Genomic DNA, 141691 nt, shown 5'->3' on the forward strand with positions numbered 1-141691 from the left:
GCACCAATCCAGGACGCTCCCCATTCCCTCCGCAAACGCTCTCGGAGCAATACCCAAGTCCCCGCAGACCCTGAGGGGCGGGACCCGAGTGCCTCTGGCGCCCTCACGGTCCTGGGCTGGCGCGCCGTGTCTCCTCGCCCCACTTCCGGGCCCTGGGCTGCGCCGGGGCCGAGGCGCCAGGGGTGGCCGCGGGTCTCCAGGCCGCCGCCCGCGCGCTCAAGTCCGCACCGGCTCCCTCCTCCTGGCCTGGCGCGGCGTTGGCCCCGTCACGGACGCTAGCCTCTCGACGGGACTCAGAAGCCCCCGGGGCCCCCCCGGCCGCCTGCACCGCCACCTGGCCGCGCCTGCATGAGTCGGGGAAAGGGACGGCGGGCGGGGACCGCGACCGCCGCCCAGGCGCCACAGCTCGCCGCAGCCTCACCTCGCGGGTCGCAGCCGCCGCCTCCGCCGCCCGGAAGTGAGCGCTCCGCTGGCACTTCCGCCTCCGGCCCCGAGACTGGGAGGGCGGGGCCTGGCGGCTCGGACGTGGGGCGCGGGGCGCGCGGGCTCAGTGACTGTGAAGGCCGGCTGCAGATGGGGCCACGGCACCTAGAGCGGGGCTGCGGCGCGCACACACGTAAACACACACACAGACACTGCACACACATAGACAGACACATAAACACACAACAGACACCCCAGACACATATCACATATCGACATGCCACACACTCCACACACAAATGCCGACACCGCACCACATGCACACACCACACACACACACAGACTTCCATACCCACACGTACACCATAGACACCACACACGCTTGAGTACACAGACCCAGGTCAGTATCTGTGTGCAAACGCCTGGGCCACAGAGGCAGGGGCAGGAAAGAGGAGGTGTGTGAGCCCCCTACCTGTGGCCATGCCAACCAGAACCTACAGTCAGCTGATAGCAGATCACTCTCCAAGGGCCAGGACTTAAGGGCCTGACTGGCTCTGAGGGCTGATCCCTCTGTTATTTCATCTGTCCCTAATAATTTGTGAAAATATAGCGCCATGCTGGGTCAGGAATATCCCCTGGAGAAAGAAATGGCAACCCACTCCAGTATTCTTGCCTGGAGAATCCCCATGGGCAGAGGAGCCTGGCGGGCTACAGTCCATGGGGTCGCAAAGAGTCGGACCGACTGAGTGACTGAACACTAGAGGAATGAAGAATGTAAACAGAAATTATAATTATGTTTGAAATTCTAACTGTACAGACATTTTGAAACATCCTCAGTGCACGAGTGGACCAGGGGAAACAAACAGCAGAACCCCGATAAGCAATGTCTCCCAGGTGCTGGGGTCCCTGGGTCAGGAGAGGATCCCAAGAAGACAGAGCTGGGGGCCTGTGCCTCCCTGGGTTTGGTGCCTTCCTCAGCGGAAAAGCTCTCTCTGAAAGTCACCACTCAGCAGAAGACACCAGGAGCAGTTCTTGAGAGGCTCTAACCCGGCAGACTAAAGAAGGGAGCCAGGTACATCTCTGAAGCGTTCTGAGAGAGCAGAGATCTTGTTAAGCTGTAGCTTACAGTTTGTTAAATATGAGAAGAAAGTGCAAGCAATGCCATAGTGATACTAGGAAAGGAAAAGCCAAAGGATCATCGGTAACTAAAACACAAAAGGAGGAGTGGAAACATGTTCAAATCTATCAATCATCAGAACCCAAGTTTAAAACAACTAGTTATTGTAAGAAAAATATGTGAAACATGAAAAAACAGGATGGTTAAGTTTGGAGGAGGTTTGCACACCCATCTGGGCCCGAGAAAGCGGCTGTGGTGATGTTGCTGCTGCTGCTGCTGCTGCTAAGTCGCTTCAGTCGTGTCCAACTCTGTGTGACCCCATAGACAGCAGCCCACCAGGCTCCCCCGTCCCTGGGATTCTCCAGGCAAGAACACTGGAGTGGGTTGCCATTTCCTTCTCCAATGCATGAAAGTGAAAAATGAAAGTGAAGTCACTCAGTCGTGTCCGACTCTGTGCGACCCCATGGACTGCAGCCTACCAGGCTCCTGCATCCATGGGATTTTCCAGGCAAGAGTACTGGAGTGGGGTGCCATTGCCTTCTCTGGTGGTGATGTTAATACCAGACAAATGGGCTTTATGTCAGAGGCACTGCCAGAAAGAGTTATTTTAAGATACAAACACATAAACCACCAGGAAAAAGATAGTTTGCTGTGCCAAGATTTTAAACTCTTGTGTCTATTTTAGTCCTTAAATGAAAAGACAAGCCATAGACTGAGAGAGAAACTTTAACTGACAAAGCACAGCTATCCTGAATTTTAAAATAATGCCCACAGTTCAACTAAAAAGAGCAAACAAGTGCAGGACAGACAGCAGAGGACCTTTCACCTCACTGGGGAGGAAATCAAGATGAGGGTGCCTCGCGGCACCAGCATGGTCTTTGTGGAGGCTGGGGGCCCTCGCCTTCCTGTAGCCTATCTGGCCCTCAGACCACCGCCTGGCGTCATTTTCACCGCAAGCCCTCTGGTGGCCCCCTCACCCAGACCTGCCTGTGACCTGCCACCCCTGCCTGGCCTCTTCCCCACTCTCTCCTCACCTTCTCACTCCAGCTTCCTCCACGCGCGATCCGTGTTTCTGTCAAGTCTTGGCTGGAGGCCGCCTCACCCACAAAACCACCACCTGGGTCATCAGACCCCAACCGACCCGCCTGAGCAGCACCCAGCCCCTCCCCACGCACCACAGAACCTACGAAGTCCTTTAGCCACTTGTCTGTCCCTGCCCCCTGGCTGTGTGCACGGGAACGCGGCTTCGGCAACCTGACTCTGCGTCTCTTCTTCCCCAGCGTGGCCCCAGCACCGGCCCTGCGGCTGCTGCTACGTCACTTCAGGCGTGTCTGCTTCTGTGCGACCCCATAGACGGCAGCCTACCAGGCTCCTCCGTCCACAGGATTCTCTAGGCAAGAATACTGGAGTGGATTGCCATTTCCTTCTCCACAGCGCCATCCCAGGACCTGGCATTCAGCATGGACTCAACAAGCAGTTGAGTGAAGGAAGGAGATGCGCATGAAACAGCTGAGTGCCCCCTCACGCCTCAGAGAGACCCAGCGACCTGGAAGCTGGCCGTCAGCAGACCCTGCCGCCACCCAGGTCTCAGACTCCCGGCCTCCGAAACCGTGAGAAAGAAATGCTTGTTGTCTATAAGCCACCCAGCCTCTGGCGTCTTCATTCCACAGCCTGGAATGGGCTGTGCGTATCTGTGGCAGGGTCCCTTGGGTGCCGAGGAGGATGCCTGGGCAGTGCCTGGTGAGGGGAGTGCCATCAGCACCTTGGGGGGCGTCCTCAGTCCCACGGAAGCACACAGAGGGCGCGGGGCAGCTGCTGGGCAAGCGGAAGTCTGGAGACAACCCACACATCCGCTGGTGGCAGGCTGGGTGGTGGGAGAGTCATGCGGTGGGGTGACGCCAGCCTCCAGGTCTCCCCGTGATGAGACTGAAGAACACAGGGAGAGGAGGTGGGTGTGGGGACGGCAGGCTGGACTGCTGGCCCCCAGGGCCAGGGAGCAGTTGGCTGGGACCCAGCAGGCGGGGGCAGGCTGGCCTAGTCTCCCCAGGAGGGACACGGAGTCGTGGAGAAGGGAGGGATATGGCCTGTTGGGCGCAGGAAGGGGCTGGGCTGGGCTGGACTGGCACCGGGGCAGCTCCGAGTGCCATACGGGGCGCTGAGTGCTCATTCGGTTTGGAGGTGCTCTGCAACCAAACGAAAGAAATGAAAACATGACTCCCTTGACCCTGGGGGGGGTGGTTTCTGCCTGGACCCAGATGACCTCCTGGCCCTTCCCACACACTGGTCCCCGGGTCCTGGGCAGAGACACATGTGACATTGGGCCAGGCGTCTGCTCCTCACAGCGCAGTCTGAGTCTGGGGTGTCCCCCAGGCCTCGGTGCTGGGCAGGAGGTCTGGCAGGAAAGGGAGACGGGCTGACAGCACAGCTGTGGGGGCTCCTCCTGGGACCCCAAGTCCACTCTCGCTCTTATCATGGCCCTGAGCCTGGCGGCAAAGGACAGTCTTAGAATGTAAATTTGCCTACACACACTGTAAAGGAAATAAGGTATTTCATTTGGAAAATTAAGAAGATGTTTCCATTTACAGTAAACACATACAACATATGATTTTATTTTACATCAATATCATAAATTTAATACAAACCACAGTATTGGAAATTGAAAGGTCTTTCTAAAGGCACTGAGGAAATAGTACGAAAGGCTGCATTATAGTGCATCTGTGTTTAAAAATTCAACAAGTCTGTCCAGATATTAAACACTTTTTTCATCCAATAGAAACTACAAAAATATAAACTATAAGTTGTGTTTATCGCCTCCCTTCCATCCCATTCCTACATCATCTTTGATTTTAATATTTTTCAGCTATATAGGCAAAAGCTACCAGCAACAGAAAATATAGGCCTGAAATTGGTGCTGTCACTGACATTTTAAAGCAGGGACGGCCACATCTGCAGAAATGGCCACATCTGACATTCCACGTTCCATCATCACCTTCTGCACAGTTTATCAGGGGGGCAAGGCTGTAAAACAGCAAAGTGCTGATGGAGGCAGGCTCTGTTGCCACTGTTCCAGCGCGTCAGGGCCTGGGCCTCCAGCGTGACAGCATCTCTGGAGCACGAGACTGGAGCCCCGATGTCCAGGCGCTGGATTCTGCACCAACAAAGCGTGAGTCGCCACGCGCCACGCACCTGCTGGGACCAAATCGGCGCACGTAGTCCAGGGGAGTGGGTGCATCTGAACACTCGGGCACCATGGCCCTGGGGGCAGACTGCTGGGCCTCCTCAAGCCGCAGCTGTCCTTCGCTGGGTTCCGGCTACAGTGTGCAAACACGCAATGACGCCTCTCCACTCCATCTTTCTGGTCCAAGGTTGCACACATGCAGACTGCCGGCTACCACACCGAGACAGGAATGGGTGCCCCTGTGCAGAGGGTGCATTTGAGGACCCTCCCTTCACAGAGGGAGCTCCAGAGAGGCTGACAGTCACTTCTGAGAGATGGCACAGTGCTTCCATGAGGAGCTGGGCACTTGGCGTGAATAGAAAGGAAGGAGGAAGTTTCTGAAATTCCACGCCGTATCTTAGGGATGAAATGTACACAGTGGGCTGGGCTCAGTATGAGAACCAAGAAGAGAGGGGTGCTGAGCCGGCTGAGGGTGGGAAGCAGGTGGTCCTGACAGGCAGCTGTGCTGCCATCAAAACAGGGGAGGGGGAGACTCTGGCAAAGGCGGGGGCAGCATGGCACCAGCGTCACTTTCTGTAAGGGCCCTGCAAGGGGTGGGCACAGAAGAGAAGGCTGCTGGGGATCCTATGAAGCCATGAATTGACAACGCCCAACCCGGAGTCTGACGGGTAACTTCTGTCACTCTGGGAAGAAACCTTCCACCCCCACCATGCCCCTGGCGAAGCCCTTCCAAGAAGCAGACCGCTGAGGGGTAAGAGCACCCCCAGGTGTGCCTAAGAGTCCAGCAGACCCAGTCCTGCTGGCCCTGTCCTGAGTTCGACAACGTGAATGAAGCAAATAGCTTCACCACCAACTCAGGAGCTAAACGCTGACACCCCAAAGCCACAGATGACAGAGAGAAAGACCCCTTGCTGAATGCGGTGGGACTGCAAGTCCCCGCTGGGCTCCCGCACGTCCTGAGACTCTTGGGGCAGGGGGTGACTGAGGACAGATGCTCGTGCTATAAAGAGGAAGGGTCTCCAACCAGCTTCCTCCTGCCCCGTGGTGGCTCTGTCCCTTGGTGTCACATCCTGCACAGACTGCACCCGTGGTGTGGGGTCGCCCCGAAGGTGTGGTGAACTTTGCCCTCCGCCAGAGCTATCCGTGATGACTGCGGGTGGCCTTTGCCTTCTGATTTCTTCTTTTGCACCTAAATTCCCTACATTCAGAATGTGTTCCCTTCACAATTTTTTTTCTTTTTTTCTGGCCACACCCTGTGGCATGTGGAATCTTAGTTCCCTGACCAGGGATCGAACCCACACCCCCTGCAGGCATTTAACTGCAGGACCACAGGGGAAGTCCCCACAATTTTTTCCTTTTTATAAAATGCTGCCTGTCTGTCTGGTCTCGATTAATTCCTTCTGGGATGATGATCAGAGTCATCTGAAGACCTGCAGTCAGCAAGGCAGCCTGACACCTGAACCAGCTCCTTCCTTCCCCTCATGCTGTGCTTCTGGACTCGACCCTGTGCACCAGGTGACATGATGCAGCGGGGGGCAGATAAGCACAGACCTCCATCGGAGGCCGCTGAAACCCCAGAGACTGCAGCAAGAACCGCACAAGATCTGGCCAATCCCAGCTCCGGGCCTGCCTTGGCCTAGGCCAGCGTTTTGAGCACACGCTGCATGTTGGAGTGGAGGGTGGCCCGGCGCCATCAGCCTCTTCTGGCTGAACTTCTAGATTCCTCCCAGGCGTGAGCATGTGGCCACCTGCCATTCAGTGAGCCTTACTCCCAATGAGCTGTCTTGGCAGCGGGCCACCAGGGTGCGGCTGTTCCCCGAGGTCTGCTCCCTGCGAGGCGCTGGGGAGATGACCTAGGGTGGGGATGGGGAGCTGTGCTCCTCAGAGGAGAACCCTCCGCCCTTGAGCAGCTGACGACCACCCTGCACTTAGGACCTTCGGTGAACTTGCCATTGCATGTGCTTCCCTCGGGGAAGGCTCGGGCAAGAGCACTGTCCGTGCGGCCCGGCAGCTCTAGGGCAGGAAGGCGCACTGCGTGTCCCTGGGGGGCATCCCCGCGGCCGGGGCGCTCTTGGAGAACAGCCCAGGCGGCCCGCCCTGGCCGTGAGCTGCCCACAGGGGCGAGTCTAGGGGCTCGAGCTTGACTGCGGGAGCTGGCCCGGGAGCCCGGCAGTTGCAGCCCAGGTTGAAGGGCTGGTGGCCCCGCATGCAGAGGCGGGGTGGGGGCTCCAGGCAGGCACAGGACGTGGGGTGCAGCGGGGCCAGCCCCCTGCCGGGTCTGGGGGGGGCGCCCAGCAGGCCAGGCCCTGGGGGTGGGGTGTACAGGGGGAGCCTGGCGCCCGGCTCCGTCTTAAGGTGCATCCTGGTGGGGAAGGTGACCAGCTGTCTCTTGGCCGGATTGCCGGCCCCCAGCCACACCTGGGCTGGGGACATGCGGTAGCCGTCCGCCGCGTCCTCGGACCCTGAGTCACTCTCCATCTTGATGGGCACATCGAGTGACAACGCGGGGTGACTCGGGGCTCCCGGGGGCATCAGAAGGCCTCGCAGCTTGTCTTCAGCGGGGTAGCCGCCCACCGGGAGATGCTGGACTGCTGGCCGAGGGACCCTGCTGTCCAGGCCCCCCTGGGGGAAGGGGCCGGGTGTGGGGGGCGGCGCTGGGCCCTGGTGCCCGTCCCGCAGGGCTCTGCTGGTCCGGCTGGCGCAGGCCCCAGGGGGCGGCCTGGGTGGGTGAGAGCTGGGTGAGCTCCGGAGGGAGTGGACGGTGCCTTGCGCACCCAGGTAGGGCAGGCAGGCGCCGTGGGCCGGGGCGGTGGGGAACGGGTCAGCCTTGCCGGGCTCCAGCTTCAGCTTGGCACTGCCATCATCCTGACCGTGCCTCCCGGCCGCCCAGTCCAGGTGCTTCACAGGGCCCAGGGACTCCAGGCGGCAGCTGTAAGGGGGCACGTCCCGCGGGAGCCCCCCGAGCTCCTCTCCTTCCTCTGCCCTGAGGGAGGGGACTCCCGTCAGACGGGACAGGCCGAGGGGGCGACCCTGCATTGGGCGGTGCCACCTGCAGCTCCGGACCACGGGCCAGCCCCTTCCTTCCCCGAAGGGCCCTCCCACAGTCCCCCAGCACCCCGGGATGCGGTGGAGGGGCCTGGGATGGGAGTGATGAGGACAGAGGCTGGGGCGTCAGTGTCCCCGGCCAGTCCCCACGCGGTGAGGACGACCTCCAGGGCGAGGAGCGGCTGTGGGTGCCCTCTGTGTCCGCCTGTCCCACCCAGGGAAGCTCAGCTGCTGAGGGCGAGGGCTGCTGACGCCCTGACTCACTTACCCTGAGGTGCCATCGGGGTCAAGGACAAGGTCAGGGCCGCCCCGGAGGCACAGGCAGGGGCCCCGGGCTGTGACCCGGCCCCAGCGGCAGGCGTCCTCTGGTGTCCTGAACAAGGAAAGGCCGTTTTCTCCATTGCTTCTCCCTGTTAGGATTTGGGAAAGTGAGGCTGAGCAGAGCCTGGAGTGGGTGGACACTCACCTTCCACAAGGTGACAGACACCTGAGAGCCCGGCTCTGCACACCCGCCCCGTGCTCCGGACAGTAGTGAGCCCACGCCCGCCTCCAGGGATTCGCTCATTTCACCCATTTGAAAAGGTGGTCGAGAGAATTGTGAGGAGTACCTGCTGAGTAATTGGTGTTTCCAAGCAATTCTGATTCGCAGAGACTTGAGGCAGCTTTTGCTCTGCAAAGGACAGAAGAGAGCAAAGCAACAAGCAGATTAAATGTGTATCAAGGGCAGAAATTACACACGACGGTTTTGCTGCCACCCAAGAGCATAAGATACAGTAACTCCCTGTGTGAAAGTCTGTAGAGATTGGAAAGCCTTCTCTCAGTTACAGATTTGCTGGAAATTCCGATTCACATCATCTTTCAGGCCAGTGAAGCACTAGCGAATTCGCTTCAGAAAGCAGACACTCGTGGCTGCCGGAATGGGCTTTGGCGTGTTTGCTTTCTTCTGGATTTCAGAATGAAGACACAGATCCCTGTGACCTGCGGTAGCTGTTTGCTGTAGTTTACAAAGTCACTGTGAGCACTGAGCTAGTGACACTAAACACTGACCGCCCAGGGCAGTGCGCGCGCACACACACACACACACACCTGCATCTCATAGAACTTACAGTCATAGATCCTAGGGCAACTTGCAACTTGTCGTGCAGATCATATTTTGTTTATATTTCCAAAGAAAAAGACGAGGCTCTGAAGTGTTAAGCGACTTGCCTGAAGCTGCCCCCACAGCAGGTGCAGGAGTGGGATTCAAACCCTGGCCAGCTGGCTGCACAGCCAGAGCTTCCTGCCCTGCAGTGGCCCTGACTCTCCATCTTGTGGGTGTCTCTGCAGGAGCTGAGACGGAGACAGAGGAGGAGATGGAGACACGGGAGAGACAGAGATGGAGACAGAGACAGAGGAGAGACAGAGGAGGAAGACAGACACAGAGATGGACCCAGAGACACAGCAGAGACAGGACAGAGGTGGAGAGCATGCGGCTCGCACACAGGACCCGTGAACATTCAGGAGCGAGGCTCTGTCACAAAGGCCCCTTCAGGAAGACTTGTAAAGGACCTGAACTGGGTCCAGCGAGCACGATGCTCCATCCAGAGCCAGCCTCCTGGGCCTCAGACTCCCTGGGTTCGCTCCTCACGGCCTCTGAGCTCAGAGGGGAGTGGACGGGAGGAGGTGCTCCAGCAAGGAGTTCAGCTCAGGGCAGGATTCGGTTCCAGAAAACCCCGAAGGCAACAGAGGCTTCTTTCCCAAAATGTTGGAGGGCTCTTCCTCTCTTCCAGTTTTTTTCTTTATTTTTAAAATTTTTACAACGTTGGCTTCTGCCACACAACAATGTGAATCGGCCATAATTATACACATATCCCCTCTGCTCCCCCCAGCTGAACCTAGAGCTTGTTATACAGTGAAGTGAGTCAGACCGAGGAAAACAAGTATCACGTATTATCGTATATATGGGAATCCAGTAAGACGGTACCGATGAACCTATCTGCAGGGCAGGCATGGAGACGCAGGTGCGGAGAATGGACTTGTGGACCCAGTGAAGGAGGGGGGCCCGACGGGGAGGACTGCGTCCACACACATGCACCGTCCCGTGTAAAACCGAGAGCAGACACGAAGTTGCTGTTAACACAGGGCGTCCAGCCTGGCACTCTGTGATAACCTCCCTGAGTTTTAATGATATTTACAACATGTGTCTAGTATTCGCTCCACAGTCCCCCTCTGTACAGTATCCTAGCCTCACCGTGAAGACCCTCGCCAGCCCTCCGAGGGACATCCAGGCGTCCACGCCACCCGGGGCAGTGGCAGGTGGTCCGGGAGTCCACACCCGCCGTGGAGGCTGGCCCACCTGCGCTTCCCCGCATGGCCGCCAGGGGACAGCACGCCTCCTGGAGAAGCGATCAGTCCAGTTCAGTTCAGTTGCTCAGTTTTGTCCAACTCTTGGCAACCCCATGGACTGCAGCACCCCAGGCCTCCGTGTCCATCACCAACTCCCGGAGCTTGCTCAAACTTATGTCCATCGAGTTGGTGATGCCATCCAACTATCTCATTCTCTGTCGTCCCCTTCTCCTCCTGCCTTCAATCTTTCCCAGCATCAGGGTCTTTTCAAATGAGTCAGTTCTTCACATCAGGTGGCCAAAGTATTGGAGTTTCAGCTTCAGCATCTTTAGGATGGACTGGTCGGAACTCCTTGCAGTCCAAGGGACTCTCAAGAGTCTTCTCCAATGCCACAGTTCAAAAGCATATATTCTTCAACTCTCAGCTTTCTTTATGGTCCAACTCTCACATCCATACATGACCACTGGAAAAACCATAGCTTTCACTAACAGACCTTTGTCGGCAAAGTAATGTCTCTGCTTTTTAACATGCTGTCTAGGTTGGCCATAGCTTTTCTTCCAAAAAGCAAGCATCTTTTAATTTCATGGCTATAGTCGCCATCTGCAGTGATTTTGGAGTCCAAAAAAATAAACTTTCTCACTGTTTTGCTTCCCTGATAGCTCAGTCGGTAAAGAATCTGCCTGCAATGCAGGAGACCCTGGTTCAATTCCAGGGTTGGGCAGATCCACTGGAGAAGGGCACCCACTCCAGTATTCTTGGGCTTCCCTGGTGGCTCAGCTGGTAAAGAATCCACTTGCAATATGGGAGACCTGGGTTCGATCCCTGGGTTGGGAAGATCCCCTGGAGAAGGGAAAGGCTACCCACTCCACTATTCTGGCCTGGAGAATTCCATGGACTATATAGTCCATGCGGTCACAGAGTTGAACACAACTGAGTGACTTTTACTTTCACTGTTTCCATTGTTTCCCCATCTATTTGCCATGAAGTGATGGGACTGGATGCCATGATCTTAGTTTTCTGAATCTTGAGTTTTAAGCCAGCTTTTTCAATCTTCTCTTTCACTTTCATCAAGAGGCTCCTTACTTCTTCACTTTCTGCCATAAGGGTGCATATCTGAGGTTACTGATATTTCTCCCGGCAATCTTGATTCCAGCTTGTGCTTCATCCAGCCTGGCATTTCGCATGATGTACTCTGCATAGATAACAAACTACAGCCTTGACGTACTCCTTCCCGATTTGGAACCAGTCTGTTATTCCATATCTGGTTCTAACTGTTGCTTCTTGACCTGCATACAGATTTCACAAAAGGCAGGTCAGGTGGTCTGGTATTCCCAAGTCTTGAAGAATTTTACAGTTTGTTGTGATCCACACAGTCAAAGGCTTTGACATAGTCAATAAACCAGAAGTAAATGTTTTTCTGGAACTCTCTTGCTTTTTCGATGATCAACAGAGATTGGCATTTTGAGCTCTGGTTCCTCTGCCTTTTTAAATCCAGCTTGAACATCTGGAAGTTCTTGGTTCACATACTACTGAAGCGTGGTTTGGAAGATTTTGAGCATTACTTTGCTATGGAGAAGCAATGGAGGGAGGATTTTCCCTCCGTCTGATCACAGGGCTGGGAATTTGAGAGTTCAGCGTATGGGCTCAGTCACCATCGCCAGCCCAGAGAGTGTGAACACGCAGAGGACTCTGAGAGGCAGGGGCAGGCGGAGAGTGCGCGGGTCTGGGGTGTGGGCAGGGCCGTCCCGCCCCACGAGACACGCCCAGGTGTGCTGGGGGTGTAGCCTCTGTGCCTTGTTGCACCTCATGTTTCAGTTGCTTCATCAGTTATTTTTACAGCTTTTTCCCATGAGTATCCTGTTTTTCCTTCCTCCTATTTTACATTTTCTACCTTTAAAAAAAAGCATATATATTTACTTTTTAAATGCTCCAGAACACTGCTGCCGTAGGGTGTGGGTCCATGGGACCTGGAGGCTGTGATGAGGTGCCTGTGCCTGAAGGCAGGGCTCCCCCAGATCCCTATGAACCCCAAGCAGGAATGGGAGGTTTCCCGGGCCTGTGAACTGGTGCTGAGGTCCAAGGGGAACCTGAGTGCTAAGGAGCGACAGAGAAGCGGGCTGGGGACTTGGTCTCCTAGGAGTCTGTCCCTGGACAGGGCACGGCGGGGGGCACTGAGGAGGAAGACAGGCAGACCTCAGACGTGGCCCTCCCCAGGGCCTCCTCACCCAGCAGCAGACACAGTGTCCAGGCACACAGAAGCTCGACCTGCCCCAGAACCTGACCCCACGCAGATCCAGCCGTCCCAGAGAGTGTAGCTGGGAATCTCCTAGAAAACCTAACTCTCTGAAAGTGAAAGTGTTAGTCGCTCAGTCATGTTCAGCTCTGCAACTCCATGGACTGTAGCCCGCCAGGCTCCTCTGTCCATGGGATTCTCCAGGCAGGAATACTGGAGGGGGTGGCCATTCCCTCCTCCAGGGGATCTTCCCAGCCCAGGGATTGAATGCAGGTCTCCTGCATTGCAGACAGATTCTTCACCCTGAGCCGGAGGGACAGGACACCTGTGGAGTCCCTGTCCCCAGCATGTGCCCCTGTGAGCCTGGAGTCGATGGAGGGGACAAACGGAGGCTGCAGCCTCGCCCCCAGCCCCGTGGGGTCCGGGGCCCCGGCACTGCCTCCGAGGCTCTGAGTGGAGGGTTGGGGGATGACAAGAGGCAGGGAGAAGTGTTCGCTGCTGCGGTTGACAAATACTAGTGACAGGCTTTCTTTTTTCTAATAGCTGCTTCTCCCATGATGTAGCAGCTTTAAAAACAGCCAACTTTTTTATCTTACTCCTTGCTGGAAATGAAGTGAGAACAGGCAGAAAAGGCACGTGTGCAGACAGCGCGTGTGGCCCAGCAGTAACGAGGACAGGCTTGGCTGCCGGGGCCTCTACTCACTTGGCGTCGGTGGAGGCCGGGACGTCCGCCCTGTGCTTCGCCCTCAGGTACACGGTCTTCACCCTCACCTCCACGCCCGGCGGCAGGGCCAGGGGGGCCGCCACGCAGAACAGGGCCAGCCGCGGGAGCAGGGCTGCACCGAGGGCGCCCGCCTGTTCTGACCGAAGAGGAACTTCAGTCGTCCTTGAAACTGCATCGTCTGGTGTTTCAAAGACAGAAACGAAGGCAGAGTCACAAGATATATTAGCTAGGCTAACTGGTCAACGGCCAAAGGCCTCAGAACTCACATTCCCAAGGACGGAACCAACACGTCTTCCATGCCGGCCCCTGGGGACAGGTGCGCCCCACTGCTTTCGAATCATCGGGGTTTCCCTGTAGCTTTCTCTAAACTTCCAGTTGTGCGCATTCGTGGGCATGTGAGTCCTCATTCAGGCGCGTGAACATCCCTAGACTCGGCCGAGTCACCAGGCAGCACCCTGGGAGGACGTGCTGGGGCCAACCACCTCTGAGGACTGGCCCCATGACCCTCCATTCCCCAAACGCCATCCACTCATGGCAATAAAACTCAGGGACAACTGGATTTTCCTGATCTAGAGCATATGAGTTCAGTTAGTCAGCTCAGTCGCCCAGTCCTCTCCGACTCTGTGATTCCATGGACTGCAGCACACCAGGCTTCCCTGTCCATTATCTCCCGGAGTTTGCTCAAACTCCTGTCCACTGAGTCAGTGATGCCATCAAACCATCTCATCCTCTGTTGTCCCCTTCTCCTCCTGCTTTCAATCTTTCCCAACATCAAGGTCTTCTCCAGTGAGTCAGCTCTTTGCATCTGGTGGCCAAAGTACTGGACGCTCAGCTTCAGCATCAGTCCTTCCAATGAATATTCAGGCTTGATTACTTTTAGGATTGACTGGTTGGATCTTCTTGCAGTGCAAGGGACTCTCAAGAGTCTTCTCCAACACCACAGTTCAAAAGCACCAATTCTTTGGCACTCAGCTTTCATTATAGTTCAACTCTCACATCCACACATGACTACTGGAAAAACCATAGCTTTGACTAGATGGACTTTTGTTGGCAAAGTAATGTTTCTGCTTTTTAATATGCTGTCTAGGTTGGTCATAGCTTTTATTCCATGGAGCAAGTGTCTTTTAATTTCATGGCTGCAATCACCATCTGCAGTGATTTTGGAGCCCAAGAAAATAAAGTCTGTCACTGTTTCCACTGTTTCCCCATCTATTTGCCATGAAGTGATAAGACCAGATGCCATGATCTCCATTTTTTGAATGTTGACTTTTAAGTCGGTTTTTTCACTCTCCTCTTTCACTTTCATCAAGAGGCTCTTAAGTTTCTCTTTTCCTTCTGCCATAAGGTTGGTGTCATCTGCATATCTGAGGTTTCTGATATTTCTCCCAGCAATCTTGATTCCAGCTTGTGGTTCATCCAGCCCAGCATTTTGCATGATGTACTCTGCATATAAGTTAAATAAGCAGGGTGACAATATACATCCTTGTCATACCCCTTTCTCAATTTGGAACCAGTCTATTGTTCCATGTCCAGTTCTAACTGTTGCTTCTTGACCCGCATATAGATTTCTCAGGAGGCAGGTGAGGTGGTCTGGTATTCCCATCTCTTGAAGAATTTTCCACCGTTTGTTGTTATCCACACAGTCAAAGGTTTTGGCATAGTCAATAAAGCAGAAATAGATGTTTTTCTGGAACTCTCTTGCTTTTTTGATGATCCAGCAGATGTTGGCAATTTAATCTCTGGTTCCTCTGCCTTTTCTAAAACCAGCTTGAACAACTGGAAGTTCACGGTTCACGTATTGCTGAAGCCTGGCTTGGAGAATTTTGAGCATTACTTTACTAGCGTGTGAGATGAGTGCAATTGTGCTGTAGTTTGAGCATTCTTTGGTATTGCCTTTCTTTGGGATTGGAATGAAAACTGACCTTTTCCAGTCCTGTGGCCACTGCTGAGTTTTCCAAATTTATTGGCATATTGAGCGCAGCACTTTCACAGCATCATCTTTCAGGATTTGAAATAGCTCAACTGGAATTCCATCACCTCCACTAGCTTTGTTTGTAGTGATGCTTCTTAAGGCCCACTTGACTTCACATTCCAGGATGTCTGGCTCTAGGTGAGTGATCACAGTCATAGTGATCGTGATTATCTTGGTCGTGAAGATATTCTTTGTACAGTTCTGTGTATTCTTGCCACCTCTTCTTAATATCTTCTGCTTCTGTTAGGTCCATACCATTTCTGTCCTTTATGCCCATTTTTGCATGAAATGTTCCCTTGGTATCTCTAATTTTCCTGAAGAGATCTCTAGTCTTTCCCATTCTGTTGTTTTCCTCTATTTCTTTACATTGATCACTGAGGAAGGCTTTCTTACCTCTCCTTGCTATTCTTTGCAACTCTGCATTCAGATGGGTATATCTTTCATTTTCTCCTTTGCGTTTTGCTTCTCTTTTTTCTCAGCTATTTGTAAGGCCTCCTCAGACAATCATTTTGCCTTTTTGCATTTTTTTTGGGGGGGGATGGTCTTGATCACTGCCTCCTGTACAGTGTCATGAACGTCCATCCATACTTCTTCAGGCACTCTGTCTATCAGATCTAATCCCTGTAATCTATTTGTGACTTCCACTGTATAACTATAAGGGATTTGATTTAGGTCATACCTGAATGGTCTAGTGGTTTCCATACTTTCTTCAATTTAAGTCTGAATTTGGCAAGGACTTCATGATCTAAGCCACAGTCAGCTCCTGGTCTTGTTTCTGCTGACTGTATAGAGCTTCTCCATCTTTGGCTGCAAAGAATATAATCAATCTGACTTCGGTGTTGACCATCTGGTGATGTCCATGTATAGAGTCTTCTCTTGTGTTGTTGGAAGAGGGTGTTTGCTATGGCCAGTGCGTTCTCTTGGCAAAACTCTGTTAGCCCTTGCCCTGCTTCATTTTATACTCCAAGAACAAACTTGCCTGTTCCTCCAGGTATTTCTCGACTTCTTATTTTTGCACTCCAGCCCCCGTGATGAAAAGGGCATCTCTTTCGGTGTTAGTTCTAGGAGGCCTTGCAGGTCATCGCAGAACCGTTCAACGGTAGCTTTTTCGGCATTAGTGGTCAGGGCGTAGACTTGGATGCCTTGTGAGCATTTGGTGAGAACTAAAAAGCCAGACAGTAACTCTGGAGTGTGTGATAAAGAAAATAAAAGCTCTCTCTATGATGGAAAGTTGATCTGTAACTGAGTAAGTTCGCATGGCTTCAGGGCACCCTGCCCTGTGTGGACGAGTAACGCTGCACGCTCTTCTTGCCCCTCACTTGTCAGTCAGTCTCTCCCTCCATCCCTCCATCTGTCCCTCCCTCCATCCACCCACCTATCTTTCCATCTCTCCATCTGTGCATGAATTTATGGGGTGAACAAATGCCTGAAATTCTCTATGTGTGCTGGCCATGAGCTTGGTGTGGAGCAGTTTCTGGCCATGCTGGGACACCTTACATCCAGCTCTGGGGGAAAAGCTCTGATCTGTGGCACTGGACAGTTTCTTTGGTGTGAAAATTCCCGCCATGGCTGACTTAGAGCTAAAAACCCAACATCAACTGCATGTCCTGAGGTTTTGACAAGGGCTCTCGGGGGCAGCCCTGGCCGCTGGGTGTGAGCAGGCTGAACGCAGGCAGGGGGGCTGGGGTGAGCCTGGGATCTGAGCTGCCCACCCCACCCCGTACTTGGAGCCTCAGTCCCTACTCCAGAGCCCTTCCCTGCATGTGCCGTGGCCAGCCTTGTGGGAAAATATGGCAAGACACTCTAAACTGAGTTCTTTGCTTGTTTCCTCTACTCTGTGCTTCAGACATGGCCTCACTTCAACCTAGGTTTCAACCTCTGCCTCAGTGTTAGGTAAAATCTATCTACATCATGTGGAACAAAAATCATCTTCAGATCAGATCAGATCAGTTGCTCAGTCGTGTCCGACTCTTTGCGACCCCATGAATCATAGCACACCAGGCCTCCCTGTCTATCACCAACTCCTGGAGTTCACTCAGACTCACGTCCATCGAGTCAGTGATGCCATCCAGCCATGTCATCCTCTGTCGTCCCCTTCTCCTCCTGCCCCCAATCCCTCCCAGCATCAGAGTCTTTTCCAATGAGTCAACCAAGTATGATCAAAACAAAAGGCCTTCTGGACAACCAACCAACCGCCTGAATAAAGGATGAGCAGGGGTGGGGGGGTGTCACCCCTGAAGATGCCCCACTTCATTCTCATTAACCTGCCGTGACTCAGCCCTGCCCCATCGAGGCCAGATCCCCCCTCCCTGCAAGGCACCCACACCCCACCCCTTGCTTCGCCAACTGTTCCCATGGACCTTGGAGCCCTGTGCCAGGCCCAGGCCTGGACTCACGCAGCACTGGCCCTGCAGCCACTCTCTCACCAGGAAGCCTGAGGTGCCATCCTGCACCCTCTCACTCACCAGGAGGCCCCCAGGTGCCATCCCCACCCTCTCACTCACCAGGAAGCCCGAGGTGCCATCCTGCACCCTCTCACTCACCAGGAGGCCCCCAGGTGCCATCCCCACCCTCTCACTCACCAGGAAGCCCAAGGTGACATCCTGCACTCTCTCATTCACCAGGAGCCCCCAGGTGCCATCCCCACTCACTCACTCACCAGGAAGCCCGAGGTGCCATCCTGTACCCTCTCACTCACCAGGAAGCCCGAGGTGCCATCCCCACCCTCTCACTTGCCAGGAGCCCTAAAGTGCCATCCCCACCCTCTCACTCACCAGGAAGCCCAAGGTGCCATCCTGCACTCTCTCATTCACCAGGAGCCCCCAGGTGCCATCCCCACCCTCTCACTCACCAGGATCCCCGAGGTGCCATCCTGCACCCTCTCACTCACCAGGAAGCCCGAGGTGCCGTCCCCACCCTCTCACTCACCAGGAATCCCGAGGTGCCATCCTGCACCCTCTCACTCACCAGGAGGCCCCCAGGTGCCATCCCCACCCTCTCACTCACCAGGAGCCCCGAGGTGCCATCCTGCACCCTCTCACTCACCAGGAGGCCCCCAGGTGCCATCCCCACCCTCTCACTCACCAGGAAGCCCGAGGTGCTGTCCAGCAGGCAGCGCACACGGCAGATGAAGCAGCGTGTCAGGAAGGCCGAGTACTCGGTGGGCGGGTCTGCGCCCCCCTCCTGGGCCCGGAGCAGCCTCCCCAGGACGGCATCCTCTCCTGGGCACAGACGGCGGGTACCAGGGAGAAAGCAGAAACACACCCTGGTCAGCAAATTCGTGGTGCCAACAGCAGCTCTTGGCACGTAACGCACAGGCCTCCCTCCCGGAGCACTGCCCCCACTGGCCCCTCGTGAGTGTCTGTTAGCTTGGGCTTTTGCTCTGAGCTTGTGAAGCTGGCCGGCGCCTGACACTGCATCTCCTCTGCCTGTAGAAGGCAACACACGCTGCCGTGTGAAGGCGTGCCGGAAACTCCTGGAGTTCCTGACCGCCGTGGGGAACGTATGGTAGACCCAGGACCCCATTTCCCTGCACTGCACCCCAGGGGCGGCCACTCACCCTGCCCCCCGAGCTCCCATCTGCTCTGCCATCCCAGGGACCTGGGCACCTGCCTGGCATGTCCACTGGGCAGGGGCCACAGATCTGGGACACCTCGGGGGTCCTGCCCACAGGGGGCAACGTCCCCGAACAGACAGCAACATTTGGGAGACTGTTTTGGGTAAATCTCAGGTAGGTGGAGAGAATTTCCTAGAAGATGTGCATCTGAGGGGGCGTTTGCAAAACTAGAGACAGGGTCCCTGGCTTCTGGGCCTCACACCCTACAGAGCAGGAGACACAGGTGCCCTGGGAGCCAGAGAGCCCCCTGCGGAAACCGCCTGAGATGGGAGGGGGCATGGGAGGAGGTCTCCGAGGAGGAAGGGGTGTCAATGCCGCTTCAACAGGATGAGGGGGAAAGGGGCAACCGCTGTGGAGGCGTCCACGTGTCTCAGGAGCCTCCGAGTCTGCATCAGACCAGGGCCCCCAGGACCCACCTGTCTCTGAGAGTAGTGGCTGCCCGCACCCTGCCTGGGGAGGGTCCATGGCCCAGTGCAGCTGCCGGCAGAAGTCCTGGCGGTCATCCACGTGGATGTAGTCATAAATATTCTGGTGCATCACATCTGTCTGGAACATGAGTCAGTCATTTTAGCCTTACCCCAAGGGAATGTCCACACTGTATTCCAGGGTTAATGACCACAAAAACATCTCATCCATCTGTCAAAGGCAAGTCACAGCCGTGAAGAGAAAGTCCCTCCCCACAGGAGGCAACCAACACTGCCTGGAGTCCAGGCGTCCAGCCCACAAAGTGCCCCCCCAGGCCAGGCGGTGCCTCCAGGGGCAGATCAAGGGCTCAGAGATCAAACTTCATTTGGGATCAAGATTCCCACTGTTCAAAGCTGACTCCAACTGCATCGAGCTGTGTGCTTATGTCTGGTCACCTTCCAGCCTCTTTGCTACACTCGGATCACAAAGTTAATTAGGGAAGCACACCTGTACGGTGAGACAGGGCTGGGCTGGGGTCCCCTGGCCTGACCGCTGCCCCCACAGGATGTTGCAAGGACTCTGACCCACAGCCCTCTCTCTGGTCCTGGGTCCCCCCACCTGCTCAGGCCCTAAGCGCTGCCCCACTGCCCAGGTCCACGCTGGGACCCCGCAGTCGGGGGCACCAAGGCCCTGCCTCGGGCTATGAAGGCAGATATCAGCGGACTCGATTGTCGGTACTGTTGGTGAAACCATCCAGAGTGTCGACAAACACCGAGGCTGGTGCATGTCTTCCCATCTGAACTGAACGGCACCGCTCATTAACCCCTGGGACCCCGTCCCGCAGAAGCCCCTCGGCGCCTTCAACTGGCCCACTGCTGAGTTTCAGTTGTTTCTCAACTGGGTCACTGTAAAAACCAGATGGAGTAAAAGTTCCTGAGGATCAGGGCTTCACAAAGGAGGCTACCTTCTTAGGAGGTAATAGGCAACCTCACTCAGAGTGGATGGGGGGCCACAAGGTGAGGGAAGAGCCTCCATGTGAGGGGGGGCTCCAGGTGAGGGGGCCTCCAGGTGAGGGGGGGCTCCAGGTGAGGGGGAGCCTCTATGTGAGGGGGAGCCTCCAGGTGAGAGGGGCCTCCAGGTGAGGGGGCCTCCAGGTGCATGAGAATCAGAAGGTGCTGCAGGTGTCAGCAGGAGGGGTCTGGTGTGTCCCCGTCCCCCGTGAGTCCTCATTCATGCCAGAGCCCTGGACAACACTGACCAAGGACTACAGCACTTCTGACCTTAGCGTCCGCTTCTTTCTGTGAAACCTGTGTTTTAGACTGTGGGGGCGAGTGTGCGCACATGATTAGAGTTTAGCCTTCGAGTTACAATCACACTCATTTTCTACCTTCCTGGGGTTACCTGTTTGACATTCAAGGGCCACAGTTACAAGAGGAGCCCGAGGAGACATGGTGCCCACCTGGAGGCTCCCTCTCACCTGGAGGCTCCCCCTCACCTGGAGCCCCCCCTCACCTGAAGTCACCCCTCACCTGGAGGCTCCCCTCACCTGGAGGCCCCCCTCACCTGAAGTCACCCCTCACCTGATGTCACCCCTCAACTGGAGGCTCCCCTCACCTGGAGGCCCCCCTCACCTGATGACTCCTCCTCACCTGACGGCTCCCCTCTCACCTGGAGGCTCCCCCTCACCTGGAGCCCCCCTCACCTGATGTCACCCCTCACCTGGAGCCCTTCCTCACCTGAAGTCACCCCTCACCTGATGTCACCCCTCACCTGATGTCACCCCTCACCTGGAGGCTCCCTCTCACCTGAAGTCACCCCTCAACTGGAGGCCCCTTCACCTGGAGGCTCCCCTCACCTGGAAGCTCCCCTCACCTAGAGGCTCCCCTTCACCTGGAAGCTCCCCTCTCACCTGGAGGCCCCCTCACCTGGAGGCTCCCCTCATCTGGCTGCTCCCCTCACCTGGAGGTTCTAGAGTCATAAGGGCATGTCCCATAGTGAAGCTCTCCTCATGCAGTTTAGTGATGCAGGCGTAACACAGAATGTGAAACGTGCCCACATCATAGTCACGCAGCTTCCCCACCCAGTCAGGACTCAGAACCCTTCCCTCCGCCCTCTGTGGAGGCGACCACGGCACAGACCCCGCACCCCGGGCTGGTTCTGTTCTCAAACGGAGCCCTGTGCCCTCTGTGCCATCTCACGATGGTGGCGCGGCCCCTGGTGCCTGAAGCAGTGGTTCAGCCCCTCCGTGGTGTGGCTCTGGGGAGGCCGGTGGGGAGTCCCTCCCTGCCGTCTGGGCCTCTCACCGGCGCGGCTGCTGTGTCTTCCAGGGCGGTTCTGCTGAGCCTGCACCCCGGCCTGGAATGTGGGCCATGGGGTGGACAGGGCCTCAGCCCCAGCAGAACACACCGCCAGCCGCCAGAGTGAGCGTGCAAGCACACCTGCTCCAGCCGTGTGCGAGCCCAGGCGCTCCGCGTTCTTTGTGAGCCGTGCGTCCCCACGTCACAATTTCTGTTTAGTGTTCAATCGGCACATCAGGAGGACTAACGAAGCGGAGCGCCTTCCCACAGGTTTATTGGTCTTCAGATGAATGTACGCATGCGCACCGCCTGCTGCTGTCGTCCTCTCGAATCTCCACGGGGCCGCCTGGCTGCCCTGTCACCTTCTGCACCCTCCCGGGTGGGAGTCCTGTCTTGGGTGGACTCCTTGGCAGACATCTTCCCACTCCTGGGCCTGCTGTGCTCCTCATGGCTCTGACACGGCCTGATCTGTCAGTCTGTCCTCATGGTCAGGGCTTTAGGGCTTCTGTCCTCTCTGTGTGTTTGTTCCTCAGATACCTCCTGACTCTGCCCTGTCATCTTCTAGAAACTTCCACCATCTACCATTGACTCTGTGTGGTGTGAGGCAGGTGTCAAGATTCATTTTTTTCAAGAGGATCCAGTCCATGAGGCACCATTTACTGACAAGACCAGCACCTGCCCACCTCCTGGCAACTTCGGCTTCACTGTGAACCAAAATCTGCTGTGAACCTCCCCTGTCTTACGAGGCCGTGTGTCCTTCTTTGCACCAACCCCACTGGTCTCAGCCACTGAGCTGGACATGAGGTGCCGTGTCTGGGAATGTATGTCCCAGAGACCATTGATGCCCTCTCCCATGGTGCTGGGTTTGCTCAGGTCTCTGCATTTCCAATCAGCTTGTCCAATTTCCTCCCAGAAAAGCACAGTGCTTGTTCTTTGGTGTGGTTGTTACGTCGCTAAGCTGTGCCTGACTCTTAGAGACACCATGGACTATAGCCCGCCAGGCTCCTCTGTCCATGGGATTCCTCAAGCAAGAAGACTGGACTGGGTTGCCATTTCCTTCTTCAGGGATCTTCCTGACCTAGGGATTGAACCTGTGCCTCCTGCATTGGCAGGTGGATTCTTTTCCACTGAGCCACCAGGGACGCCAGTTACTCTATAACTTGATCTGTCACCTTTATGATAATAATGTTAAGTCCTCCATTCACAGCATATCTTTCCATTTTCTTGTTGTTCAGTTGCTAAGTCATGCCCGACTCTTTGCAACCCCATGGACTGCAGCACACCAGGCCTCCCTGTCTTTCCCTGTCTCCTGGAGCCTACTCAAACTCATGTCCACTGAGTTGGTGATGCCATCCAACCATCTCATCCTCTGTCGCCCCCTTCTCCTCCTGCCTTCAATCTTTCCCAGCATCAGGGTCTTTTCCAGTGAGTCAGCTCTTTGCATCTAGTGGCCAAAGTATTGGAGCTTCAGCTTCAGCATCAGTCCTTCCAATGAATATTCGGGACTGATTTCCTTTAGGACTGACTGGTTGGATCTCCTTGCTGTCCAAGGGACTCTCAAGAGTCTTCTTCAGCACCACAATTAGAAAGCATCAATTCTTCGATGCTCTGGATCTTTAAATTTCTTTAAATAATGCTTTATATTTTCTGAGTGGAAGTACTATGTATGATTTGCTTGACTCATTACTAGGAATTTTCCATCCTTCTTTGATGGATGGCATTTTCCCCTCCATGGTTTTGATTAAAGGAAAAAACTGTGCTGATGTCTGAGTGCTGGTATTTCTCACTGTAGACTAATAAGTAGGCACTGTGGTCCACATATTCCCCTGGTGAGTTTCAGCAGAACCCCAGGGGCGCCCTGCTGCCCCATTTGCCGTCTCCGCACACCTCAGATAATCCACGAACGGCTGCAAAGGGTGGGTCCGCGGCTTAACTGACACAGGAGGAGATCGACTTGGAGGAGGACAAGCAGAGCTGAAGGAGGCATCGCAGATCAGGCGACTCTGAAGGTGTTAGAGAAGCCCGGAGGGTTACTGTGCACGGAGTCACAAAGAGTTGGACACAGATGAACAACTAACACACACACACTTAAATGTCGACACTTTCTGGGATGAGAAAACCGAGATCGTGGCAGTTAGCCTGGCTTCCCTTCGTCTTTCCTAATGTCTAGGGTTTGATTCCTACAAACGAGGTCAAGAAGAAATGGTGGGGGATCTGCGAAGCAGGGGAGAGTGACGTGTCAGCTGTTCACAGAGCACAGAACAAGCCCGCTCTGGTCAGGTCAGAGCGTCTCATCTTGGCTCCGAACCACCCTCCGCAGAGTTGAGGATAAAAGCACAGCCATTTTCACAAACAGCTCATTCCAGTAGTGACCATCTTTGTCTTTTGTGCAGAGAGAGCATATATCCGCTCTCCATGCCCGTGGGCCCTTAACTGCTTCCTGCCACAGGCCCTCACATCCGTCCTGATTCACCTGGGGATGAGACGCTCCCACTGCTGACCTCGGAGAGAATGGACAACGTCTTGTAGCAGCAGAGGCCAAGGGCAACTAAAATATACATCTAAAGCCTATTTGTTCATCTCAAAGAGCACTGAAATGCAAGATGCTGAGCCGATGCACTCAGGTTGCCACAGGAAACGGCTGGTTCCTGACTTTTTGTAAAGCACTTTGCCCAAGAAGCTGACAATAATAGCACAGGGCTGGTCTAATATGTTCACGAAATGTTTTACATAAACTAGAGGCACTGCCTGATTTAATGGCATTTGGAAACAATTTCCTTATAATAAAAGGCAAAACTTTTTTTTTTTTTTTTTTAACTTCTAACACTTCAGAGGAAATAACCCAGTTCCAAGAAAACAAAAGCTCCAATTAGCAAGTTCAGACCTGGAATCGGGTCTCTACAGGGCACCTGCATTTCCCACTGAAACCCAACACAGGGGTGGGACCTTCGAATTACACAGTCAAAGGCAGGTGGTGTGGGTGTCCCGAGAATTTACAGAGCAACTCAGGCAACAGCGATTGGGGCAAAAAATGAAAAGTCTCAAGGGGCACACGCGACCACATCTCATTTTTCTAGATCCAGATGCTGCACACACCGTCCAGCGGCGCGAGGAAGGCTTCATTACTTGGGACTCGAATCGTCGCGCCCACGGCCTCTCTCCGCCCCCGCGGGCCTGGGAGAGGGGCGCTGCTCGAGAGGGGCCCGGCCCCGTGAGCGCGGCCTCCGCGGAGCGACCAAGGAAGGAGGTCCCGCAGGACGCAGGCAGGTGGAGAGGCGCTGAGCGCGCGCCCGGAGGCCCGTCTGGCAGCTTGCGGGAGAAGGCCGGCGTCTAAGGGGCGGAGCCGGATGCCCGCAGGCCTCCCGACCTCTGACCTCCGGGCTTCTCCCCGAACCCCGAACCCAGGCCGGCCGGTGGCCGTAGCTTCTGGCCCATTGGGAAGATTTTCGGTATTAACTGCACGTCTTGTCCCCCATCTCCTTCCTCGCTGGGCTCTGACCCGGGTGCTGCGAATGTTTCGCCTGGCCCGCAGAGGTGCCCTGGCTCCGCGGGGTGGTCTCCAGCCTCCAGGCAAGCACACCAGCGGGCGGGCCCCTTGGTGGACTGTCCACCTCCCAGGGGCCACCGTGGCCTTGCCGGCGAGGGGGTCTCAAATGTGCTCTAGGGCCGGCTCAGCCCCACTGCCCTCCACCCGCGGTGCCTGCAGCTCTCTCTGGCTCACCCTGTGTCTTTAAGCTTACAGTCATTCTCTATAGTCAAGTGCCCCCGGAGGAGGGCCTGAGCCCAGACACACTGTATTCTGGGTTTTTCCAGGTTCTGTCTTGTTCTCTCTCAAATCCACCTGTTTTTATCTTGAATTCCTCAGGGAAGGTGCCAGGGCTGGCAGTTGGTGGCTTCCTGGAGTTTATAACCCTGTGCTATGAGCTCCCTGCAGAGGGCTGGGGTGGGGGACAGGTTTTTTTTTTGGGGGGTGGCCACACTTGTGCCCAGCTTGTCCTCAGACCCCAGCCGCCCAAGTTGCAGAGCCAGGAGGTTTTACCAGTGTTTGACTCTGGGCTGGGATTGCTCGTGAGACTTTTCCCTCCCAGAGGCCAAGCTAGGTCCCACTTCCTTTCCTGGGGCTTCTCACTGAGCCACCTCCTTGGACCTAGGGTTGGATGGACTCCATCCTGCTCTGCCCTGAGGTTCCTGCTCTGCCCTGAGGTCTGGAATCGTCCAGGCTGTGCTGACCTGGGGCAACATCCTGGGCGAGCTATCCGCACACCAGCAAGAGTGATTCTGGAGCACACTGCATCCTGACTGTATGTCGCATCCGGGGTTTGAGACACTGAAGTGCAGCTCAGGACACGTCCCTGCCCTGGCCCTGACCAGCCTCTCGCAGCGAGGAACGCAGAGGTAGGGCTGCAGGCGCAGAAGTCCCTGCTTTGAGACCAGGAACACCCAAGACACCATCATGCCTCTCGCCATGACCCTGAGCCTCAGACAAAGCCAGGTGTGCAAAATCTCATCTGACAAAAGGTCGGTGATTTAAAAAAAGAAAAAGTTTTATTTTAGAGACATTTTAAACCTTGAAGTTTAAAAGTTCAAGGTCCTGGGTGGCTCAGACAATAAAGAATCCGCCTGCAATGCAGGAGACCCGGGTTTGATCCCTGGGTTGGGAAGGAAAGGCAATCCACTCCAGTATTCTTGCCTGGAGAATTCCCCGGACAGAGGAGTCTGATGGGCTACAGTCCACGGGGTTGCAGAGTCAGACATGACTGAGCAACGAAGCACACACACGCCTTGAAGACAGCGCGCCTTCAAGGCAGCGGGACTGAACCCAGCAGACAGGGCGCTGTGCTTACCTGGTGGAAGCCCAGGTAGTCCACGATCGTGGCCGACGCGTAGAAGATCATCCCTTCCGCGCTCACCACCAGAGCGAAGCCGTGGAGGGACTAGAACAAAAAGAACGCCGACGTCACTCGCATGACATCACTCGCAGTAAAAGCATCAGGCACTGTTTCTGGTTGGCTTTTCAACCATTTCCTCCCTGTTTTGTGGTCTGAATTCATAACCTCCAGAAAGGCCCGCGTTTAGTTTTTTATGACTATTCGCAAAGTGTCCTGAGCCAGCAGGTGACATGAGAAACTTGGTCACCATTTATAAGGCTCATGACTTGGGTTCTTTTTCTAATGATTATCAAACGATGTTTTATAAAATACAAACATCACCATGGTGAGATGAGACACATGGATACCTGGAACACAACAGGAACGTTTGCGCCACGAGGTGGGTTTTCCCGTCCTCTTCTATACCACGTTCTGGTTTGTCTAGGAATTTTTATCATGAAAAATGTTGAGCTCCAAAAAGGGCTATTTCTGTATCTACTGAAATCATCACATAGATTTTCTTTAGTCTATTAATGTTACACTACCAGATCTTCTGATGGTGCATCATTCTTGCCTATGGAGGGCAAATCTTATCTGGTCATCATTTCTAATATGTTCTTGGAACTGACGCATTTCACTTGGGAAATATTCATCTATATTCAAGGAAATCCACCTATAAGCTTCTCTCTTTATTTTGGTGTTCAAGCGTACCTAAATCATCAAACATCCTTTCCCTCTTTTTTCATTTTCTATACCCACTTATTTATGATGAGAAAATGTATTCCTAGAACATCTGGTTCACCTCACCTCTAAGATCCTCCAGTCTGGGTGCATTTTGGGGAGATGGTGAGTGAAAAGGGGGTGAATTCTAGTATCATTATTCACAATATCTTAATGATTGTTAAATCTGTTATGTCTGTAACTATTGTGGCATGCACTGTTTGGGCTCATTTAACGTTTCCCTTTTTTTGAAAAGCAGGCCCTCCAGCCCCTCCTGCACAGGCTTCCCAGAGCCAAGGCTAGTGAGGGTGCGTGAGGGACCACAGGCACGTAAGCATGTGATCAGTGCCCACCCTGTCAGCCAGCTGTCTGCCTGCCCGTCTGTCTGGCGTCCTCCTCGTCCTGACAAGGCAGACAGCAGCCCAGGCGGTGTGGGTCCTGGCGAGTGCAGGCGCCACGTGTGGAGTGGCTCACTATGCTGTGTGCCACCCCCTGCAGGCGGGCGCGAGCAGTCTGACTCTCCGGGGCCAGGGCAGAGCCGGAGGTTAGGGAGGATTAGGCAGCTGGACGGTGGCGCTCACAATACCTCAGCTGGAATCTTTAACATGCAGACATTTAGAGACTTTGCATTAACTTCCATGAAGCTTGCAGCTATCAGCAATACATTATAATATTCATTTCTCTTAATTCTTGACCATGCTGGGTACTTCTTTCTTTTTTCTAATCTTTGCCAATTTTATGTGATAAATTATTTTACCATCATTATAATTTTCATTCTTTGACTATTAATTAGATTGAAAAACATTTCACACATTCATTGGTAACTTGTATTTCTTTTTTGGTAAAATACCTGTGCATGTTATGTGCTGATTTTTCTATTAGGATTTATAAATATCAATTTCTAGGAGCTTTCAAATTACTGGTATTGAAGATTTCTAGGGAGCCCAGGATAATGTTGTTCAGTCTCTAAGTCATATATCTTTGTGACTCCATGGACTATAGCTCTTATGTCCTCCACTATCTGCTGGAGCTTGCTCAAATTATGTCCATTGAGTCAGTGATGCCATCCAACCACCTCATCCTCTGTCGTCCCCTTCTCCACTTGCCCTCAGTCTTTCCCAGCATCAGGGTCTTCTCCAATGAGTCGGCTCTTCCCATCAGGTAGCCAAAGTATTGGAGCTTCAGCATCAGTCCTTCCAAAGAATATTCAGGACTGATTTCCTTTAGAATGGACTTTAGTTTGATTTCCTTGTAGTCGAAGGGACTTTCGAGAGTCTTCTCCAGCACTATAATTTGAAAGCATCAATTCTTTGGTGCTCAGCCTTCTTTATGGTCCAACTTTTACATCTGTACATGACTACCACTAGCAAAACCATAGCTTTAATTATACAGACCCTTCTCGGCAAAGTGACATCTCTGCTTTTTAATAGGCTGTCTAGGTTTGCCATAGCTTTTCTTCCAAGGAGCAAGTGTCTTTTAATTTCATGGCTGCAATCAAGGTCCACTTGGAGCCTATGAAAAGAGAATCGGTCACTGCTTCCACTGTTTACCTTTTATTTGCCATGAAGTGATAGGATAATGGCAGCCACCTAAATCCAAAGCCTCACACTTCTAAAAACTGATGGAGAACCACGAGGACAGGTAAAACTACAGAACTCTGCACCCCGTCATGATGAGGACACACAGAGGTGATGAACTGCAAGTTACATATAATCAGAAAAGGCACCGTAAAGTCCCAGTAAGCTTATGATGACTGCTTCAAAAGAACAAAGTGTGTAATTCCTCCTCAAGAAACTAGAGACAATTAAACACAATGTAAGGAGGAGGATAAAGCACAAGCTGGAATTAAGATTCCAGTATCAACATCAATAACCTCAGATACGCAGATGACACCACCCTTTTGGCAGAAAGCGAAGAGAAACTAAACAGCCTCTTGATGAAAGTGAAAGAGGAAAGTGAAAAAGCTGGCTTAAAGCTCAACATTCAAAAAATTAAGATCATGGCATCTGGTTTCATCACTTCAAGGCGAATATGGGGAAAAAATGGAAACAATGACAAACTTTATTTTCTTGGACTCCAAAATCACTGCGGATGGTGACTGCAGCCGTGAAATTCAAAGACGCTTGCTCCTTGCAAGAAAAGCTATGACCAACCTAGACAGCATATTAAAAAGCAGAGACATCGCTCTGCTGACAAAGGTCCATATAGTCAAGGCTATGGTTTTTCCAGTAGCCATGTATGGATGTGAGAGTTTGACCATAAAGAAGGCTGAGCACTGAAAAATTGATGCTTTCGAACTGTGGTGCTAGGGAAGACTCTTGAGAGTCCCTTGGACTGCAAGGGATTGAACAAGTCAATCCTAAAGGAAATCAGTCCTGAATATTCATTGGAAGGACTGATGCTGAAGCTGAAGTTCCAATACTTTGACCACCTAATGCAAAGAGCCAACTCATTGGAAAAGACCCTGATGCTGGGAAAGATAGAAGGAAGAGGAAAAGGAGACGACAGAGGATGAGATGGTTGGATGGCATCACCGACTCAATGGACATGAGTTTGAACAAACTCTGGGAGATGGTAATGGACAGGGAAGCCTGGTGTGCTCCAGTCCATGGGGTTGCAAAGAGTTGGACACAACTGAGAGACTGAACAAGAAGAAGAAGAAGGAGAGAAAAATCAAAAATAAGAGAAGAAACGATGAAAACTCTTCAAATAGTTAAATAATAAAGATTGTTACAAAGTGGAAAATTGCTTCTTTAAAAAGATTAATAAAATTGATAAGCTCCTAGATGATTTATCAAGAAAAATACTACTGACACAAGGAGTTTTAAAGAATACATCATTACATCCCCTACAGATGCTAAAAATACAGTGAGGAAGTATTAAAAATGATACTCAAGAAATTAAATAATTTACCAGAATTAACCCGTTAGAGATGGAAACCTTGAAGCACAATTTCTGTAGAAGAAACGAAGTTATCAAGGCACTAACCCAGGATAACGTGCCTGACCCAGGTGCTTTAAAAATCTTTAAAAATAAGATAATAACAATGCCCCTAAATTGTCTCAGAAATAGAAAGTGAAGAAAAGTCTCCAATTCTTAAGAACTATAACATGGACAGTTAATTATGATAAGAAAACTCAATAAAAATAAAATTACAGACTTTGACTATTGATGCCAAATATGCTAAATAAAATATTAGCAAACAGATTTCAGTTTCACTTTATGAAAACAATACATTGTGACCAAGATAATTTACTCCATGAGTGCACGCTTGGCTCAGTATCGAGAAAGTCATCAATGTAATACACCAAGCTTATTAGTCCCTGGGTCAGGAAGATCCTCTGGAGAAACACGCTTGGCTCAGTATCAGGAAAGTCATCAGTACAATACACCAAGCTTATCGGTCCCCGGGTCAGGAAGATCCTCTGGAGAAACACGCTTGGCTCAGTATCAGGAAAGTCATCAATACAATATACCAAGCTTATCGGTCCCTGGGTCAGGAAGATCCTCTGGAGAAGGGCATACCCTTCTCCCACTCCAGTATTCTAGCCTGAAACATCCTATGGGCAGATAAGCCTGGATGGCTACAGTCCATCTGACTCCAAAGGCAGACATGACTGAGCAACTAACCAGACAAGCAAGTTTATAGATTTAAGGAGAAAAATCTATAACTTTTGCCATCTTCATAGATGGCAAAAAAGCTTTCAACAAAATGCAACACTAATTTCTGATTAAAAAACACTCAAGAAAATAGGAATTATGAATACCTTGTAACATGATACTGCGTGTGGACGTGTGTGTGTGTCCACGTTATTCCTAAGGTAGCAACTTAATTAATGAGGAATATGCTGGAAAACCCTGGCTTGCCTGGCTTCCTGATCTTCCAGGAGGATCAGGAAGCCAGGCAAGGATGCCCTGACATCCCTCTCCAGGGGTGTGTGAACTACAGTGCCCCTCCAGTCCACCGTACACTGTGGCCAAACCTGCTCATTTACATATGTGCACTACAAGAGCAAAGCTAAATAGTTCCGAGAGAGACAACATGGCCCGTGGAGGCTGAAACACCACCTGCCACTTACAGAAAAGGTTTGCTGAGGCCTGTCCTATAGTTTCTGGGGTGTTAACTGTTGCAACTAGAAGGGAGCTCAATGGGAGGTTTAACACTGAGAAGGTAAAAGGATTACTACCTGCAGAGGACTCCTTCGTTTATTTGGAAAACCCTAGAGAATCAATGATAAAGTGACCCAAGTGAAAGACTTTAGTAAACAGGAAGGATATAAAATTAAATACATAGTCAATAGCCTTTCAGTTCAGTTCAGTCCCTCAGGCGTGTCCGACTCTTTGTGACCCCATGAATCGCAGCACGCCAGGCCTCCCTGTCCATCACCAACTCCCGGAGTTCACCCAGACTCATGTCCATCGAGTCGGTGATGCCATCCAGCCATCTTATCCTCTGTCGTCCCCTTCTCCTCCTGCCCCCAATCCCTCCCAGCATCACAGTCTTTTCCAATGACTTAACTCTTCGCGTGAGGTGGCCAAAGTACTGGAGTTTCAGCTTTAGCATCAGTCCTTCCAAAGAAATCTCAGGACTGATCTCCTTTAGGATGGACTGGTTGGATCTCCTTGAAGTCCAAGGAACTCTCAAGAGTCTTCTCCAACACCACAGTTCAAAAGCATCAATTCTTCGGTGCTCAGCCTTCTTCACAGTCCAACTCTCACATCCATACATGACCACAGGAAAAACCATAGCCTTGACTAGACGGACCTTTGTTGGCAAAGTAATGTCTCTGCTTTTCAATATGCTATCTAGGTTGGTCATAACTTTTCTTACATACTAGAATAATGACCATATTAGAGGACAGTCTGATGGATAAAGTCCTCTTTAGAAGACCTAACACTTGCAAACTCAATCAGAAAAACGCAAAATTTATGTAAAGAAAACGTTAAAACATCTCAAGAGACACCAAATTATATGTGAACAATAGAAAGACATCCTTTGGTCTTGGACAGGGTGACTCACCATCATAAAGATGAATTTATCAATGGAGTGCAATGTCCCGCCCAAAAGGAAATTGTGTGTTCTGCCCAACCTGACATCACACAAGATTCCCAAGGAAACCCCCAGAAAGGGACACAGCCTCACAGCTGCACACGGGACCTTGCTCTGCTGTGAAGCCACACCTTAGCTGCTAGAGTGTAACTCAGAGAAGAAACATCACAGCACTCAGGCAAACATACAGTAAACACTCAACAAAAGATCTTATTCAAGAGGGAAGCACTAACCGGCTCCCTAGTGGTTCAGTGGATAAGAGTCTGCCTGCCAATGCAGGTGACACGGGCTCGACCCTTGGTCTGGGGAGATCCCACAGGCCAAGGGGCAAAGTCCACGAGCCCCAGCTACTGAGCCGGAGCACCTACAGCCCATGCTCTGCAACAAGAGAAGCCAGCACAGCGAGAAACCCAGGCGCCACAACCAGAGAAACCCACATGCAGCACTGAAGACCCAGCACAGCCAAATAAATGAATAAATAAACAAAAAATTTTTTTAGAAAAAGAGGGAATCACTAAGATGTTAAAGCAGCCTAAGACATATCAGAGATGCCAGGGGCTCACAGCTGAGATCAGATTGCTGCCTCAGATGCAGACGTCACATTCCCCCGGAGAATCCTTGCGCAGCCTGTGCCCACACGACTTGAAAAGCCACAGCCCACGTGAGCTGTGACACCCAGCGGCTCGCCTCGGTGCACAGTTCTGGGTGAGTTTCTGACACACAGGTGCAAACATCAGGGTGGTGATCTGCAGTCAGATTTAGACTTTGCGCTGAGTCTCCTGCATGAGCAACCCAAGCTCACACAGCCCCCCGAGGCACCCCTGCCCCCAGCAGTCTGCCGCCAGCGACCACATCTCACCAAAAGCCTGTTATCAAAATACCAGCCACAACCCCCGGACTCCAGTGAAGTGACAGTCAACCCTGTGCACTCTGTGTCCACCGGAACGTCCGCGTTCCCAGACGGCAGCATTTGTCACGAGTTCCTGTGCAGTTCCAGGGAAGTGCCTGTTCCCACTGCCCACACACCTTCGGGCAGCGGGGGGGAAGGTCCAGTGTTTGCCTGCACTCATCCTGGTGGGGGGGTCACAAGTCTGTGACCATGTCCGAATCTCCCCCACGTGCCTCTGCTAGGAGGCCCCAGATTTCTTGGTGGGGGTGGGGAGACCCGTGAAACATCTGGGCTGTTACAGGGTGTAACAGAGGCCAGGTTTTCCTGTGTGCTGACCGGCAGGGTGTGGGTAGATCTCCAGGACAGGAGGCTGGGCACGGAGAGCCCCGTCTGTGAGTGGTCCCCAGGCAGACTGAACGCACCCCCGCTGGGCGGTGACAAGTCCGGACAGTGCCCCTCGTGGTTTCTGCACCACTTCAGACATACTTCGCCTAAAAACACAAAACCTGCGTGTCCATGTTCACAGCCTGGAGGACTTTTGGAAGCACCATCAGCCTCAGAATCTATGATGAGCTGGACCACTGAGGCTTGGACGCCCATGTCCCTCAGACACCAACACGTACAAGAACCGCACTTCGAAATACCAGCTCTTCTCATATTGTGGTAAAACGTATACAGCAGAAAGCTCACCATTTTAGCCACACTCACGCGCGCAGTTCATCCCCACAAGCCCTGTGGTTGTACAGCCGCCAGCGGCATCATCTCCAGAGCCTTCTCATCTTCCCAGGCTGACAATCCGGCCCTCCCCAGTCCCGGCTGCCACCATCTGCTTCCTGTCTCCAGGAGCCTGACTCCTCCAGGGGCCTCCTGAGTGGACTCACAGGACTGGCCCTTCCGGGCCGGGCTCGAGCTCTCAGCACGATATCCTCAAGCTCATCCGTGCAGAGCCTGTGTCAGAATTCCCTTCCTCTTCAAGACTGACTAGTACTCCACTGCACCCACAGGCTGCACTGCATATCCCCTGCCGCTCAACGGGCATCTGGGCTGCTCTCAGCTCCTGGTAGGGGCTCCCGGATTCACGCGCGTCTGGATGGAAGATGCTGCGTGGATGGATGATGCCTAAGGCAAGGAGGAAAGGCCACCGCCTTCCCTTGCTGCAGCGCTGCTGGGCACCTGCTGGGCACCTGCGTGGTGGGACCTGCTGCCCCCAGAGCTGGGCATCCCCCAGGACGAGGGCGGTGCTGGTGCTCACACCGCTGCCCGTGGCCCTCCTGCAATGGCTTCCAGAGCCTGCCCTGCAAACCTGGCCTCCTGTGACCCAGGGACTCGGCAGAACACCCGCTCAGGGTGCCTGCCTCCTTCCCCACCCTGCCCCGCAGCCGGCAGGTTCTGGTGGCCGAGGCCCTGGGGGCTGGTGCAGCCTGCTGCCTCTGCCACTGTGACCAAGCCCTCTGGCCAGGAAAGCCGGAGCGGGCAGCCATGGGCCTCGCGCGTGACCCAGAGCTGGCAGGAACCTCTCAGGAAAGGCCTGCAGGCTGCCCATCTAAGTCCCACCCCAGTAATCTGGGCAGAAGCAGGGTGGCCATGCCAAGGCCACCGCAGGCTTTGGTGGCCTTGTGGTGTGGCTCCATTACTGTGGCAACGAGGTTACTGTCCCTCCTTCTTATAGACTCACTGACCAGTGGCCACGTGGCCCAGACGCCACGCGGGGCTGGGCGGTGGTGGCCCGAGAGCCTTGTCCCCCTGCCCCGGGCAAGCTGCAGGCGTGGGGACCCCCACTCGCCCCCAGCGGTGGGAGTGGGCGAAGTGGGCGCCACCAGCTGTCCACACAGAATTTCCCATCTCAGAGGCAGCCCAGACTCACAACGTCCCACTAGTAAGAGTCCAAAGACCAAAGAGATGCTCATGGTCTGAGTGCATCAAATGCCGTCTCCAAAAAGATTTTACGAGATTAGTCACAGCCGAAAACAACCTTAATTTTAACTCACCAGGCAGAAATTTTAAAAAGAAAAACGACCGTAAACGCTGTTTGCCGAGTCATATGGATTCAATATCAGATCGACATTCTGGCCTGGAAGCCTCACGCCAAATACTGCTGCACATGTGGGACCGGCCGGAGCAAATATGCATCGCAAACGTTTGTTTGTTTTCTCTCTCTCTTTTAATCCTGCAAGACTTTTGTGTTTTTTTTTTAAATATGGTACATGGAAAATGAGATCACTTCTCCAAGCGGAGAAAAGAATTTGGCCCCAAGCTGAAGGCTGCGCTTTTTTAAGAGCAGAAACAACCGCGTCCGCGCTCAATGACAGCCGGTCACGGGGGCTGCACCTGCCTCTGCAGGGCCGGCCCGCGCCCCGCCCCCGACGCCGCCGGCGGCCCCGGGCAGGGGTCGGCGCAAACGGCTGAGCAAGCGGGACTTCCTCTGGGCAGCCCTTGAACATCCTGGTGTCTTCCAACACAGGCAGAAAAATAGCCGGCGAGCACTTCAAAGATTGCTCGTCAAGGTCACAGCAGAGGAAAAAGAAGAGGGAAAAGGAACAGTTCCAGCAGCCCCTCTCCTCGCCCCTCCTTGGAATGAAGGGAAGTTGGGAGCTGGGCCCTCCCCTGAGAGCTGTCGCCACGGCAACGGAGCAACACCACAGGCCGGGCCATAGGCCGCCAGTCACGCGAGCGGGGCACCGGCCGCTGGGCCTGCTGGAGCCAGATCACTCGCTGGGCCTCGCCGCGGGGCCCGTGTGCGTGCGAGGCGCTTCTGCTGGGGATGGCTCGCCGGCTGTTTATAGATCCCACAAACAGTAAACTTGGCCTTGGGCTCCAGCCTCGGAAAGCGACAGCGCTTGCAAACAGTTCTTGAAAGAGGCAGTGGGCTGCCAGGGCAGCGCCACGAGAGTGGAGGCAGGTGCGGACCCCCGGGCCCTGGGAGCTGGCCCCGTGCTAGCCCGGCCCTGCTCCGCCAGCCACGGCCCCAGGGTCGTCCTCTCCAGGTGAGCAGCTGGACAGTGCAGGTGTCTGGACGGTGAGGCTGGCTCTGGGCCCTCCTGCGGCTGGTGGGAGGGGAGCCCAGAACCAGACACAGAATGTAGCCACTGCAGACGTTGCTCTCCTTCCCTGGGTGGACGTGACCAGTTCAAAAACACCTCAACCAAGAGCTGCTTTTTCAACAGCTGTGTGACCTTGGACAAACTACTTAACCTCTCTGGGCCTCAGGTTCCTCTTCTGAAAAACATGGATGACAGCAGGGACCGTCTCTGAGCTCAAATAAGCACCCACACGGAGTAAGGGCAGAATCAATATCGGTCCTGTTAATTTGAACCTGGGGCTTTGTGCTGGAACGAGTGATTTACCAAAAGTGTTGGCAGTGTTTTCTAAAGAGAAAACAAAGCCTTTTTGAAGATTGGGACGACTCTGAATGTAAACTTGGTTTAGCTCCTGAGAAGCAGTTATGGGCAATCGATAAACAGGTGCTCCTGATGACCCTGAAGGAGCGGCAGTACTCCGTCTGAGAGGCAGGTCCATCCTGCCGGGCTCCTGGGGTGGGAGGGGTTGCCCCCACTCACCCCCCCAAATCTCCAACCGGGAGCCACCAGCCTCAGCCTCATAGCCGAGGGTCACTCCAGACCTGTGGACACGTTCTAGACCATTCCTCTGCCCCTGGGGAGCCCAAGGGGGCCTGCAGGAGGGAGGGGTGCCACTGGGAGCCGGAGAGAGCCCCTGTGGAAGAGCCATCACACAGGAAAGCCCAGCCAGGCTGGCCCGACGGCAACAAAGTGTGCTGCCAGCGCAGCCCTCAGGAAGGAGCTGGTGTGAGCCCTCAGCCTGCACGCGGAACACACCGGGGCTGAGCTGGGCTCCATGGGGGAGGACTGGGCTCCACGTGGAACAAACTGGGGGTAAACTCAGGCTCCACGGTGGGGGAACCCGGGCTCCACGGTGGGGGAACCCGAGCTCCACAGTGGGGGAATCCGGGCTCCACATGGAACAAACCAGGGGTGAACTGGGCTCTGTGGTGGGTGAACCGGGCTCCACGGGGGGGAACCCGGGCTCCATGGCGGGGGCAGGGGGGCGACCCAGGCTTCATGGTGGGTGGACCTGGGCTCCATGGTTGGGGAACGCAGGCTCCACATGGAACAAACCGGGCCACAGCCTTGGCTGTGGGACAGGCAGGTTCTCAGGCCCCACGACATTCAGCTGCTCCTCCATGAACCCAGGGTGACCCAGAGCGAGCCAGGAGCTTTTCCCTAGTGATTAAACCCTGCAGATGCCGCAGGCCCGCAGCGTCTCAGTGCCCAGTGGTGAGCGGCGAGGCTGACAGTGAGGCCATGCAGCAGGCGCAGCCTGGCCCGTAGGTCGTCCTTCATGGGGCCGGCCTGCGTCCTTACCTCTGCTCAAGTCCCCACTGGGACCCTCCTTATGACCATGGGCTCAGTGAGGGCAGAGCCTGGGGCACACACGTCCAAGCCCGGGAGAGCCCAGGGCAGAGCAGAGCTTGAGTGGCCACAGGGGTAAGCTGACCAGGAAGCCCTGCTTGGGGACCACGGACGATCAGGGGCTCAAGGTAGACAGCTGGAGTGACCATGGACGGCCAGGAGGCACATAGCAGAGAGCTTTAGGTCTAAAAGCCACAGAGTGGCCCCAAACAGCTAAACTTATCTTCAGGGGTGGGGCCAGGAACTGTGGGCTTCTGACCGCAGGGAGACTGCTGGATGGACAGAAAGCACTACCGTGCATCACGGTGGACACAGCCTGAGGCCGATACCGCCCTGGACACTCAGTGGATGTCAGGCCCTGGGGTGGGGCCCGGGGTCTGCTAGGCAGTGAGGGCAGCCTGCCCTTTGGGGCTGTGTCCACCCAAAGGCCAGCCCCCAGGGAATTTACACTTTTACTTACGTCTGTCAAGTCCCTGAAAGAAGAGCCACATCAAAGAAGTTTGGGAACAACAGGGTCACAGCAGAAGGTGAGACAGTATTTCTCGGAGCACAGAGACCAGAGTGGGAGATGGAGCAGCCCCTGCAGCAGCCCGCTCAGCGGATCCAGAAAACGCGTGGATGCAGGTACGCGGACATCAAGGCGCTCTCCCCAGAGCCGAGGGGTAGGAGGGCCTGGGATGCCCATGCCATGCCTCAGACGCACACCTGCGACCTCGCCAACACCACCCTCCAGCAGTCGGGACCCCAGGTGTGCGACGCTCCCTCCTGCAGCCTGCACTGCCCCCACCCCACGACGGCAACCCTGAGACCCCTCCCCCAGGCCGCCCGCCTCCCACCCCTGCCAGCTCACTCTGTGCCCCACTATGCGGGCTCTGGGGTTTTGTACACCTGTCTCTAGAGAACCCGTGGGCCCAGCACCAAGTGGAGGGAACTGCAGCAGGGAGTCCTCAGCCACAGCCACCAGGAGAGGGCACTCTTGGCCCCCGCGGTTCTCCCAACCAGGGGAAGGGGTCTCTAGGTCTTTCTCTAGGATCGGCCCCCACGTTCTCCCAACCAGGGGAAGGGGTCTCTAGGTCTTCCTCTAGGATCGGCCCCCACGTTCTCCCAACCAGGGGAAGGGGTCTCTAGGTCTTCCTCTAGGATCGGCCCCCACGTTCTCCCAACCAGGGGAAGGGGTCTCTAGGTCTTCCTCTAGGATCGGCCCCCACGTTCTCCCAACCAGGGGAAGGGGTCTCTAGGTCTTCCTCTAGGATCGGCCCCCACGTTCTCCCAACCAGGGGAAGGGGTCTCTAGGTCTTCCTCTAGGATCGGCCCCCACGTTCTCCCAACCAGGGGAAGGGGTCTCTAGGTCTTCCTCTAGGATCGGCCCCCGCGGTTCTCCCAACCAGGGGAAGGGGTCTCTAGGTCTTCCTTCCGGTTCTCCCAACCAGGGGAAGGGGTCTCTAGGTCTTCCTCTAGGATCGGCCCCCGCGGTTCTCCCAACCAGGGGAAGGGGTCTCTAGGTCTTCCTCTAGGATCGGCCCCCGCGGTTCTCCCAACCAGGGGAAGGGGTCTCTAGGTCTTCCTCTAGGATCGGCCCCCACGTTCTCCCAACCAGGGGAAGGGGTTTCCAGGTCTCTCTCTAGGATCGGCCCCTGCGATTCTCCCAACCAGGGGAAGGGGTCTCTAGGTCTTCCTCTAGGATCAGCCCCTGCGGTTGTCCCAACCAGGGGAAGGGGTTTCTAGGTCTCTCTCCAGGAGAGCAACAGCCTGGAGGCAAGAAAGTCTGCACTCTTGTTCTCGGCACGTCTCTTGTGGTTCCTGAGAACTTCCCGGGAATTGTGCTGGCTTTTCCAGAAACCGCGCCAGCTCGGTTGGCACAGGTCAACAGCCTGCTGAGTGAGCGTGGTCGTCGGGGCTCCCAGACATGCAAGGCCCTCTCACGGCGCTTCCTTGAGGCCCATGGGTGCCACAGGGTCGCGTGAGTCACCTGCCCGGGCCCAGGGCCAGTGGCAGGAACAGCAAAACCCCCTCACTCGGGAATCAGCACGCCGGCCCATTTGCCACCCCTCCCCAGAGGATCTTGACTGCTTTAACCCAAGGACACTGCTGTGGCCTCAGAGGCAGACACAGCACAACCCAGCGACGCTGTGTGTCCCTGCCTGCAGCAAGGTTCAGGCTTCTGTGTCACAGGGCGAGCCAGCATAGGCTCCACGCCCCTTGCAAAGTCACCCCCCTTATCCTAGTGGGGGCCCAGGGCTGTCTGGGTCAGGATGAGGAGGGCTGCGGCCCGAGCCCAGGCCGGGCGTTCGGGGGGAGCAGAGAATAGAAGAAAGAGCCCTTTCCTCCTCTGCTGGGCCCCTTGGGTTGCCTGGTGGGTAAGGGAAGCAGGGCTTCAGGACACAGCTGAGCTGCACCCCCAGGCACTCACTCCCCCACCCTGTGCACACCCCAGGCCAGGGTTCCTCCCAGGGCAGCCCTTCCTAGAGGAGACCGTCACCTAGGAGGCAAGTCCACCCGGCCCACCCCGCCGCCGACCCTCTGGCCCCCACCACCATGCGCCAGGACACAGTCCGGGGAATGCTGGCGGGTGGGGCAGCACAGAGCAGAGGATTAGACGAGCATGAGTTTAACATACAGATTTAAGGAGGTAAACGAATAGCAAAATGAAATAATAGGAAGAAACTGAGCAAATCAAGGGGAACCACTTACTAGGTAAGACAAGGCAGGGAGGAAGAGGAGACTGGCGGGCCACAGTCCGGGGGTGCAGAGAGCCGGACGGGACCGAGCGATTAAGCAGAGCACAGAGGACCGCGGAGGTCCATGTGATGGGCGCAGCCTGGAGGACTGGCCCTGGGGCAGCAGAGAAGGACAGCAGGCAGCACGGGAGAAAGAGCTGTGAGTGGGAGGACCGCCCAGGGGCCCCGGGCGCGGAGCTCCAGAGGTGGAACCAGTAACCGGGAAAAACATCCAAACTGAAGAAGAAAGACCTCAGATGGAAAGAACTCAGAGCACCAAGCAGGAAAAACAAGACAAAAGACACATCACAGTGAAATTCAAGAGTATCAGGCTCTTGAAAGACAGGCTCGCAAAAGCTCCAGACAGAGCCAGAGCGGACGTGCCACAGAGAACAGGTCGCAGAGCCCGGTGGCAGACTGGGCTGCAAAGCGTGGGATGGGACTGATGAAGGTCGAGGGGAAAACTTCGAATCTAAAAGTCTATACTCAGCCAAATTGTGATCCAAGTGTGAAAGCACGGGTGTGATGCAGAAAGATTTCACAGGAGCTCCACAGGGAAGCGCTCGGGGGCTGTGGAGAGCGGGGCCGCGTGCGGAGCCTCAGAGGGGCCTGAGAACTGAGGACCGCGGCAGGACCTGTGCCGGCCAACTTCTGGACAGTCACTGTGTTCACGCAGGGCCACTGGGCGGTCCCCGAGAACAAAAGCGGAGTGTGTGACTCCTTTAGCATGAGAAAGCGCGACCTGAATGGGGAGCTAGAGAGAAGGACAAGAAACCCAGGAAAGCACAGTCAATAGAAATTACAAAATACAAGGGCAGACATTAGCCCTCAGCAAGAGTAATTACATGAAGAATAAAGACGCTAGGCTCCCAGCCAGGGCCCATGGTGCACTGGCAAGGCCAGTTAACGAGAGTGGAGCCTGGCGGTGACAGCAAGGGGCCGCCGCAGCTGCAGGAGCCGGAGAGCGGGGCAACCTGAGCGTCCAACGGACACCCAGCAGGACGAGGGGCAGAGTAAAAGCGCAGAGTTTGAGGGCTTCCTGCTCCGGCAGCCGCCCGGAGCCGGGGCAGTGGAGCGGCCTGCTCGCAGCTCCCTGAGTGGCTGCCCCCGGCTTCCCAGGGTTTCAGGTGTCCGCATGCTCTCACCACCACCACAGCTCGCTTCTGCTCGACTGAGCGGCATCACGGCTCTGCTAGAACCTGAGCTGCTCGGTGCTCCAGACGTTCCTCAGCGGGGGTAGGGGGGTGCACTATGCTTAGTGACCGCTGGGCAATGACTTACCCCTGCCTCCCACAGCGAGCAGTGCACCACCTTCTCCCCACCTTCCGGTGAGCCCCGGGCTCCAGGTCCCCACTGCCACTTGGTCACGGCCTGTTCCACGTGGAGAAAGTGGAACTGGGAGGCCCAGGAGTGCCCCCACCCCTCCAAGGCAGGCAGGTGCCCCCTCCCCTCAGGCACCTCCCCGTGGCCTTCCCGACTCCTCCTCTTTGTCTCAGAGCCGACCCTCCTGTCCTGAGTGTGGAGTTTCAGAGAGGCGAAAGCTCGGTATTGGAGCTTTAGCTTTAGCATCAGTCCCTCCAATGAATATTCAGGACTGATTTCCTTTAGGATGGACTGGTCTGATCAATACCTGACTCCAATACATTGGCCACCTGATGCAAAGAACTGCCTCATTTGAAAAGACGCTGATGTTGGGAAAGATTGAAGGCTGGAGGAGAAGGGGATGAGAGAGGATGAGATGGTTGGATGGCATCAACGACTCGTTGGACGTGAGTTTGAGTAAGCTCTGGGAGTTGGTGATGGACAGGGAGGGCTGGCGTGCTGCGGTCCGTGGGGTGGGACATGACTGAGCCATTGAACTGAACTGACCTGAAACACTTGGTCCTTCTCATTCTCTGTACTGGTCACCCATGGGACCTTTGGGCCGGAAACTCAGTCCCGGGTTCTGGGAATCTTCTGGGTCACTTCCTTGACCATTTCCTCCCCTCTGATCTTTCTGGAGCTCTGAGTGCACAGGTCCCCGGGGCCTGGTGACTTCCCCAACTTTCCTGTTTTTCTCCGCCTGTTCCTCAGTTACGCGCGGGAGGACTCAAACTCTGGACCTTTCCACGGATTTCCAGGTTTTGCTCTCATGCCTTTAAGTTTTGAGCGCTGTTAAGATCTCCAGCCGGCCTCTCACGGGCGCGTGTGTCCCCCTGTCTGAGGAGCCCGAGGGCCGCCTGGCCTGTCTGTGCACCCTCTCCTCTCCACACGGCCGTCTCCATGCAGCTGCTTTCTCGTGGTTCCTGGGTTTGGCTCCATCAGCCTCTTCCCAGAGACCCACAGCCTCTGAGCGTGCCGGACCCGAGGAGCGGGCGTGAGCCCCTGTGCAGCCTCGGAGCTGCGAGCCCCGCGCAGAAGCCTGGACGTCCACACCTTTAGTGCTGCCTTTAGTTTTGTGTAAAGTAACAAGTTCACAGGCTCCAAGAACAGGTCAGGAACCCGTGCCTCACTCAGCCAGCCGCACAGCCACAATTACTGCACATGTATAGACGCAGAATGTGCGGGTCACACTCAGGAGACAGGAAGCAGAGGCCGATGGCTGGTGGTCAGGGAAGGGATGCAGGACGGCCAGCCTCCTCCAGGAGAGAAGGGGAAGCACTGAGAAAGGAAAACACCAAGAAAGATGCAACATCTCAGAAGAGAAACAGACGCCATGAAAAAAACTGAGAATTTCAGATGAGAAATAAAATACATGAAGTAAAAATTCCACTGGACGGGCTGAAGAGCAGGATGGAGGTGACAGAGAAGAGCCAGTGAAGACAACAGGAAGCAATCAGCCTGAGAGAGAAAATACGGGGAAAAAGTGAGGGGTGCCTCAGTCCCTGTGGACAGGATGAGAAAGCCTAACAGCTGGGCAGGGGGCTTTTGAAGTGAAAGAGACTGGGGCAATAGAAAATATTTGAAGACTACGGCTGAAAACTTCCCAAATTTGGTGAAAGACATAAATTTATAGGCTCAGGTAGTTCCTGCATGCTTGCTGAGTTGCTTCGGTTGTGTCTGACTCTTTGCGGCCCTGTGGACTGTGTAGCCCACCAGGCTCCTCTGTCTGTGGGATTCTCCAGACAAGAATACTGGAGTGGGTAGCCATGGCACTTCTCCAGGGGATCTTCCAGACCCAGGGATCATACGTGAGTCTCTTTGTCTGCCGCATTGGCAAGCAGGTTCTTTACCACTAGCTCCACCTGGGAAGCCCTCAGAAAGCTCAGCGAACCCTAAATAGGACAATCTAATAAACCCAGCATATACAAGCCCAAGCATATCAAAATTAAGCAGCAAAGGTCAGCAGAGACACTGAACTGGAATACTAATAAGTATTACTAAATCACAAGGAAGGTAGAAGAGAAACAAAACATAGAAAAACTACAAAACGGTAGACTGAGATCCAGTAATATCAGTGATTACTGAAACCCAGTAATATCAATGATTACTGCAATATAAATGCCCTAAATACACCAATTGAAAAAATGATGCTGTAGGACTGGACTCAGAAAAACAAAACCAAAAAAGGCCCAAAAATATACCATCAATACATTAAATGTAATAATACAAATGGGTTAAGATGAAAAGATGAAGCAAGGTATGCCAAGGAAACATTAACCAGAAAAAAGCTGGCACGACTGTATTAGTATCAGACAAAGCAGACCCTGGGAAGACTACAATAAAGAGGCGTTTAATGATATGAGGTGTGTAACGATAATGGTAGAAAGGCCAATTCAAGAAGAAAACATGATTATCCTAAGTAAGACAACAGAGCTCCAAAGAACACAGAGCAAAAACTGATAGAACTTAAAAGAGAAGTACAGAAATCCATAATTACACTAGAAGGTATCTTTCAGGTGAAGACCAGACAGAAGATCGGCAAGGACATAAAAGTCGTCAGCGTCATCAGACGACTTGATGTGGCTAATGTTTCGCAGACACCTCACCCAGGACCAGCAGTCGGGCTCACAGACAGCCCTGTCCTTCAGGAGGGAGGGGCAGGGCCTCTCTGGGGCCTCTTACAAGAGCACCAACCCCATTCATGACCACCTCACCTCCAAACACTGCCACACTGGAGGGAGGTCTCCAGTCTAGTGTGAATCTGAATTATATTAATTTTGGTGGGGGTCAGGGGGACACAGTATCCAGCCCACAACAATGATCAGTGAAACTAATAGCTGTGTGTCTTTGAAAAAAATGAATAAAGTGAATATACTTCTAGCCCAAGTGACTAAGAAAAAAAACAAGAGAAAACACAAATTACCAATGAAATGAAAAATGAGACATAGCTACAGAACCCACAGACATTAAAAAGGCAACATGCGAAAACAGTGGACAGTGCTGTACTCACAAAATCAATAATGTAGATGAAGTAGACCAACTCCTTGAAAGATGCAAACTACTCAAATTCACACTAGAATAGATAACATAAATAGTCCTTATTAATTAAGGAAAATGCACTCAGTTTAATCTTCTATGATTTAAACTAAAGAAAATCTAAAGAAAATCCCCAGATCAGTTGTTTTCTCTGGTGAATTCTATAATCACCTGAAGAGGGATAACATTAATTCTACACAAGCTCTTTCAGGAAAAAGAAGAAAAGGGAACACTCCCAGCCAATGTCACGAAGCCTGCATCAGCACGCCACCACAAGCAGACAAAGACATCACGAGGAAACAGCATAAACACAAAATCTCCAAAATACTAGCAAGACCGAGTCCAGCAATATATAAATAAGGGCACGCAAGGTTGAGTAAGCATTTGAAAACCAATGAATATAATTCACAATATTAAATATAGAAAGACTCAGGAAGAAAAACCACAATCTCACTAGATGCAGAAAAAGCATCTAACAACACTTAATATCCATTCAAAATAAGAACTCTCAGAAATGAAGGAATAAAGAGGAATTTCTTAATCTAAGACATCTATAGAAAGCAAAATGAGCATGATAAAAGGCAGACACAAGACTCTGCTTAGACTACTAAGCTACGGTTTCTCCAGTGGTCATGCATGCATGTGAGAGTTGGATCATAAGGGCTGAGCACTGAAGAATTGATGCTTTTGAACTGTGGAGTTGGAGAAGACTCTTAAGAGTCCCTTGGACAACAAGGAGATCAAACCAGTAATTCTAAAGAAAATCAACCCTAAATATTCCTTGGAAGGACTGATGCTGAAGCTGAAACTCCAATTCTTTGGCCACCTGATGTGAAGAGCTGAATCATTAGGAAAGACCCTGATGCTGGAGAAGACTGAAGGTAGGAGGAGAAGGGGACGACAGAGGATGGCATCACCGACTCAGTGGACAGAGTTTGAGCAAGCTCGGGGAGATGGCGAAGGACATGGAAGTCTGGTGTGCTGCAGTCCATGGGGTGGCAAAGAGTCGGACACGACTGAGCGACTCAACAACAACAACACAGTAATCTAGACAGCAAGGTGCTTATTTGTGAAAGGTTAGACATATAACCTGGAACCCTCCAGTGTTCTTGCCTGGAGAATCTCAGGGACTGGCGAGCCTTGTGGTCTGCCGTCTATGGGGTTGCACAGAGTCGGACACGACTGAAGCGACTTAGCAGCAGCAGCAGCAGACATATAACCAATGAACCTGATGAGAATCCAGAAACACTCAAAAATATGACCAACTGATTTTTTATGAAGGTATAAAGGTAATTCAATGGTGAAAGGATCAACTTTTGAATAAATGGTCTGAAAAAACTAGAATTCATATGCAAAAATAAACAAATCTTGCCCTATGTCTCCTACCTTACCCTAAGGTTAACTAAAAACAGATCACAGACTTGAGTGTAAAACTTAAAACTGAATGCAACAGTATGAAACACTGGACTCAAACATATAAGAAAAGTCTTTATAACCTTGGAATAAGTAAAGAGTTCTTATATCTGACACCAAAATCATCATCTATTACTAAAAAGTGGATAGACTGAATTTTGTCAAAGTTAATACTTTCACTCTGCAAGACCCTGTCAAGAATGAAGACCAAGAAGAAAAAAGAAAAAACAAAAGAAAAAGAATGAAAAGACAAGCCAGGCTGGGAGCAGACACTACAGACCTACACACAGGGAGACACGTGGGGCATTCACACGAGCTCAGAGCTCAACAGTTCAGAGAGCAAACAACCCGATCTGTGCTTAACGGACAAAGACTTGAGTAGACAGCTTACAAAGAGGACCTGTGGATGGCAGAGAGACACATGAAAAGATGCTCAACGTTATCGGTCATGAGGGAAACACAAATTAAACCCACATGTGGCCCAGCTCCTAAAACGGCTTGGTACACCGTGCAAACCAGGGACGTGGAGCAGCTTAGAGCTCCGTCCCTGTGATGGGGACGCACCAGCACAGCTGCCCAGGCAAGCAGCGTGGCCGTCTCTTGCAAAGTTAAGCACACACACACCGATCTTCCGAATCAAAGGAAAACCTGTGTGCAGAGAAACTTGTGTGTGAATGTTCATCACAGCTCTCTACTCACAGTCCGCACAGCCTGGAAACAATCCGGAGGCCTCAGCGGCCGGGAGGGCCAGTGCGGTGAGACACCCACACCGCAGGTGCCGGCCGCCTGGCCACAGGTGCAGGATGTGGAGCCGGGGGCAGGTGGGGGTCTGGCTGCAAACGGAGAGCAGGAGGGAAACTTAGGGGGAAGGACCTGCTCAATGCTGTTGCCCTACACCGCCAGAAAGAGCACAGTTCAGAAAAGTCCCGTGCAGCTCAGGACACCTCATCTCTAGCCAGGGTCAAGGGGTCAGGGTCTCTTCAACCAGACAGGAGACACCCTCCTTGGTGGGGGTGGCCCAAGGCCCACGACACGGCTGTGAGCACAGAGGCCCAGGCCTCTCTCCCCCATGGAGGCAGGACAGCCCGGAGACACTGGGGGAGTGTGGCCCGGCGGTAGCCCCGGATGCAGGACGGCGCCCGGCACTCTAACCAGCACAGCGGGCTGTGCGCGTTGGCTCCTGCGTTTATAGTGCAGAGTGAAAGTTTAAACACGATTTTATGGTTAAGATGTCATTTTAATCTTGAACGTGAATAGGGAAAGAGCGATGCCAGCTATCATCTGGCGAGAATGAAATCCAGGCTGGCAGGACGTTCTCCATGTTCACTGGCACTAACAGAAAAAAGCAGCTTCAAAGGAAAAATAACATTTAAGATTTGCTTCCTACAAACCCGATAAGGAATGAATACGGGAACGTTTCCTCTTCCGAAAGCACAACATTTCCAAAAGCACTCCACCTCAGGCCTACTCTCTGCTCCACAGGGCCCCGGGGTGGGAGGCCCCAGCACCCTGCGAACTCAAACGCAAACCCTGTCGCCTGCGAGAACACCGTCTGCCCTCACGTGTTTTCACCTCTTTAGGAAACAGGTGGTCTGTAGGCTCCTAGGGCCTCCGAGCACCCAGACCCCTCTGCAGGGCCGAGGCCCGGGGGCTGTGGGGCGGGGGTGGTGGGGGCCGCGTGGCCTGTACGAGAAGGTGCAGCGTGACGCGGGCCGTCGGGGGGCCCGACTGGGGGCGGAGGGCTGCTGAGCAGACACGGGCAGAGCAGGGCCGGGAAGCAGACCCCGAGGAGTCGGTCGGCCAGGTCCGCCTGTCCTGCCGTGCGCTCTTCCACCCTCTCTTCCTCGTCCACACCTCTGACTAAGAGCTGAGGCAGGAGCCTGGCTGAGATGAAAAGATGTCTCCTGGGCCCCCCTTCCTCACAGAGGAGGCTGCAGGGGGAGGAGTTGTCGGGGCCATGGGGGAAGGAAAGCCCTGTGGCCACTGCCAAGGTCACTGTGTGTCCCCACGCAACATGCAGACCCCGAGGGGGCGCTGGCCCGGCGGGCGGGGGACCCGAGTGGGAACGAGCTGGGGAGCACTCTCACGCCCACATGACTGGCAGGGAGAGGGATGTGGGCTGTGGAGCAGCCTGGGGTGCAGACCAGCCGCCTGCAGGGACCAAGCGGCTCTCAGAGGCGGGGCTTCTCCCAGCTGAGCAGCACCTGCCCTCCGTCCCATCACCTAACAGAGATGCCGAACTGGGGGGCCACGGAGGGCACGAGGCTGCGGCCGGCTTCATCTGGGGGCAGAACTGCCCACCAAACAAGGCTGGGGGCCCAGAACCAGAGGCTCAGCTCTGGGCCCACGGGCAGACACGCAGCGGACACGCGGGCCCGGGAGGACAGCCAGAGCAGCCTGGCTGCAAGGCCACTGCGGCCGCCGGTTACGGGGCAGCCTTCCGTGGGCTGCTCCCTGCACCCCAACCCCCCGGGGAGGGACGGCCTGCACCGCCGCCTTCCCGGGAGGCCCTGCGTCTCTGGTGGACATGCAGCACTTTCACCCTATGAGCAGTGACTGATCCCACCCGGGAAGCCCCACCTCCCTCTATCTTGTCAGGAAAAGCAGTTCAGAACCACCCAGCAGGCCCGGCTCTGGTGAGAAGGCCCGCCCCGCCCGTGATGTCCGGTGTGTAGTGTCAACAACGGGGTCAAGCCAGGACTCACAATGCATGATTTTCTGTCCTCAGTCTGAGGGGAAAAGCCTGCTCGGTATTTTATTAGGTTCTCGCATTGACAAGTAAAAGCTGAAAATGCAGAAGGGAAAGCGAGGTTCCCATCTGAAGCCCATGGGCCTGGGGGTCAGCCGTGTGTGCTGCCCAGAGGTCCTGGAGCCCACCTGCAACCAAGCCCTCCAGAGACTGAACTCCCTGGTGGCTGTGAATGGTCACGACTGACGCCACAATGCAGCCAGGAGACCCAGGGGTGCGGGGCGGGGAGCTCACCTCCAGCAGCAGCCTTCCCTCCAGCACGGTCGAGCCTGCAGACCCTCCGCGTGGACCCCGGTCTCCCGGCGAGGGGGCAGCAGCCACCGGCTGCCTCGGGCACCTCTCCTGCAGGGCTGAGGGGGGCATGGTCAGTCACACTCTTCCTGCGTCCCCGGCTCCCACCCTCCGCAGGCACGCCGGCCCAGGTCTGCTCTCCTCCCGGGTACCCAGGGCAGTGCCGGGCAGCTGGTGGGGGACAATCAGGGACAGGGTTTCTCGGCTGGCCACACCTCGAGGACCCTGCCCCACCCTGCTCTCCGCCTCCCCCGGTGAGCCTCTTAACCACCTTCCCTGCTTCAGCGGCCCTTCAGGGGTCCCAAAGCTCCCCTCTTAAGACCCAAGCCTGGGCAGGGCCCCAAACTGGACACCACTGTTCAAGGGAACCAGTCACCAGGAATCCTGCACACCCCCTCCCGTCCCTCTGTCCCGGAGCCCCGGCCTGACCCAGACTGGAGCAGCAAGTGCCCCGCGGACCCCTACCCCTGCCAGAGCCCCCTGCCGCCTCTGCCCCGACTCTGGCCTCATCTGCACTTGAGGTGAAGCGCTCAGACAGACAGACAGACGTCCACATCCTAGCCCTGAACTCCATGCTCTGTCATCAGCTCCTGGAATTATGAGGGTCCCGGCCAGGAGCCGGCCTGGCGCTGATGCCTCCATGGAGGCCTCCAGGACTGCGCTTCCATTCCCCCTGATTTGGGGGGCGTTAGTGCCACCAAGGGCCCTGCAGGCCATCACCGCCTCATCTGGTGTTGGGGTAAAATACAAGCACACCGCAGAGCTCCCCAACATTTCTTCCCAAACCAGAAGTTGTGCTGAACACTCCCTCCAGGGGCAATGGGCACCTCCAGGAGCTGGTCAGAAATGCAGGGTCCCAGGCCCCCAGTGTGCCCTCCAGGTTGGGTGGGGACCACTGCAGACAGAGACCCCTCACACACACATTCACACACAGACATACACACACACACAGAAACAGACACACAGACACATATAGACAAACACACAGACACACAGACACACAAAGAAACACAGAGACACACAGAGACACACACGGACAAGGGGACACACACACAGACACACAAATACACAGAGACAGACACATACAGACAGACATAAACACACACAGAGATACACACACACAGAGATATACAGACACACAGGGACACAAACACACACACAGACACATATAGAAACAGACACACACATACAGACATACACACACACAGACACATACAGAAACACACACAGACATACACACACACGGAGACAGACACACAGAAACAGACACACAGACATACACACATATATACAGACACAGAGACACACACAGAAACAGACACACAGAGACACACACAGTCACGTACACACACAAGGGGACACACAGACACACAGAAATAGACACACACAGAGAGACACACATAGACACGCACACACACAGACACACACACACAAGGACACACACATACAAAGAGACACACAGAGTCATGCACACGCACACACACACACAGATATGCACACACAGAAACATACAGAAACAGACACACAGACACACACACACACACACACACACAAGGACACACAGGGACACACAGGCAGCAACCAAGCTGACCCCTCCTCCACGCCCCTGGTCCAGACTGAGGGTGTCCACAGGGAGAAAGGGCTCCTCTGGAGGCGCTCAGCCCCACCCGTGCGGTCCCCTCGGTGGCCCTGCCGTGGCCTCTCCATCCCTCCTCCTCAGAAGCTGTGCTGCATCCCCTCCCTCCTCCTCGGACTGTGCTCCATCCCCTCCCTCCTCCTAGGAAGCTGTGCTGCATTCCCTCCCTCATCCTCGGAAGCTGTGCTCCATCACCTCCCTCCTCCTCGGAAGCTGTGCTCCATCCCCTCCCTCTCCCGCACTAAATGGAACGAGAGACGAACCTGTTTCCTCAGCAGAAGGTACTGAGTTCCGGGAAACAGGACAGTCCACTGGGGGCCTGGGCAGAGACACAGACGGCTGGCCTCCCTGCCCCACGAAAGAGAAGGTTCTCTCTCCCTCCAGCAGCCGAGCCCTCCTCGGGGTTGCTGGTTTTCAAGGCACCAAAAAAGCTCTGAGCTCAGAAGCCAGAGGTGCTAACACTTAATCCCTTGTGTGTGCCTCTCTGCTCAGAAAGCTGAAAGGTGAGTGCCCAAGACTCCTGGAGCCAGTCCTCCCTGAACAGAGGCTCCGTGAGACCGGGAGCCATGCTGGGGTCCACAGGAACCTCCTGGGGCCCAGGAGCCCTCCGCCTCTGACTGAGGACCACACAGCCCGGCTCCGAGGCTGAGGAAGACCCAGGAGGGTGCGGGCTGGGGCCCAGGCCCACTCCCACCCCTTCTGCGGGCTTCCCAGAAGGTCCAGCCCAACAGCCCACCCAGAGGCCATGTCTCCCAGGTGGTCTGAGGCCAGGAGTGGGTGGCAGCGGGGGGTGGGGGGGGAGGCAGGACCCCACTTCCCCACCCAGTGCCCCAGGGCCGTCCTCTCCAGGACCCAGACCAGCAAGGCCTCCCACCGACCAACCGCAAAGCCCACTGTGGGGGCGCCCCCCTGCCCCTCCCCAAGGGGAAGGGGAGGTTTGGGTTCGGGCTTCCGGGCTCTCCTGCTTGTCAGCCCTGCAGCCCCGAGTGGGGGTGCTGTTGCCCGCAGCTGGAGGCTGGGGCATCCCCAGGTGGTGACATCACCAAACTGGGGATTCACTGACCCCTGCTGGGACCCTGCCCCCCAACTCCAGAACACAGGCTTGCAGGGGCCAGAGCCGACACAGGCGGCCGCGGGGAGCAGAGGTCGCTTCCAGAGGCAGAAGTGGGGGTCCCCTTCCAACTTCCCTCCGCCCCCCTCTCCGATGGCGCGGCAGCATCGCGTGCGCCCCCAGCGGGCACCCCCGCTTCCCGCCTCCGCAGCCACATTCCGAGGGGCACGCCCGGCAGGGCCTCCGCGGGCCGCTGTCACGCGATGGGGCGTCAGCGCCGCAGTGACAGCCACCTGGCCCCCGGCCAGGGCCTCGCGTGCGAGCAGGGCCGCCCGCGCGCCCCACCCCCAGGCCTGCGGCGAGACTGGAAGAAGCCAAATGCGATTCCGAGGCTGTCCCGGAGGCCCCACCAGGGCGGGGGCGGGGCCGGGGGGCGGGGCGCGGCCTTCCGAAAACCCTTCTGAGGCACAGCCCCCCAGGTCAGGGGGGCCGGAAGTTGCCAGGGCAGCAAACTCTGGTGTGGGTGGGGGTCAGAGCCAGGGCCCGGGGGCTGGGGGTGCCAGTCCTCTTAATGGGGGGGATGGCACAGCAGTGGGGAGTGGGGACGGAAAGAGAGTGGGGAGCACCCCCAGGGGTGCGGGGGGAGCAGCCCGCACTCCCCGTGGCCCTGTGGCCAGCATCTAGGTCTGCTCTTTCATCTCAGCATCTCTCTACAGGGCCGGCCTCTCTCCCTCCCTGCCATGGCGGGCAGTGGAGGGGGGTCTCATCCACGATGACCTGGGACTGAGCCCAGCTCCGTCTGAATGGGGCCCAGAGGGGAGGCCAGGGCTGCAGGCAGGGTCTCTGCAGACAGCCCCCAGCCCCACTGCTGGCACCCTCCCTGCCAGGCCTCCTCTTAGACAAAGGGTGAGCCCACCACCACGCTCCCCTGCCTAGTGCTCCTGGTTGCCCCCGGTAACATGCCAGGGAGAAGAGCTAGCGGACAGCAGGTGTGTGTGGGGTAGGGGGTCCAGGGGGAAGTTTGTGGAAGTTGGAGAGGAGTCGCTGTGGCCTCTGGGCCCCGTGAGGAAGGTCTTGGCAGGGGTGCCCCATGGCCCAGGGCTCCAGGAACCCCCTGAGGTCCAGCCAGGGATGGAAGCCCGCACGTCTAAGGGCCTTGTGCCCCCTCTGAGCTGCTGTCCCCCCTAGCCGGCTCCTCGTTGTCCTCAAAGAGGGCCAAGCCACATGATGCAGGTTCTGGCCAGCACCAATGACCCTCCCGCCCCACCCCGCAGGCAGGCGGGCTCCTCCCCACAGCCTGGTCTCCGAGGGACGGTGGGAGGGACCATCAAGACCCCCAGCCCCACAGAAGCCATCCTGGCCCAGGACAGAGCCTGGGATCAGCCTTCGCACCATCTGTAGACATAGCTGAGGGCCTGCAGGCAAGGAGGCCGGTCAGGGCTGCCCCCTCCCAGGAATGCACAGACTCCCTGAGGCTGGCACAGCCCAGCCTGAGCCCTGAGACTGCCCGCACCCGGGGCTCAGCCGGAAGCCCTGGGTTCCGTCCCCTCCACAGGCCCCAGAGCTCCGGCCATTACAGAGGTTCTCACTGCCCTGTCTGACCCGTCCACCAGTGGTCCACAGAACCAACCAGAACCAGCTTCCCTCACTTCACTGACTCCCTGCATCCCTGAGAGGCTTCCCTGATAGCTCAGTGGTACACAATCCGCCTACAATGCACAAGACACAGGAGATGCGGGTTTGATCCCTGGCTGGGGAAGATCTCCTGGAGGAAATGGCAACCCACTCCAGTATTCTTGCTGAAAAACCCCATGGAGCCTAGCAGCCTGTAGCCAAAGGGTCGCAAAGAGTTGGACACGACTGAATGTCCAAGCACATCCCTGAGCGCCTTGCCTGGAGAAGAGAGGATGTGTGTGATTGTCGGGCAAATGGCGGGTGTCCCTGTGTGGGCTGGGCTGCACACCCAGCCTAGCAGGGAGACTGGAGAGGCCACTGCCCTTGGGGGCTCAGCCCTGCCATACCTCACCTCCTTCCCTGTCCTTCACGCAGAGGAGACTCAGGGCAGCTGCCACTCTGGGCCGAGCCACGTGCCACAAGGACCCAGTCCCACCTGTCGCTGCTCAGGGTCCTGTGCTCGGGTCCGGCCGCCGAGAGCTGCCAAGGGTCCCTGGTGGAGGAGAAACCCGGAGATGCCCCGTTTCTGCCTCTGCAAGTGCATGATGCCCAGAAGCCACCTTGCTCCCGGCCAGCTGCCCAGGGACAGGACAGGCGAGTCCAGATTATGGACACAGGGAATGTGGGGTGGAGGGGACTGTCTAGGCTCGGGGTGCAGGAGTTCCACCACCAGGGTGACGAGAGAGGAGCCAGGGTACCCCGGGAAGCTGGGCTGGACCTCAGCTCTGACGAGCAGCAGCTCCTGGAGTGGACAGGTCACCACACACACAGCCCGGCTCCGACCCTCCAGCCCTGGCCCAGCAGTGCACCACCCCGGCCTGTGCACCCAGGGCTGGGTTCACGCTCAGCTGTGTGTCCCTCTGGAGGCAGCTCCTGTGATCACAGCGCAGCCCGGCTCCCTCCATGCTGCGGAGGCAGGTCAGCGTGGAGGGAGGCAGAGAGCTTGGAGCCCCGGGGACCCCAAGGAGCAGGCCTGCCCCCCACTCCTGCACGCTTCCAGCCCAGACGCCCTTCAGGGCCTGCTCGGCAGAGGAGCACAGGCTCAGAGCAGCGGTCCGGGGGCCTCGGCGCCCCCTGAGATGGGGGTGGGCTGCTGGGGGTCCAGCACGCCACTCACTTGAGGTGCTTCGAGAGGGGCCTGGCAGCGGCTCCCTGATGTTCCGTGTCTTGCTGGCACCAACTTGGCACAGGCCTCCACGTGGATGCCTGTGTGCCCACATTCCTGTCCCCTGAGGGGGAGGGGCTCTGGGCCACGAGGGGAGCCCCACAAGCAGGATGAGTGTCCTTATAACAGACTCCAGGGGCACCTCACCCCTTCCCGGGTGAGGACAATTCAGAATTCAGTCCTCACCAGAGCCCAGCCACGGGGCGCCCTGACCATGGAACTCCGGCCTCCAGGACTGAATGGTGACGTCTGTGTGTCTGTCACAGCAGCAGAGCTGAGACGGGAGTGACCGCAGCCATGTCCATGGTGGCTGCTCTTGGCCGTCTCCTGTCAGCAGCTGAGACCAGGCCCAGGAAGCAGGTGAACTCGACCCTCCGATGGGCACCCTGTCACTTCCTTCAGGGACCGCATGCCCTCCTTGAGACAGGGGCCCAGGACATGGAGAACCAACCTTCCTGAGAGACTGGGGGGTTAACTGGCTTCGCTCACCCCTGCCCCCACCACCAGCCCCTCTGGGTGACCCTGGGGACACCACTGAGGGGTCCAGAGGCCCCACGAGTCCAGGAGCACGTGTGGGTCCCATGCAGTGCAGTGCACCTGCCGAGGGAACCAGTGGCCAGGCCTGGGGGGCAGATGGAGAATGCGGGGCCCCAGTCTGACCCGAGCTCCCACCCCAGCGTGCCTGCAGACCCCGCCCCAATTCTGGCATCAAATTTATGGAGCACCTCAGTTTTCAGACATTCAAACTCTCGCCCATGCCTCGCTTTTCAAGAACTAAAAGATAAACTCCTTGTCTTGCCGTTGGAGGATGACCGTGAATCACACAGGCTGGCAGAAAATGCTGTCCTGTGACTCGACAGCAAAGGGGTCCACAGAGGGCGGTGGTTTTCTGCACCTGTGCTGCCGAGAACAGACGTGCTCGCAGGGTTATGTGCCGTCGTGCCAGGGTCTACCCACCCAGCTCAGGAAAGGTGACCGGAAGCACGTGGGCATAAGTGGCTGGGGCTGGACCAGCTCTCATCTCAGCCCCAAGGGAAGGGGTGGGGGCGTGGGTGCGTGTCCTTCTGAGCCCCACAGTTAGACGGGTGCGGAGGAGGGACTCAAACTGGACTCAGAGCCCCAGGCTCAGTTAGGTGAGAAGAAACATCATGCGTGTGAATAAACATGCCTATGTTTAGAAAATAAGAGTCCACCCCAGGACACAGACCACATCAGCTTGTGGGTTTTCTACAGAAAGAATTTCCCTGTTTTCCACAATGACCAGGGAAGCCCCAGAGGTTTCACAGCTCAATCTGGCACCAGGAAAGCGGAGCCCCCGCCTCCACAGGTGCCCAGCCCACCCCTCTTCACTGGCTTTCTGGGGTCCAGCAGACAGGAGCCCAGGGCCGCAAGTCCTGCAGAGGAACTGTGCTCTCTCCTTAATCCCCATGCTGCAGTGCAAGACGCAACCATTTTAGGGAAGTTTTCAACTATTATCTCCTCGAATGTTATCTCCTCAAATACAGCTTTTGCACAACAAAGGAAACTATAAGCAAGGTGAAAAGGCAGCCCTCAGAATGGGAGAAAAGAATAGCAAATGAAGCAACTGACAAAGGATTAATCTCCAAAATGTATAAGCAGCTCATGCAGCTCAATACCAGAAAAATGAGCAACCCAATGAAAAAGTGGGCAGAAGCCATAAACAGACACTTCTCCAAAGAAGACATGCAGATGGCTAATAAATGTGAGAAGACGCTCAGCACCGCTCATCATTAGAGACGTGCAAATCAAAACGGCAATGAGATTTCATCTCACACCGGTCAGGATGGCCATCATCAAAAGCTTACAAATAATAAATCCTGGAGAGAGTGTGGAGAAAAGGGAACCGTCCTACGCTGTTGGTGGGAATGCAAACTGATACAATCACTATAGAGAACAGTACGGAGAGTCCTTATAAAACTACCATATGATTCAGCAATCCCACTACTGGGCACATATCCCAAGGAAACCAGAATTGAAAAAGACACAGGTACCCCAATGTTCATTGCAGCACTGTTTATGGAAGTGCTGCCAGTTGTTCACGGAAGCAACCCAGATGTCCATCAGCAGACGAGTGGATAAGGAAGCTGTCGTTCACATGCACAGTGGAATATTACTCAGCTATAAAAAGGAATGCATTTGAGACAGTCCTAATGAAGTAGACGAATCTAGAGCCTATTAAACAGAGTGAAGTAAGTCAGAAAGGGAAAGACAAACACCATATATTATGCATGTATGTGGAATCGAGAAAGATGGCACCAATGATTCTACGTGCAGGGCAGCAAAGGAGACACAAACATACAGAACAGACTTTTGGACTCAGTGGAAGCAGGAGACGGTGGGATGATTTGAGAGAATAGCATTGGAACATGTATATTACCATATGTAAAATTGATGACCAGTTTGAGTTTGGTGCTTGAAGCAGGGCGCCCAAAGCCGGTGCTCTGGGACAGCTTGGAGGGGTGGGGGTGGCTCAGGATGGAGGGGACACACGTATGCTCATGACTGATTCATACTGATGTATGGCTTCCCAGGTGGCCCAGTCGGTAAAGAACCTGCCTGCAGTGCAGGAGATGCCGGAGATACGGGCTTGATCCCTGGGTTGGGAAGATCCTGTGGAGGAGGGCCACTCCGATATTCTTGCCTGGAAAATCCCATGGACAGAGGAGCCTGGCGGGCTACCGTCCATAGGTCACAAAGAGTCAGACACGACTGAGCGACTTAGACGTGGCAAAAACATCACGATATTGTAAAGTAATTATCCTCCAATTAAACTAAATCTATAAATTTAAGGAGAAAAAGGAAAAAAACACAACCAAAAGTAGATCTTTGGGAAGAAAAAGAAAAGGGGATTTTATTTACACGCGTTTTGGTTCCACACGCTGTTCGTGGTCAGTCAGTTCAGTAGCTCAGTCGTGTCCGACTCTGTGCGACCCCATGGACTGCAGCCCACCGAGCTCCCCCGTCCCTGGGATTCTCCAGGCAAGAACACTGGAGTGTGTTGCCATTTCCTTCTCCAATGCATGAAAGTGAAAAGTGAAAGTGAAGTCGCTTAGTCGTGTCCAACTCTTAGCAACCCCATGGACTGCAGCCTACCAGGCTCCTCCGTCCATGGGATTTTCCAGGCAAGAGTACTGGAATGGGGTGCCATCGCCTTCTCCGCTTCATGGTAGAAGAGGTCAACTATTTGGGTTTCTCACTAAGTTTCAACAATCTGAAGGGAAGTGTACAGTGGCAAGCCCAGGGCTCAAGAAACATTTTGAAAAAGCAGACAAAACCAAAAAGAAAAAAAACAGTGCTATAAAGTCAAGTAGTTATTCCATGAGTAACTGCATGCTGCCAAGATAAGCAGGACACGGGGACTTGCCTCATGGTCCAGGGGTTAAGAGTCCACCTTTCAATGTGGGGGACGAGGGTCCCATCCCTAGTGGGGGGAACCAAAACCCCACAAGCTCTGGGGCAAATAAACCCACCCACCACTGAGGCAGGAGGAGATGCCACCCCGCAGGGTAAAGCAATTGGACAGTCATTCCCTGTGGACTGAAACTCCAAAATGAGGATAGCAGGACAATTAAGACAGGAGGCTGGGCCCTGCCCAGACCACATATATCTCATTCTAGAAGTCAGGAGACCTCCCCAACCACATATGCACATAAAGGCCCCTTGGAGGTCAAAGGGGGTGTTATGTCAAGGGATGTCCGTATGCCTTGTAAAATCCATCTTGGCTAAGGGATGCATGCAAACACATGGGGGGATCTTGAGATACATCAAATGTGGACTGTGAACCAGGGAGATCAAAATGATTGGCCAAAGGAAACCCAGAAGAAATGCCCCATGAAAGTAATTCAAACTGCCACGAGGGCACAACTCTAGAGACTCTGAGTTCGCCCCTGTGTCTATCCACATACACTGTACTCTTATTCCTCCTAATAAACACTTGCTTCACTACTTTCCGTCTTTGTGGGAATTCTTTTCTGCAAAGCTGAAGGGCCAGAGGCCTGGTCACTGACCACTGGTCTGGCGGCCAGGATCTGGGGCTCTCACCGACACTACTTGGCCTCTCTCTGGCTGGGGACCCAAGCCCCACTGCAAGCCGTCACAGGCCGAGGCCAACCGCCACCGCTAGAGAGCCCTTCACCACAGTGAAAGAGCCCACAGAACGCAACGAAGATGGCACTGCTGCAACTCACAGACAGACAGATAAGAGGGTGCTCAGAGCACTCGCTGCCCTTGCACAAGGACTGGTCCCTTCCCCCAAAAGCTCGAGGGAGCTCTAGGAGCACCAGCTCCTGCCCGCCCCCACCCCACCCTCCCCGCTGCGCCTCCTCCAGCTCCTGCTCATCTACAATGACATCAAGTCAGGGACGGGGCAGACTGTCCTCAGGGCAGCTCCAGACAAGGACAGGCCGGATCTGGAGGAGTGGCCAGCTTGGCTGTCACAGTGTCTGATGCATGTGCATGGGATGAATTTGTAAATAAAGTTAGAAAGAAGCCTCCAAGTACAGAACTTGCCCGTCACCCAACCTGGAGCCCACCGGTCACCACCAGTGACTCCAGGGGTCGTTTCCACCAGAGTCCTGCCCGACTCACCACCCACAGGCAGGGTTGATTGGGCAGTGGGTGTGGGGAGGTCTCTGCCCAGGTGCTTGGGGCCTTCTATGGCCCGGTCAGTCTCCACCCCTGTCCGGGGACACAGCCTAGCACTGAAGGTCCCTGTGTGGCTGGAGGAAGCCTCCAAAGAGGTGACTCTGAGCAAACGCTTGGAGAAGGGAAACCCCGGGGCCCGGTCATGAAGCGGCTGCAGGTGAGCTGGGTCAGATGCCCCCAGAAGCCCCCTCCACTCCCTCCCAGCACTTGTCCCCTCAGGGGCCCTTGGCTCAGCCTGTGGAACTGCTGGTGGTAACGTGGCTGTAAGAAACCCTGCTGCTGAGAGCACACTCTTCCCTTGCAAAAGGACTGTTCCTTCCCCTAAAAATTCGAGGGGAGCTCTAGGAACATCAGCTCCTGCCAGCCCCCAATCCCACCCTCCCCACTGCTCCTCCTCCAGCTCCTCCCCTTGACTCATACCCTCAGCAATTTCCCAGGTCCACAGTTTTCTCTATTCCTTCTTTTTGTTTGTGTTTTGAGACAATATCAAGCTTGCAGAAATGTTGTAAGAACGACACCCAATGTCCTCTGCCCAGAGACGCCCCTCCACCCCGGGACTTCACCGACTGCCCAGAGCATCCTCTCAGCCAGGCACGGGCCACTCTTCATCCAGATGGCCTTGGTCCTTCTCGACTCAAGATGGGACAAGCCGCTCTGTAGGCTGCCCTGAGGTCCAGTTTGCTGATGAGTCCTCAGCATGTCCAGCGGAAACATCACAAAACTAAGAAGTGTCCTCACACACCCTGCGGCCTGGCACACGGTGTCAGTTTCTTCCGGGACTGGTGGGGCCATGTTTGGTCACGGGGACAGTGTGTGCTGGCTTTCCCCACTGTAGGGCTTCCCTCTTTGTAGCTAATTAATACTTTGTTTTTCAAGACTCAAACATTCCATTTCTCACTTTCACCAATTTTAGCATCCACTGACATTTCCAGCCTGAATTATTCCTACAGTGGTTACCAACTGGGCATCTTATAATTCACCTCCACTCAAAAGTCACACATCTAGAATCCTCTCTCCTGGTAGTCTGGTCAGATATCCTGGTGTCCATTTAGTTGTTCATTTACTTATATCCATGCGGATTTAGGGAATCCCATCTCATTTGCTGGATTATCATCTGTCACCACCCTCGTTCATCTTAATGCTGAGACTGTTCCGACGTGGCCAGGGGAGGCCCTCAGGAGGTCTGGGTCCTGGGAGAGCCCCTCAAGAGACCTGGGTCCCAGGGGAGGCCCTCAGGAGGCCCGGGTCCTGGGGGAGACCCTTCAGGAGGCCTGGGTCCTGGGGGAGCCCCTCAGGAGACCCGGGTCCCGGGGGAGCCCCTCAGGAGACCTTGGTCCCGGGGGAGACCCTTCAGGAAGTCTGGGTCCCAGGGGAGCCCCTCAGGAGACCCGGCTCCAGGGAGGGCCCCCTCAGGAGGCCCGGGTCAAAGGGGAGGCCCTCAGGATGCCCAGGTCCTGGGGGAGACCCTTCAGGAGGCCTGGGTCCTGGGGGAGCCCCTCAGGAGACCCAGGTCCCGGGGTAGACCCTTCAGGAGGCCTGGATCCTGGGGGAGCCCCTCAGGAGACCCGGGTCCCGGGGGAGCCCCTCAGGAGACCTGGGTCCCAGGGGAGGCCCTCAGGAGGCGTGGGTCCCGGGGGAGACCCTTCAGGAAGCCTGGGTCCTGGGGGAGCCCCTCAGGAGACCCAGGTCTCAGGGGAGTCCCTCAGGAGGCCCAGGTCCAGGGAGGGCCCCCTCAGGAGGCCCGGGTCCTGGGGGGAGACCCTTCAGGAGGCCCAGGTCCCAGGGGAGCCCCTCAGGAGACCCGGGTCCCGGGGGAGATGCTTCAAGAGGCCTGAGTCCCGGGGGAGACCCTTCAGGAGGCCTGGGTCCTGGGGGAGCCCCTAGGGAGACGCGGGTCCAGGGGTACATCCCCTCAGGAGCCCCGGGTCCCGGAGGTACGTCTCCTCAGGAGCCCCGGGTCCAGGGGTTATGTCCCCTCAGGAGCCCCGGGTCCCCGGGTTATGTCCCCTCAGGAGGCCTGGGTCCGGGGGTATGTCCCCTCGTGCTCTGAACACAGCCCTGCTGTCCAGCATGGACGGTCTAGGCTCATCTTGTCCTTTCTCTGCTCTCATTCTGGGCAGAGGCCAGAAGGCACGAGTCCCTTTCAGTGGTGAACTGTGTCTGGAAACCGAGGTCTGAAGGCCAGCTGTGTCCCCTGTACTGGGGTAGCCCCTTCAGCAGGCAGAGCTGGAACACACATAACACAGGCACACACGCACAGGCACACGTGTGTGTGTGTGTGTGTGCATAATGTGAGTTCACATCAGAACCTTCGTTACAATTCTGTGCCATGGACTCAGTATAGGGTGGACTTATTTTTCCTTTGACATTTAGTAGAAATTGGTTTAAAACTGTCTGGGCCTAGATTTTTCTCTGTGGGAAGATTTTAACCACTCATTCAAATAGCCATATGACTATTTGGGTGTTTCATTTTTTCTTGAGTCAATTTTAATAAGCTATATTTCTAAGCATTTACTATATTTTCAAATCTACTAGCACAAATTTCGGAGAGGGCGATGGCACCCCACTCCAGTACTCTTGCCTAGAGAATCCCATGGACGGAGGAGCCTGCTGGGCTCCAGTCCATGGGGTTGCTGGGAGTTGGACACGACTGAGCGACTTCACTTTCGCTTTTCCCTTTCATGCATTGGAGAAGGAAATGGCAACCCACTCCAGTGTTCTTGCCTGGAGAATCCCAGGGATGGGGGAGCCTGGTGGGCTGCCGTCTATGGGGTCGCACGGAGTCGGACACGACTGAAATGACTTAGCAGCAGTAGCAGCAGCATAAATTTGTTCATAATAATTTCAAGCCATCTTTTAAATATCTGCAGCATATATCATCATGCTTTATATATAATATGCTATATAATGTTCCTTTTATTTCCTAATACTGTTTGCTATTTTTCCTTGATCAATCTCACCAGATCTTTACTGTTTTATCATTTTAAAGGAATTCTATTGTATGTTACCTTTCTATTTCACAAATACCTTCTGCTTTATTATTTCTTATGACTGTTTTTTATTTACTTCACTTTTTTTTTAGCAACACTGAATGTTTAGCTTGTTAATTTCAGCCCTTCTTCTTTCACATTAGACCCTCAAGTTGATTTATTTCTAAGAATTGCATTAGCTGCAGCTACACATTTTGATGGACAGAGCAGCCTGGTGGTATTCAGTCCATGAGGTCACAAAGAGTCCAACACAACTGAGCTCACACATTTTGATTTGCAAACATTTCCTCAGTTCTGTCGTGTTTTCCACTTTGATCTATGTTATTTACAAATGTGTTTACTTCCAAATGTAAGGGCTTTCAAGTCATCTTTTCTACAGATTTCCAGCTTAACTGGCTTGAGGGCTCACCATGCATTCTTCATGATTTTGTCTTTTGAAATTTATTGTGATTTGCTTTATTGCCCAATATATTTTCAATATGGGCTTCCCAGGTGGTTCAGTGGGTAAAGAATCTGCCTGCAATGCAGGAGACACAGGTTTGATCCCTAGGTTGGGAAGATTCCCAGGAGGAGGGAATGGCAACACACTCTAGTATTCTTGCCTGGAGAGTCCCATGGACAGAGGAGCCCGGTGGGCTACAGTCCATACAGTGGCAAAGAGTTGGACATGACTGAAGTGACTGAGCATGCATGCATATTTTCAGTATATTTACAAGTTACATGTGGGCTTGAAAAGATGTGAGTGTAAGTTTCAGAGATTAACCCTTTTTTGCATTGCTCAAATGTTCTTTAATTGTTACTGAATTTTATTTCTCTGATCTATCAAGTACTGAGAGAACTTTCTAAAATCTTTCTCTCTGATGATGAACTCATGTCTTTTTCCTTATACTTATGTCAATATTGGTTTCATATTTTTGAGGTGGTGTTATTAAAAACACACAAATTTAAAATTATTCTCTTTGCTTGATAAAATAAAATGCTTAATGACTTTTAAATGATAGGCTCTCATGATCTCAAGTAATATTTTTCACCCTATAGCTTTAGCAAATGTATTTCAGTTAGTATTTTTCCAATGTATCTTTTCCCATCCTTTTACTTTCAACCTTTCTGTGCCTTTTGTAAACAGAGATATTCACTCTAACAATCCTTATCTCTTCAGTTCAGTTCAGTTCAGTCGCTCAGTTGTGTCCGACTCTTTGTGATCCCATGAATCACAGCACGCCAGGCCTCCCTGTCCATCAACAACTCCCGGAGTTCACTCAAACTTACGTCCATCGAGTCGGTGATGCCATCCAGCCATCTTATCCTCTGTCGTCCCCTTCTCCTCCTGCCCCCAATCCCTCCCAGCATCAGAGTCTTTTCCAATGAGTCAACTCTTCGCATGAAGTGGCCAAAGTACTGGAGTTTCAGCTTTAGCATCATTCCCTCCAAAGAAATCCCAGGGCTGATCTCCTTCAGAATGGACTGGTTGGATCTCCTTGCAGTCCAAGGGACTCTCAAGAGTCTTGTCCAACACCACAGTTCAAAAGCATCCATTCTTCGGGGCTCAGCTTTCTTCACAGTCCAACTCTCACATCCATACATGACCAACTGGAAAAATCATAGCCTTGACTAGACGGACCTTTGTTGGCAAAGTAATGTCTCTGCTTTTGAATATGCTATCTAGGTTGGTCATAACTTTCCTTCCAAGGAGTAAGTGTCTTTTAATTTCATGGCTGCAGTCATCATCTGGAGTGATTTTGGAGCCCCCCAAAAAATAAAGTCCACTGTTTCCCCATCTATTTCCCATGAAATGGTGGAACCAGATGCCATGATCTTCGTTTTCTGAATGTTGAGCTTTAAGCCAACTTTTTCACTCTCCTCTTTCACTTTCATCAAGACGCTTTTTAGTTCCTCTTCACTTTCTGCCGTAAGGGTGGTGCCATCTGCATATCTGAGGTTATTGATATTTCTCCCAGCAATCTTGATTCCAGCTTGTGTTTCTTCCAGCCCAGAGTTTCTCATGATGTACTCTGCATAGAAGTTAAATAAGCAGGGTGTCAATATACAGCCTTGACGTACTCCTTTTCCTATTTGGAACCAGTCTGTTGTTCCATGTCCAGTTCTAACTGTTGCTTCCTGACCCATATATAGGTTTCTCAAGAGGCAGGTCAGATGGTGTGGTATTCCCATCTCTTTCAGAATTTTCCACAGTTTATTGTGATCCACACAATCAAAGGCTTTGGCATAGTCAATAAAGGAGAAATAGATGTTTTTCTGGAACTCTCTTGCTTTTTCCATGATCCAGCAGATGTTGGCAATTTGATCTCTGGTTCCTCTGCCTTTTCTAAAACCAGCTTGAACATCTGGAAGTTCATGGTTCATGTAGTGCTGAAGCCTGGCTTGGAGAATTTTGAGCATTACTTTACTAGCGTGTGAGATGAGTGCAAATGTGCAGTAATTTAAGCGTTCTTTGGCATTGCCTTTCTTTGGTATTGGAATGAAAACTGACCTATTCCAGTCCTGTGGCCACTGCTGAGTTTTCCAAATTTGCTGGCATATTGACTGCAGCACTTTCACAGCATCATCTTTCAGGATTTGGAATAGCTCAACTGGAACTCCATCACCTCCACTAGCTTTGTTCGTAGTGATGCTTTCTAAGGCCCACTTGACTTCACACTCCAGAATGTCTGGCTCTAGGTGAGTGATCACACCATCGTGATTATCTGGGTCGTGAAGATCTTTTTTGTACAGTTCTTCTGTGTATTCTTGCCACCTCTTCTTCATCTCTTCTGCTTCTGTTAGGTCCATACCGTTTCTGTCCTTTATTGAGCCCATCTTTGCATGACCTGTTGCCTTGGTATGTCTGATTTTCTTGCAGAGATCTCCGGTCTTTCGCATTCTGCTGTTTTCCTCTGTCTCTCGTGTCTGAGATCTCCGGTCTTTCGCATTCTGCTGTTTTCCTCTGTCTCTCGCTCTGACCCTTCTCTCGGCTGGCCTGTGCAGCCCACCTCCACCGCCTGTGACTAGCGGCACGCCGGGCTCTGCGCCCTCCGCCTGTTACGCTCTTCCACCTTCCTCTTCCTGCTTTCCTGTCTCTTGCTCTTGATCAGTGACATTTTCTCGTTCTACTTTTTTCTCTCCATTATTTTGAAAGTTAAACCTTTCTGTTGTATTGATGACTATTCTGAAAATTTTATTAAGAATTAGTTACTCAACCTCCAAATTTAATTAATACAAGAAATGTTGACATCTTTAACTCAAATCTCCCTCTCCAAATTTATATGCTGTCATGGCCAGGGCTTTATTTTTCTCATTTTTCGCCCTTACCGTATGCCATTATTACTATTTCACACATCAGTGTTTGCTCTGATTGACACCCTTCTCCATCCCTCCTTGCAGCCCAAACCTTGCCTTCCTTCTGCATTTTAAAGGAGGTACATCTTTTAAAAATGTTTTTAAAAAATTTCTCTTTGGGTTCTCAACTGCACTTAGGTTTTAGTCTCTTTGAGTATTCCTTAATTTCCTGCCAACTGAGCGATACGTGTTTAAAGGTTTCAGATATTTCGTCTTGTATTTCACATGTCATCTGCCTGGCGGCTACAGGTACTCGACACTGTATCTTCCGGAAATGGAAGGGTCTGTGTGTTTGGTGGCAGACCTTCCCCACTGGACTGTAAATCCTGGGAGGTGAGGACCCCAGCCGCTGTCTCGTTTACCTGCATTAGAGCTTGCCGTTAATGTGAAACTTTCAGCCTGAATTTGGGCCAAGGCCCCACGACATGTGCCAACTGTTGGCCTCAGATGACCTTGGCGAGGCTTCAGAGAGGACGTCAGAGGTGAGAGATGTTTGAGGCGGAAGGAGGACTTCCTCGGAGGGCGGTGCTGTTGGTCCCACCCCGCCACACGCGCCAGGAGAGGGCTGGGCGCCGCCCCTGCTGGCGCCCAGCGAGAGGAGCTTTGTGACGGCCCTGTGAAGCCTGCACGTGCCTCCAGAGGCCCGTGGGCCGGGTGTCTCTCTATATTCAAGAACTCCAAAGGCGTTTGGGCTGCAAGTGAGAAGCACCATGTGTCAACCAGGCCCGTCAAAGACGTACGTTTCCTGTGGAGCAGGTGGGACCACAATATCCAAACACTGGCCGAGGGTATCTTAGCTCCTCCTGGGAGGATGCCTTTAGGCATGCAGCTGTCTGACACTTGTGTTAAAGAAGGAAGCGCAAGGAAGTGACTAGAGAGGATGACCCATGTCAGCCACTGAGACAGACAGACACCCCAGGCATGTGGTCCTCAGAAGCTGGGAAAACACCAAGACCACCCAGCCTGGGTGCCAGCTCCCGGCAACGCCAGGCAGACTTCTCCCAACCTCACCTCTTCTTCCTGCTGCTGCTCTGACTTGGAAAGGCCAGAAACTGTGGCTCTGGTGAGGCAGGACCTCAGGAAGAGGCAGCAAAGCTCACCATCAGGCTCCCCCTGCCCCAACCCTGCCTGCCAGACCCTCAGACTAGGCAGCGAGAAGGCTCACATTTGAAATTCTTTCAGAGATTTAACGTTTGGCTGGACTGATGATCATACAAGTACCAGGGACTGAGAGACCCTAAATGACCAGAAGGGACAGGGAAGGTCCGGGACTGCCCCCGGTCCATCCCACAGCAGAGAGAGAAAAGGCAATGCTCTTTCCTGTTTCCTGGGGGACAGATGCCCTGGAGGGACTCAGGAACCAGGGGACTGAACAAATGAGGGAATGAACTAGGAGCCTGCTCCTCCCCTGGGCTAGACTCCACCTCCAGAGGCAACTAAGAGACAACAGGAGAAGTGGAACCAGCACAAAACGATCCGGGGTGATCTTTCTGAATGATGGCTATGCAGGGGACCCGCCTCGGGTAAGAGGCAGGTGTGCACGCAGCCTGACACGACCCAGAGCGGTGCACCTTTGCTGGAAAGGCCCCGGGGGCCGTCCTTCAGAAGCTGTCCACGCCTGGGGGAAGGGGCTCCCGCAGCGGAAGGGCTGGAGAGGAGACACAGCCACAGCCACAGCCACATCCCCTGGGGAGGAATCCACGGAGCAGCCCCTTGAAGGCAGGAGAGTCCGGTCCCCACCCGGCTCTCAGCATCTCAGGCCTCGCATGCCTCGCCGCTCAGAGGCGGGAGCGCCTTGCTCGCAGAACACAATGGGGAGGGCCCCCTGGAGCCTCCACTTGCAGGGGTGCTCATTCTCAGGGACGGGGTCTCCTGCCCCAAGCCCCTCTCGGAGCCCTGTCTTCCCCTGCCACCCCCGGCACAGTGGGGCCAGGCCTTAGGACGTGCTCTGCAGGGTCACAGACACTCATTCCCAGCAGAGCTCATCAGGGGAGGATGACTCGTCAGTGAACGCTGAGAACCTCACAGTTTAGCTCAGCCACATACACTGCACTCCTGGGTCACAGGTCCCTAAGTCTTGGGGAGAATTTCATCTCTGACCCGCAGAGGAGCACAGCATCCTGCGTGTCCCAGACACAGCTCAGGATGCGGGGCCTGTGGACCTGCCACCTGGAGGGGGTGAAGCAGACCCACCCAGCTCAGGCGAGCCCAGGGCCAGGGTCCATCGGGCACAGAGCGTGCAGGTGGGCTGACCCCAGGCCCAGGCCAGGCGGACAGTGAGCGGGGGATGGGTGCTCAGCACTCAGGGATCTCTGGATCATCCCTGGAGGCCGAACCTGTGCTTTCCCCTCCTGGTTCTGTCTGCTGAGTGTCCCCTCTCTCTGTTCATCCCAGCCAGGCTAGGGTGACTGGGGGTCCTTGGTCTTACCACCTGCCAGGCTAGGGTGACCGGGGGTCCTTGGTCTTGCCACTGGCCAGGCTAGGATGACCGGGGGTCCTTGGTCTTGCCACCTTCCAGGCTAGGGTGACAGGGGTCCTTGGTCTTGCCACCCACCAGGCTAGGGTGACCGGGGGTCCTTGGTCTTGCCACCTTCCAGGCTAGGGTGACAGAGGTCCTTGGTCTTACCACCTGCCAGGCTAGGGTGACGGGGGTCCTTGGTCTTACCACCTGCCAGGCTAGGGTGACCGGGGGTCCTTGGTCTTGCCACCGGCCAGGCTAGGATGACTGGGGGTCCTTGGTCTTACCACCTGCCAGGCTAGGATGACTGGGGGTCCTTGGTCTTGCCACCTGCCAGGCTAGGGTGACGGGGGTCCTTGGTCTTGCCACCTGCCAGGCTAGGGTGACGGGGGTCCTTGGTCTTGCCACCTGCCAGGCTAGGGTGACGGGGGTCCTTGGTCTTGCCACCTGCCAGGCTAGGGTGACGGGGGTCCTTGGTCTTGCCACCTGCCAGGCTAGGGTGACGGGGGTCCTTGGTCTTGCCACCTGCCAGGCTAGGGTGACGGGGGTCCTTGGTCTTGCCACCTGCCAGGCTAGGGTGACTGGGGTCCTCGGTCATCTGCACACTGGTCCCCATTCTAGGCCCTTGAAGCCCAGGTCCAGAGAGTCTCCTGCCCAGGTCAATGCCACAGTGCTGAGTGCTGGGCCTTAGAAGGGGGTGCCTGGGCAGCTGGGACCTCACGTCCTGGGCCACACGTCCTGGAGAGAACCTGGCTCCCGCTCCCTCAGGGTCCTTCATGTTCTCCACCCACCCTTCCTCCCTTTTCTGTGATCAGCTCCCAGTTTCCCCTCTTGCAAACAGTGAAACTTGCAAGAGTGGAAAATCCCTCTCTTTGGTACAAGCAAAGGGTTTATAACTAAGAAGTACCAGCCCTCAGTCTACGCAGAACCAAGTTAAGTAATTAAATAAGCTCACTGCCTTTTAAAAATTCATGAAAGTTGACACAAACATGACACTACAAGCAAATTTGCAGGCCGTTATTACTCTTGGAGGCTGGAACTTTCCAGTTCATGTCCTTCCCAAAGGTGACTTTTTATGGAAGCTTTAATGAAATTATCCATTTCTGAGTCAGGAAGCAGAGATTAAGATCCAATTTTTAAGCTCGACTTTTTTCTAACTATGCAGAGGGAATGAATTCAGGAAAATGTTTAGAATTTCCCCTAAAATGTAAAGCTTGAGGAAGATCACAACTTGGGAATCCTTGGGAGAAAAGGGTGATACAGAAGTCAAGTTCATTATCTCCCCCAGCTGTGACCAGCAGGGCCGCCCACTGGCAGCGTGCGGGCTCCGCAGACCTGATGGGGCATCCCCCTGCCTCAGGGCAAAAGGGATCAGACTCAGTGTGGGAGGAGGACTCTGCTCCTGGTTTAGAGGGACCATGCATTCAGGCAGACACCTGGCCGATGCCTGAACTCCTGGAAACAACAGAATCGAAGCCTTTCCAAGGCCACCAACCCTGGCCTGGCTGGACACAGCTGTACCCGAGGAAGTGACCAGAGAGGGAGTGACCAGTCCGCTTTCAGTGTCCCAAAGGCAGATGGAAGCCTCTGTGGGAGGAAGGTGAACAGAAAACCCCTACTGAGCAGCCCCAAACCTGGCCCAGCTGTCCACATGGGTCACTGAGGAATCCCTGGGCATGGGGAACCCCGGGGACAGGGATGGGGTCCCTGGAATGGGGGGTGGAGACCCCAGAAAGGGAATGGAGACCCCACAATGGAGATAGAGACCCCACAGTGGGGATGGAGGCCCCACAGTGGAGGATGGAGACCCCACAGTGGGGGATGGAGGCCCCACAGTGGGGATGGAGACCCCGCAGTGGGGATGGAGGCCCCGCAGTGGAGGATGGAGACTCCACAGTGGGGATGGAGGCCCCGCAGTGGGGATGGAGACCCCGCAGTGGGGGATGGAGACCCCGCAGTGGGGATGGAGGTCCCGCAGTGGAGGATGGAGGCCCCGCAGTGGAGGATGGAGACCCCGCAGTGGGGATGGAGACCAAGCCCTGGGAATCGGGGTCTGAGAGTTTCTGAAGATGGGCCCGTGAGGCCCCAGCATCCCAAGGCCTTCGGAGAGGGCCTGTCATCCCTTCACGGAGCTCTCTCCTTTGTGAGCACAGATGGGGCTGGAGAACCGGCAGCACCAGCAGGGCCTGTGGCTCCAAGACAAGGGCCCTGGACTCCACACCAAGACCACACCAGTGCTGAATGACTGCTTTTGCTGTTTCACACATTTGCATTTTTCCTACCTAAAGACCTGATGCATTTTCAGTAAGACTTAGAAACCTGGATAGTAAAACAGAACTTCTGTAACCGCCTCTTAGGGACAAAGGCTTATCTACAGCCATACCACCCTGAACGTGGCCAATCTGTTCTGACTCAGAAGCTGAGCAGGATCGGGCATGGTTAGTACTTGGATGGGACAGAAAAGCTTTAGCGAGTCTGTGCGTCAGCCCCAGTGGGGGCTTGGCCGGGTCTGCAGTGCCCCCACCAGGGCCCTGGGGACGGAGCCCTCCCCAGGAGGCACTCAGGAGGGGCTGAGAGATGCCTGAAGGCCTGACCCCAAAGCAGAAAGCTGGCCGCAGCCCCTGGTCTCCCGAAGCCCCAGAGAATTCAGCATCCAGAAACCATGGAGTCCACGGTGACTAGGAATCACATGCCCTGGGCCCCATGCCGCAGGTCCCAGCAGCTGGAGGTACTGATGTTTAATTTAGAAGTAGTGTCACTGGAAGGCTTCCCCAGGGGCTCAGCAGTAAGGAATCGGCCTGCAATGCAGGAGCCACAGGAGATGTGGGTCGATCCTTGGGTTGGAAGATCCCCTGGAGGAGGGCATGGCAACCCACTCCAGTATTCTTGCCTGGAGAATCCCATGGACAGAGGAGCCTTGTGGACTAACAGTCCAAAGGGTCACAAAGAGTTGGACACGAGTGAAGTGACTTAGCATGCACACACGTCATGTGAACCCTGTAGACCTGTCGCTTTCAGCTTCTGCTTGGAATAGAGGAGCTGGGAAAGTGGCCACCCACTTCACACAAAGAGCCACATAATGCTCGAATTTCCCCATTTTCCTGGGCCCGTCACAGTCCCGGGCAACCATACCCGAGATCCAAGGAAATACAGGTGCTTAAAGGAGGGACAGGAGATTGTGGGCATGGGAGGGACTCAGACTGAATTCAGGCCCAGTTCTGCAAGTGGGCCAGTGGGACACGCAAGAGAAGGCAGGACTCCTGGCGGTTGCAAGAGGTGTAGACCTGGGAATCCGCAGGGGCCTCGGGGCTGACCGCAGGGAGGGGGACCAGCAGGGCAGGGCGCCAGGTGCTGGGGGAGGGGCCCAGACCACAGCTGGGGAGGGCGGGGCCTTCTCAGTGCAGGACTGCAGTAGCAAGGGCAGCATAGAGGTGGCCTGCACACCACACCGCCCCCTCGCCTCCTCCTGGAAGCCCTCCAGCCTGCACAATTCTCCTGGTGACCCCCCGAATTCCTGTCCCCATGGCAGCCACCATTCTCTGCTGCCCTCCAAGCCTACTTTTCCAAAAATGCCTCCTAAGCTTGTGCCTCCAGCCATGGGGGGCCAGGGGGTCTGGGTGATTTACTGGGGGATGAACCTGGGCTGGTGCTGGGTGAATCCCAGGCCAAGCTGTCAAAACTCTGCCTATGTCCCCATCCTATGATGTCCACGAGCCCATGCGCCGGGGTCGGGGGTGGTGGTGGACACAGGTGGGCGTCACAAGGAGCAAGGACCTCCCCGCCCCCAAAACCAAGCCTGGGTCAGCAGACACAGCTCTGAGCACTCAGCCTCCCCCGGGGACAGAGGTGCCTTTCCACGCGAGACAGCTCGGCTCACCGGGGCCAGCCCCACACAGTGTGCCGTGTGTGCCCCCAGCACGGGTCCAGCCCCAGAGCAGAGCCGGACACAGGGGAGGGGCCACGGGACCCCGGGAGTGGGACCCAGACCCGTCAGGGTCCTCACACAGAGGGGGCTCCCAGGGCCAGCCTCAGCAGGACGACTGGGGTTCCCGCTCCTGGAGACAAAGGGAGGGCCGGGCAGGCCCTGTGCCAGGCTAGTCGGCGCTGGCCCAGCTGGAGGGCACGGCGAGCGAGTCCCTGGGGGCGTCGGGGTTGAAAGCAGCCTGAGTCCGCAGGAAATATGCCCGCCCAGGCCGAGAAAGCCAGCAAGGCACAGTGGCTGCCACACCTCAGGCACGTCGGACGCACGCACATCCGTAGCCCTGCGGCGGGGCCGGCGCTGCACAGGCCCGGGTCCCGTGGTTCCGGGCCGCAGCCTCAGCGGCCGGCCCTCCTAACCACAGCCCTAGGCGGGTTTCAGTCTCAGGAGGCTGTGCACGCGTTGACTCCCAGAGCCCTGAGCAGAGCGTGAGCGGGCAGTCGGCTGCCGTCCACCACCCCCTGGTGTCCACACGTGCCCCCTGGAAACACTCGTCTTACCTCTGCCCAAAGACACAGAATAAATGCACAGTTTTGTAAGAAGTTCAGACTTGGCTGAGGGCTGATGGCCGCGGTCTGGGCTGCTGAAGCAGGCCGGGGATAACCACATTATTTTCCCAAGAGCTCAGCCAGGCCACGCGAGGAGTAAGGCTTGGCCGGGGGCACTGGACATAAGCAAGTACCCAGTGCACTGCAAGGGCCCGACGGACACATCAGCTGCCCTGCACCGACCCAGCACAGCATCCCCAGGGCTGGGCAGGCGAGCCAAACAGGGCGGGCCGGCCCACCCTCCCCACCAGAGCTGCTCTCTGCCTCTAAAGGGTTCCAGACAAGGAGTGAAAACAGGCCCATCCCGGGGAAGCCAGGTGGGCCCAGGTGAGGCCCAGGGGACAGAGGTGAGGGTCCTACCTTGGAAGAAGCTTTTCACCCTGAGATAGCTGACGCTGAGACGCAGGACAGAAAGCTTGTCGAGCTTAGAGATGATGTCGGGCGGCAGCGGCAGCAGGCTGGCCAGGTGGTCCAGCTCGGCATTGAGGCGGTCCCGGTGCCGCTTGGAAGGGTTCGACTTCTCAGCGCCCACGGCAGGCCTCCTATGAGGGGAAGACCACAGTCAGGCTGGGACTCCCAGGCGGAAAGTGTCCCAGGCAGTGACCTCAGGAGGAGCACTCGGCTCCAAAGGCAGCTGCCGGCAAACACGTGCCTCACGGGATGAAAAGGCACTGGTTCCCGGAGATGCACAAGCTAGACTGCGGCCATGCTGGCCAAATCGGCTACACCAGCCACAGAGGCCACGCCAGCCACAGAGGCCATGCTGGCCACATCAGCTACACCAGTCACGGAGGCCACACTGGGCACAGAGGCCATGCCAGCTACATCGGCCACACCGGCAACACCAACCACGCTGGCCACTGTCGCAGCTCTGGAGGGAGGCCCAGAGACAGGGAAGAGCCAGCAGGAGGGCCGTGTGGCCTCTCTGTGACCACACCTGCCAAGGTAGCAGTGGGCACCAGCCCTGGGCACACTGCTTAGCTCTCTCGGGAGCTCCACTGGGCCCTGCCCTCTAGGCCTGCGTGGCCCCTCTGGGCCTGTGTCCCCCTGCTCAGCAGGGCAGGAAGGTGCTAATAAGGCCAAGGTGAGCAAGGCGGCCTGGGCACCATGGTGCCCCCTCCCCACCCCTCTACTCAGGAAGGGGAGGCCAGGGCCCCACCACCTCCCTCCCTCTGAGGGAGCGGCCCTACCTGAACGTCCTGCCCGCCACAGCTGCCCTCACGGGCCCTCTCACCCACCCTCAGCCCTGCCCCCTCCGTGCAGAAGTGTCTCCTTAACCTCCTTCCTAGAAAGCGAGGCCAGGCCAGTCGGGCAGGGGCCGCCTCCCCTGGGTCCGCGCTCCCCAGGTCGGGGGCTGCCTTCAGGGGCTCTGGGCTCCTGGGTCCAGAAGGTCCTGTTTTTCTACCATGCACTCACTTGTAAGAACGTGGAAACCTGTCCCACACAGTCCTTTGGGTCAGAAACCCCCAGGCACCCCGCACACCCCATGGGGCCGTGGGGGCCAAGACCAGACAAAACCACACAAGAGCAGAAGCTCCACCTCGGCTGCTTCTTTCTCTTGACTGAGCTGTAATTCATGTAACATAAAGCCGCTTTCAAGTGAAAGCGTGCTGGCATTTAGGACATGCACAGAGCTGTCGACCTCCACCAAGCTCCAAAACATCTCTTCACCCCCAAGTAACACTCCTGCCAAGCGGCTTCTCTCATCTCTCAGGCCCCAGCGGCCACAGCCGGTGTCTGTCTTTCTGGATTTGCTCGTTCAAACATTTCTGTAAATGGAGTCAGACTTCTCACACCCGGCATCCTTCACTGACCATCACACAGTCAAGCTTCTTCCATCAGGCAGCCTGTGCGGAGTGTCACTACTTCTCAGGGCTGAGTCATGTTCCATGGCCCTGCGATTCTATGTTTAACTTTTTGAGGAGTTGCCAGACTGTCTTCCACACCAGCCATACTTCACAGCCTCACCAACACTTGCTATTGTCCTTTTTAAAATAACATTCCCATCTGTGTGATGGTGTAACAGTGTGATCACTCACCTAGAGCCAGACACCCTGGAGTGTGAAGACAAGTGGGCCTTGGGAAGCATCACCATGAGCAAAGCTAATGGAGGTGATGGAATTCCAGCTTAGCTATTTCAAATCCTAAAAGATGATGCTGTTAAAGTGCTGCACTCAAAATGCCAGCAACTTTGGAAAACTCAGCGGTGGCCACAGGACTGGAAAAGGTCAGTTTCATTCCAGTTCCAAAGAAGGGCAAAGCCAAAGAATGTCCAAACTACCTGCACAATTGCGCTGATTTCACACGCCACCAAGGTCATGCTCAAAATCCTCCAAGCCAGGCCTCAACAGTATGTGAACCGAGAACTTTCAAGTGTACAAGCTGGGTTTAGAAAAGGCAGAGGAACCAGAGATCAAATTGCCAACATCTGCTGGATCATAGAAGAGGCAAGAGAGTTCCAGAAAAACATCTACTTCTGTTTCATGGACTACGCTAAAGCCTTTGATTGTATGGATCACAACACACTGTGGGAAATTCTTTGAGAGATGGGAATATCAGACCATCTTATCTGCCTCCTAAGAAATCTGTATGCGGGTCAAGAAGCAACAGTTAGGACCGGACATGGAACAACAGATTGGTTCCAAATTGGGAAAGGAGTATGTCAAGGCTGTATGTTGTCACCCTGCTTATTTAACTTACATGCAGAGTACATCATGCTTAATGCTGGGCTGGATAAAGCACAAGCTGGAATCAAGATTGCCAGGAGAGAGATCAATAACCTCAGATAGGCAGATGACACCACCCTTACGGCAGAAAGTGAAGAGAAACTGAAGAGCCTTTTGATGAAAGTGAAAGAGGGGACTGAAAGAGCTGACTTAAAACTCAACATTCAGAAAACTAAGATCATGGCATCTGGTCCCATCACTTCATGGCAAATAGATGGGGGAACAATAGAAACAGTGGCTGACTATTTTTTTCGGCTCCAAAATCACTGCATATTAAAAAGCAGAGACATTACTTTGCCAACAAAGGTCCGTCTAGTCAAGGCTATGGTTTCTCCAGTAGTCACGTATGGATGTGAGAGTCGGATCATAAAGAAAACTGAGCACCAAAGAACAACTGTACTTGAACTGTGGTGTTGGAGAAGATTTAAGAGTCCCTTGGACTGCAAGGAGATCAAATCAGTCAATCCTAAAGGAAATCAGTCCTGAATATTCATTGGAAGGACTGAGGCTGAAGCTGAAACTCCAATACTTTGGCCACCTGATGGGAAGAACTAACTCATTTGAAAAGACCCTGATGCTGGGAAAGATTGAAGGCGGGAGGAGAAGGGGATGACAGAGGATGAGATGGTTGGATGGCGTCACCGACTCAATGGGCCTGAGTTTGAACAAGCTCTGGGAGTTGGTGATGGACAGAGAGGCCTGGCGTGCAGCAGTCCATGGGGTCACAAAGAGTTGGACACGACTGAGTGACTGAACTAACTTAATGAATGAATGGCCAACAATGTTGGGCATCTTCTCATGTGCTTGTTGGCCATCTCTGTATGTCTTTGGAGAAATGTCTACTTGAGCCTTTTGCCCATTTTTAAATTGGGTTGTTTGCTCTTGAGTTGTAGGAAATCTTTATATATTCGGGATACTAGATCCTTAACAGATACACACATTTTCTCCCATTCTCTGGTTATCTTGTCACTTTCTTCAGTTTCTTTTCTTATTTCTTCCTTAATGAGGTGCCTACACCAACGTTGGTCATCTGCTAACAAAATGCAGAGCCAGGAAATGTGGGGAGACGGAGCAGCCTCGTGTAGACTGGACTTGCCACCCAGAGGGGAGCCCCGCCCAGAAGTGAGAGAACTCAAAGCCTCCCCAGAAAGCAGAGCAGTGCCGAGGGCAGGTACAGGGGCCAGAGGAGGGCAGAGACCTCAATGGGGCAGACCTGTGGGGAGCAGGCCCCCAGCCACACCTGGGATGGACTGAGCAGTGACTGTCCCCACCCCTACCCCGCGGGGCACCGGGGGACACTCCTGACTGAAGGTACGGGTGTTGGGAAGGCCCTACTCCTTCCAGCTTTCTCAAACCAAGCGCCCGGCTGCCCCTCAAAGCCAGCCCAACATGCCTCCCCAGGCTTTGGTTCCAGGGGCCAGGGCAGAGACCCTCGCCCCCACCAGGTGGGTGAGGGGGCCACTGGAGGGACAAGGCCCTCTGAGCTGACCTCGGGTTTGGGCCCAGAGCCACGGTGGGAAGCCCCAGTTCTGCAGGGTGGAGACTCGGGAGGAGGTGAGGGGCCCAGAAACCTAAAACACCCGGGACAAGTCCAACAGGAGACACCCGACACCTAAACAGCGCCGAGCAAAGAGACACAAACAATGGAAATTCAGCCAGTGAGGCTGGGTACTGTTCAGATGGTGTTACCCCCAAACTGACCTGTGGACTCGACGGGGCCTCGACGGAAATCCCAACAGGACTTTTTGCAGAAACGACAAGCAGTCTAGACTTTACGTGGACGTGCAGGGGATCGTCAGTCAGAGGGCAGGGTTGGAGGACTCACCTGACTGACCATAATCCTCTCGGAGTTAAGTGTTTCATTTCGGTTTGGTTTCAGACAAAGATGGAAAAAGATGAATGGAACAGAAGAGAGGGTCCAGAAACAGAGCCACATGCTTTCGGTCAATTCACTTGACAAAGACGCTAACGGATTCAACAGGAAAAGAAACTCTTTTCAACAAATGGTGCTAATCAACTGGACAGCCAAGAAAACAAGCAAACATCAACCCTTACCTCACACAGTACCAGAAATTAGATCAAAACAGACTGTAGGCCTAAATCTAAAATGTACCATAAAACTTTACAAGAAAATATGTTAGAAAATCTTGGAGACCCTGGAAGGAGTCCTGGGGACTCTCAGGGCACACACTAAAAATACTGTGAAAGAAAAAAATGATAAATTGATCTTTCTCAAAGAATTTAAAATGACTTTTGAAAGTCACCATCAAGAAAATTAAAAGGGGAGCCATAGATTGATTGGCTAAAAATATTCACAAGAGCCTATATCCAGAATAGTAAAGAAGTTTCATAATTCAACAAGAAGACAAAAAGCCCAATAAGAAGACAGACGAACTCTTTACCAGAGGAGCTCTGTGGACAGCAGGTAAGCACAGGAAAGGCCACGAGCACCGTTCCTCACTGGAGAAATGCAATGCAAAGCCACGGTGAGCCTCCACCACGGCCCGTCGGGGAGCTGAGACCAGGACGGACACCCAGGTGCTCTGAGGAGGCAGACGAGCCCCGCGCCCCGCCACCAGCAGCGTGGACAGCGAAGCTGCTCAGAAAACCGTCTGTCTGGCGGATTCTCAGAAAGCTGAGCCCTTCTCGACTGCACACGGACCCACAATCCCACCCAAGAGAAATGAAGGCACACACCTGAAGACTCAAACATAAGCGTTCACAGCAGCTTTGCCAGTGACACCCCAACCTGGGACCCCCCGACTGTCACCTGAGATGAGTAACCACACGTGGCTCACCCGCACGATGGCACACAAGTCGCGCAGGAAGCTACTTCATCACCACAGGGGACTGAAGACCCCACTCGGAGAAGGTCCCCTTTGTGGAAAGTCCCAGGAAGTGCAGACCAGCCTGCAGGACGGGGGTGCAGGCAAGGTGCCTGTGAGGCCGCAGGAGGAGGGGCAGGCACAAGGAGCCTCAGAGCCGCTAACCTCAGTTTCAGGAGGGCCTTCTCAAGCTGCTCGTGTCCCCACATGGATCAGACCGTGTGCAGCGAGTGCTCTCAGCCCAGGGCACTCTGGTCACAGCCAGTCATACGAAGACAGAAGTGGAGATGAGGGGGAGCCCCGCAGCTCACACAGCTCTGAGCTCAGAGCGCAAGGTGCTGCCCCCAGAGCACGGGACCACCACTACCACAGTCACCCCCCACGGCGGCGGGGGAAGGGGCCGGTCACCCCTCGTGGCCAGGGGCGGGGACACGGTCACCCCCCACGGTGGGGGGCGGGGACACGGTCACCCCCCACGGTGGGGGTGGAAGGGGCCGGTCACCCCTCGTGGCAAGGGGCGGGGACACGGTCACCCCCCACGGCGGGGGGGAAGGGGCCGGTCACCCCTCGTGATGGGGGCAGGGACACGGTCACCCCTTACGGCGGGGGTGGGGGTCTGGTCACCCCTCGCGGCAAGGGGCGGGGACACGGTCACCCCCGACAGGGAGGGCGGGGGCGGCCGGTCACCCCTCACGGCGGGGGGTGGGGGGTGGGGACCCTGCAGCCCGCCCTGCTTGCTCTGGTGTGGGCCCACCCTGGGCCTCGGGGGAGCACGTTGTTACCCGGGCTTCTAGCAGGTTCCACCTTGCAGTCCATTGGCAGGCTCCAGACTTTCTTTGCCCACCCACAGCCCACAGCCTTGGCGAGGGGGCAGGACTGCAGCTGGCACGTGGGACTCACACTCACTCCCAGGAGAGCCCAAGGGCTTTGGCCCAGGCACCAGGTACACACCCCAGCAGCCTCCCCAGCCTTTGCAACCCACAGACGCTGGTGCCCAGACAGGCCGGCAGGGCCATGTCCACAGGCACAGCTGAGTGCGTGTGTTCAGGTGTCCTTCACTGTCCCTGAAACCACAGATCTAAACACCTAATACCATGACAAACCGGTGAGGAGAACTCTTCTCATCCAACAGAAATCCTGGGAGCAACCAGCAGCCACAGGGCAGAAGAAACAGACTCAGAACACACACCTTTCACCAGGAAAGACTCCAAGGGCTCAGAACTTCTAAATGCATATTCAAGATCTTCTAGGAAAATTCTCCTAAACTTGACGCAGGGAAGACCTTTCTAAATGTGACATAAAATTAGCCACAGAGGAAAAGATTAATAAACTCAACTACATGAAAATTAAGTGCTTTTTGCATGGCAAAGAATACCACAAGTAAAATAAAAACTGACAGAAAGTATGTGAAACACGTTCAGGAACCTGTATCCCCAGTGTACAAAAAGCCCTCACAAATCACAAAGCACAAAAACATAAACAATCCGATAGAAAAGTGAGCGAAAGCTGTCAACACAGACAGTCACAGAAAAGGAGACAGCGTGTCTGCCAGGCTCGAGTCTGAGAAAAGCACCCACATTCCCCAAAGCCCAAGGAGCACCGTGCACCCGGCGGGACTCGGTTCTAGTGCCGGCCAGTACGGTGACACCTGTGAGGTCACAAACGCCACACTCCTGGCCTGAGCGACGCCACTTGTAGGAACACGCGTGCCTGTTGGGTCTGGCCTTGATTCACCTGCTTGCAAGCTGATAGCTTGCTGCTGGCTACTGATCCTGGCTGAGGCACCAGCTCCCCCAGCTCAGCAGGAAACTCACTGCTCACAGCACAGCGGGGCACACCTCTCCGTCTGCATCACTGACCCACGCCCCCAAGTCCACGAGGGTGACACAGGCGCGGCCAAGCAGGGGCTGCAGAGCGGGCTCTGAGTCAAAGCCGAGGCGTCCACCACTCCCACCGTGAACATTCAACGAGCTTGCTCGGTCCACGAGGAAAGGCCAGCGCGTGGCCAGAGCCGCCGCCTCTGCAAAGACGGGTGAGAGCGCAACACAAGGCCCAAAGTCACAGCAGACACCAGTGAGATGGCCTGAGCAGGCGCTGGCAGAGGGCTGGGGCCAACACACCACGGTGCATCCTGAACTGCTGGACAAGGAACCCTCGAGGAACAACGTCACAGGCACACTGCCAGGTGTGCAAACACGGCCAGCCCCTCGTGCACAGAGGCAGGGAGCTGCCCCGATAAACACTGTTTTGGCTGGTTTGTGCGTTACTGCTCTCAGACCCCAGGTGTGGACATGGCCCCTGGGTCCTGGTGGACACACCCCTGCCCCCGGATCCCAGGGCACACAGCTGTGTCTCCAGGTCCTTTCTTTCCCTATCTAAGGAGACAAGTGTTCTCACCAGAGCAGAGGAGCTGAGGACGTTGCCCCACCTCTCCCTGGGTATACAACTCTGCTGTCCCCCCGCCTCCCGCAGACTAGGCTGCACACTTGCCCCCAGCCCCATCCCAAGGTCACAGAAGCCACACAGCTGACTTAGGTGACAGCCACTTTCCAAAGTCCAGCCTCACCAGTCTTGCAGCCCGTCCTTGGGGCTGGAGGGGCCCCCATTCCTGTCAACCTCTCACGGGTCCTACAGCCCCCAGGGGCCGGAGGGTGGCCTGGGTCACAGAAACCCAATGCCCACACAGACATGACTGCAGGGTGCCCTCATGGTGGCCCCGAGCTGCACTGGGCAGCCATAGACGGGGCTGGTGGGGTTGCGCCTGGGGTACCCCTCAACTCAGCCTCCTGGAGGCTTGGAGGATGAGCCCCAGTCTCCTTTCACTTGGGGTTAAGCCCTGGGGCACTGGGGTGTATCCAGCCGGAAACAGTCTCACCCCGGAAGGGGGGTACCCCTTGGCCGGACCTAAGCTGCAATCAGGGCTGGGAAGGCAGCCCAGGGTCCTGCCCCCAAGCCCGGCAGCCAAGACCCCAATGTCCTGAGGGTGCCTGGCCCTCAGGAAGGCCTGACAGAACCCTTGCCTCACTCGCTTTCTTCCTAAAATTCACTTTTTCCAATGAAAGCACAAGGCCTCCCCTCCGTCAGTAGGCATCAGCAAAGACATGATACTTTACTGTTTCTGAACGGGCTTCCTGCGTTTTCTCCCGGCGTACAGGCACTCCCCCGGTGGGATCATCGTCTCGGGCCCTAAAAGAGAGGGAGCATCAAGTCGGTCATGTGAACGGAGCCGGTGTCCACACATTGCCCCAAACCCCAAGGCAGCGGGCGGGGCGTGCCCCCTCACAATGAGGCACGCGAGGGCATGATGCCCCGGGTGTGAACCATGGCCCCCAGGCCCAGGCCCTGAACGTGGGAGCTGGCTCCTGCCACGCCCCTTCTCCACACACAGCCCCTGGGCCCCCAGGGTGGCCCGAGCACCCGGTCCTGTCACCGCACTCCTGAGACAACAGCCCTGGCTGGGAGAGCTCCCGGTAGGTAGACCCCCTGAAGCGACTGGAAACAGGAGTCGCTGGTCCAGCAGGACACCAGGCCGCGGGCACAGAGGGCTGAGTGCTGGGTCGGGGCTCCGGGCAGGCGCCCCTCTCCTGCTCCCTGTGGCCCGTCTGTCCCTCCCAGCAGCCTACCTCCCCCAAAGCCTGCACTTCTGGGCACACGGGCTTCCTCTTTTCTACGTAAAATCTCTCTCGATGCCACCACACTGGGCATCCGCTTTGGCCGCTAACTCAGAGCTGCACTGAGCCTGCTGACCACGCCTGGTGGCCACCACCTGCAGTGTGGATGCGATCACTGGCTGAGGGAGCAGCCCTGTGACCATTGCCTGAGGCTGGGCAGCCTGCCCATCACCTCAGGACACACGTCAGAACCTCGGTTTCCCGTGCAGTGGGGCTGAGCCTCACGGACGCCCTGCAGACCAGCCCTCTGCATCAGGCTCCGGGCCAGCAGACACGGAGAGGAGGCCAGCGGCCCTGCCCGGCCTCAAGTGTCCAACCTGGAAGAGGAAGCAGATTCAAACTCACAATTTCCACCCTTTCCTCCACGTTCAGCAAGTGACGTGAAAATGCCGGAAACGTCATGAATCCACTCTAAGCATAAGAAACACACTTTGACTACTGGCAAAAGTAGGTAAAGGAAATGGATCAAAAAGGATACACCGATCCAAAGTCCAGCTGGAGTAGCTGTGTGAGTAGCTGAGTGAGTGTCAGACAAAGCTGACTTCAGACAAAGGAGAGTCACCAGCACAGAAAGGGATGCCGCACATGAACGGCCGTCTTTCTCGATGACGGGCCGTCTTTCTCAATGACAGTACACCACCCAGAGCTTCAAAATGCATGAAGCGAAAACTAAAAAACCGAGAAGATAATTCATCAGTGACTTCAACATTCCTTTCTCACTAATCGATCGTGGTTCAGTCACTAAGTCGTGCCCGACTCTGCGACCCCATGGACTGCAGCACGCCAGGCCTCCCTGTCCATCACCAACTCCCAGAGTTTACTCAAACTCCTGTCCATTGAGTTGGTGATGCCATCCAGCCATCTCATCCTCTGTAGGGCCCTTCTCCTGCCTTCAATCTTCTCAGTAATCAAGATAGCAAATAAACAGAAAATCACAAAAGTTGTGGAATACCCACACCACAGACGTAGACTAACAGAAGTGTATACAGACCATGCCACCCGACAGCAGCAGAGTCCACGCTCTGTAGTTGGGACACTCAAGACAGACCATATTCTGAAATATAAAGCAATCCGTAACAGACTTATAAGAATAAAAATCATACAAAGTATATTCTCTAACAATAATGGAATTAAACTAGAAACATATATGGAAAATTCCAAAGTATCTGGTAATAAAATAACCACCGGTCAAAGAGAAAGTCTCAAAGAAATTTAGAAGTATTTTGAATTGAATGAAAATACTTGACGGATGTGAGTTTGAGTGAACTCCAGGAGTTGGTGATGGACAGGGAGGCCTGGCGTGCTGCGATTCATGGGGTTGCAAAGAGTCGGACACGACTGAGCGACTGAACTGAACTGAACTGAACAACACATCAGACTTTATGGGGCACAGCTGAGCAGTACTTTGATGGACAGTGGTAACATTAAATGTTTATAGTAGGAAAAAATTAAATGTTCCAGGTAAGTAACCTAAGCTTCCACTTTAAGTGACTACAAGAAAACCAATCCAAATCAAGCAGAAAGGTGGAAATAATAAAGAGGAAATATCAATAAAACTTATGTTTCTTCTGTTTGTTTATTTTATTTTGTTTTGTTTTGTTTTCCCTGGAGGCATGTGGGATCTTAGCTTGCCAATCACAGATCAAACCTGCACTCCCTGCATTGGAAAGCAATGTCCTACCCACTGGATTGCCAGAGAAGTCCCTCAGTGAAACTTAAAACAGAAAAACAGAGAAAAATAAACGAAGCCAAGAGCTGATTCTTTGAAAAGACCAACAAAATTGATAAACCTCTTGCCAGCCTGATCAAAAAATAGAGAAGAGACAAATTACCAATATCATGAATGAAAGAAGGTGAAACAGAGGAGGACCCTATGGTCCTTGGCCCCTACCAATTCCTCTGCCTGTCTTTTGTCTGCAGAAAACTTTAGTCAAAGAATAAATTTAATCAGAGAAGTGAGAAATGCAGAAACGAAGGACAACAGACTAAATAATAATGCAGTCATTAAGCACAGTCAAGGACCTTCAGCTCTTTCTCAAAGGCTATATATAATATTCTGAGCCATATCCTGTGACCTGTCTTATAGACACTAAAATACCAGATGGAGAATTTAAACTACATGATGACCAGACTGTACCCAGGAATTGGCCTCAAAGAAATGGTAACAAACTGACCCTGGAGCTGAAAATTAACTGTACCTAAAACAACCAAGATGATGTTGGTCAGACCACCGATGACCAATTTGAAGATGACCGTCAGAGCTGACTGTGCTGTTTCTGCTGTTTCTGCATGTAGAACCTCCCGCCCAACTTCTGTCTGTAAAACCTCTTGCCCTGTTGGTTGCCAGTAGCAGGGTGGGAGTCAGCCTTTGGACAGACGTCTGCCATCCTCTCTCCGTCCCAGCTGCCAGCATCTGAAATAAAGCAAACTTTCCACCAACCTGGCCTGTTTACTGGCTTTTGGGCAGCGAGTAGCCAGACCCCACATACCTCTTGGTAACAGATTTTGCAGCAAGCAGCCCACCTCACTCTTTTGGTAACAAAGGGACATCACTACAGATACCACAACCATCAGAAGGAAAGCAAGGGAACACGGCCATGAACTCAGCTGTGTGCCCTGCAAGTTCATGTGTTAAAGCCCTGGTCCCGCATCTGAATGTCCTGGAGATGGGCCTTCACGGAGGCTATTAGGGTTAAACAGGGTCTTCCAGGTGGAACCCTGCCCTGCCAGAACTGTTGGCCTCACAAGAAGAGGGAAAGAGAGGACAACACTCTTCACTGCGTGTGAGCTAAGAAGCCCCTTTCCACCAGAAGTCAGGTCAGCAGGCACCTTGATCTTGGACTTCACAGCCACTGGAACTGTGAGAAATAAATCTTCACTATTCACAGGTGTTGTTTACGCCACGGAGTCTGTGTGTTTTGTTATGGTAGTCCAAGGAGACTAAGGGGGTTCCCTGGTGGCTCAGATGGTAAAGAATCTGCCTGCAATGCAGCAGACCCAATTCAATCCCTGGGTTGGGAAGATCCCCTGGAGAAGGGAATGGCAACCCACTCTTGCCTGGAGAATCCCATGGACAGAGGAGCCTGGCGGGCTACAGTCCATGGGGTTGCACAGAGTCAGACATGACTGAGCAATTAACACTTTCACTGAGGAGACTAAGACAAATACTCTCCCCACAGATTCAACAGTTTAGATGAAATGGACCAGTTTCCTGAACAACATAAACTAACAAACTCACTCAAGAAAAATAACCTGCTTAGCCTGTCTCTACTCCTATGACAAACAAAAGCAAAAGCCCAGGTGGAGTCACTGGTGAATTCTACCAATTTAAGGAAGAAACCATACAATTCTCTGCAAAAAACTAAAAATCAAATTTAAAACTGGCAACTAATTTATTTAAGTTTGGCATTCCTGATACTAAAACCAAAGATGTTTTGGGTAAACTACAGACAAAAATCATCCCTCATGAACACAGGCACAAAAATCTTCAATTAAATGTTAGCAAACAGGACCAGAAATATATAAAGAGCACAACATATCACAAGTGAGGTTTGCTCAAGGAATTCAAGAAATTGAGTATAATTCACTTTATTTATGAACAAAAGAAAAATATATATGGTCACCTCCACACATATTGGAGAAGGAAATGGCAACCCACTCCAGTGTTCTTGCCTGGAGAATCCCAGGGACGGGGGAGCCTGGTGGGCTGCCGTCTATGGGGTCGCACAGAGTCGGACACGACTGAAATGACTTAGCAGCATATATAAAATGCTTAGTGACATATATAAAATGTTTAGCAACATATATAAAATGCATTAGGCCAAATCCATGTAAAATAATTTTTAAAACTCTCATTAAACTAGGAATAGAAGGAACTTTATTAACCTGATAAAGTGCTAGTCACTCATGTGTGTCCAACTCTTTGTGACCCCATGAACTGTAACTCACCAGGCTCCTCTGTCCATGGAATTCTCCAGGCAAGAAGACTGGAGTGGATTGCCATTCCCTTCTCCAGGAGATCTTCCCAACCCAGGAATCGTAACCAGGTCTCCTGCATTGTAGATGGATTCTTTACCATCTGAGCCATCAGAGAAGCCCAACCTGATAAAAGGCATCTTCGAAAAGGTGCACAGCTGGCATCACACCTAAGAGTGAAAGGCAGAGCGCGTCCCCGGAGACCATGAATGAGACAGACGCCCGCTGCCATCACTCCCTGTGATGTTCACAGACAACACGACGGCACACACGGAAAATGACAAAACGTGGCTGCAACAAATCTCTTATAATAACTGAGTTCAGCGAGGTCACAGAGAAGAAGGACAATATAGAAAAGTCAACTGTGCTTCCATACACTAGCAACAAACAACTGAATACAGATAGTCAAAAAAAACCATACCATTTACAATAGCATCAAAATAAAAATTAAATATTTAGATATTTCAAGAGGCTTAATATGTGTAACTGGGGCCCTAAAGAATAGGAGGGCAAAGGAGGTGACAGAAGTAAGTAATAATAGCAGAAATTTGTCCAAACAATGAAAACTACGAACCTACAGATTCAAGAAGTCAATGTATCCCAAGCGTAAGAAAGAGGAAAAAACTATACAAGGCACATCAAAATCAAACCACACATAACCAGCAATAAAGGGGACAATCTTAGAAGCTGCCAGAGACCACAGTGTTGGGCACAAAGAAACACAGGTAAGTGTGACCACAGACGCCTCCTGAGAAACACGGATGCGGAGGACGCAGTGAGCCGCATCCTTAAAGCACTGAAGGAAGAGGCATGAAAGTAAAATTCCTAACACTGAAAATCACTGCGAAAAATTAAGGCTAAATAAAGACTTTTTCAGACATGAAAAAGCTGAAGGATTCGTTGCCAGCTGACCCACACTATAAGAAATGTGAAAGAGTGTCTTCAGGCCAAAGGAAAATGATACCAGATGGAAACGTGGATCCACAAGCGAACAGAAAGCACAGGAAGTGGTAACTGCACGGGCAAAAATGCGGGACCCTTCTTACCGTTTAAATATCTTTAAAAGATAATTGACTGTTTAAACAACGACAACAGTGTGTTGTGCGGTTTACGACCTACGCAGATGAACAAGGCAGCTACAGCACAGAGGCCAGGAGAGGGACGTGGCGGCGCCCTGGCAGTGGCGGGACGCGGGGGACGGTCCCCAGGGACCCCGTGTGCCAGGCACCTGCCTGCTCCACGGGCCAGGCCCTCCTGGCACCTCTCCTCCGCAGTGAACGCCGTGGGACACCGGCCACCACCAGGGGCTTCTGGCTTCCACCACCTGCATGCTCCTGCTTACCCGTGTCGGGAGCCGGGAAACGGGGCGACCACCCCCACTCTTCTGGAGCCTGAGCCCCCACACCCAAGCAAGCCTTCTGGGCGCCTCCCTCAGTCCTGAGTACCCTTTTGAGCTCTCTTTTCACTGTTGCTGATACTTCTTTCGATTAACTAAAGTCTCTGAATTTTAAAAAATTAAGTAAAAAAAACATAAAAGGCTAATTTTTAAAGTCTACACATTTTAGAGATACATATATGCTAACACCTGTGAAAGAATGACATGTCAGTGATTGTTTCTACGTAATCTGGGGAGTAGGGTGGGGTTTATGCTGCTTGATGAATAAATTGGGCTCGTTATAAAACCCTCTCCACATTTGTAGAAGGTCTGAAAACTTTCATAATAAAAGGGTTTTAAAGGCTTTGAAGAGAGATGTGGCGTAAGAATAAACATGTGTGGTCTATGGATTTTCAACAATGAGGCCCTTCGATGGGGAAGAAGGGCCCCCTCACCAAAAGATTCTGGACAACTGGACATGCACACACCGAAGGGCGGGGGACCCACCTACCACCGACAAAAATCAACCAGTTAGTTAAAGACCTGAGGGTACGAGCTAAAACTGTAAAACTCTTGAGGGAAACATAATGCTATGTTTCGTTCAGCCTTAAATTTGGCAATGGATTCTTAGATATGTCACCAAAAGCATGAGGAAGAAAAGAAAAATGAGATAAACTGAACTTCATCAAGATTTAAAACGTGGACTTCAAAGGACACTATCAAGAAAGTGAAGGGACACTCACACAGAGAATATTAAATACAAATCACATATCTGATAAAGTCTAGTGTCCAGGCTATAAAAAGAACTCTTAAAACTCGACGACAAAAAGACAAACAACCTAATTAAAAATGAGCAAAGGACCTGAACAGATACACACATGGTCAACAGGTACATAAAAAGACGCTCAACATCATGAGTCACTAGGGAAACGAGAATCAAACCCACAATGAGGCACCGCTCCACGCCCACGACGGCGGCCATAGTGTTTAAAAAGGAAAACGACAAATGTTGGTGAGGGTGTAGGGAAAAGGGGTCCCAAGTGCCTTGCTGGTGGGGATGGAAAACGGCACAGCTCCTGTAGAAAGCGTTTGAGAATTTCCTCCAAAAGTGCAACACAGAGTCACTATACGACCCAGCAATTCCACTCCTATCCCAAGAGAGCTGAAAACATGCACTCAAACAAAATCCGGCTCACAATACTCAGAGCATCATTATTCACAACAGCCAAAAAGCAGAAACAACCCAAATGCCCATCAGTTGATGAACAGATAAAGAAAACGTGGTCCATCCACACCGTGGACTACCACTCAGCCGTAAGAAGGAGTGAAGCCCTGATGTCCCTACAACACGATGGAGCTTGGAAACATGATGCCACGGGACGGAAGGCAGGCCCCGAAGGATACACATTGATTCCATGTAGAGGAAACGTCCAGAAAGTAGATGAATGCCAGGGGCGGAGGCAAAAAGAAGGGGGAGTAACTGCTTGAAGGGTATGGCATTTCCATTTGGGATGAAGAAAATGTTTTGGAATTAGAGGTGGGAGTTGCACAGCTTTGGCAATATACTCAATAAATACTACGGTACTGTAAATTCTTTAATGGTCAATTTTATGTAATTGAATATTACCATACTAAAAACAAAGAATACAAATTTCTATATAAATAGAAATAAAGTGTCTGGAGTGGCCAGGAAAACAGGGAGTGGCAGAAAAGGACCAAGCAGTGGCAGTGCTGGTGGGGTGTTCCTGGCAGGGGCAGGGTGGGCTGGGCTGGGGTGTTCCTGGCAGTGCTAGGGTGGTTTCTGGCCAGGGGGGCAGCTGCAGGGCTTGGGGGGCAACAGCTGGCTTTGAAGCTGCAGGGTGATGAGTCTGAGGAAACGAGAGCTCTGGAGACAGGCTGGGGCGGGTGAGTGGGGCCTGGTGGCCGCAGGCTGGAGCAGGGACGGGTGGGCAGATGCTTGGGAAGGGTCCAGCCTTTTCAGCTCACCCGGAGCCACAGCTACCAGGCCTGCCCTTCTCTGGGAAGCCAGGTCAGAGCCTCGGGGGCTGGAACCCAGAGGGCGAGGCCATGCCATCTGAATTGCAAGGCCTCTCAATGCCGGCAGGAGAGGACTGAGCCGCACCCAGACCGGGCCCAGCCTCAGGGGACACTGGCCAGGGGCACTCCCCCGCACCCGAGAGGGGCCGGGCACTCAGAGGCCCGCTGAGCCCTGTCAGGACCCGCAGTGGCGGGGGGCTAACCAGCACTGGCCCCAGGAGACCCCTCCCCAGCACCACTATTCCCTAAATGAGCCCAAGGCTTGGGTCAGGGGTGGCGCGGGGCTGGGGTGACAGGGAAGATGAGCTGGGGGATATCGAGGGGGTGCTGCTGACCCCTCAATCCCCTCTGTACAAACCCCCTCCAGCAGCAGGACTTGAGATGGATCCAGGCTCCCCGGTGTAGCCCTCCCCCAGCGTGCACACAGCCAGCCCACAAAGCCCCAGGATGGTAAGGCCCTAAAAATGCAAGTTATGGCAAAAAGCATCAGAACAAACAAGCACACGCCAGGCACCCCGTCAAGGGTGGGAGAGGAACCCCGGGATGCCGCTGTTCCCTGGAAGAGCCTCGTCGGGCCCTAGGAATCCTCACTGCGGGCTCCATTTTCCTGACCACTTGCACACTCTCCTCAAACAGATGCAGCCCTGGCGGGCCTGAACCATCCTCCCCAGAAACACACCACCGGGCAGTGCGGGGCCAGCCTCCCGGAGCTCTGACCCGACTGCTGCTCGGAGTAATCTGGGCTTTCCTAAGACCCTTTCATGGTAAAAATAATAGTTGTCCACTTCACAAAACACACATAAGCAAAAAACAAAAATAAAAGGGCCTCCCACACCACAGAGCGGTGCCCACAGCTCCCGCCCAGTGTGTGCGTGCCTGTCCACATGGCCGCCCCACTCTGGGGCCAAATCAAGAGGTGGACAATGCCCAAGGTCCAAGTTCAAGCTCTGCCCAGGACCACCCCGAAGCCCTCACCGGCACACAGACCACAGGCGTGGTCTGCTGGCCCCGGCAGCTGGAGCTGGCACAGACCGCCCCACCCCGGGGGGCAGAAGGCCGCTCACCTGCCCACGAGTGGGTCCCGAGACCACCGGGACGGGGCTTGGACCCAGGAGGCTGCAGAAGTCAGGCTGGAGGCCCTGATGGCGGACGCTGGGCGGAGACCCGCCAGGCTCAGGAGCCCGCCTCCGCCAGAGGCCCCTGGAGACAGCCCGGGTGGGCCGGGCTGCTGACCAGGCCGGGAGAGGTCCAGTCGCGACTGTCGAGTACCCGGAGCGAGAGGGCAAGTGCCCAGGGTGCGCTCTCACGCCTCCCCTCTGCGCCTGGCCCCTTGAGGGTCAGAGCCTGCGGCCAGTCACACAGAGGCCCCACGTGAGTCACCGGGCGGCCACAGCTGGAGACCTGCTGGACGCTTCCAAGGGGGCAGCCTCTGGCCCCAGCCCCTCAGACCAACCAGGAGACAGACAGAGGAGCCCCAGAGCTAACCTCCCAAGGCCTCTGGCCTCTGACCTCTGACTGGTCACCTGCCCTGTGGGCAGCCCAGTGCCTTTCACAAAGTGCCCACAAGCTGGGGATTTTCCACCACTCAAAATAAGACTTTAGGGAGAAAAATTTTCTTGGTGCCACTAACTGAAGCCCAGCGAATTCCTGGAACACATGCCTTCAGCCTTCTCGAGTGTGAGAACCAAGGCTGGCGCTCCCTGCCGGGAAGGAGGGGGCTGAGCTGCACACCCCTAGCTCTGGGGCCCCCCACCCTCACCAGCTGCCATGGGGAGGGCTCAGGGGTTCGGTTCCAAGTCTCCCTCCAACCCCTAGCATCTGCCCGAAACATTTCCGAGGGAAACTGGCCCAATTCCCCCACAGCCGGGGGAGGGGGCTGTCTGACGCTCCCAGGTCGGGAAACTGACTGACCACAAGCAGTGGAAGTGCACTGGCGTCCCTCGAAAGTTCTTGTTTTATTTTTAGGTGAGGAGCTGCCGGTTGGACCCCCGGGCCTGGAGACGTGAGGATGGGGTGAGTGGAGGGGGACCCTTGGCGGGATGGCTCTGCGCGCGGGTCTCCACCGCGGAGCCGGAGTGGCGGAGCGCGCCCGGGGCACTTACCCGGCCGGCGGGGCGCGGAGGCTAGGGCGCGCCGGCGCGAGGCGTCCGCCGGGACCGGGAGCTGTGTTGGCACGGCTGCCGGCGCTCGCATCTCAGGGACCAGGCGGCGGCTGCGGCCGCGAAAGGACAGCTCCACCCCGGCACGCGAGCCGCCCCGCCCCGAGACGACCGAGCCCCGGCGGCGGTAGGGGGCGCGCGCGTGCACCCCGCGCGGTCCTGGTCCCCGGGTCGGCTCGTGCATCCCCGTCCGGGGGGTTCTGCCCTGCGCCCCTCTCTCCCCGTGGTCTCCGAGTCCGAGTGAGCCACGGTGGGCTCGTGCCCTGCGTCTGTCGCGTCCTCGTGGAACACTCAACTCTCTGTCGCCTCCAGGCTGCGCTGTGCCCCTCGGGGCCCGCATGCTCCCCGCTGGAGCCCCGGACTCTATTCCTCGCCTCCAGTCGGGGGCCCCTTCCGCCCGGCCAGCTGAGGCAGGTGCGCACCTAACCGCGGTGCGGAGGTGCAGGGTCCGAACTCCCCTAGCCGCTGGGTCCATCCGGATCAGAATGTGTAATGTGAGCGTAGCATGTCCTGCTCTACCTGCTTCGGTGGGGTTATTGCTAAAACCAAAGGGTCTTACAGTTTAAGATATTAATATAGTACTTTTAACCTTGCACCTTCCAGGAGGAAGTCTTGATCCAGACTTTTCTGGTTCACAGGAGCTAAGGCCTCCAGCCGACCCTTCCCATCTTTCTGGCGCTCCTTCCCTCTCTTCCACCCTGACCCTACTACCCTCCCTCCATCTTGGTGGACATGTCCGGACTTTGGAAGGCCCGCTTTCCCTCACTGGGTTGGAGCTGCATATCTGGCCCAGTGCCTCCCAGACATCCATGAGCCTCACCTCACACCCTGGGCTCTCCACAAAGTCTGAAGGGTCCCGGAGACCTCGGCCCAGGGGACTCCTTGTGTTGCCGCGGCAATCCAGACCCTCCCTAGTCCCCAGGGAACCTCGCATTATCTTCATGCAAGCCCACAGCCAGCCCTGATCCCACCCCCACCCAGAGCCCCGGTCCCATCCTGACCTCACAGACCACAGGCCTCAGGACCTTGGCACTTGGCACTTGGTCCTGCTCCCGGATATCTCTTCTGCAGATACTGGCAGGACTGGCACTCAAAGATCATCCACCCCAGATCAAACCCTGCTGTCCATCTCCTCTGCCTTTCACAGGGCTTATTCTTGCCTAAAATCACACAGATGTTTCTTGCTCCAGTGTCTAATAGGCAAACTCACCAGGGCTATTCACTTCTACCTGAGGAAAAGCAGAGTCCCCACTCCAGAACAGGGACTCAAAGTGCCAGCTTTTATTATTATTATTTTACATTACCTTTTGACATGGAGCAACATGCAGCTATGTGGCTGTATTTTTTAAGTAGTTAAAATCAGCTGCTGTATCTTGATCCAATTTTTGTAAAGTGCATTATGCACGGAAAAACTCTGGGTGCATAACTCAGATTACAGGTGAACTTTCATTTCTTTTTCCTTATTAAAAGTTCCACAATTTCTGATTATTTTGCAGAAGCACGGAGTACTTTTGAACTACTTTCATTGTTTTTCCTTTTTGTTAGAAAGAAAGAGTAAACGCAGGTAAGACGTTGGGAGGGTACATCTTGGATGGCAGGGTAACAGGGTCCCCTCTGTGAAGGCCACCCTGTAGGGGCCCTCAGAGTGGGACGAAGGGTAGAGACCCCTGGGTGGGTGCCCGAAGGACACGGAGCTTTGTTTACAGAGACCTGCATCCACTGCGTCCTCTCGAGCTTGCTCCCCGGGCATCGTTCCTACCCACCCACCAGCCCTCTGGGGAGCCCGCCTGAGTGAGACACCTCAGTGCTTCTTGCAGCCTCTTCCCAGGGCCGCCCCGCGCCTAGTGCAGGAGAAGCCAGTGTCCACACCCTGCCCCCGCCCCCCGCCACTCCAGCCACCCCGTCGGCTGTGCCTGCCCCAGAGCCCACGGCCTCTGCAGACCTGGGGGCCGTCACTGGGACTGGACACAAACAGGGCACCCCTTCCCAGGCCGGTGCCCCCTCTGAAGTCCCAGGGACTCAGGGTGACCCCCTTTGTGAGAGTCCCTGGGTGCCATTCCCACCATGACGAGGGTGATTCCAGGCCTCCCGGGCAGTGTTCTCAGGAGGTCAGCGGGACACAGTCCACACAGATTGGGCAGACACACGACAGTTTGTGGGTGCCCTGTTTTATTCACCATCATGTGGAGAAGGAAATGGCAACCCTCTCTAGTGTTCTTGCCTGGAGATTCCCATGTACAGGGGAGCCTGGTGGGATGCAGTCCGTGGGGTCGCAGAGAGTCGGACGCAACTGAGCGACTGAGCAGCGTGACCACCCTGCCCTCTGCCCCCCACACTGTGTCCCTCTGGGGCTGCGACTCCGGCGGGGTTCTCTTCAGAACCTCCCCTCCCTCCGCACTCAGGAATCCCAACTGCAAATAGGCTCCAGGTAGCTGAGTCTTCCCCCTCTCTCCGCCCTCCTCGCCCCGGCAACGAAGGTCCAACCAGCCGGGGACAAATTCCTATTGCCTGGATCATTTGTCCTTCTAGGGTGGGAGGGCAGCCACTACCTGGCTTGGAAAAGAGACCACCCCCCAGGTGCCTTCGCTGCTCACTGGGTGTCCGCGTCCACGCCCCAGACTTGCCATCCTGGGAGGTGGGTGACAGGATGACTACACAAGCCTGAGTGCCATCCCCGCTGTGCCCGCCTGCCCTCCCCCAGGGGTTCACCGGCCTGCTACAACCGCCCCCCCACCCCGCCCCCAGACAGCCAAGGCCTCCTCAGGGGCGGACAGGGGTGTGCGGTCACTCTGCAGGTGCCCAGCACAGGAGCCAGGCCACACGGGCCCGGAGGACAGCGTGTTGCCCAAGCAGCCCTCGTTCAGGGCTGGGCTTTCTCTGTCCCCCTGCTCGGGGGGGCCCGGAGTGCCGCAGTGTCCCCTCCCTGCCTGAAGGCCATCCCTGAGTGTGCCTCGCTAAGTGTGCCTCGCTGAGCGTGCCTCCCTGAGTGTGCCTGAGTGTCCCTGCGTGTGCCTCCCTGAGTGTGTCTCATGTGTGTCCCTGAGTGTGTCCAGTGTCCGGTGCATGGCCAAGCAGGGCTTCCCACTCCAGGGCACAGAACGGACGAGGGACTGTGCCCTCTGGCCTAGCAGGGGGTCAGGATCCCCAGGAGCCCTGCTTGTGAAGAGGGTGCGGCCAAGACCCCAGGCTCTGCCCTCCTCTCCTCTTGCTCCAGGGGCCTCGCAGGCGCTGCTCCTTCTGACTGGAATGCTGTCCTGCATTTCCTTCAGCTTCTGGCAGAGGCCACCCCTGCCTCCCTCACTCCCGACCTTTGGGTTTTTTGTTGAGGGGTTGGTGGGGGTGTATTTTCACCTATTAACTTCATCCCTAACCTGCTACAACCTCACAGCGCAGAACCAGCCACTGTGGGGGCAGAAGGGAGGGGGAGGGGAGGGGGAGGGGAGGGGAGGAGGGAGGGGAGGGAGGGAAGGAGGGGGAGGGGGGAGGGGAGGGGAGGGGAGGGGAGGACGGGCAGCTCGCTACAGCTACTTCCTTTCTTGCACAACCCGCTCCCTATGAACGATGACTCACTTGGTTTTCTTTGAACCTGCCTTGTCCCCCACATCCTTTGGTGTCCAAGAAGCGAGCCTTCCGCAGCTCTGTGAGTCAGGCTGCCTCAGCCCCCGCCCCGCCCCGGGGCCCCCCTCCAGGCTCTGTCCACCAGGGACCGGGCCCCTTCTCCATCTGGGCTGCGGAGCATCCTGCAGGAGCTTCCCAGTTCGAGGATCGTGGGGGACCTTCTCAGAAACTGTCCTGTTGGACTGAGGGCGGCTCCCCAGAGTTCCCTGCTCCTGTCTGCGCCCCTGCTCCCCTGCGGTCTTGAACGCACCTTAGATCTGGAAAAGGCTCTCTTCTGTTCTGAATTTCTATTCCCCACAGTTTGCTCTGTTCCCTAGCTTTTTCCCATCCAGATGTTCTACTTCCATTCTGTATCATTTCTTTTTTTTTTCTATTAGAAACTATTTTATTGAAGGATAGTTGATTTACAATGTTGTTATTTTCTGCAGTACAGCAAAGCAATTCAGTTATACACATATATATATGCATTCCTTTCTATATTATTTTCCATTATGATTTATCACAGGCTACTGAATATACTTCCCTGTGCCGTATACAGCAGCATCTCATTGTTTCTCCATTCTGTACATACTAGCTTAAATCTGCTTACCCCAAACTTTTACTCCACCTGTCTCCCTATCCCTTCCCCTCGGCAACCACAAGTCTGTTCTTTATGCCTGTGAATCTCTTTCTATAGAAACTTAATTTCTTGTTGGTAAGAAGAGGAATACTGTCTTATTAGCAGCATTTTATAATTTAATTTTACATTCTTGTAAAATTTCATAATAATATTTAGTCTAATTTTTTTTTCTACTTTACAATATTGTATTGGTTTTGCCATACATCAACATGAATCTGCCACGGGTGTACACGTGCTCCCCATCCTGAACCCCCCTCCCACCTCCCTCCCCGTACCATCCCTCTGGGTCATCCCAGTGCACCAGCCTCAAGCATCCTGTATCCTGCATCAAACCTGGACTAGCGATTCGTTTCATATATGATATTATACATGTTTCAATGCCATTCTCCCAAAACATTCCCCCCTCTCCCTCTCCCACAGAGTCCAAAAGACTGTTCTATACATCTGTGCCTCTTTTGCTGTCTCGCATACAGAGTTATCGTTACCATCTTTCTAAATTCCATATATATGCGTTAGTACACTGTATTGGTGTTTTTTGTTCTTTGAGTAGAAGTGGTTCTTTTCTAATGGACGCGATGTCTTCGGCCGTCTCCGAGACTGTGGACGTCAGGAGTTCTGAGCTGTTCCTCAGGTCCTTGCTCTGCCCTCTTACAGGTGCCGAGTGAACCGTGCGGCGCTTCTCACAGAGGGAGGCACTGCTCCGGGTGGACAGAGCGCTGGGCCTGTCGGGCAGTGCATACCTGTGGGCACTATCTCAGATGGTGGCTCCTGCTCAAGGGTGGAGGGGCTCCCTGTTCAGGGAAGCCTCAGCCCCCACCAGCCCCTGCCCTCCTGAGCCTCCCCAGGCTCTTAGGACCCTGACTGTCAGCTTTTCCCTGGAATTTGCCCTTCCTAGATTCTGGGGGCAGACGTCTACCTCTCTGTTTCTGCGCATTGTTGGAAGAAAATTTCAGTGAGACCTCATTGCTAGAAACTAGTCTGAACCTATATGAACCAGGTGAGGGCCCAGCACAGCCGGCCTGGAGTGGGGCCTGGTGGGAAGAGTGGCTGGGTCCAACGGGCCCCCTGTGCACCCACCTCTGCATGAATAGAGCAGGGCCAGGGCATCCTTCCGCCAAACCCCAGTCTAAGCACCACTTACCACATGACCTTGGCCAAATTATGGGTCCTCTCTGAGCCTTCACTTTCTCATCTATAAAACAGGTAAATATAGACCAACAAAACAGAGAGCCCAGAAATAAACCCTCACACTATAGTCAGGGATGCTTGACAAGGGTGATGTCTTTGCTTTTTAATACACTGTCTAGGTTTGTCACAATTTTCCTGCCAAGAAGCAAGCGCCTTCTAGTTTCATGGCTGCAGTCACTGTCCACAGTGATTTTAGAGCCAAGAAGAAGAAACCTGTCACTGCTCTCACCTTTTCCCCTTCTATTTCTCATGAAGTGATGGGACTGGATGCCATGATCTTACTTTTTTAAATATTGAGTTTTACATTGGCTTTTTCACAGATCATTAGGGAAATGCAAATAAAAACCACAAATAAGATACTACCTCACACTTATTAGGATGGCTACTGTCAAAACATTGTTCAGTTGTTTCAGTTCAGTTCAGTCACTCAGTCATGTCCCTCTCTTTGCGACCCCATGGACTGCAGCACACCAGGCTTCCCTGTCCATCACCAACTCCCAGAGTTTATTCAAACTCATGTCCATTGAGTTGGTGATGCCATCCAACCATCTCATCCTCTGTTGTCCCCTTCTTCTCCTGCCTTCAATCTTTCCCAGCAATGAGTCAGTTCTTTCCATCAGGTGGCTAAAGTATTGGAGTATCAGCTTCAGCATCAGTCCTTCCAATGAACACCCAGGACTGATCTCCTTTAGCATGGACTGGTTGGATCTCCTTGCAGTCCAAGGGACTCTCAAGAGTCTTCTCCAACACCACAGTTCAAAAGCATCAATTCTTTGGTGCTCAGCTTTCTTTATAGTCCAACTCTCACATCCATACATGACTATTGGAAAAACCATAGCCTTGATTAGACAGACCTTTGTTTGCAAAGTAATGTCTCTGCTTTTGAATATGCTGTCTAGGTTGGTCATAACTTTCCTTCCAAGGAGTAAGTGTCTTTTAATTTCATGGCTGCAATCACCATCTGCAGTGATTTTGGAGCCCCCAAAAATAAAGTTTGACACTGTTTCCACTGTTTCCCCACCTATTTCCAATAAAGTGATGGGACCAGATGCCATGATCTTAGTTTTCTGAATGTTGAGTTTTAAGCCAACTTTTTCACTCTCCTCTTTCACTTTGATCAAGAGGCTCTTCAGTTCCTCTTCGCTTTCTGCCATAATGGTGGTGTCATCTGTGCTCTGAGGTTATTGATATTTGTCCCAGCAATCTTGATTCCAGCTTGTGCTTCATCCAGCCCTGCATTTTCCCATGATGTGCTCTGCATATAAGTTGAATAAGCAGGGTGACAATATACAACCTTGATGTACTCCTTTTCCTATTTGGAACCAGTCTGTTGTTCCATGTCCAGTTCTAACTGTTGCTTCCTGACCTGCATACAGGTTTCTCAGGAGGCAGGTCAGGTGGTCTGGTATTCTCATCTCTTGAAGAATTTGTCAGTTTGCTGTGATCCACACGGTCAAAGGGTTTGGCATAGTCAATAAAGCAGAAGTAGATGTTTTTCTGGAACTCTCTTGCTTTTTTGATGATCCAGCAGATGTTGGCAATTTGATCTCTGGTTCCTCTGCCTTTTCTAAACCCAGCTTGAACATCTGGATGTTCACGGTTTACATACTGTTGAAGCCTGGCTTGGAGAATTTTGAGCATTACTTTGCTAGTGTGTGAGATGAGTGCAATTATGTGGTAGTTTGAGCATTCTTTGCAATTGCCTTTGGGATTGGAATAAAAACTGACCTTTTCCAGTCCTGTGGCCACCTCTGAGTTTTCCAAATTTGCTGGCATATTGAGTGCAGCACTTTCACGGCATCATCTTTTAGGATTTGAAATAGCTCAACTGGAGTTCCACCACCTCCACGAGCTTTGTTCATAGTGATGCTTCCCAAGGTCCACTTGACTTCACACTCCAGGATGTCTGGCTCTAGGTGAGTGATCACACCATCGTGATTATCTGGGTCGTGAAGATCTTTTTTGTACAGTTCTTCTGTGTATTCTTGCCACCTCTTCTTAATATCTTCTGATTCTTTTAGGTCCATACAATTACTGTCCTTTATTGTGCCCATCTTTGCATGAAAAGTCCCCTTGGTGTCTCTAATTTTCTTGAAGAGATCTCTAGTCTTTCCCATTCTATTGTTTTCCTCTATTTCTTTGCATTGATCACTAAGGAAGGCTTTCTTATCATCCTTGCTATTCTTTGGAACGCTGCATTCAAATGGGTATATCTTTCCTTTTCTCCTTTGCCTTTAGTTTCTCTTTTCATAGCTGTTTGTAAGGCCTCCTCAGAGAGCCATTTTGCTTTTTTCTGTTTCTTTTTCTTGGGGATGGTCCTAATCACTGCCTCCGATACAATGGCACGAACCTCCATCCATAGTTCTTCAGGCACTCTGTCTATCAGCTCTAATCCCTTGAATTTATTTGTCACTTCCACTATATAGTCATAAGGGATTTGATTTAGGTCATACCTCAATGGTCTAGTGGTTTTCCCTATTTTCTTCAATTTAAGTCTGAATTTGGCAATAAGGAGTTCATGATCTGAGCCACAATCAGCTCTTGGTCTTGTCTTTACTAACTGTATAGAGCTTCTCCATCTTTGAAGAAGATGCTTGGTCGTGTCCAAGTCTTTGTGACCCCATGAACTGCAGCACACCAAGCTTCCCTGTCCTTCATTATCTCCTGAAGTTTGCTTAAACTCATGTTCATCGAGTCGGTGATGCCATCCAATCATCTCATCCTCTGTCACCCCCTCCCCCTTCTGCCTTTAATCTTTCCCAGCATTAGGGTCTTTCCCAATGAGTTGGCTCTTTGCGTCAGGTGGCCAAAATATTGGAGCTTCAGCATCAGTCCTTCCAATGAATATTCAGGATTGATTTCCTTTATGAATGACATCACGGTAATCGAAATAGATGCCCCAACCACTAATGCCAAAGAAGCTGAAATTAAACAGTTCTATGAAGACCTATACTGTGGAAAATTCTGGAAGAGATGGGAATACCAGACCACCTGACTTGCCTCTTGAGAAATCTATATGCAGATCAGGAAGCAACAGTTAGAACAGGACATGGAACCGCAGACTGGTTCCAAATAGGAAAAGGAGTACGTCAAGGCTGTATATTGACACCCTGCTTATTTAACTTATATGCAGAGTACATCATGAGAAATGCTGGGCTAGAAGAAGCACAAGCTGGAATCAAGATTGCCAGGAGAAATATCAATAACCTCAGATATGCAGATGACACTTTCTTATGGCAGAAAGTGAAGAAGAACTAAAGAGCCTCTTGATGAAAGTGAAAGAGAGAGTGAAAAAGTTGGCTTAAAGCTCAACATTCAGAAAACTAAGATCATGGCATCTGGTCCCATCAATTCATGGGAAATAGATGGGGAAACAGTGGAAACAGTGTCAAACTTTATTTTTGGGGGGCTCCAAAATCACTGCAGATGGTGATTGCAGCCATGAAATTAAAAGACGCTTACTCCTTGGAAGGAAAGTTATGACCAACCTAGATAGCATATTCAAAAGCAGAGACATTACTTTGCCAACAAAGGTCCATCTAGTCAAGGCTATGGTTTTTCCAGTGGTCATGTATGGATGTGAAAGTTGGACTGTGAAAAAAGCTGAATGCCGAAGAATTGATGCTTTTGAATTGTGATTGTTGGAGAAGACTCTTGAGAGTCCCTTGGACTGTAAGGAGATCCAACCAGTCCATTCTAAAGGAGATCAGTCCTGGGTGTTCTTTGGAAGGAATGATGGTAAAACTGAAACTCCAATACTTTGGCCACCTCATGCGAAGAGTTGACTCATTGGAAAAGACTCTGATGCTGGGAGGGATTGGGGGCAGGAGAAGGGGAGCAGAGGATGGTGGATGGCATCACCGACTCAATGCACATAAGTTTGGGTGAACTCCGGGAGTTGGTGATGGATAGGGAGGCCTGGTGTGCTGCAATTGATGGGGTCACAAAGAGAAACGATTGAGAGACTGAACTGAACTGACTGATGAAAACCTACAAGACCTTCTAGAACTAACACCAAAAACCAGTCAAAACATAAAATGTTGGCAAAACATAAATGTTGCAAGATATGGAGAAAGTGGAGCTCTTGGCCACTGTGGGTGGGAATGTAAAATAGTGCAGTCAAGTGGAAAACAGAATGGAAGTCCCTCAAAAAATTAAACATAGATCTACCATATAATCCACCACCTCTGGGGTTATGACTGAAAGAACTGAAAGCATGGTCTTGAGGAGGAACCTGTCCACCTGGGTTCACAGCAGCACGTTCACGACAGCCAAGAACTGGAAGCAGCCTGAGTGTCCATCAACAGATGAGGGATGAACGCATGATGGTCCATTCATACAACAGGCGAGTATTCAGTCTTAAAAAGGAAGGAGATTCTAAGACAGGCTCCAGCATGGGTAAGCTTTGAGGACCTGGTGCTCAGCGATGTGCACAAGTCACGGGAGGACAGACCCTACAGGACTCGCTCACACAGGGACCCAGAGGAGTTGGGTTCTTGGAAAACAGGAGGTGGTGGGCGGGGGCGGGGACTCAGTGTTCATGGGGACAGTGCTGCAGCCTCACAGGATGAAGAGTCACATGGAGGGTGGTGTGAGGCTGCACAACACTGAGTGCACTTCATACTGGTGAGCTGCGCACTTCAGCCCAGTCCAGCTCAGTTCAGTTCAGTCGCTCAGTCGTGTCCAACTCTCTGCGACCCCATGAATTGCAGCACACCAGGCTTTCCTGTCCATCACCAACTCCCGGAGTTCACTCAGACTCACGTCCATCTCATCCTCTGTCGTCTCCTTCTTCCCCTGCCCCCAATCCCTCCTAGCATCAGGGTCTTTTCCAATGAGTCAACTCTTCTCATGAGGTGGCCAAAGTATTGGAGTTTCAGCTTCAGCATCATTCCTTCCAAAGAACACCCAGGGCTGATCTCCTTTAGGATGGACGGGTTGGATCTTTGGATCCTTGCAGTCCAAGGGACTCTCGAGAGTCTTCTCCAACACCACAGTTCAAAAGCATCAATTCTTCGGCGCTCATCTTTCTTCACAGACCAACTCTCATATCCCTACATGACCACTGGAAAAACCATAGCCTTGACTAGACGGACCTTTGTTGGCAAAGTAATATCTCTGCTTTTAGCTGTGCACTTAAAACTGGTTAAAATGGTAAACTTTTCATTATGCATATTTTCACCATCGTACAACAGGTAAGAATCTCTGCCTTTACCCATTTTCCCAAGAGATACGTTCAGACTCTCACACAGGCTGGCTTCCTGGAACCTCCAGCCTGGACACCGATGAAATCCTCACGCGTGCCCTGGCACACTTTCATGCTCACAAGTCACCCTCACACTTCCCCTTAAGGGGAGACGCAGTGATGCGGCCATGCCGCACACTGCTCCTCACATCAGCTCCGCCTGCAGCCCCCGACCCCCCACCCTGGGCCCCCGCCTGCTCCCACTTTGACCAGGCTTGCCTGGACTGAACAGGTGGCTCCCTCAGCTGGCTGTGGTGATGAGGGTGGTGACCAGACGACCACCCTCTTCGAGGAGAACTGGGCTTGGAAGCTGGATGAGAAAGGTGGCATCTCAGGCACATCCATCATGTTCCTGGGAGTCAGACAAGGAGCTATGCCCGTGGAGAAGGAGTGTGAGAGCAGGCAGCCAGGGGCGGGGGCTGAGTGACCAGGCTTGAGGCAGCAGATGGCCTGGCCCCCTGCACGGCCTCGCCCTGAGCCCCTCGAGGCTGGGCCGGCTTCCCGGCAGCCCTTCCTCTGCCCCATTCCCGAACCGACTCTCAGGGGCTCCGGGCCAGCCTGAGCATGGAGCATCCTGACAAAGGAAAAGCCCCAGAGCTGTTTCCATCCTCACGACCGGTGACCCGATCCCTCGGGTTTCTCTGTTGCTTCTGGAAATTCCACGCCTGCGGTCAGGGCTCAGGTCTGGGTAAGACCCAGGGTCAGGCAGCCCTCCAGGCGGCACAGCACCGCCCCCGTGTGGCCAACTGGCACTGAGACCAGTCGGGTGTGGCCCTGGAGGGAAGGCCCTGGAGGGAAGGGGTCCCCGTCTTCCTGTGTGCATGCCTGGGCGGAGCTTGGAGACAGCCTTTAACCCACCTGCCTCTCCCGTGGCAGCCGCACTCCCAGCCCACACACCCCCACCTGTACATGCAGTGGTACAAACCCGAGAGTCCACTGAGAGGGTCCGTGCAGTGCATATACACCAGACCACCCCACCTGTGCGCCTGAACTGTCTGTGTGCACCCCTACTACCCACCTGTGTGTCTCCACCACCTGCTTGTGTACCTGCACCAACTGTGTACTGGGCCACCTGAGTACATCTGTATCACATCAGACCTCTTTGCAATTCTGCAACTTCCCTCTCCCTCACTTCCCTGAATCAGGGGACATCCCCAATCACATGTGCACAGGTTCCTGCCTGCAGCCGACCTGCACTGAGCAGATGACTCAATGTCTGCTCTGTCTGGGCACAGGCCTCAGGGATCTCCAGAAATTAAAGGCAGTCCGTGCACTGGGCAGGTTCCTCAGTGAAGCTGGGAATTGCTGCCACCCCAGACCAGCTTCAGAGATCCCCGATCCTGGGGTCCAGGGGGAATCCAGGGCCTAAGGTACTGCAGGGGTGGGGGCAGGGAGGACAGAGAAGCCAACATGAGAATGGATGAGGGGCCCACGTCACAGGGGCCCAAAGTGCAAATGTGGGATGCCTGCCCTCGCTCTAAGCTTGCAGTCTGTGCAGGCCAGAGCTCACGGGACAAACAAGCATGGCACCTCCCAGGGGAGAGGGACCATGCTGTCCACACTTCCATCCACTGGAGACCAATTATCCATACCTGGGGACCCTCAGGGGAAGTGGGCCCCACTGTCTCCATCTACTGGGGACCCTCAGGGGAAGTAGGCCCCACTGTCTACACCTCCATCTACTGGGGAATCACCAGGGGAGGAGGGGCCCACTGTCTACGCTTCCATCTACTGGGGAACTTCCAGGGGAGGAGGGGCCCATTGTCTATACTCCATCTACTCTGGAACCTCCAGGGGAAGTGGGCCCCACTGTCTCCACCTCCATCTACTGGAAAACCTCCAGGGGAAGTGGACCCACTGTCTACACTTCCATCTACTGGGGAACCTCCAGGGGAAGTGGGCCCCACTGTATACACCTCCTGCTACTGGGGAACCTCCAGGGGAAGTGGGCGCACTGTCTACACCTCCATCCACTGGGGAACCTCCAGGTGAGGAGGGGCCCACTGTCTACACCTCTGTCTACTGGGGAAACTCCAGGGTAGGAGGAGCCAACTGTCTACACCTCTGCCTACTGGGGAACCTCCAGGAGAGGAGAGACACCACTGTCTACACTTCCATCCACTAGGGAACCTCCAGGAGAGGAGGGGCCCACTGTCTACACCTCCGTCTACTGGGGAACCTCCAGAGGGGAAGTGGGTCACACTGTCTACACCTCCATCTACTGGGAGACACGGAGATAGACTAGAGGCAGTTTTGGCTGAGGCAGTGGGTACCAGGTACAAGATGAGTCCAGCTGCACACCCAGACGTCCCAGGCCTCAAGTCAGGAATTTGAGTTCCAACCTCTGGAGTACAACTTGTAATCGTGGGCTGGTGTCTTCAGAAGTATTTCGAAGTGCAGAGATCCATGAAGGGTAAAGGCGTGGAATCCTCAGAGAACCCCTTGGACCTTCGTCCATGAGCTCACAAGGCCAGTCGGAGCCCCATAGATTCTTTATCTCAACCCCAAGTACTGTGTTCAATGACGTTCCTCGTAATCACATTGCAGATAAAATCCACAGTCCCCCAGGCTCCGATCTCCTACCAGCACAGGTCCCCCAAAATGGACCCCCAGTTTCTGGCACCCCAGATCCATTTATGGGTCACTGACACCGCCCAGAGGCCCACCCCGAATCCTGGTTTAGGGAGGCACATTTTAAAGGGGGTGGGCACAGGAGCCCGAGGCGAGTCTGGGGGCAGCGCAGGGAGCCTGGGCCGGCTGGGCACCAAGCGCACGGGGAAGGGCTGGTGCACCCCCTGCACACCTTCACGCGTGACAAACTCTGATCAAGCCCATCAGAGGGCAGAGGCACATCATTAGTAAGTGGAAGAAAAACCACTCCTTTCCAAATCAAATTTGGATCTGTATTTCCAAAGAAGTTTTACCAAATGTAAAGCAACTCCTGTCACAGAGGATGGACAAATCTTGGGATTCCCATGACCAGGGCCAGGGGACACCCCAGGCTGCCAGACCCCTCGGAGCTCCAGGTGAGCGCAGCTGAGACGGACAGGCACAAGGATCCGTGTGCTTTATTGCTTACGCTGCACGTTCAAGTGAATACAGTAAACCCCCTTTAAAAAGTAAGGCACATGAGTGGCCTTCTGTGCAAGTTCCATATTATTTAAAGTTCCTATTGGCTAATAAAGTATTTCTACTCTAGAACTAGAGCTATCTGAAAAAGCACATGATAAGTTTTTTGCAAGCAGAATACCTGAAACATCATTACATGTTACCTCATGGCACAATTAACAGCCTCATATCAAATGTCTGTATCTGAGGAAAGATAGAACTATTGTTACAACTGGGAAACGTTAACCAGCTTATCCACATATATACAGTTGGGTCCCCAAATAGTAGTTATACAAAATCTAAAGAAAGAACTGTATCTAACTACGTTGGTGCTTGTTTCATTAAAGGTACGAGATTTGGCATTTTCAGTCTTTTTTCCCATAAGTCATGCTGGTATTTGCAGAAAGGCAGGGTCATACGATGCTGAAGACCATGGACAGATACTGTTCATATGACACTTGGATCCAGCCGTCCTGGTCTGTATCGTAGCGTCTGAATATATCTGTCAACCTCTGAGGAGAAACAGCAGGTATTTAGACCTGACACTCACCAACAGAAGGAACACAATGTACTGGTAAACAGACATTCAGGAACCCAATTTCAGAAGGGTCCCTGTCTCCACATCCCACACCCCCAGCGCAGGGACGCAGGGCAGGTGTCCCTGACCACCCACAGGGCAGGCCGGTCCGCTCACGAGATGGGGGATCAGGCAGGACAACGGACGACAGGGGGAGCCTAGTGTGTGGGCCACAGCCCCGGGTCCTGGCAGGGCCTATGGTCCCAGAACAAGGTTTCCCCACAGTGGGTGATGTGCCCGGGTCCTCCTTTGCCATCATAAGACCGTTCTCCCGGGGCCTTCCCTGAAGGCTCACCCCTGTTCTGGTGACAGGCTGCTCAGAACGAAGGGAAACCAACCCCCAGTGGGGCCCCCCGGGGGAGGCCTGGCTGTAGAGCCAGAAGGGCGGGGTCTCCTGTGCAGCCCAAGCCCTTGCCTTGATGCCCCAAGAAGGGTGGGGTCTCCTGTGCCAGTCCAGGCCCTCGCCTTGATGCCCACCCTCCCCATCTCCTCCTGGCTGACCAGCCCCCAGGGCTCCCCCTCAGTCTGTTCACAAGTCTAGCCACTGGACAACAGAGACTGGGGCAGCTAGGTCAGTGCTGCCCTGAATGACAGAAGCTAGAAACCACCATGGGTTCGGAAGAGCCCAGACTGGAGAAGACAGTGCCCAGGCTCATCAAGACCTTGGCCTGTCCACCTGCCCCAGGGCCGAGCAAGGTTGCAGCCTGGCCCGTGAGCTGAGCCTCCCGCTCCCGGCTCCAGTTCCAGCCCTCTCTGCCCTGAGCTGGGCAGGTCGATGGCCAACAATCAACAGGCTGACACAGGTGACGGTCAGCGGGGGTGAACTGGAGCTTCCTATGTGGCCAACCCTGGTGTGACACAGACCACAGAAACCACAGCAGCAGTGCCCTCTGCTGGGAGGGCATGGCATCGTTTCCCTTTCTTTGCGCTTGAAGATTTCTACCACTTTTCACATTGCTTCATATAAAAACAACTTTCAATAAGGCTTTTTCTTTCTCGAAAGGGGCAGATGGTGGAGAAGGAAATGGCAACCCACTCCAGTATTCTTGCCTGGACAATCCTGTGGACAGAGGAGCCTGGTGGGCTGCTGTCCACAGGGTCGCACAGAGTCGGACACGGCTGAAGCGACTTAGCATGCACGCGTGCATATGTAAAATAGACAGCTAGTGGGAAGCTGCTGTGTAACTCCGGGAGCTCAACCTGGCGCTCTGTGACAGCCCAGAGGGGTGGGATGGGGTGGGGGGTTGGGGGAAGGCTCAGGAGGGTGGGGACATGTATACCAGGGACTGATTCGTGTTGATGTACATCGGAAACCAGCAGGACATTGTAAAGCAATCATCCTCCAATTAAAAGTAAATAAATTTTTAAAAGCCCCTCTACAAAAAAAACATTGACTTGCGTAGTTTGAACGGGTGTATTGTGTGGCATATGAATTATGTCTCAAGAAAGCTGTTAAAATAACAATAAAAAATAAAAGCCGCATCCAACAAACAAAAAAAAAAAAAAAAAGGGGCAGATGGAAGAAGACCTCTGAGGGCTCCTGAGGACTTTCTGCAGATGGTCTGCAGCTGAGCCTTTCCTTTCTGACCCCCGTGTCTGTGCAGAGTTTGGGTTCCTTCTCCAGGGGGTGGAGGCAGGGGCACCAGGCCCAGACAGTGACAGGCCGCGGGCGGCCCGCGGTCTGTGCTCCGTCTGCAGGCAGTGGGGACTCCAGGGGCTGAAAGCGACATAGGATGACCTTTGCTTATGCGGACATAAGGGTCAGCTGGTTACTTAGGGGACACAACCTCAAGTGAAAATCCTAACCCCACAGATCCTGGTGAAATTTCTACATCACACCTATTCCTAACGTATTCTGACAGCATAAAAGTGAAAGTTTTGGTCGCTCAGTAGTATCTGACTCCTTGTGACCCCGTGGACTGTAGCCTGCCAGTCTCCTCTGTTCACAGGATTCTCTAGGCAAGAATACTGGCATGGGTTGCCATGCCCTCCTCCAGGGGATCTTCCCAACCCAGGGATCGAACCTGAGTCTCCAGCATTGCAGGCAGATTCTTACTGTCTGAGCCACCAGGGAAGCCCTGTAATCTCACCTCACCAGACCCTGAGAGGGAGACAGCTGGCATTCCAATGAGTCACTGAAGCACAGGGCCTGGCAGGCTCAGATTCCCCAGGAAAGAAATCAGGACAGCAGGCCAGGGAGAGAAAGCTCAGTCATTCAACCATCACTGTGACAAGGAGAGCCCTGAGAGTGCCCCCCAAGTTACCAGTTCCACTGACACCGCGTGCCCTGCACACCTCTCTGCAAATTCTGCTGCTGCTGCTAAGTCGCTCAGTCGTGTCCGACTCTGTGCGACCCCATAGGCGGCAGCCCACCAGGCTCTGCTGTCCCTGGGATTCTCCATGCAAGAATACTGGAGTGGGTCGCCATTTCCTTTTCCAATGCATGAAAGTGAAAAGGGAAAGTGAAGTCGCTCAGTCGTGTCCGACTCTTCGCGACTCCATGGACTGCAGCCCACCAGGCTCCTCCACCCTTGGGATTTTCCAGGCAAGAGTACTGGGGTGGGTGCCACTGCCTTCTCCATTTCTATATTATTTCTATGCCTGATTTTAGAATCTTCTCTGCAGATTCTAAAGACAACAAAATTTGACAACAAAATGGTTTGGATGTAAACAGCAAGGGTGTCTTTCAGGGCCGGGTTCTACTGAAATACTTCTGGAAAACACATTTGCTTCCCATAAATGGAACTGTGTCAGAATTATGAGCGAGTGGAGTATTATATGGACTTGGCTGTGAGTTGGTAACTGCTGACTCTAAATAATGGGCACAGGGTTGTCTTCGCTATTATTATTGTTGAGACTTCTCACAATAAAGAAAAGGTTTACACCAATTCACTGTGTTTTCTAAAGCTGAAATCTAAGGAACTTGGCCCCCACCTGGAGACAGGAGCAGGGCCTGTGTGGGAACAGCCAGGGGGGTCAAGTGCTGCCACCCCCACCCTCGGGGGGCATGCCCGCGCCTGGTTCCTCCTGGGTGAAGCCGAGGGACCGCAGGAGCAGCCAGCTCAGAGGGGCCTGCGAGGCAGTGGGCACTGCGATCAGCAGCCCACCAGGCACTGCTCCCGACTCTCGCTGGGGAGCAAGCCTCCCGTGAAGGGCGCAGAGCAAGCCTCATGACAGAACCTTCTCTGATTCTTAGGAAGAAACACAACACACCACCAGGTATTCATGTGAACCGCCTGCTGGATCCCTTCCAAATGGACGGCTCTCAGGGTTTCCAGTGGTGGAGGGACACGCTGTCTACACCTCCATTTATCAAGAGAACTAGTTACTTCTCCAGGAAGCACACTCACTTCTGTAGCTTCTAGAGCCAGTCTTATGTGTCTGACTCGCTTCAACTGCCCAAGCGTGGGGCCTCGGGCGCCCACTGCCCACCACCCCGGGCCTTCCGGCGGCGGTACCTGCAACACGATGCAGCCCTGGATGAAGTCGTCGAAGGCGATCTGCCCCCGGCCTTGTCGGTCGAACTTCCGAATGAGGATGTCATGAAACTGGTCAGAGAGCCGGTACCCTGCAGGGGGGCAGGCAGAGTCAACCCTACACCCGCCCCAGAACCCAGTCTCCCCCACCCAACCCCCAAGAACACAACGTGGGCCCCCCAGGCAGGCCCGGGGGCAAGCACACGGCAAGGCGCTGAGAGCTCCGCAGAGTCTCTGCACTGTGCCCTTGGCCCCACGGAGGTGCCCTCCTGGAGGGACTACAGAATCACTCATTCACACCAACTCCAGTGCTACAGTCGCCCTGCAGGGGCTTCTGGAATGTCAGCCTTCTTAAAAGCCTTCATTGGTAAATTTTACTTCATTGTTAACAAGCTAGCGGTGAAGTTGTGAATAACTCAGCTGTCCTGGATTATTCGCTGCTAGAGAATGCTTTGCAAAATAAAAGCTCACTAAGGCTCCCAAGGAGACAAAGTGTAAACTTAAGGATAGGAAGTTAACTGATGGTCCCTCCCCTGCATCAGCTGGTTGCTCACTGGCATCAAGACATCAAGGTATGAGGGCGCGGGATCCGATGGAGCTCCGGAAGGGCCATCCTGGTGCCTTGACTCCCCCTCCAATGCTCGATCGGCCTGGCCCCCAGCAGGGCAGCAGGGATGCCCTGGCTCTCTCAGCCCTGCCCTCCCCGCCCCCAGTCTCACCACCTGTTTGACCGTGGCTTCCTTACTTATTCAGGAGACAACATCCAGGTACAAAATATTTTTACCACTTTTCAGTCTCGCTGGAATCTTTGCAAGGATATGTACACCTATTATCTGAGTGAATGTCACAGTTAATTACCTCTATAAGTGCTTCATCACTTTACTGAAAAAGTCAAGCATGCACACACGTGACTGTACCTTCCAGAGTGGTCAGCGAGCTCCTCACATCCATAACTAATCCAGGGCCCCGCCCTGCAGCTGAGCAGCAGACAGGACCCTCCTACACCTGGCACAGCCTGTGGCCAGACAGAGGCCAGGCTGGGGAAGGCCGGCGAGATGGCCACAGGGACACAGCATCATGGAGAGCGGGGCTCGTGGAACCAGGCAGGTGCCACTGGGCCTGATGAGCCGCTAGGCCGGCTCCGCCCTCCGGGTCTCACATGTGGACCCACCTCAGCAGCCTGTTCTCGGCCAGTGAGGCAGGTGAAGACCACTGTGTGTCCTGTGGCCAGCAGGAGGGGCTGGCCACCTCATTGGGTGTCATGCACGTCCTCCCAGAACGCCCCCTCCCCTAAGGCTGCACTTCCAGCGGAGGGAACTAGCCCTCCTTCCCCAAGAGCTAGCGAGGCGGCCTGCTGCCTCCAGTGACCACCCAGCACCCACTCGCAGTGCTAGGAAGAAAAGCGGATGCCAGTTAGAAACTATGGCAGAGGACAGACAGGGTGAATGGCACAGAGAGGGGTGGGGGCTGCCGTGGCCCTGTCAGGGCCGTAACTTGGTCAACCTGACTGTAAAGACCCTGTTGACCTGGGCAGGGTGGCTGATGGCCCGGGCTCCGGGACGCAGAGTGGGTGTGTGGGTGTCAGGGCTTGGGCTCCGCTGCATTAAAAGGGACAGAGCAGGCGCAGCACAAGAGGGAAAGCAGCCGACGAGGGTGACGAGTGAGCAGAGGCTCACTGCCCCCGTGCGATGTCCCCTCAAACCACGCTGGCTTCAGGCTGCCAGGGTCTGGGTGCAGGGCTTGGGCGGGAGTGCTGGACGGGTGCTTGTGGTGGGGAGCCTGCCTTTGTCAGGGACAACAGGACTGTTTGTCCCCCACGAGTGGAGTGTGTGGCCTTGCCTTACACACCTTGTTACTTTCTGGTCTCTGTACCTGGCATGCAAAACATGCTGTTCAGTCACTCAGTCGCATCCGACTCTTTGCGACCCTGTGGACTGCAGCACGCCAGGCCTCCCTGTCCTTCACCAACTCCTGGAGTTTGCTCAAACCCATGTCCATCGAGTCGGTGATGCCATCCAACCATCTCATCCTCTGTCATTCCCTTCTCCTCCTGCCTTCAATCATTCCCAGCATCAGGGTCTTTTCCAATGAGTCAGCTCTTTGCATCAGGTGGCCAAACTACTGGAGCTTCAGCTTCAGCATCAGTCCTTCCAATGGATATCCAGGCTTGATTTCCTTTAGGATTGACTGGTTTAATCTCCTTGCTGTCCAAGGGACTCTCAAGAGTCTTCTCCAACACCACAGTTCAAAAGCACCAATTCTTGGGTACTTAGCTTTCTTTATGGTCCAACTCTCACATCCATGCATGACTACTGGAAAAACCAGAGCTTTAACTAGACGGACCTTTGTTGGTAAAGTGATGTCTCTGCTTTTAAATACACTGTCTAGGTTGCTCATTGCTTTTCTTCCAAAGAGCAAGCAGCTTTTAATTTCATGGCTGCAGTCACCATCTAGAGTGATTTTGGAGCCCAAGGAAATAAAGTCTGCACTGTTTCTATAGTTTCCCCATCTATTTGCCATGAAGTGATGGGACCAGATGCCATGATCTTAGGTTTCTGAATGTTGAGTTTTAAGTCAGCTTTTTTATTCTCCTCTTTCACCTTTATCAAGAGGCTCTTTTATTCCTATTATGGAGCACATAATAGGAATAAAAGCCTAAAAGATGAACAGATGGACCCTCAAATCCAGCAGGTGGGCCGTTCAGGGTCACACAGCCCTGCCAGGGTCAGCCTGAGACTCCATGTAGGGGGGTGAGAGATCAGAGGGCACCTTAGGGCTTCAGCCACCCTGACTCCCTCACGCGTCTGCTGAGCTGCAATGCAGCTCCAGCTTGACTGACAGACACTTGTTCTTAGAAACCAAAGAGGAAATTTCACTCCCAGGGCAAATTCTTTGTCACTAACAAGTAACCGGCAAAAGGTTGACAAGTCACCTCGGGTGGGAGACGAGGAGCCAGAGGAGTCCTGAGAAACGGAGGACCAAGGGCAGGAAGGAACCCTGCGGCGTAACTGAAGAAATGCTGCAGCGGAGTCTGTCCTTTCTCCAGGAAAAGCTGAAGGTCAGGGAGGCTCCTGGCTCTGCCCCGCACCATGAAGCCTATCAGCGTCTGACCTCCTGGATCTGACTGGGACTTGCAGGCCCGAGAGCCAGAGACCGGCTGGTCAACCTCAGCGTTTCCAACCCGAGTCCAGGAAATGACGGTTGCTGGCACTAAGAAAAAGCGGGCTCCAGGCCTGACAAGGTTAGAAACACTATGGTCGGTGCTGAGATCACCAGCCTGGAAACTAATTCAGAGGGTCCAGGTTCCAGTCAGCCAGGCCTCCAGCTCCCTCCTGCCCAGGACTGCTCTCTGAGGGACGCCCCTAATGCTCAGCCCCCCACCTACTGGCACAGCAAGGTCAGCCACATTCCAAGTTCCAATCCAGAGAACCCAGGGCCGACATCCTACCCAAATCCTGACCTGCGCCTGGTGGCGATACAAACTTCTGTGGGGGTCTCACAGCCTCTAAAGCAAAAGAGACAAAGAGGAGAAGACACCCATAAAGGACAAACGCAGAGGAAGAGGGGTGGGGAAGAAGCACAGCGATAACCACAAGGACCAAAATGTACTTTGTTATTAAAACCAGAAACAGCCAGAATAAAATACACTGGACTCTAACAGAAGGGCCCAGAGAACACAGGGCCGGGGGATTCACGCCCGTCAAACCAGAATTCTGGTGCGACGACTGCGTCCCTCCTCACGAACCCTGAGCTCCCCGCAGGCCCACGTGGGCCCCAGGACCAGGCCTACTGACTGCTCTGGAAGGTACCACAGGAGCACTGCTCACGGCACAGCAAGCACGCAGGCTGCACACACCTGAGAATGCGGGCTTCCGTGCTCACGCCTGCACTCCATGCAACCCACGGGCTCGTCTTTGTGAGCATTTTATCACTGGTCCATGTATTCTCATGTCAGGGAACAGAAGGTGCTTTATATACGTAAGCTGTTTTATCTTGACTTGTTCACTTTAAACTTTTTGAAAGCCACATTCTCAGTGTGCCTGCGACACCACTTCACAAAAGAAAACTACTGCATAGCCCTTATCTCATTTTGGATGGAAAACCGCATAAAAGCCCCCAAGTCAAATATAAGCCTGTATGATACAGAAACATCAAAAATGTACAACTGCAATGTAAACAAAAATTTCACATAGGCTACTTTCAAATGATTAAGCTGAACAAAGCAACAAGATACACCATATGGCCCTTGGCTCCAAAATGAAATAGCTACGCAGTCAAGACAAGTGTTTTACCGAAACCTGAGAGGGCTTGCTTGAGCTCGTTCTTGTCGATCATGCCCGAGTTGTCCCTGTCGTATGTGCGGAAGACGTTCTGCCAGTCCGTGATGTACTTCCAGACGCCAGTGAACTCACTGAAGTTCACGCCGGCCTTGTTCTCTCTGTCAAACATGGCTGAAGCGAAAGGGCACGGCTCAGCAGGAACCAGGGCAGAGGCACACCCACAGCTCTGCAGGCTGGGTTCCTCCAGGACCAGCCCGGAGCTCGGCCAGCAGGTCCCCAGGGGCTGTGGTGACACCAGCCCTAAATTAGCCAGGCAGGCGTGAGGCAGCTGTGAAGAGGGATGTGCAAGCCGAACACCCTGATAGATTCACAATAAGAATGATTTACACCAAAGGATGTTCCTCAAAAGCTGGGCACGCCCGCTCTCGGGAAGGAACCGGGGTGCAGAGGGGTCAAGGGGCCTACCCCAACCCTCCAGGCTCAGGTCTGGTTTCTGGAGCTGCCCGTCCCTCCCCCAGAGGATCCGTGTCCCCGAGGAGGAGCTCCTTAGAGGGCTCGGTCAGGGAGGCCCATTCCAATGAGAAAAATACTACTGGCTTTTGGTTTTTTTTTTAAGCGAGACCCACCTTTCATTTTAAAAAAATCAGCCTCATTCCAGGTCCAAGTAAGAACTTGTAACTACATTTACATACAACTGCATGCAATGTGGACAGAGACGCCTGTAGGAAATCTCAGCCTGAGACACTGCTACCAAAACGTAGTGTGCCATCTGCCTCTTCAGGAAACCGAAGTGCTCCTGGTGTGCACAGAAGTCACTCCAGCTGAGTGACTCGTCACGTGAGAACTCAGCTGCTTCTTCCAGTCACAGCCGCGCAACCCGGGGGGAACGGAAACGTGTGCGGAAATGAGGGTGGGGCGCACAGCGAATGCTGAGCGAAGGCTCAGGGATGGTGGGGCGGGCGGGACACCCAGAAGAGAATCAGCCGGAAGCGCAGGCCCGACAGGGTTGCCCATACTTACATATGATTGATCGGACAGTCACTGGATTAAACGGAGTCCAGGTGCCTGAAACAAACATTAGGAATTAAGACAGAACAAAATCTCCGAATCCCGTCTGTAACCCCAGAAGCCAGAGAAAGTGAGTAGCTGTCAACATCAAGACCTGAGAGCCACGGATCTCAGCGGGGAGGCTGCCCCTGGACGATGGTCAGCCAGGGTCCTGTCTACGCTGCCTGAGAGTCACTCTGGTCCAGCCACACGTTCACAGCTGCTCATGACCTGCGCCTGGCAGCTCGCCCTCCTCACGTTATAACTAGAGACGGCCATCTTACCACTCACTGAACTTCCCAGGCCCACAGCACCAGGTGAGCTGAGAAGAGGGCGCTTAGCCCCACTAGGAGTGTCACAACTGCACTTCAGAAAACCCCACGCCCAGGGGCACCACTGCTGCAGGACCAGGGTCGTCCACGAATCCACAGTGGCTGCACATGTGGTGATCGAACCTGCCAGAGTGCTCGGCAAAGTACAGCGTGAAGACAGGCTTACATGCTCCTCCTAAAGTAACAGGCTGGCAACACACTATCTTCTCTGAAACTGTGAAAAGGATGCATCATTCCATGATTCATTTCAGAACAGGAGGGATCTTACCAAACATTTGTTATGAAGGGAACTGTTCACTCTGACAGATTTGGTAATTTAGAACCCTTCATAAGCTGTGATGATGGAACGTTCACCAGGTAACTCTGTGCCCAAGGATCTGTTTTCAGAGTGATCTATGCTGACTAAAACCAGGGTAAACGTTTTTTATGTGCCGTGTCCCCCCATCCCCCCTTGTATAGTAACACCCCACCTCCCCTCCTGTGTACAGACCGCTTCAGCTCTGGGGGCACAGGCCCCTCCCGACCCCACGCAGGGCAGCACCCCTGGGCTCTGAGCATGCCCAGTTGGCCCCCACACACCCCCGATACCCCATGTGGCCCCACCTTCACCCCACCCCTACTTCTCCTCAGTCTGTACGGGGCTTTGCAGGGGAAGCCGCCCTGAGCCCCGAAGTCACCCCACCGGCCCCTTGGGGCCCCGACACTCGTGAAACCGTCCCTTCTTCCTGAGCCAGGCCTGCAGCCAGGGCCCCTGCGCGCTGGGCAGGCATCTCTGGCTTCTTCGGGGTCAGAGGGAGAGTGGGTAGGTGGATATGAAGGTTCTGGGGAAGGTCAGCTCACTAAAACCAGGCCACAAAGGAGTCATACACAGAGGGGCCGAGAGGAGGCGCCGTCTGTGCACAGAAGGTTTCTGACGTCCCAGCTGCTCACACACTGGCCGCTGTTTCCACAGGATACAACCCACCCTGGACCAGGAGCCCGAGGGACCAGATGCAGCTGCTGGACTCTTCCTGCCTTTCTCAGCTCCGATGCCGGCTGTGTCCACACCAGGAGTCCTCAGGGACTGCCCGCTGGGGGCCTGGGTGCGGCCTCGGCGATTCCATAGACTGGAAGAGGCCGCACCCACTGCTCATCCCGATTGTGAGGAGGGCATCCTGGTCACGTCGGCAAATGAATTTTAAACACAAGTGACTTGAGTAAAACAGTTAAACGATGCTGCAAACACAGGCACTTTGTGAGGTAAGGGCCAGGCCCCTGTGGAGGCAGAGGGACGTGTGGGTGGATCGGAGCTCCAGTTGGCAGAGCTGGAGGACGGGAAGCTGGGGACAGCAGAGGCCACGCTGGGCCGAGCTGGGCATGGAGACAGGAGACCCGCAGGCTGGCCAGTTCGGGAGGCAGAGGCAGGCTCCTGGTCCCTTAACTGGCCCTTCCTGTCACCCAAACTGGGCTGACTCTCCACGGAAACCAAGGGGTAATGACAACCCCAACAGTGAACGGACTCTGTTGAGTGCCAGGTCCTGTGGTCTCAGACTGAACGACAAAGCTTGACAGCCCCTAGTGATTCTGCACTCAACACTTCAGTAACGCTAGCTGTTACACACACCAGAGGGTCAGCCTGAAGACCTACAACCTCTGTAAGAAAATGCACTGCGACACGGAGAAGCAGGCCTAACAGAGCCTGCCGGGTGCCCAGGACACACTGAGCAGGAAGAGTCCCTTCGGCACAAGTGACCCTCACATGGCTTTCAGGGCCAACCCCAATTTCAAACATTCCCACCCGCTTCCCTCGGTAACCAACGCGTCTAGGAATGTCACAGCCACCAGCCTGAGAAAGATTTCCTGTCAGACTTCTACTTAGAAATACATGGTCTCTGTTCCTCTAAGTCTTGCCTCAGTCTGATCTGAAAGAACCAAAGAAAACAGAAACACACACAGAATCTCCACGTACACTGAGCACACATAACTCTTTCCACCCATAATTTGAACATGAAAGGGCCACAGCTCCATGGTGGTGGGTCGGGGACGGGGGTCACACTGGGCACTCAAGTGTTTTGCCTGTAACCCTCAGGAGTACAGATGATTTTAACAAATTTATATTGGACCCTTTCTTAAAGGAGAAAAACGCCACTCTGCTCTGTGATAATATATTCTTTTTGCTCTCCAGAGAGTTTTCTTTCTAGAAACTGCATCCTGTTAGCAGACTTGGATTGCAGCGAGAGGTGCACGGGTGGAGTCGTCCTGCACCCTGCAGCCACATGCAATCAGTGGACGAGCGGGCCTTTCACAGCACCACCGCCGTCCCCTTCCTCTTCACCGCATCAGAGCCGCTGCCCAGCCCTTCTGGGGGAGGCAGGAGCCATGCAGGCAAGCTGGGCGCACCCTGCAGGCTCACGTGGACTCTGCCAGGACCCTGGTGGCTCTTCAGGATCAGGAATTCCGTACCCCACCAGTCACCTTCACCTACAGCCTCAAAGAGCCACGACTGCCGGGTCTCTAGGAGAGCTGAAGTCCATTTTGATAAAAACACCTCAAAAAGAATGTATTATATGACCTATTATTTAAAGTCCAACTAGGGCTACCCGGGTGGCTCATGGTAAGGAATCCACCTGCCAGTGCAGAAGACACAGGTTCCATCCCTGACCCAGGAAGATCCCTCAAAGCACGGAGCAACTAAGCGCATGCTCCATGGCGCCGCAGTGAGAAGCTGGGGTACCGTAACTAGAGCGACCCCACTCACCGCAACCACAAAGAATCCTCTGCAGCAACGGAGACCCAGAACAGCCATAAATAAATAAAGTCCAATTTGAAAAATGCCTTCTCCAAGTATACCAATGTTATGTTACTGCAAACCTAGAGAGGCACAAAAAAAGGGGCTTGAGCAAATTTAATTTCCAATAATTCTAAGTAACAATGTGGAAGTAAAAACTTTTTTAAAAAGTACCTGACTGAAGATGGTTTGTGCTGTTATTTCAGACGGCAAGACAGTCCTGCATCTCTTCACACCTCTTAACCACACCTCCCTGAGAGCAGCCATGGGAAAGTTCCCCCAGGGAAAGAAGACATAAAGGACTTGGTGTGCAGGGCCCACAAGGACTCCTTCAGCGGTGGTTTCATCTGATTTTAACAGCGCCTCAGAGGCACACAGCTAACAGAAGAGAGAAATCATGCTATTTTGTGCCTTCAGTTTTTCCACCAGTAATAAACTAATTTCCTGAAATAACTTAATATTCTAGTCCTAATATGAAAACAGGCTTTCCAGGTGGCACTACTGGTAAAGAACCCGCCTGCCAATGCAAGAGACCCAAGAGATGCAGGTTCCATCCCTGGGTTGGGAAGATCCCCTGGAGAAGGAAATGGCAACCCTCTCCAGTATTCTTGCCTGGAGAATCCCATGGACAGAGGAGCCTGGTGGGCTGCTGTCCATGGGGTCACAAAGAGTCAGACCCAACTGAAGCAACTTAGGAATATGAAAACAGAGGTCCATTCTGGGGAGAAAACTGAAAGTCAAAATAACTCCAATGTTAACAACTCTGGGAATTCGAGGAGCAGGAAGAGAACTGACTTGTGTCCATCCTCAGTGACTGAGGCCGGGAAACACGACACAACCGGAAATGAGAGACCGGCTGGAGCTTCCTCTAGGAGCCAGAGACAGCTGCAGAAACAACTCCAGCAGAATGAGAGGAGCAAACAGGCAGCACCCAAGAAAAGGGAGGAGCCGTGGGTGCAGAGACAGGAGCCGCCCAGCTCCGGAGCAATGGCGGGTGTCCTGGCAGGAGGAGCGGAGCCCGCTCAGTTGGGGTGGGAGCCACAGCCAGCCTGCGCCTTCAGGGAGCCAACGGGAGGAGGCAGGCGGGACGGCACCAGGTGTGGGGGGAGCACCTAGCTATGCAGGCACACACCTTGATTCCAGTGTACGACCTACCTCTACTCTGGGGCTGAGAAAGGACGAGCGATCGGCACCCATTCATAACCAGACTTCCTGCAGAAAAAGCCTAATTGAATCTACAAAGATATTCACAGCACAGCAAAACAAAGCAAACTCTGGTTATGCAGGATGGGAGGACAAAAGCCTAAGAAAGTAAGGGGTCCCCGACTATCAGTAAAATTCACCTCTTAAAATTCTCAGCTTGCGGCACTGGTGAGCTAGAAATTTAAAAATTTTAGCAGCTAATTTGAAGAGGAAAATATGATTGGTTCAAAAAAAGTCACAGTTTATAAGATACACACAAAACAGGTAGAACAACCATCACAAGTTGCTCCACACAAAAACCAGCACACCCCCAGGGAGGAGAGAGGCAGCCACGGCAGGTGGGGGGAGGGAGTCCCTACCTCCCTCTGGGCTCAGTGACTACCAGTAAGCTCTTACCCAGCCCCAATAGAAGCCGAGGAATCCCTCAGGGCAAATCAAGAAAACTGACTCCACAGGATCACCGGAGCAGGCCCTGATACACACTCAGTGGCTGGGTTAAACACGCTCCCTCTCCAGCAGGCTCCTGCTTCAAGGCTGTCTTCCAACAGAACCATTTGCTTTAACAACCAGCTGAACTGTCAAGCCTGACATCCTCTAGAGACAGTATTACCTGTATGATCCTGTAAATACCAACCCTTCACCAATAGCAACAGAGGAGTACCCACAGTGGAGGCTCGCCTCCCTTCTGGCCCATACGCAGGCCTGGGAGGCACCGTCCACCTCCCACAACCCCAGCCTGCTCCCACTGGTAAGGTGAGCCTTTCAGCACTGTCATTACCTCTTAAAATCAATCCCTCTTCGGATTTAAATGGCACCCCTCTGGAAGATACCACAAATCTAAGGACCAGAAAAAGACAGTGGTGTCTGACAGATCAAAAGAAGGGCAACACAGTCAGGTATTTACTGAAGTAAGGTGTCCACGTCAATGGATTAATCACACTGAGACCAGCAAAAAGGTGACTCCAAAGTGTGCCCCCAGAACTGGCACAAAGTGCTGGGATCCTCTCGCCCCAGTCTGGATGACTAGCATTCATCCACTGAAAAGCCTGAGCCCCAAGATCTGGCTGCAGGGCCACCAGCATTCCCAGTTACTTCCTCTTCGGTGTCAGTGGGACCCTGGTGCCCCTCCCCGGAAGTCACAAGATGCAGTTACCAGAGAAATTCAACAGCCTTCAATAAAGCAGAGGACCGTCTGCTGTACAAAGCCAGGCTCCCTGTGCTCCTGAAGCCCACACCCCAGCCTCCAACTCTCAGGCTTTCCCTGTGACCTCCATGCAGCTGCCCCCCAAGCTCAGCAAGGACTCAGAGAAGCACTGACTGGACACCCAGGAAAGCCCTCCACAGGCCAGGGATTAAGTCTTAATGATTTGGAAAAGAAATCCAGGAAAGAAGTTATTTACTACGGGTGGTCAGGCCTGCAGTTCCGAGTCCAGATGGCCGGGTGCACTCACCATTGGACAGTGCTTGCTGAAGCTCGTTGTCAGATATCACACCGCTCCTGTCCTTATCAACCCTACAAAATTAAGATCAGTTAAACTGGCGATTCAAAGTGCAGGAAAAGCAATACAGGACCAGAACCAAGGTTTAACTCTCCTGTCAATCTAAATTAATTTCCCTGCTTCTTTCCCTTTGGCTGCTAGACTATCTCACTCCCATAGTCCGCTGGGGAATAAGCAAGCCTGTCTCCTTCACTGTCTGAGGTCCCCCTGCTGAAGGCCAAGCTGCTTCTCCCTTTCTCTCAAGCCTTTCTCCCACAGCCTGTCTGAATTCCACCCAGATCGTGTCCTTTTCACAAAGAGGAAAAGGTTCTCTTAGACAACTAAGTCACTCCCTGACCCTGAATCACTCTAGCATGGGGCGCCAACTCGTTGGAAGGACGACCGGGTACCGAAGACACTGCGGTGACGTCCCCTGCGCACAGCCAGGGCCTGGCTTCCCGTCTGGTGGCCGAGGCAGCTGCGGCGAGCCCGCGTTTCTGCTCCCCTAAGTGAATAAGCGTCCCCGGGAGACCCTCGCCCCTGAGCAAAGGCCCTGCTCTCGGGGGAGAAGGACGGAGGCCGAGCCTCCGGGCGGCCGCTCTGCGCTCCGGTAAGTGCCCAGGGGCGGAGAGGAGATCAAAGCTGAGGGGACGGAGCAGGCCGGGGGGCCAGGGTGCCACGAGGGAGGCCGGACTGCGGGCCGAGGGGCCAGGGCGCCAGGGTGAGGCCGAACTGCGGGCCGAAGGGCAGGACGGGGAAGGCCCGGGGCTGACACCGAGGGAAGGGGAGGCCTGCCGGCGCCCGCCCGCCCGGCCGGCCGCACCTCTGGAAGACGTTCCACAGGAAGCTCTGGTCCGGCAAAGCGGCGCCCGCGGCAGGGCCGGCGCCAGGGCCCGGGCGGTACGGGTAGGCGGCCATGGGCCGAGGCGCGGCGGAGTTGAGGTGCGGCTGAGGGGCGGCCGGGAAGCGGGCGGTGGCAGGTGGCTCCACTTCCGCCTCGGCGGGGGCGGGGCCGGGCGCGCCACTTCCGGGGCGGTCACGGGAGCGAGCGCGGCCAATCCCGTCGCTGCCCCGTTGCCAGGCAACGCCCCCGCGTCCGGCCAGCGTGTCAGGGTCCAGCGAGCGGCTCGGAGCCGGTGGCCGAGGCCACGCGGCCCCCAGGGTCACGGACGCGCGTGGGAGATGCTTCTCCCGCGGCACAGAGTGGACGTGAAGGGCGGGGGAAGTTCCTTCGAGCATGGACCGTCCTTGCACCAAATGCAGGCCATGGAAGAACGGTGATGGAGCGGAAGAACGCGCCAGAGATTCCTGTGATTTCCGAACTTCTCTCCCGGCCCTGCCCGCGCTTCTGCGTTCCTTCCCCACACCCACTTTCTTCTCGGTACCACCCGACGTCCCCTCCGGCGTCTGACAGGGCCTGGAGCTCCTCAGCTCGGTCTGCACGTACGTGACCAGGCCCTGATGTCCCCTGCTGATGGGCGGCCAGCGTGTCCCTCCGGCCAGTTGAAGACGCCACCCCCTCCGTCTGGACTTCGACTGAGCGCAGCGCCCTCCGCGCAGGGAAGCCCAGCTTCAGGGCGCTCCCACCGCCTTCCAGGCTGTCAAGAGTGTTGAGCTGCTGATGCAATCTCGCTGACTTGGTTCATCTTCCTCCCCTGCTTAGTTTGTGGAAGGGCCGAGCACCAAGGAAGCCCCTGACCCTTCCTTTCCTGAAGGGATTTCATTATTCAGCACTCCAAAGCTCTGCAGAAGACCCTGGTTCGATTCCTGGGTCCGGAAGAGCCTCTGGAGAAGTGATAGGCTACCCACTCCAGTATTCTTGGGCTTCCCTTGTAGCTCAGCTAGTAAAGAATTCACCTGCAATGAGAGAGGCCTGGGTTCGATCCATGCGTTGGGAAGATCCCCTGGAGAAGGAAAAAGCTACCCACTCCAGTATTCTGGCCTGGAGAATTCCATGGACTGGATAGCCCATGGGGTCCCAAAGAGTTGGACAGGACGGAGCGACTTTCACTTTAATTTTCCAGGGCTCTGCATCTGACCTGTTGTTATTCTCCAGTTGTATTGTCCTCAGCCCCTTTTAACCACCAGACCATATGCTGGAGAGTTCTTTAAACTCTTCAAAGAGACTAAGGTATTCTGACTTGGGCACTCACACAGATTATTATTCTACAAACCTCAGCAATGTGGCTTTTTTCATGACTTAATGAATTAAGTGCTTTCTAGTTTTATCCTCCTAAAGCATTCACATCACTTTCTACACATCACTAATCCTTTCTACAGTTTTCCAAAGCTCTTTGATCTGTAGTTTCTGAAATTTTTTTTATTCTGTCTCCCACCTCTGGCTCATTTTTCTCTAGAACACTACAAAATTAATAACTATAATTTTGCACCCAATTTGTAAGTTTTCCAGCACAGCGTGTACAGGGCAACTTCTGCAAGGAACTCCTCAGCAACTCTAGCTGGCCTTGGTCTCCCTCTCCTGACAGTGACACAGCCTCCACCAACTCTTGGTTGAGTCTCCAGCCTGGATTGCCACAGCCAACACCAACTGTGAGGCCCAGAATTACTCCATCCTACTTTCTGTTTAGTTCCAGGGTTTGGAAATGATTCATTCAAGGGAAGAATCAATTACTGAATCAACCCTAATGTTTAAACATTGCTGTGTATAATCCTTATACCAGAACCTCATGGCAAGGTACCAAAGTTCACATTTAACTGATGAGAAAACTATGCTGGCCTAAAATCTGTCAACTAAAAAAAGATGAACAACATGAGAGCTGCGAGTTTAGTTTTATCTGGGGCAAAATGAAGCAAACAGCCCAGGAAACAACACTTCAGATAGTTCTGAGAAACACCTCCAAAGAGGTATGGTGGTGGGGCGGGGGTCAACATATGTGATTTTGGTGAAGGGGGAGTTCATGCAATCAAGCACTTATTTTGCAAAAAGTGTTCTGCTAGTTACCAGAAGCTAACTTTACAATGAAGGGATTTAGTGCTTCTCTAGACATGAGATGCTGGGTTCCCTGATAGCTCAGTTGGTAAAAAATCCACCTGCAATACAGGTGACCCTGGTTTGATTCCTGGGTTGGGAAGATCCACCGGAGAAGGGATAGGCTACCCACTCCAGTATTCTTGGGCTTCCCTTGTGGCTCATCTGGTAAAGAATTCACCTACAATTCAGGAGACTGGGTTCAATCCCTGGGTGGGGAAGATCCCTTGGAGAAGGGAAAGGCTACCCACTCCATGATTCTGGCCTGGAGAATTCCATGGACTGTATAGTCCTTGGGGTCGCAAAGAGTCAGATATGACTGAGTGACTTTCACTTTCAGACATGAGATGCAAGGATTGGGATCAAAAAATCAGTTCCTGAAAATATCTATCTAAAGACCTGTTCCACCAGTTTTCCTGGAGCACAGCATGCCTCAGTCTCCACCCTGGACTCATTTCAGGGCATGTCAAAGGTCAGCAGCTGCAGCAACACAGGATTCAAGCCCAGCTGAGGCAGATAGCAGATGCCCTTACCTTGCTTAGTCGCTAAGTCATGACCATCTCTTTGCAATCCCATGGACTGCGGCATGCCAGGCCTCCCTTTCCTTCACTATCTCCTGGAGTTTGCTCAAACTCATCTCCATTAGAATCAGTGATGCCATCCAACCTTCTCATCCTCTTTCACCCCCTTCTCCTCCTGCCCTCAATCTTTCCCAGGATCAGGGTCCTTTCCAATGAGTTGACTCTTCCCATCAGGTGGCCAAAGGATTGAAGCTTCAGCTTCAGCATCAGTTCTTCTAATAGTCAAGAAGCAATAGTTAAAACTGGACATGGAATGGACTGGTTCAAAATTGGGAAAGGAGTACATCAAGGCTGTATATTGTCACCCTGCTTATTTAACTTATACCCAGAGTACATCATGCAAAATGTTGGGCTGGATGAATCACAAGCTGGAATCAAGATTGCCAGAAGAAATATCAACCTCAGATACACAGATAATACCACTCCAATGGCAGAAAGTGAAGAGGAACTAAAAAGCCTCTTGATGAGGGTGAAAGAGGAGAATGAAAAAGCTGGCTTAAAATTCAGCATTCGAAAAACTAAGATCATGGCATCTGGTCCCATCCCTTCATGGCAAATAGAAGGGGAGTTCTTGGGCTCCAAAATCACTGCACATGGTGACTGCAGTCATGAAATTAAATGACGCTTGATCCTTGGAAGGAAAGCTATGATGAACCTAGACAGCATGTTAAAAAGCAGAGACATTACTTTGCCAACAAAGCTCTGTATAGTCAAAGCAATGGTTTTCCCAGTAGTCATGTATGGGTGTGAGACTTGGACCTTTAAGGAAAGCTGAGTGGCCAAGAATTGATGCTTTTGAATTGTGGTGCTGGAGAAGACTCTTGAGAGTCCCTTGGACTGCAAGGAGATTAAACCAGTCAATCCTAAAGGAAATCAGTCCTGAATAGTCATTGGAAGAACTGATGCTGAAGCTGAAGCTCCAATAGTTTGGGCACATGATGCGAAGAGCCGACTCACTGAAAAAGACCCTGTTGCTGTGAAGACTGAAGGCAAAAGAAGAGGGTGGCAGAGGAGATGGTCAGGTAGCATTACCAACTTAATGGACATGAATTTGAGCAAACTCCAAAAGACAGTGAAAAAGATAGGGAAGCCCTGCGTGCTTCAGCCCATGGGATGGCAGAGTCAGACATGAATTAGCGACTGAACAACCAGTTTGTCGTAGCTTTCCTTCCAAGGAGCCAATATCTTTTAACTTCATGGCTGCAGGCACTGTCTGCAGTGATTATGGAGCCCAAGAAAATAAAATCCACCATCTTTTTCACTTTTCCCCCCTCTATTTGCCATGAAGGAATGGGACCAGATGCCATGATCTTAGTTTTTTGAATGCTGAGTTTTAAGCCAGCTTTTTCACTCACTCTCCTCTTACACCATCAAGAGGCTTTTTAGTTCCTCTTCAGTTTTGGTCTGTTTTTGGTCAGTTTTGGTATCATCTGCATATCTGAGGCTGATATTTCTCTTGGCAGTCTTGATTTCAGCTTGTGAGTTATCCAGCATTTCACACAGTGTACTCAGCATAAAAGTTAAATAAGTAGGGTGACAATAATATAGCCTCGGTGTACTCCTTTCCCAATTTTGAACCAGTCCATTCCATGTCCAGTTCTGACAGTTGCTTCTTGACCTGCATACAGGTTTCTCAGGAGGCAGGTTAGGTGGTCTGATGTTCCAATCTCTTTAAGAGTTTTCCTGGATGGTGAAGGACAGGGAGGCCTGGCGGGCTACAGGCCATGATCTCAAAGAGTCGGACATGACTGAGCGACTGAACAGACACAAAGGCTTTTGTGTAGTCAAAGATGAAGATTTTGTGGGGGGGGGGGTGGAAATTCCCTTGTTTTTTCTATGATCCGACTGATGTTGGCAATTTGATCTCTGGTTCCTCTGCCTTTTCTAAATCCAGCTTGTATATCTGGAATTTTTCAGTTCATGTACTGTTGAAGCCTGGCTTAAAGGATTTTGAGTATTACTTTACTAACATGTGAAATGAGTGAAATTGTATGGTAGTTTGAATATTCTTTGGCAATGCCTTTCTTTGGAACTGGAATGAAAACCTTTTCCAGTCTCATGGCCAGTCTTAAGGGGAGATTAATTTAGGAAATGAAGATTAAATACCACCCCCTGCCCACCCAATGTATACCCCTATACATGTACAAATGAGTCTAGGATTCAGCAGAGACTAGCCTGGCACTTTCACCTCAGCCCCGATGGCCCAGACTGCAGCTCTAGAGTGATGGGAGTGGCACCTGGGCTGGTTCCAGCACAGGACTCAGCCTGCAGTCCTAGCCAGATGGCTGCCATCCACTTGGTGGGGTGTGGGGTGGTGCCACGGTGGTATCTTGTTGCCTGGAGTCCTGACACCACCTTACAAAGATGTACAGCAACAGTGACGACCACCCTCTGCTAACAGAAAGAGGCTGACCATCTACCCCTGGCTCTGCTGAAAAAGTGCAGGTCGCTCAGTTGTATCTGACTCTTTGCGACCCCATGGACTACACAGTCCATGGAATTCTCTGGGCCAGAATAGTCATTAAAGTATTGATGTGCTTGCCACTATCTCCTTGCCCATCTTGGGATTCAATTCCCTCCTAACTAGGTCTGTTCTAAGCTTTCCATTTAGATGGTGATTCTGGGTGGAGCAGAGAAATGAACTGAAAGACGACACTCCCCTAATTATTGGGTGTCTTTCCTTTGGTCTGATTTCTCTAATCAGAAAATGCCTGTTATCCCTAGGATTTTTCTGAACATTGGTTCTAAACAGAGTGCTAGCACTAACACGCTTAAATCACCCCTTGTTCATCTTTGGTCACAATAAACATGAAACATGAATGGACAACCAAGGCTATGCACCCTGGTCCTGTCCTTGTATACGTGTGCACACCTAAGATCTTGTATTATCTACCTTACCAGCTTCCCCTGGAAGCCACTCTGGCTCATTCAGTTCACGTGTCTGACTCTCTGCGACCCCATGGACTGCAGCATGCCAGATTTCCCTCTCCATCACCAACTCTCGGAGTTTACTCACACTCACGTCCACTGAGTCGGTGATGCCATCCATCTTGTCCTCTGTTGTCCCCTTCTCCTCCGGCCTTCTGGCTCATTACTTGTCTTTATTTTCTTATCAGGACCACTATGACACCTGCACATTGGAGACCCTTCCTTCTCTCTGCCCTTCCCAGCCTGGCATGGAATTCCAGGACACAAGCTTACTGTGCCTACCCTCCCCTTCCTTTCCAACCAGTATGAAAGTCAGTGACCTTCCAGTTTTAACTCTGGCTTTTTACTGAGTAGCAGTCAATGTATTGAACAGAGGTTTGGTATAGTTTTAGAGCTACACTGGTGTTGGCCCCCAGAATTTTCCGCAGTGATGGAACTGCCTTTATCTGCCATCCAGTGTGGCAGCCACTAGCCACATGTGGTTCTGGAGCACTTGAAACACACCAAGACGACTGGGAATAAATTCTTAGTTTTAGTGACCTTATTTAACTTATATGCAGAGTACATCATGAGAAACACTGGGCTGGAAGAAGCAAAAGCTGGATTCAAGATTGCCGGGAGAAATATCAATAACCTCAGATATGTAGATGACACCACCCTTAAGGCAGAAAGTGAAGAGGAACTAAAAAGCCTCTTGATGAAAGTGAAAGAGGAAAATGAAAAAGCTAGCTTAAAGCTCAACATTCAGAAAACTAAGACCATGGCATCTGGTCTCATCACTTCATGGCAAATAGATGGGGAAACAGTGGAAACAGTGTCAGACTTTATTTTTTGGGGCTCCCAAATCACTGCAGATGGTGACTGCAGCCATGAACTTAAAAGACGCTTACTCCTTGGAAGGAAAGTTATGACCAACCTAGATAGCATATTCAAAAGCAGAGACATTACTTTACCAACAAAGGTCCGTCTAGTCAAGGCTATGGTTTTTCCAGTGGTCGTGTATGGATGTGAGTTGGACTGTGAAGAAAGCTGAGTGCCAAAGAATTGATGCTTTTGAACTGTGGTGTTGGAGAAGACTCTTGAGGGTCCCTTGGACTGCAAGGAGATCCAACCAGTCCATCCTAAAGGAGATTGGTCCTGGGTGTTCATTGGGAGGACTGATGCTGAAGCTGAGACTCCAATACTTTGGCCACCTCATGCGAAGAGTTGACTCATTGGAAAAGACTCTGATGCTGGGAGGGATTGGGGGCAGGAGGAGAAGGGGACGACAGAGGATGAGATGGTTGGATGGCATCACTGACTCGATGGACATGAGTCTGAGTGAACTCCGGGAGTTGGTGATGGACAGGAAGGCCTGGCGTGCTGCTATTCATGGGGTCACAAAGAGTCGGACACGTATGAGCAACTGAACTGAACTGAACCATAAACAGCAATGTGGCTACGGCTATTGAATCTTTTACGATGTATCTTACCTTTTTGCTTTTTTTTGATCCATATTAGAAATTATCTACAGCTCTCTGGGCAGTATTCTATTTTCTTGTTATTTTGACTTTTCTTTTTTTTTTCTTTTACTTCTCTGGTTTGTCAATTCACTCAACATTCTTAGTATGAAATATTCTGTCCTGCATTTCCTTAACTAAAGGAATTCCATAGAGACTTACATTTCCAGATTACCCACTCCCCGGTGGTTTTCTTGATCTCAGAAATACTCATGAAAACAGGTTTGTTTTTGGTTCAAAATTAGTGGCAGACATCAAGAAACCAACCACCCTCATCAGTTACTCCTTTGCAGCCATCAGCCCTCCTGTTACCCTCTCATGCCTCAGGGTTACCCATGCCAGCTTTAAATTCCTTGTCCTAACACATCAATGTTGCTCAATGCCCATGTTAACACTTCCACCCAGCTTACAAAACGCCCTGGCACATACTTCCTCATAGTACCCACTGGCTGGGCAAAGTGGCCTGAGGTTGTCACGCAGTCGTTCCACATGTTCTTTCCTCCTGAAAATTACCTCCTTCATATTTGTTGGACCACATCATTCAACACAGGTGGTTTCTGAAGTGTGGTCCTTGGTCATGTCAGGAATGCAAATTCTCAGGCCCAATCCCAGGACCTACTGAGCCACAAGTTCTGGGCAATCCCTAACCTAGAAAAACAGAATGTGAAATGAAGGAACCCAACTGCCTCGGACTGGATTCTACAGAATCCAACCCTGAGACAAGACCTTGGGAGGTGGCTCCAAGCAGCACCTGCAAGGGGGGGAGGAAGATCTATTTACGCCCACATCACCTTCATGTAGTGTTTGGTCATTTAAATACTTCAGGACACATGTTCAGGTATTAAACCATTTGCCTGCTAAGATCTAGCAGGTAATGTCTGTTGTCTTCACTTGCTGTCAAGCACCAAAACTCATGCCTTACACACACACCACAGCAAAATCTCGGACTTTGATGCAAGAGAATAGAAAGGTAGTTCTGTTTTATATTTCAGGTCAATAAGTACGCCTCAAGTCAAACAGTACAATACTGCAGATGAACCTGGACACAAACACAAGTCTGTAACTTATGTTTCATCTAGTTTTATTAATTCACGAGAAGAAGGCACGGGTGAAGGCAGGCTGAACACTCACTGGCAAGTTACTGGCCTCTGGTAGGAATCTCTATCAGATGGCCTCCTCAGTCTGTCAAGGACACAATCAAGAAGGCGGTGATGACCTGAACCCGGGCGTGAGCTATTATACATAATTACAGGAGCAGGGAAGCCTCAGTCTCCTCAGTAGGAGCGGATGGCTGGGGGAACAGTGGCACAGTCAGTCTCGTTCAAAGTTCTGTCGATTACAGGTCTGTACTCCAGGGTGACCTAAAAAAAGACGAGCCGGTGATGAGTTAACGCAGACAAACGCACACATAATACTCTTGTGCTTTTGAAAAATCATAAAAGCAGGTTTGCAGACACATTCAGGAACTTAAAAACAAAGGTATTTACTAGAATATTCTTCAGTAACGAACTTGAGACTATGTAAGTTCACATATGGAATACAACAATTAAAATAACACTGTATCAAATTCTCAACGCTTCAAATTAAAACTTAAACTGAAAATGCTCAAAAAAGCAGGTAAAATTTTGTATCCACTGTCATCACTTAATTACGTGTAAATCATGTATTTGCAGTTTTTCCTACTTTTAAGTGGAAGTTTATATGCACTCAACACTTGAGGGAACTATTTCACAATGGTGGGTGGGAGGCGGCCTCTCACCCATCTGCCCGGCTCGGTTCCGTTCCAGGCAGAAGCCTGACTGACAGTGTGCTTTCAGCGGCGTCTCTCATCTGTCAGTAGCCAACTAAAATCCACGCTGCTCCTTGCAGTTCACCTAATGCTAACCCGCGTCACCCGAGGGCCAGGCCACATGCCTGTGTGGACAGGTGGAACCCGTTCCCCACGCACCTTCCCAGTCTTGATGTCAACGTAGGAGAGCGTGTGCTTCCTCCAGTGCTGCTCAAAGGGCTTCTTCTGCTGCCCCTGGATGGGCTTGGAGTAATCGTACTCGTCAACCCTCTCCTAAGGCCACAGAAAATAAGTTTATTTCAGAAAATACCATGAACAAATACCCTTTACAGCCAGACAACCAGGAAACATGGCAAACTTGTTATTCCCACTGAAACCAAGTGTGCAGACCTGACCCGGAAGAGCACATGGCAAGAAGTCGCGCCACTGGGCACCATGCACAGATAAAACGAGCAAGATTTGGGATCCCTTGGCCAGTGGCCAGTCCTCTAGACACACCTGTGGGCCTCTACCGATGAGCCACCAACCCCTCACCCCAGGCTGGCCCGATCGAGGACCCCTACCTGCTCCTGTCCACCCCATCCCCCCACAGCACTGACGAGGTCAGGCCCCCGAGCCACAGGGCTGGGAGCGGGCCTGCAGCACAGGGGGCTCAGAACTCCACTTCTGTATTTTCTCTCCACAACCAGTGGATGGGTGCTGGAATTTAACTGGTCTTCTATGCACTTGAGTTTATCAAATACTTTTCCTGTTTTTCTGCTCTGTATTCTTTCAGACTTCAACTTTTTCTTTTAGCTTTTTTAATTTAAATGTTCTAATCTTAGCCATTAAGGAATACCCTGCATGTGGTAACAGGTAAGACGCACAAAGCCTCTTCAAATAAAACCCAAACATCCACCCACTTGGCAGCTTCTGCTGAGCAAGGCCAGACCTCTTGCCTGGGGCAATGGACACCTTCCTGACTGCTGTACCTGTACCCCAGTGAGGGGCAAGCGCCCCAACCCCAATCCGCTCCAGGTCTTTGGGGACATCTCAGACACAGGAACCAACCGGCTTCCGGGAGCGGTTTCTGTCCTGGGCACACAGGACGAGCGTGCTCACAAACGTCCTCCTCTAAGTACCTGGCAAATCTAACGCAGCTCCAACTGGTGTCTCGTGGATCAAAACCCAGTTCTTCCTGCTCAGCTTCTAGCTGAGCCACCCAAACATGTCCTGGACCAAAGACTGCCTGTCCGTCGTGTTAAAGCGGCTCAGGTCCAGTAAATGTGCCCCATCCTAACCTGACTGCCACCCCCAAAACCTCCTTCCAGGAAAATCTAACTACCACGTGCTGGGTGCACTTTTCTGCAGAATCTGGCAAGTGAGCTCGGCGTAAAAATCAGTTCATTAGAACAGAGAGCTGCAATGAGGCCCCACAGCTCTTTCCAGACTAGAGGCAGGCCGGTCACTGGGTCAGCCAGTGAGCACTGGCCCATGGCAGCGCCAGCTGCACCTCCGCCCTGGCCAGGCTTCGAGGCAGCAGCAGACACTGAGCAGAAGGAGAAACAGGGCACCGCAGCACCGACATGCGAGGACACAGGTGTGGCGGTTCTCAGGAGAGAAAGGCACTCTTCTCACAGCCTTGTGGGAAATGCACAGAGCGCTGCAAAGGGAGTGCAGGCCGCGGAGGCGGCTGACGGGCCACCTGGGGAGAAGGCGCACCTTGAAGTCCTCCCTGGCGTGGGCGCCGCGCGACTCCTTCCGGGCCTCCGCTCCGTAGATGGTCTGCAGAGCACAAAGCATCAGGTTCTGCAGCTCCAGGGTCTCCACCAGGTCAGTGTTCCAGACCATTCCTGGGCACACAAGGCAGCCGTTAGACGACAGGGCCCACTGAGCAAGGACTGTGGAGCCTGTGACAGCGGGCAGGCCGTGGCGCACTCACCCCTGTCGAACGTCTTCAGATGCCGCAGGTCTCCGTAGAGGCTGCTGATCTTCTCACAGCCTTCCTGCAGCACACTCCCCACACGGAACACCGCGGCATGGCTCTGCATCGACTGTGACGTAAAACACTTGTAAACTCTTAACTCACGTGGAGAAGCCACGCCAAGAACTCTTAAACCTTCAGGTTTTTTCTTATGCGTTTCTTGTTTGTAAAATGTTTACTTCAATAGAAAAACTAAAAAATTCAGACTGAATTTATTACTCTGAATTTTAAAATGAAGTCAGTGAGAACTTTAAAAACCTGCTCTCTAAGCAACTCTCACGTGTACAATACAGGAATACTAACTAGTCAGGACGCTGCTGCACACGCCAGGGCTTACTGATTTCCATCCTGAAACTTGTACCCTGGACTGTCTTTCTCCACGCGTCTGTTCCCTCCTCCCTTACCACTCCACGAGGCCTCCCCGAAGCCCAGACTTGTGGAGAGAACCAGAGTCCTCTGGGAAAGGCCTCCCGCACCTCCTCCCTCTTGCTGGTGTCTGTGTGTATGGCCACAGGAACCATTCGGGCTTCTTTCCAGAAAACGCTCCCACGCAGAAATTTCAAGCGGACAGAGCAAGGTCTCCTTCATGGAGCAAGATTCCCCATGTTAAAATAATTGGATTCCTAACTTTTGTTTTTAACTGACCTAAACCTGTGTTACCCGATGGATTAGCCACTAAGCACAGGTACCTACATTTTAAAGTGAAGTTATCCATCAGCAGATGAATGGCTAAGAAAGCTGTGGTACATATACACAATGGAGTATTACTCAGCCATTAAAAAGAATACATTTGAATCAGTTCTAATGAGGTGGATGAAACTGGAGCCTATTATACAGAGTGAAGTAAGCCAGAAGGAAAAACATAAATACAGTATACTAACGCATATATATGGAATTTAGAAAGATGGTAACAATAACCCAGTGTACGAGACAGCAAAAGAGACACTGATGTATAGAACAGTCTTATGGACTCTGTGGGAGAGGGAGAGGGTGGGAAGATTTGGGAGAATGGCAATGAAACATGTAAAATATCATGTAGGAAACGAGTTGCCAGTCCAGGTTCGATGCACGATGCTGGATGCTTGGGGCTGGTGCACTGGGACGGCCCAGAGGGATGGTATGGGGAGGGAGGAGGGAGGAGGGTTCGGGATGGGGAACACATGTATACCTGTGGCGGATTCATTTTGATATTTGGCAAAACTAATACAATTATGTAAAGTTTAAAAATAAAATAAAATTAGAAAAAAAAAAATAAATAAAGTGAAGTTAAAGAGAAAGCCACATCCCAGTGCTGGGGAGCCACTAGTTCTGCCCTGGGCTGCCCCCTCCAGCCTTCAGTATGGAAAGCTCGCACTTGTATCTTACACAGGCCTGAACATGCCTCTGGGACACAGCAACCCCAGGGCAGCGCTATTGATGCAGCTGGCCTGCTCACTCCAGAGCTTGTAAAGGTTCCTACCTTCTGCATGTTGAGTCGCAGTTCCGATGTTCTTATGCTTCCATTGGCAAATCTCAATTTGTCAAGATTCATGACAGATTCTTCCCCAGCATTTGGTTTAATCGAGGGAACTTTATCTCCTTAAAAAAAAAACCCCGAAACAAAAAAACCCCCACCAAATGTGTTACACTCTTTTCAGGGAGTTTGGAAAATGCACATATAATATTCTACCTGAACTACCCTGTCTCCGAGGAAGCATCTATTGACTTGGGGTCAAAGAGTAAACAAAAAGACTAAATTTCAGGTAAAAAGTTGGTGTCCAATAAGTAATCTTTGCATGAAAAGAACAGAAACCATGTCTTAAAGTCCAAAATTAGATGTATGCAAATCAATCTCGCACTACTCATCTGCGAAGGACAAACACTGCACCCTGCAGGAGAGAAGTTCTCACTCTGCCAGCCATTCGGATTCTCAGACTTTGGGGGTGGGGGGTCGGGGGTGGATGGGAGGGACCTGGCCGGGGGTGTTTAACAGCCTCCTGCTGATCCTGGCCCTTTACCCTCAAGATTTGCTGTTCTTGCCTTTCTAAAAAGATAAACACTTTGAGGGTTTTTAAGCTGTTTGGGGACGACAAATATATTTTCTACAGAAGGTAATGCACGTAGATGTGATGTGCAGGAGACAAAGGCCTGCAGTCACTCTCTCTCCAAGGCCGAGCGCTGCCTGAACTCCTCCAGGAGGGCGGCTTCGCTCCCTTTTGTTTCAAATGCTTTAAAAAAGTCATCTGTAAAACGGAGTTTTTCTCTTAGTCTACAGATTTCAGTAACACATACAGACTGCTGAAACTGCCATGATTTTAACGTTTAGCCTAACTTAATGTGGTTGCTGGTTCTGACAGGCAGAGCTGCGTGACCCTCCCCACAAGTGGGCCTAGGCCCTTAACGAACACCCCACCATCTCCTGCCCCAGTCTCCCTACTCCAGAACCCCACACACAAAATCACATGCACGTGGCCTCTTGGGTCTGGATCACAGCACCTGACTCAGGCTCATCCGTGTTGCTACATGTGTGGGTAGTATGTTCCTTTTATTGCTGATTTCCAAAAATTTTAAAAGTGCAATCCTTCAGGTACAGAAGTAAACGGTATTCTTATAAAACTTCTTTCTCACGTCAAAGGGAAAGGGAACCTCGAATTTTCTCCTTTGCTCTGAGAGCTGCTATGGGGCTCCCACTCCAGCAAAGTGGGCACTAGAGCTGTTGTCAGACTAGCACGTGGGATCTCTTCCTCAGCAAATTATGTTACTTTATGTCCACAAGGGGAAATCACAGGTAGAAACCCAGCCTCTCTGGAGGGGAGAGCCGTGACCCAGGCTTCTCTTGTCTGCATCAACTCATCCTTTTCTTCCTTAAGAGATGTAGTTGTATTTTGTTTCATTTATACCTACTATTTAAAACATTTCTTTGGAGATAATTCATACCAGGCAAGTAATATGTGATAAACCCCTTCAAACTAGTAATTTCCCAGGAGTGACTTCTGAGCAGAACATAACAATTGCAAGAACACCTGACTCAAGTCACTCTTCTAACTCCACCCAGCCTGTGTCTAGTCTCGGGTCTATCACCATGAAAATCTCTGAATTTGTTTCTTCACTTCTGTGGGATAAAACCAGGACTCCTCTACCTCCGCCCCCTCCCCACCATATGATCACAAAGCAAAGCCTCTGCAAACTGCCAGGCTCCTGAAGAGGCAAGTACCGGGTCTGCAGGACTCTGCGATGCTCAGGGCGCACGCCCGGCCGAAGACAACCAGGTCCAGGAGCGAGTTTGCACCCAGACGGTTGGCGCCATGCACCGAGGCGCAGGCAGCCTCCCCGCATGCGTACAGGCCAGGCACAACCTGGTCCTGGCCATTCACGTGCCTCAGAACCTGGGGAAAGAGACCAAGGTTAGTGAGCACGGTCTGCTCAGCTCCCTTTCCCCGCAGCAGGGGTAGAGAAAGGAAAAGAGGTAAGACTGGACCCCCCAACCCTGAGACACTGCCAAGCCCCCTCCCCAGCCCCCTGTGCTGAGGTCTAAGGACCGCAATCTCATGCCCAGGAGACCCTCCCCGCCACCAGATGTGCCCCCGGAGCCCCACGCCAGCTGTGGGTGTGGCACAGACAGGGCAGCAGGCAGGAGAGCACTCAACGGGGAGGTGGAGGACCGGAGGTGTCAGTGCAGCCCACCTCACCGGACGAGGGACTGAAATAGTGACTAAAAAGCTCTCTGTGAGCTGCAAACCATCCACAGGAGTTAACTGTGAAGAGCTCACAAATGACTGTTGACAACACGCACTCCTGTAGGAAAAACTACAAATGACCTAATATATGACTAAGGAAGAATTAATCCAGTGCTAACAGTTGATTAAGGCGTGAAATGCAAACACTGGAGGAGCACCAGGGCCTCCCGCCCTCCAGCAGAAGCACCCATCACACAGCACTTCTGGGGGGTCCCCAGCCAATCACCTGCCCGGCACCTGTCACACAGCCACACAGCACTTCTGGGGGGTCCCCTCAGCCGATCACCTGCCCGGCACCCATCACACAGCACTTCTGGGGGGGTCCCCTCAGCCGATCACCTGCCCGGCACCCGTCACACAGCACTTCTGGGGGGCCCCCAGCCGATCACCTGCCCGGCACCCGTCACACAGCACTTCTGGGGGGTCCCCAGCCGATCACCTGCCCGGCACCCGTCACACAGCACTTCTGGGGGGTCCCCAGCCGATCACCTGCCCGGCACCCGTCACACAGCACTTCTGGGGGGTCCCCAGTCGATCACCTGCCCGGCACCCGTCACACAGCACTTCTGGGGGGTCCCCAGCCGATCACCTGCCCGGCACCCGTCACACAGCACTTCTGGGGGGTCCCCAGCCGATCACCTGCCCGGCACCTGTCACACAGCACTTCTGGGGGGTCCCCAGCCGATCACCTGCCCCTTGTAGTTGGTGGGGATGCCACCCATGTTGTAGTGCACGGTGGGAAGCACGGGGATGGGCTCCTTGGTGACGTCCACGCCCGCGAAGATCATGGCCGTCTCTGAGATGCCAGGCAGGCGCATAGCCAGCTGCGCCGGGGGCAGGTGGTGCAGCTGCAGGTACACGTGGTCCTTCTCGGGCCCACAGCCTCTGGGGGAAGAGAAGAGCAAGGCAACAGATCAAGGACCACATCCAGGAAATGTGGGGTCACAGCATCCTGGTGGCGTGTCAGGCACCACCTGCTTTGATCCAGGAGAAAGCGCCCCTTTCACTAAGGCCACCTTTCTAGGGCATCTTTTCTCAGCACCCAAGCACCAAGGTGGGCCCCAGGGGCTGGGATGCAGCTGTGAACACGGCAGACAGCCCACCCTCACCAGGCTCACATCTGAGTGTTGGGAGGTCACCATCTGCGTGTTTTGCTGGATGAACGCATTAGTCCTTTCACGCCTAAGAACCACCTGTCTTCTTTCTTGTGCACACAGGTGATGCCTCCAGAGGCCACATGCCAGGCATCTAACCAGCAGCACCACAGCTGGCACGGTGTCAGGGGCTCAGACCTCACACTGCTTCACAAAGAACAAATCCCACTCTTGAGAGCCCCCAACCACCCCGGGTTAAGCAACAGGCATTGGAAGCTCACCGTTAAATTCCCCTAGTGGCTCAGACGGTAAAGAATCTGCCTGCCATGCGGGAGACCTGGGTTCAATCCCTGGGTTGGGACCATCCCCTGGAGGAGGGCATAGCAACCCACTCCAGTATTCTTGCCTGGAGAATTCCCATGGACAAAGGAGACTGGCGGGCTACAATCCAGGGGCTTGCAAAGAGTCTGACACAACTGAGCGACTAAGCACACAAAGGCACCACACACTCAAACACACAAACTGGTCCACAGATCTGAGAAGGATTCACAGCTAACTGCTAAAATTCTTGAACTACGGGTCTCTGGAGACCATAAACTGGCAGACAATCGACAGAGGCAACTGCACGCGGCCTCCGGGGTGGGTGGCAGGCTGACACACACAGGAGCCCCCCAGCCCTCACTGAAATGCAGACACGAACCCCAGCCACCAGAGGACGGGGCGGGCATGACCACACAGACCTTCCCTCGCGGATTTCCAGGGTCATGGACCGGGACACGACATCCCTGGACGCCAGGTCCTTAGCGACGGGGGCGTAGCGCTCCATGAACCTCTCACCCTGGCTGTTGATGAGGATGCCCCCCTCTCCACGACAGCCCTCTGTGATGAGACAGCCAGCGCCATATATGCCTGCAAAGAACCAACAGATGAGACAGTTACAACCTAGCAATCGCTGGGTCTCTACTTCAGATGCAAATGCTTTTCCCAAGATACTCTGGGAGGAGCAAGGAAAGGGTGTGCAAAGAGCACCCCCTCCCAGGGGAGCAGAAGATAGAGAACAAGCCAAGGCAGATGGCGATGCCACAGCCTAGAAGTGGCGCGGCCCAGCTGCACAGAAGGCCTGGCTGCAGCATCCACACAGTTCTGCTCACTGCCCTGACCGTGACTGTGCTGCGCCCTCTCAACACGGCGAAGTGCACCTTTAACAGTTTTACAGTTTTAACTGTTTAACACCACGGAGTTGTACTGACCGGTGAAAGGAAGGAAGCCCGGTTGGAAAGCTGGTGTCTGTAGCAACTAAATGACTGACAAGGGTGCAGATCGCAATAGCCCTCATGGAGGCTGCACCCACCACGGACATTCCAAGTCTCCCCAGCTTCCCAGACAAGCCCACCAACATGATGCTGGGAAGTGCAGAGCCCAAACCCAAGTCTGGCAGCGTGGACGGGCAGCTGTGCCATATCTTGATCATCCCTCGACTTCCCTCAAGGTGATGAGGACAAGGATGTCCAGAGCTGGATGCAGTTTGTAGTCTGAAGCCCAATCCTTTGATTAGTGTTCTAAAGGGCTACCTTGCTTCTGGAACTAGACGCAAAGTCCTGTCTGCCATTTTTCAGATTTCCTGGTTTCAATGGTCATTTCTTCCAGTAGTTTATTTCTCAAATATTGAAAAGGAAACAAACAAAAAAGCTCTAACTACAGAGAAAATCAGAAGTCTCAGACATCTTACTGGTTAAAAATAGCTATAAAACCACCACCTAATACACTGGTTTTTCTTATCCATGCCAGGGTCGGATGACAGAGTGTGCCCGGTTCTGCAGTGCTGGGGTGGCTCCTCAGCTGACAGGTCGCCCCAGCACCCTCCCACGCTCGTGCACACGTCACCTCACTCAGTGTCTGGCCCAGCCTGCCACTCAGCCACCGTGGCAGCCCAGAGTCCGCGTGTGCTGCTTCTCCACTCAAGTGCCTTCCCTCCAGCCCTACCACGTGCTGGGCACTGTGAATGTCAGTGTTGGCTGCTCAGCCGTGTCTGACTCTTTGTGACCTCGTGGACTGTAGCCTGCCAGGCTCCTCTGTCCATGGGATTCTCCAGGCAATACTGGGCAGCGGTAAAGAGGCAGACCTGCTCTGGCCTCCCAGGGGAGCAGAGAGCCTCGTCGAGGAGAGGGACAGCCAGCAGTCACTGCGTTGCATCGCAAGCGCGCCAAGGTGAGGTGGAGCTAAGATGCTGGCTTCACCGCCCTGAGGGCCCTGGGAAGAAGCTCCTCGGGGAGGCCATGGTTCAGGACTGAGATCCGAGAAAGCAAGCATGTGCAACCGCAGAGGGGCCTTCCCATAGGTCCCGGTCACCTGAAAGACGAGGAGCCCGACGCGTCCTACCTGTGGGGTGGAACTGCACGAACTCCAGGTCCTGGCAGGGCAGGCCAGCCCTGGTCACCATGGCAGTGCCGTCCCCGGTGCTGGTGTGGGCGGACGTGCAGCTGAAGTAGGTGCGCCCGTAGCCTCTGGAAAACACAGGCCGGCAGAGTGGCGACTGCACGAGTGTCCCCTCGGGGCCCCCTCTCTAAGGACTGAGGGGCCATGCTCTGGACAGCAACTCTGGTGCATCTGCACGAGCTGCCCTGGCCTGTCTGTGCTGTGTGATTCTCTCAAAGAATGCTCCTTTTACAGTAAAACGTAAAAACATTTATGGATCCACTTCTTAAAAGGGTTAAAGTAACAGACTGAAGTATTTAAGATGGAATTTTACTTGTTTTCTTCATGTGAATAAATAGCATTTATCTATCCCAGAAATCAGTATAATCACAGCATCCACCAAAGCAAAAGAGATGTTACTCCAGAAAGTGTCACATGACCCTCCAGGCCTCGGTCTCCTCGAGGGTCCACCCAGCAGGGAACTGCTGACTCTTTCCGGCCGTGCCCAAGGTAGCTGCTGGGGCTGCCCCTCAGGCCCGCAGCAGTATGAGCCCAGCGGGTGCCTCGCAGCCTGGGCTGCACCCACTGCCCCGTGACGCCTCCATTCTCACTAGAAACAGGAAGTACCGAAACGCAGCTTGCCTGCAGAAAAGTCGAACACCACAAAGGTAGGCTCTCACCCGGTGGCGATGACAGTGTTCCTGGCCCTGATGCGGTGGATGGACCCGTCTTCTATGCACAGAGCGATCACACCGCGGCACTCCCCGCTCTCCATCAGGAGGTCCAGAGCAAAGTACTCCACAAAGTAGCTGGTGTCATAGCGCAGAGACTGAAAGGGGGCGAAAACGGAAAAAGAGGGATCCTTCATTTGCAGTGGCACTGTAAACCTGACTGGTTAGAGACCACGATCTGAGGGGAGAGGGACCAGGCAGACCGAGGGGAACAATGGATTCAAAAAGGAGCTGCAGACTTCAACCCTCGGATGCCAGCTCATTGGTACAAAGACCACAGACCAGGAGAGGGGGCTGCACATGGGCCTCATCTCAGCTCCATGTAGCCCTGAGAGGTGCCAGAGGCAGCACCAAGCCCCCCCAAGCCACTGGGGCCGAGCCACGGACCACGGGGTCCAACGTGGACCAGGCTGTGCCATGTGGCCATCGAGTCCCAGTAAAACGAGATGCTCAGCACATTTCCACCACAGCAGAGGGGTTCATCCTGGACTGTGCAGCCTGGACTTGGGATCTGACAGCCCTGGAAAAGGACGGGGCACTTGTCAAACCACCAGCCCCCACACCTGACACACAATTCTGACTTGAAAATCAATGATCTGTGCCCCCTCCTGCAAAACAAGAGTTCAGAAGCAGCACTGTTCAGAATATTGATTACTGGGCCAAAGTTGGCCCTGATTATCCAGTGACCACTGTCCTTCAAGTCACAGGTCAGATTGAACAGTTAAGTATTAAATCAATCAATTCAGGAACTCAGAGGTGGGGAAAGAGCTTCAAAATGCTCACTCTGTTCTTGAACTTTCATGACACAGGCCAGGGTCAAACCTGGCATGTAATGACCACCACTTACCTTTCCTAAAACAGATACTTTCAAATTAACAACTAACCAAATTACTTTGCTGTTCAGAAAGCGACCGCTGAGCTGACGGTGACCTGGCCCAGAGTGGCCTGCTTCCCACCCTCCACACACCCGGCCGGACTCCGCCCCGCCGCCTCACCCTTCCATACAACGTGTGCAGCAGCGAGTGGCCCGTGCGGTCGGCCACGCAGCAGCAGCGGTGAGCCTGCCCACCCTTCCCGAACTTGAGGCTCTGTCCGCCAAAGGCACGCTGGTAGATCTTGCCATCTTCAGTTCTGCTAAAGGGCATGCCGTAATTCTCCAGCTGAGGAACACAAAAGGAGACACCTAGCACCTTACAGGACACTCACGGCTAACCGACACTAGAACTTCAACACCAATCCACAGACCAGGGTGAACCCCCTCTATGAAAAGGTCAGCCCCGGGGAGCAGCCCTCCCGTGACAGCGGCTCACTGTCACCAGGCCCGCAGCCGGCAAGGACGCACCTCCACCACGGAGGCGGGGGCCTGCTCCGTCATGTAGTGGATGGCGTCCTGGTCCCCCAGCCAGTCGGAGCCTTTCACGGTGTCGTAGAAGTGCCACCGCCAGTTGTCCTCCTCCATGTTCCCCAGGGCGGCATTGATCCCTCCCTGAAACACAGCAGCCCGTGAACCAGCAGGAGCCTGGCTGCACCATCAGCCTGCCTCCCACTGCCCTGAAGGAACAGATGTGGACAAAGCCAGCTCTTCGAGTGCCAGCGTCTGTGAGGGATCCCACCGCCTGGCAGACTGTGAAGCAGGTCTCTCCCCTACAACCCAGAGACAGTTTTGGAGCCCCCTAGCCTCAGGCGCCTCGCCCGGGAGAGCGGCATGGGGCCTGAGGCCTTGGGGAGTTGTCTGGAGGGTTGGCTGAGGTCCCCTGGGTGAGGCTCCTTTCCTACCAAGCCTGGCACATAAAGGGGACTCAGAGCTGCCTACTGTTTTATGTCAAGCACCCAGAGGTGCTTGGGGGCACCAGTTAAAGACAGGAAGCACCCACTGCTGAGGCTCGGAGCCACGCCCCCACGCCCCTTCCCCTGCTGGGCA

General features: G+C 53.6%; 4 protein-coding genes and 1 long non-coding RNA gene across 9 annotated transcripts in view; all 5 read right to left on the reverse strand.

Moving 5' to 3' along the window:
- Nucleotides 1-515, reverse strand: part of EXOC3 (exocyst complex component 3) — a 24234-nt gene extending 23719 nt beyond the window's left edge. For 2 of the 3 annotated variants that reach the window (XM_070357800.1, XM_005894645.3), the window contains exon 1: nucleotides 1-415. This exon is cut by the window's left edge. The gene's annotated coding sequence lies outside the window, so the exon portion shown is untranslated. The other variant, XM_070357799.1, reaches the window with a different exon arrangement.
- A 3859-nt stretch (nucleotides 516-4374) lies between these two features.
- Nucleotides 4375-81085, reverse strand: AHRR (aryl hydrocarbon receptor repressor). The gene is given in 11 exon segments (XM_005894658.2): nucleotides 4375-7701; nucleotides 8032-8173; nucleotides 8372-8433; nucleotides 13025-13166; nucleotides 13169-13223; nucleotides 18102-18238; nucleotides 19050-19179; nucleotides 26180-26269; nucleotides 48801-48916; nucleotides 72720-72901; nucleotides 81024-81085. Coding segments are annotated over 11 exon segments (2088 nt in total). The 3' UTR covers nucleotides 4375-6731.
- Nucleotides 81086-104847: 23762 nt separating this feature from the next.
- Nucleotides 104848-121072, reverse strand: PDCD6 (programmed cell death 6). Of its 2 annotated transcripts, none has more exons than XM_005894647.3 (6): nucleotides 120889-121072; nucleotides 120039-120100; nucleotides 114259-114303; nucleotides 113257-113409; nucleotides 108941-109050; nucleotides 104848-105417 (listed from the first exon to the last, which is right to left on the reverse strand). In XM_005894647.3, the coding sequence occupies exons 1-6, from the start codon at nucleotides 120981-120983 to the stop codon at nucleotides 105319-105321; spliced, it is 564 nt and encodes a 187-aa protein (XP_005894709.1). In that variant the 5' UTR covers nucleotides 120984-121072; the 3' UTR covers nucleotides 104848-105318. The 2 variants fall into 2 exon arrangements, with proteins under 2 accessions (XP_005894709.1, XP_005894708.1); XM_005894646.3 differs by having other exon boundaries at nucleotides 113251-113409; nucleotides 120889-121070.
- LOC138984211 (uncharacterized) lies at nucleotides 115734-120025 on the reverse strand. Its single transcript, XR_011461489.1, has 2 exons — nucleotides 117559-120025; nucleotides 115734-117467 (listed from the first exon to the last, which is right to left on the reverse strand). It is a non-coding gene; the product is annotated as an uncharacterized lncRNA (long non-coding RNA).
- Nucleotides 121073-129126: 8054 nt separating the features above from the next.
- The window catches only part of SDHA (succinate dehydrogenase complex flavoprotein subunit A), a 23181-nt gene continuing 10616 nt past the window's right edge, over nucleotides 129127-141691 (reverse strand). For both annotated transcript variants that reach the window (XM_070357801.1, XM_070357802.1), the window contains 12 exons: nucleotides 141113-141256; nucleotides 140766-140930; nucleotides 139720-139868; nucleotides 139004-139128; nucleotides 137365-137533; nucleotides 136220-136415; nucleotides 135008-135179; nucleotides 133274-133392; nucleotides 131773-131884; nucleotides 131553-131683; nucleotides 130011-130124; nucleotides 129127-129423 (listed from right to left, as the gene is read on the reverse strand). In XM_070357801.1, the coding sequence (XP_070213902.1) occupies nucleotides 129337-129423; nucleotides 130011-130124; nucleotides 131553-131683; nucleotides 131773-131884; nucleotides 133274-133392; nucleotides 135008-135179; nucleotides 136220-136415; nucleotides 137365-137533; nucleotides 139004-139128; nucleotides 139720-139868; nucleotides 140766-140930; nucleotides 141113-141256 (1683 nt within the window). In that variant the 3' untranslated portion in view covers nucleotides 129127-129336. The remainder of the gene's footprint in view (nucleotides 129424-130010; nucleotides 130125-131552; nucleotides 131684-131772; nucleotides 131885-133273; nucleotides 133393-135007; nucleotides 135180-136219; nucleotides 136416-137364; nucleotides 137534-139003; nucleotides 139129-139719; nucleotides 139869-140765; nucleotides 140931-141112; nucleotides 141257-141691) is intronic.

Source organism: Bos mutus, chromosome 20, assembly GCF_027580195.1.
Source record: "Bos mutus isolate GX-2022 chromosome 20, NWIPB_WYAK_1.1, whole genome shotgun sequence".
NCBI classification, from domain to species: Eukaryota; Metazoa; Chordata; class Mammalia; order Artiodactyla; family Bovidae; genus Bos; species Bos mutus.

Coding starts and splice junctions, on each gene's coding strand:
- PDCD6 (XM_005894646.3), bottom strand. CDS start 120,983: ATGGCCGCCTACCCGTACCGCCCGGGCCCTGGCGCCGGCCCTGCCGCG. Junction 120,101..120,888: donor CTGTGGAACGTCTTCCAGAG/GTGCGGCCGGCC, acceptor TTAATTTTGTAG/GGTTGATAAGGACAGGAGCG. Junction 105,418..108,940: donor AGGGCTGCATCGTGTTGCAG/GTACCGCCGCCG, acceptor GTTTCTCCTCAG/AGGTTGACAGATATATTCAG.